The sequence below is a fragment of the Taudactylus pleione genome, unplaced genomic scaffold (genome assembly GCF_031769625.1).
Source record: "Taudactylus pleione unplaced genomic scaffold, aTauple2 ptg001334l, whole genome shotgun sequence".
In the NCBI taxonomy this organism is placed as follows: Eukaryota; Metazoa; Chordata; class Amphibia; order Anura; family Myobatrachidae; genus Taudactylus; species Taudactylus pleione.
Genome location: NW_028285734.1, coordinates 3,129,350 through 3,254,590, shown reverse-complemented (window position 1 = coordinate 3,254,590; position 125,241 = coordinate 3,129,350). Strand labels below are relative to the sequence as shown.

At 47.5% G+C, this 125,241-nt stretch overlaps 1 protein-coding gene and 1 long non-coding RNA gene across 7 annotated transcripts; one reads left to right on the top strand and one right to left on the bottom strand.

Annotated features, from left to right (window-relative positions):
• Positions 1-4,269: 4,269 nt before the first annotated feature.
• FAM131C (family with sequence similarity 131 member C) lies at positions 4,270-71,320 on the bottom strand. Of its 6 annotated transcripts, none has more exons than XM_088463224.1 (6): positions 71,250-71,320; positions 11,355-11,518; positions 10,889-10,973; positions 6,929-7,111; positions 6,732-6,842; positions 4,270-5,460 (listed from the first exon to the last, which is right to left on the bottom strand). In XM_088463224.1, exons 2-6 carry the CDS (start codon positions 11,469-11,471, stop codon positions 5,108-5,110), a joined length of 849 nt encoding a protein of 282 aa, XP_088319350.1. In that variant the 5' UTR covers positions 11,472-11,518; positions 71,250-71,320; the 3' UTR covers positions 4,270-5,107. The 6 variants fall into 6 exon arrangements, with proteins under 6 accessions (XP_088319350.1, XP_088319347.1, XP_088319346.1 ...); XM_088463221.1 differs by lacking the exon at positions 71,250-71,320 and adding an exon at positions 38,496-38,733; XM_088463220.1 differs by lacking the exon at positions 71,250-71,320 and adding an exon at positions 37,719-37,864.
• On the top strand, positions 36,758-82,594 carry LOC148443103 (uncharacterized). The gene is made up of 2 exons (XR_015875748.1): positions 36,758-39,068; positions 82,029-82,594. It is a non-coding gene; the product is annotated as an uncharacterized LOC148443103 (long non-coding RNA).
• The last annotated feature ends 42,647 nt before the right edge of the window (positions 82,595-125,241 follow it).

Below are 125,241 nucleotides of genomic sequence, written 5' to 3'. Positions count from 1 at the left end.
TGGTGGCCAGATGGGAGAGGAGGTGGTCTGGCCGAAGGGGAGGAGGTGGTCTGGCCAGAGGAGAGAGGGCCAGTTTCATGGGCTCAGGCTGATTGCACCACAGTGTAAGATACTATGGTAAAAAGCTAACAGGCATATGGTGAGGAGGGGGTATGCCAGGGAAATGCAGGAGGGCATGTGGGGCACGTGACAGATGTAGGGGGCATTTGGGGCACACAGGACATGTGGAGAACACTGCTGTGGAGGAGGCATGTCAAGGAGACGCTGGGGGCATTTGGTGCACACAAGGGGGCATGTGGCGAAGACACTGCTATGTCAGGGAGACACTAGGGGCATGTGGGGAAAATGCTGCTGTGTAGGGGGGCATGTGATTGAGACGCTGAGGGCGTTTGCTTATGAGGAACACAATGCTGTGAAGGGGGCATGTCAGGGAGACACTGGGGTCATTTGAGGCACACAAGGAGGCATGTGGGAGAACGTTGCTATGTGGGGGGGGGGAGTACAGCCTTCAGCATACGGCCTCGTTTTCTTTAGCGGGGTCGGGGAGAATCCAAAGCATATTTTTGCAGCTGGGCCCACTACTCGCTAATTTTATACTAAACACGCCCAGAATGCGAACACATGGAAATAAACGATGACAAAGGCAAACGCATTTGGCATGTATCAAAGCTTACGACCGGACAGGCATAATGAGACGGGAAGGTGTGCTCGCATACGTATAGTAATGGCGTCTTCAAACAAATCATGTAACACAGCAATTATGAGGTGTGTAATATATATATATATACCACCTGCTCCAGGAGCAATACAGGATGATGCTGGCTGAATGCATACAGTGTGTGTATGTGATATGAGATATTTATTGCTTTTTATATCTGCAGAAATACATTCATTTTTGTAGTAATTTACGCCCACGTTGTTGTTGCCCATTTTGCATCAGCCCTAAAGGAACAAACCTGGACTGTTCCTCATCATTACTGTGTGAAATCCAGATATATTTTGTTCTCAATCTACTTATTATTCCAGCGTCTACCACTTGGTGGCGCCAGTACACCGCAGTGCTGGAGGTTCTCTGAACACCTGGCTAAGTTTTCCAGCAGATGGGGGTTTACAAGGCCCAGCTGCCCCCCTGAGAAAAGACCCATTGGTGGCAGCTGTGACACCTCTGGTGCATTCATGAGATTGTCACAAGTTGTTGCACCTGACATGTAATTATTACTCCTCTATCAGACAGCGGCGAGTGCGATTTCTTCATGTGCCAGTGATCTCGTCCTGCCCATGAGGACAGAATGTGTGTATTCCTGGAGACACCTGGTTACACTACCTGTTGTGTCCAGGTAGGGTCACCTCTCCCATACATAACATGACAGTGCTGCAGAGAGGGAGAGAAATATTGTGGTCTGTGCAGAAAATATCTGCTGGTAAGTGATGGTGGTGTTATCCCACAGCGCTGTAATGTGCCACTGTATGCTATCATCGTAAAGTCAGCACCGCACTGTTGCACTGTATGCCATCATCGGAAAATCAGCACTGCATTGTTGCACTGTATGCTATCATCTCAAAGTCAGCAATGCACTGTTGCACTGTATGCTATCATCGGAAAGTCAGCACTGCACTGTTGCACTGTATGCTATCATCGGAAAGTCAGCACTGCACTGTTGCACTGTATGCTATCATCGGAAAGTCAGCACTGCACTGTTGCACTGTATGCTATCATCAGAAAATCAGCACTGCACTGTTGCACTGTATGCTATCATCGGAAAGTCAGTACTGCAGTGTTGCACTGTATGCTATCATCAGAAAATCAGCACTGCACTGTTGCACTGTATGCTTTCATCGGAAAGTCAGCACTGCACTGTTGCACTGTATGCCATCATCGGAAAGTCAGCACTGCACTGTTGCACTGTATGCTATCATCGGAAACTCAGCACTGTTGCACTGTATGCTATCATCGGAAAGTCAGTACTGTACTGTTGCACTGTATGCCATCATCGGAAAGTCAGCACTGCACTGTTGCACTGTATGCTATAATCGTATAGTCATTACTGCACTGTTGCACTGTATGCTATCATCGGAAACTCAGCACTGTTGCACTGTATGCTATCATCGGAAACTCAGCACTGCTCTGTTGCACTGTATGCTATCATCGGAAAGTCAGCACTGCTGTGTTGCACTGTATGCTATCATCGTAAAGTCAGTACTGCACTGTTGCACTGTATGCTATCATCGGAAAGTCAGCACTGCTGTGTTGCACTGTATGCTATCATCGGAAAGTCAGCACTACTGTGTTGCACTGTATGCTATCATCGGAAAGTCAGCAATGCACTGTTGCACTGTATGCTATCATCGGAAACTCAGCACTGCTCTGTTGCACTGTATGCTATCATCGGAAACTCAGCACTGCACTGTTGCACTGTATGCTATCATCGTAAAGTCAGCACTGCACTGTTGCACTGTATGCTATCATCAGAAACTCAGCACTGCTCTGTTGCACTGTATGCTATCATCGGAAAGTCAGCACTGCACTGTATGCTATCATCGGAAACTCAGCACTGCACTGTTGCACTGTATGCTATCATCGGAAACTCAGCACTGCACTGTTGCACTGTATGCTATCATCGGAAACTCAGCACTGCACTGTTGCACTGTATGTTATCATCGGAAACTCAGCACTGCACTGTTGCACTGTATGCTATCATCGTAAAGTCAGCACTGCACTGTTGCACTGTATGCTATCATCGGAACTCAGCACTGCTCTGTTGCACTGTATGCTATCATCGTAAAGTCAGCACTGCACTGTTGCACTGTATGCTATCATCGGAAACTCAGCACTGCTCTGTTGCACTGTATGCTATCATCGGAAAGTCAGCACTGCACTGTTGCACTGTATGCTATCATCGGAAAGTCAGCACTGCACTGTTGCACTGTATGCTATCATCGGAAAGTCAGCACTGCACTGTTGCACTGTATGCTATCATCGGAAAGTCAGCACTGCACTGTTGCACTGTATGCTATCATCGGAAAGTCAGCACTGCACTGTTGCACTGTATGCTATCATCGGAAAGTCAGCACTGCTCTGTTGCACTGTATGCTATCATCGGAAACTCAGCACTGCTCTGTTGCACTGTATGCTATCATCAGAAAGTCAGCACTGCTCTGTTGCACTGTATGCTATCATCGGAAACTCAGCACTGCTCTGTTGCACTGTATGCTATCATCGGAAAGTCAGCACTGCACTGTTGCACTGTATGCTATCATCGGAAACTCATCACTGCTCTGTTGCACTGTATGCTATCATCAGAAAGTCAGCACTGCACTGTATGCTATCATCGGAAAGTCAGCACTGCACTGTTGCACTGTATGCTATCATCGGAAACTCAGCACTGCTCTGTTGCACTGTATGCTATCATCAGAAAGTCAGCACTGCACTGTTGCACTGTATGCTATCATCAGAAAGTCAGCACTGCACTGTTGCACTGTATGCTATCATCAGAAAGTCAGCACTGCTCTGTTGCACTGTATGCTATCATCGGAAACTCAGCACTGCTCTGTTGCACTGTATGCTATCATCGGAAACTCAGCACTGCTCTGTTGCACTGTATGCTATCATCAGAAAGTCAGCACTGCTCTGTTGCACTGTATGCTATCATCAGAAAGTCAGCACTGCACTGTTGCACTGTATGCTATCATCAGAAAGTCAGCACTGCACTGTTGCACTGTATGCTATCATCAGAAAGTCAGCACTGCACTGTTGCACTGTATGCTATCATCGGAAAGTCAGCACTGCTCTGTTGCACTGTATGCTATCATCGGAAACTCAGCACTGCTCTGTTGCACTGTATGCTATCATCGGAAACTCAGCACTGCTCTGTTGCACTGTATGCTATCATCGGAAACTCAGCACTGCTCTGTTGCACTGTATGCTATCATCAGAAAGTCAGCACTGCTCTGTTGCACTGTATGCTATCATCGGAAACTCAGCACTGCTCTGTTGCACTGTATGCTATCATCGGAAACTCAGCACTGCTCTGTTGCACTGTATGCTATCATCAGAAAGTCAGCACTGCACTGTTGCACTGTATGCTATCATCGGAAAGTCAGCACTGTGCTGTATCACTGTATGCTATCATCGGAAAGTCAGCACTGTACAGTACCACTGTATGCTATCACCCTTTAGAGACCATAATGGGAGATCTGGTTTTTTTAGCTGAAAATATCAACTGCACATGATAACAGCAGTATATCCTGTGACATGGTACATGCAGCACGTTCCGTGATCAGTATGTATATTAGTATGTTATATATGTAACAGAGAAAGGCCAATACACTCAGTAAAACATCACATAAGAAACAGCCGTGTGATCTGACAGGACACACGGAACGGTGCAGCACATAGACACACAGTAACCACAGAACAGGTGTCAGTGGAGTAAGGCTTCAGGTCTAAGTTTGAGCTCTCCATAGTGAGAAATATATTGCTGATGTGCGAGAGTCCACGTTCTGACCAGCGGATGTGGCCACATGCCATGTCAGTGATTGCTGCAAGTTCCACAGGAGGCCATGTGTTACTCCGTTCTATTGTCCACATTTCATTCATGTGTATAACCAGCCGATGGGTCCCCATGTTGTGCGAGTCCATGTCCGCATCTGATGGAGCCCACATTCTGTCTGAGGATGCGTTCAGGCTCCTATGTCTGTCCACCTTCTATACAAGGCCACGTTCCTTTGGTGAGGACCTCCATGGACCGTGAGCCAGTTCTTCATCCAGCCGCTGATGTTTGCAAGTCCACAATCTGGCCAGCTGGTCATGGTCTGTTCCCACGGTCATCTCTTGTGTTATCCGCCATCCCCTCAGTCAAGGAGGCCACAAGTTCTGGCTGTTCCAAGGTGAAGGGCCAGACAATGGATATTTGCGACTTTTCCCCCAAGCGAAATAAATCACGTTGGTGGCCTCTGACACCGATAGTCTCCTCCTTAGATACAAGTCATGGGCAATATAGAGAAGGTGACAATCAGCGGTCGCTAACGACGGTTACAAAATGCGATTCCAAGAATAAGTCTCTAAGGGCATCAAGACCTCCCAGTTGTCTAATGTACCTTGTACCACTTAGTTGTAGAAGACCTCGTCCTCGGATAGGGAGCTGCTGTCCACATAATGAAGGGAGCTGTTGAGTCGGGGTTTGCAGGCTTCAGGAACAGTCTCTGCCTCCCCTAGTACCGGTGCCTTGGTGTTATCCAAGCTGCTGCTTCTCACTCCATTCAGTAAGGGGCATCGGAACACCGACTGGTTAGAAGGTTCGGTCATGTCCCATCTTTCCATGGGCAGAAGCTGGTGGGATGCAGCAGCTAAGGACACAGCTGAGGAATAGGAGAGGCCGGGAAGGCTCCCCCCCAGGTCTGAGCCGCAGGCCCCTTGAGCGTAACTCAGCAGTCGGCTCTGTAGGTAGAGGCTCTCCAGGTCTGCAGGGAAAAGAAATACTCGTTACACAAAGCCAGGGCTTGGGAAATGCACCAGTGTGTGGGAGACAGAGAGAAGCAGCCACAAGGGGGCACTAGTCTGACTACACAGGATCTCAGTGTAAGTAGATGCTCACAACCTAACACGCTTACTTCATGCTTCTATTCACTAATGAAACAATAAACGGACTTCAAATATATGTAGGTGCATAGCGAGAGAACGAGCGAGAGGGGGTGGCATATTTATCAAATAATATTTGCTGCATATCCCCCGAAAACACCCATTTTCAAGGGGTTCCCTCAAATATCAAGGATCACCCGAATGTATGAAGTAGGGATCACAGCAGTTATCTCCATATCTGTTGTGGTCCCTCCATTTCCAAAAGCGGCCGCAGCCTCCATAGCTTCTTTGGGTCAGATTTACCAAGCGATGTGTAATTTGTAATTGCCGAGAACATCGCCGATAAGAAATTAGTGAGAGAGAGGGGGAGCGAGACAGAGAGAGAGACAGGGGGTGGGATGTACTAAAGGTAAAATTGCGGTAAAACCACCTGAAAATGCCGTTTCGGGGGATATACCGCATTCCCCAAATATACTAAGCACCTGGAATGCGATGCATTCCGGTGCTTCTTCCCGATGGGTAAAGCCACCATCACCATACTAACATATGCCATCAGTACCGCAAAGCATAGCTCTTCCAATAAGAGTCGGGGGTCCATATGCGCATGCAATGAGTGACGCGACGGTCGCGGGGCATGCTGGGAGGGATCCCATTGGCCATCAGACGTCACACACTAGCTGTGTTTTGGGGGTGACCCACTTCGTCCCCACTCAATAGCAGCGCGCACATAAACCGGGTTGCTTCCGTTAATCAGCGCTGCAGAGCCAGGAATAGAAGCGATTCGCGTGTGAGCATTCGGTTACCAGGAGGACTTAGCACAGGAGCAGGGGCCCGGGGGACATACAGGCTGTTAAGCAGATGGGGCTCCTCTTATTAACCTCAATGCTACAAGACAACTGTCTGATCTATGATGACCAGATAGAGAAGTACATCTAGTCCAGACCTATTGGGATCTCAGTGCAGCCTGCTGGACAGGTAACCACAGCCCATCACATGCAGGAGATACTTTAATGCATCCCAGGTGTAAAGCCCTCACAGATACCCCATGCTCAGGGGAAGCACCATGGGGCTGGCTTATAATCAGGTGCAGGATGTGGTGCGGGTGAATGACACATATTGCTCTGCAGGGGGGATTGCAGGATTTCAGGCTTACCTTGTATCTGTCGGACCTCCTGAGACCCCAGCTCATAGCGCATTTCTTCATCGTCCATGGAGGACCAAGCGCTCAGGGTGGCTTCTGTGATCGCAAATTGCTCTGCAACCCCTGGGGAGGGGACAAGTTCTGCGTCAGACAAGACTGGGGCGGCCTGGCTTCGGAGCTATTGATTATCTGCCGTCTTCATACCTTACCTGCGGCAAAGCGCGCTTCTTTCAGCTCGTCCGTCAGGTCTGAGTAATGCTCTTCATCTGTCAGAGAGGGGTCCCAGCCGGACTGGGGGGCGCTCCATCCCTTCCACTCAATAAGATGGGCTACACGACCCCGTGCCATGGCTGTGGGCTTGGTGATGTGGTCCTTAATGGTCTGCACCAGACCTAGATGTCATGACAGAGAATGTGTAATCTAATACCACTGGGGACACATGATTAGCATATTCATATGAGCTGTGTCCTTAGACTTATCTGATTAGCATAGTCATATGAGCTATGTCCTCAGACATCTGATTAGCATAGTCATATGAGCTATGTCCTCAGACATCTGATTAGCATAGTCATATGAGCTATGTCCTCAGACATCTGATTAGCATAGTCATATGAGCTATGTCCTCAGACATCTGATTAGCATAGTCATATGAGCTATGTCCTCAGACATCTGATTAGCATATTCATATGAGCTGTGTCCTCAGACATCTGATTAGCATATTCATATGAGCTATGTCCTCAGACATCTGATTAGCATAATCATATGAGCTATGTCCTCAGACATCTGATTAGCATATTCATATGAGCTGTGTCCTTAGACATCTGATTAGCATAATCATATGAGCTGTGTCCTCAGACATCTGATTAGCATATTCATATGAGCTACATCCTCAGACATCTGATTAGCATAGTCATATGAGCTACGTCCTCAGACATCTGATTAGCATAATCATATGAGCTATGTCCTCAGACATCTGATTAGCATAGTCATATGAGCTGTGTCCTCAGACATCTGATTAGCATAATCATATGAGCTGTGTCCTTAGACTCATCTGATTAGCATAATCATATGAGATATGTACTAACAGTTCTGCACTACATTTCGTATGCTAACAGTTATATTCATAGCATTAGGTACAGACACATCTCATTAACATTTGTACATTAGGTACCAGCTAAACAAAGAGATAAATGGTGACTTCCACTGGTGCTTTACCTGGACAATCCGTGGGTACCAGAATGCCACGTGATGGGTACTCACCTGTGCGCCAGCCACAGCTTCAGATTGACTGCGGAATTTAATGCATTTCTCACCAAGGGGCCCATTTATTAATGATCGCATTTTGCAATGCGATCAGGGCATCCAGTACCGCCCATGATCGCATTGCAAAATGCGATCATACCGGCTGAATGTACTATCAGGCACATGCAGGGAGACGGGCTCCGAAAGGAGCCCGTCCCTGCGATGTGGCCGGAGTGCATGCAGGAGTGCTGCGCATGCACAGTCCCGCGGACTGCACAAGAGCGGCGCCCATTGCCGGCGGAGGGATCTGGGGGATCCCTCCGCCAGCTGAAATGCAGTAAGTCCCCATAGACTACAGCGGCTAACGCTATCTTCAGGTAGCGTAAGCTACTGGGGCCAATATCGGGAATGCTTCGCATTCCCGATATTGATACATTTGGCAGCATCGCATCCCCCATAGAAATCTTCCGGGGGCAATGGAGGGATCGCAGCAGGTATCGGAGATAGCTGCTGCGGTCCTTCTTTCATACATCCGGGGGATACTTAATATCAAATTAACTTCCATTCCTCCAGCGCTACTGGACCCCGGATCGGCTTCCAGCAGCGTCGCAGGTGTGATGTAATGATGTCGCCATGCTGCCAGTGCCGGACATGTGGAGACTGGAGAAGGCCAATCCGGAAACAGAGGAGCACAGTACGCGGGGCATGGGGCGGCAGAGGGGTGATGTGAGCAAGACAAAAAACATAGAAGGGGTCCATTTTATTGATGGTGCCCCTACATATTCGTTGCCCTGGGGCCCACACCAACCTTAATGCAGCCCTGTTGGTTGCTATGGGCAACTTCTCTACATGTCCTTTTTAGAAGGTTCGATATATCTCCCCCTTTATCTCCTAGATGTGAGGCGTTTACTAGTGATGTTCCTTCTGTACATACATTGGGGGGGGTGAAGAAGCTGTAGCCTACCTCCCAAATTTGTGGGGGGTAAGCTGATAAATTGACAGACACTACGCACAGCACCCCAATAAAACCAAAAACTTTACTGCCACAGGCCCAGCACTGTATACCCGCAAGTTATAGTCTGAATTTAGTCAGTAATAGATTTGGGGTAAAGAACCTGATTACTGTATATAGTGTTTATACTGTAAAACTAAACACGTGCTGAGAGCGAGTTACCTGACAGCATATTGATCTGATTTATACGTTTATTTGGAGGTAATTGGTGGAGATTGGAGACATATTCATGGTAGCCTCAGCGTACACCCAGTGTAACTAGAAGGACACAGGTAAGGGAGGGGAATGTGTTACTCCTGGGGTGAGTGGGGGACATGTGTTGCTACATAGGTGAGGGAGTGGAATGTGTTGCTCTAGAGTTGAGGGAGGGGAATAAGTTACTACAGGTGTGAGTGAGAGAAATGTGTTACTACAGGTGTGAGGGAGGGATTCTAATTCTACACCGGTGAGGAAGAGGAATGTCGTATGTGTTATAACACGGGCGAGGGAGGGAAAGGTGTTACTATAGAGGGGAGCAAGGATAATGTGTTACTACAGAGGTGAGGGAGTGGAATGTGTTAGTACATAGGTGAGGAAGGGTAAAGGTCTATTGCAGTGAGGGAGGGGATGCATTATTATAGAGGTGAAGGATTAATGTGTTACTGGAGAGTTGAGATGAAAATGGAAACGATAAATATCTAAGGTCTACCTGGGTGAAACTGAGTACATCAGCTAATTATATATATATATATATATATATATATATATATATATATGCACACACATACACACACACTCCAGAACACTAGCAGGAATTGTATGTTCTGTCTCAGTAAACAGAACTATGACACAAGGAGACGGATCCATGTGGTTTCCACAGAAACGTTCATCGTGTTATCTCAGGATCACAGCTAATTACTGAGCAAGTGAGAAACTCATCACACAGCTGCCTGCAGACTCCCAGACATCACTGCCCCGGCCAGGGACACCAGACCTTCATCTGCCCCATGGCGGAGGGACACTCACCTCCCGCTCAGCCCTGCCATGGAACATATATCTCCTGCTCAGCCCCATGAGTGATCACTCACTTCCCACTTAGCCCCACAAGGGGGCGCTCACCTTCCATTTAGCCACATGATTGGCACTTACCTCTCCCAGTGACACTAATGATAATCGCTATGATTGGCACTTACCTCTCCCAGTGACACTAATGATAATCACTATGATTGGCACTTACCTCTGCCAGATAACACTGATAGTGATCACTATGATTGGAACCTAGCTCTCCCAGTGACACTGATAATGATCACTATTATTGGCACTTACTTCTCCCAGTGACACTGATAATGATCACTATTATTGGCACTTACCTCTCCCAGTGACACTGATAATGATCACTATGATTGGAACCTAGCTCTCCCAGTGACACTGATAATGATCACTATTATTGGCACTTACTTCTCCCAGTGACACTGATAATGATCACTATTATTGGCACTTACCTCTCCCAGTGACACTGATTGTGATCACTATGATTGGCACTTACTTCTCCCAGTGACACTGATAATGATCACTATTATTGGCACTTACCTCTCCCAGTGACACTGATTGTGATCACTATTATTGGCACTTACATCTCCCAGAGACACTGATAATGATCACTATTATTGGCACTTCTCTCCCAGTGACAGCGATACTGCTCACTATGATTGACCCTTACCTGTCCCAGTAAGACTTATAGTTATTACCATGACTGGCACTTACCTGTCCCAGTGACAGCGATACTGATCACTATGACTGGCACTTACCTGTCCCAGTAACACTGATAGTGATCGCTGTGGCCAATTGGGGTAGGTGGCACCAACTACTGCTCAGCATCTGCTCTGTACTGAGGAATGAGGTAAGATGGACTTACTGGCGATGACAAATCACTTACCTATGAGTGATGACGTAGCCAGCTCCGTGATGTCATAGTTGCCAGAATTATCTTTGGAGTCGCACATGAAGCCGTTGGTCGTCTTCTGTCAGGAGAGACAAGTGGAACAGTCACTAGCGTGAGCGGGCGCTTTGCATTAGGGCAGCACTTCTACGTAATCAGTGTTATTAGCTGTACAGGTTGGTGCCAGGCTCCAGACACTGGTGACAAGTGCCAGCTACACTGGTTGTGCCGTATGTTGGTGTCAATCAGCTGATATATACGTGGACTCAGTGGGTGAAACATGTAGCAGGTTATTCCCTGCTCGGAGGTGGTAGGCCACACTGGCTGGTCACTGGTGTTATGTGCAGCACGGTGCCAGCTTCAGGATTTATCTTTATAAAGAGCTGAAGTTTATAACCGGACCCTGCAAGAGCCTGATCCATCCGTCTGACACCACAGACTATAATAGGATGAATGCACCCACCTTCCCCAGCACCCCTTCGTCTTCGTCCTCTTCGTCTTCCTCAGGGCTCTCGGTGGGGGCAGCGCCCTCTGGTGGTGGTGGTATCTCAGCAGGTGCAGGAGGGCCGCCTGGTTTCATGTTATTATTGGACAAGTGAAAATCTTTGTGTCCGCTGAAGAAAAACTCTAGAATAGAATAAATGACAGTAAATCATCACAGAGACAGGGAACACACTATGGCACCAACCCTCACAAACATGAGACGAGGCTAAGCTAGGTCACAAGAGCTCACAATCGCCTTGGCCGAAACCCTGTATCATATATTTTCTGCTTACCCCAAACTAGCTTCACATTGGAAAGAATTTCGGTCTCTGACCCAGACAGCCACCAGGCCAGGCTTCCCCCGAGATGATTGGCTTCACTTATCTTCTTACAATGACCCGATTCAGAGATGGCCACAGTACACTGAGCTGCTGTATCTTCGGATGCAGCGGCTGTGTGTAAATACAGATGTGTCCACATGTATCTAGCCTCCTTGCGCGTTAAACAGACCCTCTAGTTGTGCCATGCCGCGGCGTGACTCTGTAGCGCCGAGCCTCTTTTCGTGCGACTTTTCCGCTTAAAAATGTGTCTTATTCGCAAAGCGAAGTGAATATGACGCACAGGCAGCTTCTGCGGATTACAATGAAATGCGGCATGCCTATATTCTGTTGTGCGGCTGTATCTGCATGCGAAATGCTACGTCACAGCCTCTGACACTGTACCGTAGCATTACGCATGCAGATACTCCCGCAGGCGTACACAGAATACAGGCATGTGTCCTATTCGCATCACTTTGTGAATAAGATGCATTTTTAAGGGGAAAAGTTGCAGGAAGAGACGCTAGGCTCTACAGAGTCGCACAGCGCTGACGCGTTATGTGTAAGGCGAATTGTAGCGCACAGAGGATAGGTGTATGTGGACACATCTGTATGTTAATGCCTGCAGGAGGCGTTTTGTGCAGATAGATGCCTCCTGCAAGCTTCTGAGGACGCAGCATGGGATCATCTGCAAAAACATCGGCCATCTGAGTAACCCTCAGCTGTTTCCACTCTGCCGGGGCCAGTAAAGCCTCAGGACCTGGTCTCGGCACGCCCGTTTTCAAAAACGCTGGCCATCGCTGCCTCTTTCTTGCCCCCCCCCAATAGTGCTACAACTTAGGGGGGAGTGTTATCGCAGTCAGTGATTGGCACATGTGGAGTACAGATCCTGTGCATGCGCTGATTGTTAAACATCGGAGTCGTGCGTAAACTATTGGGTTTACGTACAAACTCTGAATCGGGCCCAATGTCTCCGATAATGATCACTGCCTTCTAGGACATACTCCAGGAGGGGAAGAAGTCGGGAAGCCGATGGACGGAATCCCAACCGTCGGCTTCCAGACTGTCTAATCCCAGGCAAGGGTTAAATGACAGGCCTGATGCCTGTCATTTTCCCTACGCCGGGAGCCCGACACCCGGCTTACCGATCGAAGGTAAGCCAGGCGCGGACAGCCGCAGGGGGGGAGGGTTAGGTTTAAGGTTCCCCTGGGGACAGGGTTAGGCACCCACCCGGGAGGTTAGTTTTAGGCTAGGGGAAGGGAGGGTTAGGCACCCCTGGGGAAGGGGGTTAGGCACTCCCCCGGGGGACTTAGGTTTAGGCAGCGGGGAAGGTTTAGGCACTTGGTGGGGAGGGTAGGGTTAGGCACCCCTAAGGGAGGGTTAGGGGGTAGAATAGGTTAGTCAATACTTACCTTTCGACGATCGGGATTTTCACTGCTGCCGGGATGCCGCTGTCGGGATTTGAACCGCCGGACATGAGGCCAGCAGTAAATCATACCGAATCTCTCCGAAGTTTGTGACCGAATCCCTCCGAAGGAGTGACTGAGGTTTCCATAGCCTAAGAACCAATTTACACAGTAACCCCCCCTCCCCCTACCAGCACCACTGCTGCCGGGATGCCGCTGTCGGGATTTGAACCGCCGGACATGAGGCCAGCAGTAAATCATACCGAATCTCTCCGAAGTTTGTGACCGAATCCCTCTGAAGGAGTGACCAAAGTTTCCATAGCCTAAGAACCAATTTACACAGTAACCCCCCCTCCCCCTACCAGCACCACTGCTGTAGAGGTCCCTATAAGTGGTTGGCATTACTGACTCACAGCACTTAGGTCTTGGGTTCAACTGCCACCAAGGCCCTAACTGTGTGGAGTCTGTATGTTCTCCCCATGCTTTCATGGGTTTCCTCTGGGTGCTCCAGTTTGGTCCCACAATCCAAAAACACACTGGTAGGTTTAATTGGCTCCTGATGGAGAAAGCATAACCCTAGTATGTATGTGTGTGTCCATGTAGTAGGGAATATAGATTGTAAGCTCCACCGGTGCAGGGACTGATGTGAGTGACTAATATAGTCTCCGTACAGCGCTGTGGAATATGTGTGTGCTACAGATATAACACAATATTTGGGTTCAGCCCTATATATGGCTCCTACTTATCATATAGTGTCGCTGAGTGAGAAATGAGAAGGGGAGAGATAACAGTAGGTGTGCCCATGGTTACCCGCAGCTGGCACGGGTCTCTCATTGTGCACTATAGTTATGTATGTATTATTCTCAGTCATTCTCACACAGATATAGATCATCCCATTTCCTATCAGCTAAGCGTCAATGGAAAACTGCAAGAAGCAAAGGGAATAATTAGATGTCTGTGTTACTCAGACAATTCGGGAGACCAGTCACTGCCCACGATGAGCAGGAAGAATGTAAGCCTTATACAGAGGCAAAGAGCCGCTGTGGGGTCTAGTTACTAAGAAGTGTTAGGAGACAGAGTGAAAAGTGATAAGAAAGTGATAAGGTACCAGCCAATCAGCTCCCAACTGTCATTTTTCAAACACAGCCTGTGAGATGACAGTTGGGAGCTGATTGGCTGGCACCTTATCACTTTCTTATCACTTTTCACTCTGTCTCCTAACACTGCTTAGTAATTAGACCCCTGATGAGTGTTATACGTCCGCCTGAGAGGACTGCTCCATGCTCCGAGTGATTTATTCAACGGTATATATGAACATTTGTGTGCAATCAATGGATTAAAGGCTTACCGCGACCTGCAAACGAGTTTATACCCTCGATCAATGCTCTCATTTCACAGAACGACAAATCCTGCATTGAAATTATGTTCTATTTGATATTTTCGTATCAAAGTCCTGAAAATGCAAAATTATGGTCTTAGGGCCTCATTCAGACCCGCTCACGAGCGCATTGCGCTCGCAAGCGGGTCGATGGTGAGCCATGCGTGGGCGCAAGCCCCGTAGCGAGTGAGAAATCACTCGCTCTGGGGCTCGCAACAAAACAGGACGGCTGTCGATGTTGATCGACAGCTCGCCCCGTTTTGTAGGCGGGTAGGGGGGGTGGCTGTACAAATGGAGGCGTTCCCGAAGTCCACTTGGCATTGCGAGTGCTGAGACCCTACCACAAGAGTCTCCTCGCAATGCCGATGGTCGCGATAATCGCGACCATTGCCAGGCCGCTCGAACACAAGCTGTGGGTGGTCACCCACAGCTGTGCGAGCGGCCTGGAGGCCGGAATTTTTTAAAAAAGGGACACCCTGATTCAGAGCGAGCGCACGCAAATAGCTCGCGTCTCTGAATCAGGCCCTTAGATGTGACTTTCATTTTAGGTTACAAAAATTTTTTTCAACAAAAACTCCCCAGAAATATCCTGTTTGCTTCAGTATTAAACCCCTACATTATAATATTTTCAGAGCTACATTTTACTGCTTCAAAGGGCATATTTACCAAGGGTGAGATGTGTCAACCTTCTAAAGAGGCCAATTGGAGAAAGGTCCCATACCAACCAATCAGATCCTAGCTGTTATTTAAAGTACATTCTATAAAATGACAGCTAGAATCCGGTTAGTTGCATCTCCCCACCACAGAGAGCTCGATCGTGATGATAATTATAATGATTCTCTTGTGGATCCCTCACCTCGGCCTCATTTTACCCATCGCTCTTCACTAGTGTGATCATACAGCTTCCACAAAACAGGGATCTAATACTTACTTATGCCACGTGGCCCAGGAGCCACGTACGGACCCCCAACCCTTCACTTACAGCCCCCGGCTCCTTCCTGCTGTGTTGTCATAAGTGTTTGTTATAGCTTTCAATGATTGTTTAGATGGCCTGGTGATATGTTATTACAGACAGGGGTCTCTTTCATTGATTAAATGTGTTAATTTAACTTACTGCTGAGATTAAGAGAAATGTGTGGCCCCTTTGAAGGCTAGAGAGCCACCCAGTGCGGCCCCCGGTGCTCCTGCCGCACTGACTTGTGCAAACCGCGCATTTATTTAATTTTTATTAAGTTGTCTCTGTACAGTAGCTTAAAACAAAGCTGCATAAACAGAAAACAATTACACACACACACACACACACGCACACGCACACGCACACGCGCACACACACACACGCACACACACACACACTGGCAACAACAATAATGGCACATTTCTAGATATAATAGCCATATTCACAATAGCACTCAGCAGCTGTCTCTGGCAGAACAATGCTCTGCAGGTTTCTGTAGCAGAGCAAAACACTGCAGGCTCCGTACACGGAGGAGGCTGCAGAGATGAAGGCCTGAGGGTCTCCATGACAACTGAGACACGCACACGGTGGAAAAACAAGTTAAACACACAAACATCACGCACGCACATTACTACTTCACAAACCCAATACCGTCTGCTATACATTATTGTACAGACTGTTCTCAAATCAGTACTGCATAAACCACCACTACACTATACTCTAATGTATCAGAAGTATACTTTACACTATAAACCACAATGATATATATATATATATATATATATATATATATATGCCTGTGTGCAGGAGAGTCTGTGATATATGGATGTGGGCGGGAGAGTCTGATATATATCACAGGCTCTCTCACACACAGACATATCGTATCACAGACTCTCCCGCACGCAGCCATGTATCACAGACTCTCCTGCACGCAGCCATGTATCACAGGTCCTCCCGCACGCAGCCTTGTATCACAGGTGCTCCCGCACGCAGCCATGTATCACAGACTCTCCCGCACGCAGCCATGTATCACAGACTCTCCCGCACGCAGCCATGTATCACAGGCTCTCCCGCACGCAGCCATGTATCACAGGCTCTCCCGCACGCAGCCATATATCACAAACTCTCCTGCACACAGCCATGTATCACAGGCTCTCCAGCACACAGCCAAGTATCACAGACTCTCCCGCACGCAGCCATGTATCACAGACTCTCCTGCACACAGCCATGTATCACAGGTCCTTCCGCACACAGCCATATATCACAGACTCTCCCGCACACAGCCATGTATCACAGACTCTCCCGCACACAGCCATGTATCACAGGTCCTTCCGCACACAGTCATATATCACAGACTCTCCTGCACACAGCCATGTATCACAGGTCCTTCCGCACACAGCCATATATCACAGACTCTCCCGCACACAGCCATGTATCACAGACTCTCCCGCACACAGCCATGTATCACAGACTCTCCCGCACACAGCCATGTATCACAGGCTCTCCCGCACACAGCCATGTATCACAGGCTCTCCCGCACACAGCCATGTATCACAGGTCCTCTCGCACACAGCCATATATCACAGACTCTCCCGCACACACAGCCATATATCATAGGTCCTCCTGCACACAGCCATATATCACAGACTCTCCCGCACACAGCCATGTATCACAGACTCTCCCGCACACAGCCATGTATCACAGGTCCTTCCGCACACAGTCATATATCACAGACTCTCCTGCACACAGCCATGTATCACAGGTCCTTCCGCACACAGCCATATATCACAGACTCTCCCGCACACAGCCATGTATCACAGACTCTCCCGCACACAGCCATGTATCACAGGTCCTTCCGCACACAGTCATATATCACAGACTCTCCTGCACACAGCCATGTATCACAGGTCCTTCCGCACACAGCCATATATCACAGACTCTCCCGCACACAGCCATGTATCACAGACTCTCCCGCACACAGCCATATATCACAGGTCCTTCCGCACACAGTCATATATCACAGACTCTCCTGCACACAGCCATGTATCACAGGTCCTTCCGCACACAGCCATATATCACAGACTCTCCCGCACACAGCCATGTATCACAGACTCTCCCGCACACAGCCATGTATCACAGGTCCTTCCGCACACAGTCATATATCACAGACTCTCCTGCACACAGCCATGTATCACAGGTCCTTCCGCACACAGCCATATATCACAGACTCTCCCGCACACAGCCATGTATCACAGACTCTCCCGCACACAGCCATGTATCACAGGTCCTTCCGCACACAGTCATATATCACAGACTCTCCTGCACACAGCCATGTATCACAGGTCCTTCCGCACACAGCCATATATCACAGACTCTCCCGCACACAGCCATGTATCACAGACTCTCCCGCACACAGCCATGTATCACAGACTCTCCCGCACACAGCCATGTATCACAGGCTCTCCCGCACACAGCCATGTATCACAGGTCCTCTCGCACACAGCCATATATCACAGACTCTCCCGCACACACAGCCATATATCATAGGTCCTCCTGCACACAGCCATATATCACAGACTCTCCCGCACACAGCCATGTATCACAGACTCTCCCGCACACAGCCATGTATCACAGGTCCTTCCGCACACAGTCATATATCACAGACTCTCCTGCACACAGCCATGTATCACAGGTCCTTCCGCACACAGCCATATATCACAGACTCTCCCGCACACAGTCATATATCACAGACTCTCCCGCACACAGCCATGTATCACAGGCTCTCCCGCACACAGCCATATATCACAGGTCCTCCCGCACACAGCCATGTATCACAGGCTCTCCCGCACACAGCCATGTATAACAGACTCTCCCGCACACACAGCCATATATCATAGGTCCTCCTGCACACAGCCATGTATCACAGGCTCTCCCGCACACAGCCATGTATCACAGGCTCTCCCGCACACAGCCATGTATCACAGGTCCTCTCGCACACAGCCATATATCACAGACTCTCCCGCACACAGTCATATATCACAGACTCTCCCGCACACAGCCATGTATCACAGGCTCTCCCGCACACAGCCATATATCACAGGTCCTCTTGCACACAGCCATATATCACAGGCTCTCCCGCACACAGCCATATATCACAGGCTCTCCCGCGCACACACAGCCATATATCATAGGTCCTCCTGCACACAGCCATATATCACAGGCTCTCCCGCACACACAGCCATATATCATAGGTCCTCCTGCACACAGCCATGTATCACAGGCTCTCCCGCACACAGCCATGTATCACAGGCTCTCCCGCACACAGTCATATATCACAGACTCTCCCGCACACAGCCATATATCACAGGCTCTAGCTATTATCTTCTAGGGGTGGGCAATAAGTGCCCCCGCTGTTGTAGAACTACACATCCCACCATGCCCTGCCACAGTTCTGCTATTGAATCGTGCTAAAACTGTCGCAAGGCATGCTGGGATGTTTAGTTCAACAACAGCTGGAGGGCAGCTTATCGCCCACCCCTGGAGGTTCTAGATAAATGTTAAGTAGAATCTGATTGGTTGCTATAGGCAACATCTCCACTTCTAAAAACCTGCACTTTAGTAAATATACCCCTATGTGTTTGAAAAATGAAAGTTGGGAGCTGATTGGTTGGTACTTTGGCCGGGATGTACTAAAGGTTGGTACTTTCTCTCTCTCCACCCTATTTCTCTCCAAGGCTTGATACATCTCCCCCTGTAAGACCCTGCATGACGCTGCGCACGTCAAGCCGCCATGCGAGGTAACGTTTGGCACATTTCAGTCTATGATAATTGCTCACATGAATCACTAAAAGCTTTCAGCAGGCAAAGTGCCACTTTATAACACCGTACTGCTCACCGACCGGCAATGATCAAACTAATGGTCCTGTTACCATCCCTCTCTCCTGAGAAGCGGCGTCACATACCATGGCGTTGTACAGACTCGCTCTGCCCTTACCTCCGGAACGCTTGTCTAGACACAGATCGATGTCGCCATGGGAACAGCTTATCATTAAGTGAATATTCCTCGGCAGAACTAATTCCACTAGCAGCAGGGATTCTGCCACAGGGAACGGCAAGCTGTAATAGCGCTGCTCCTACCGGAGACGCCATGCATCGCGCTGTCTGACGCTATGGTGTCTCACCCTGACTACGATATCCTGCTCTGCAGGACTCTTGGCATGATCAGAGACAGACGCAATGGCGCTTACGGAAGGAGATTGAGCGATTGTTTGCCAGTGCGCAGTCGTATAAGTCGCCCTGCACGTGCGCAGCAATCGCATTGAGATTACGGATGCACAGAGGATCCACTCGCAAAGTGGGTGACAAGTTGTTAGCGCTTGGGGGTGGTGACTGAGGGGTGGTCAGGAAAACGCAGGCGTGTGTGTCCATTTGAATGCTGTTACATGGGCATGCATAAATCATACTTACCGACTGCAGTAGCAGCCGGCAAGAACCTGCTTCTTTCATCTTCTGGGGGCGGGGCCAGACAATAGCTGGCATTAGGGCCTGCCCCCTTTACATGAAACCCCCGCGATTCGCAGGTCTGCGAGGAGGGGGCAGGGCTAAATGACGTGATTCACACAATTTGGCCACGCCCCTTCCATACGTACATGGAAATGTCTTGGAAAGAGGGGGAAATCGGGAGCCTCCTGCGACTCCTTGCAATCTCCTACTCTCTGTGAGGCAGGAGAGCTTCCAAGCCTGTGGCTAGTCAGACCTGCCCCAAGGGCAAGATGGCCGCTCGATGCGAGCCGATGTTACCGATATTTACGCAGGTAAGCGACATCGTACGCATGTACGAAGGCAGCAGTGGGCGTTCTTATGTTCGGGTGACCTTTGGAACCATTAGCATATTTTCGCAGCTGCATTGCGTACGAAATCACAGCCGCAAATCGCATTAGCGTCCATCTATGAATCAGGCCCTCTGTCAGTCAATGGGGCTCATTATCACAACGCCCTATACATCACATTCTGGATGGTGGTTTCAAAACATAGGCATAGAAACGTTTATTCTTACAATAAAGGAGTTGTTATGGCAGTAACATTTCATTATTATAAAAAAAGTGATTAGTAGTCTGCATAAAAACAGCAAAATGCTAGGAAATGTATGTTATATAGAATGTACTTGTTATATAGTACAGTATTTTATATACGTGTATAGTGTAACAAAATATTCTGGTGCTACAACAGTAAATATTAATAAATGATTTTAATAAATAAATAAAAGTGTCTGTATAAATATATATATATATATTTTTTATTATTTCTATCAAATATGGGCTTCATGTTTAATTGCATATGTGCGATTCGACAAGCTGGCGCACACCTGTGCACAGGCATGAAAACTGGCCCAGCAAAGAGTTCCGGGGTAATTTCACCGCGCAGCTGAGTAACGCTGATATATGCAGCCAGTAAGCAGCGTGACATGTCCATCGTATAGATATATATCACACATACATATACAGTATATATATATCACACGTATATTTAGAAGATGAGGCCCTTTTGGCTCTTTAGTGCTCAGTGATAATGAATGTCTGATTGTGATCGCCTTGCTGAGTACAATGTAGATCTGAGATTAATACGTTGGAATTTTCATTTTAAATGCATCTGAAATATGTAATGAAACTACCGGTGTCAGGAATGAGATTAGAGGTCTGCACATAACCTTTTATTAAGCCAAGAAAATGTGATTAATAGTAACCAGCTTAGGCTGACGGTCACTATAGATACAACAGCAAAGGGAAATGTCCGGGACATTTTGTGCGGACCGAGGATTGCGGTGAGACAGGAGGTTTTAACAGAGACGCTGTCCGCGTGATTGGCGTTTCTGGGCGGCCACCATGCGAGCGCACGGAACAGATCCGTCTCACGGGATATCTGTGCTCATTTGGGGGCCCATTTATCATCGTATTTTCGAGGTATAATCTCAAATCTATAATATTTGGGGTTGACTTCAAATATTAAGTTTCCCCCGGATGTATTAAGGAGGGACCGCAGGAAGTATTTCCGATACACGCTATGATCCCTCAATTCCCGCCGGCAGCCGCATCCACCATAGGTTTCTATGGGGTAAGAGATGCTGCCAGATTTACCAATATCCGGAATGTGATGCATTCCCGATATTGGCCCCCGGGGCTAACGCCATCTAGCCTATGGGGTACACAGCGCATAATTAGCAGGTAGAGGGTTCCCCCAGAACCCTCCCCCGGCAATGGCCGCCGCACATGTGCAGTCAGTGGGACCGTGCATGCGCGTCAGCTCCTCAGCACATCATACGGACAGGATCCTTTCAGAGCCCCTCTCCCTGCATGTGCCGGATGATACGTCCAGACGATATGATTGCATACTGCAATGGGCGGTACTGGCATGCCCAGATCGCATGGCGAGGGCGATCATTAATAAATGGGGGCCTTGGAGAGTAAGGAGGCAGGTATGGTGCCAGCATAGAAGGGGGCGTGCGAGTCCCAATACTCATGCTGATGGATACGGCTGCGGTCAGGAAGAACAGTAGGCGGCGCGGTCTTCTACATGAAGTCGGACGGATAATCAGCGTAGTTTGCTAGCATATGGTAGTAAGCAGGCTGCCTCGGCCATACGCAAAAGCGACTCAAAGTCAGGACCGCAAAGTGGGGTCAGCACTGCGCAGCCGCGATACTGCTTAACTAGAACGTATTACCAAGTATATCATTAGATCAGCAACGGAAAATCCCCAAATAGCGATTCCTCTACAAAGTTCCCTTATCCTGCGACGCCTTCTAGTAAGTGTCAGCTGGCAATAACATTAACGTGTGATAAACATCACAGAGGTATCAACAACATTTGGCTGCTCGGAAGGGAAGCAGTGCTAAAAACCAGGGTACCCCCTCAATATTGACCACCGGATTCTCGTTAGGAAATGACAATATTCTGTAGGTGTCCTTTGAACCATATGAAGCCCCTGTAAACGTCCAGATGTGAAATTTCCCGGTGAGCTTTCTTTGTATGATAAAGTAGATTTTCCAAATGGCTGATACTATGGGCTGTTCCTCGGCTACTGTAAGTACAAGGCCTGGTTAGATCGCTAATTATGAGACATTTCTCTAAACAAAACCTCAGAAGTTCTGCTACAATTTCCATGTCCTGATTAAGCAGAGCTGCCTGGTGATAATTTGTCCCATCACCAAGATGTAGCCTGGGGATGTAGAGAAGTCAGCTTTATGGCCGCTAATGGGGGCTTATTCATATACAGACCCCTAGGAGTAAAATTCACCAGTGGGCTAGGTGCATCCACACGGGGCACAGGTCTCAGGGCCTGATTCAGAGCCGGACGCTATTTGCGCTCGCTCGTTCTGAAAAAGGGGCCGGCTATTTAAATTGAGCACTCGCTCTTTGCGGTCTGTTGACGCCTCTATGTCTGAGAGAGTGAACAAAACATGCGCTCGCTATTTTGTAAAGACGCCCCCTGGCCGCTCGCATCCTACGTCATCTCCGCTATTTATATGATTAATCGGGTACATCGAAAGGCGTCTGAACTGCTCGCAGTGCTTGTGGTTGGATTTTCCTACCGCAATCATGCGAACAGTTCAGGCTAAGAGACAACCAAGTGACGTGGTCGATGACGCTGCTTTGTTAATTATGCACACCCTTAAAACGCCCGTTTTGACCGTTTGGCACGCCTGCGTTCGGATCTCCACTCCCCGTTTTCAAGCACCTTCCCCTGTTACCACCCACAAACGCCTCATCCTGTCACTCAAATTAGCAGGCCCTCGCTATTTTGCGAGCGCTCAATTTCCGACCGCAATGACTGGTTGGCGCATGCGCATTACGACCCATACGCATGCGCAGTTGTGCGAACTTCGCTCGGAGCGAATGAGCGGCCACTTACGAGCGGCTCTGAATCAGGCCCTCACTCTTCCACCCGGGGCTGGAATGTTTTACTACTTACATCAATGCGACTGATCACTATAGCGACCCGGGGGCCTTGCCCTCTGCAGATGCCCAATGGCTGGCACATATGGCCCTGCAGATGAGAACGTGGCACTTCCTCATGGTATAGAGTATTTGCCCGTCCTATAAGGGGGTATAAAGCACCAGGAATGTATACCACTAGAGGTATTTATTATTAGCATTAGAAAAGTGCGGCCGGGGAAGGGGAGGGTGGGCATTTGCACCTTTCCCTAATCTCTCTTATAATGAAATGTCAAGGTGCAAATCTCTGCTGGCATTATAATACAGTCACCCCTCATATCTAATGGTGAGCCAATCAGACCCCAGATCTGTGGGGATGACCCAATGATATTATTTACCCCTCCTCCCGTCCTTTGCTGCGTTCTTGCTGACCAGGGACTTCTAATTTACCATCTGCTCTGGATTCACCCCTCTTTAATTTGCGGCCTTCAATATCAGAGTGTGACACATCCCATTTGCTCGATAGCCAGTAAGTACTCCCATGCCACTTGTGTGATAGTCAGTAAGTACTCCCATGCCACTTGTGTGATAGTCAGTAATTACTCCCATGCCACTTTTGTGATAGGCAGTAAGCATTCACATGCCATTTGTGTGATAGCCAGTAAGTACTCCCATGACATATGCGCGATAGCCTGTAAGTACTCCCATGCCACTTGTGTGATAGTCAGTAAGTACTCCCATGCCACTTGTGTGATAGTCAGTAAGTACTCCCATTCCACTTGTGTGATCGTCAGTAAGTACTCACATGTCCCTTGTGATAGTAAGTACTCACATGCCACTTCTGTGATCGTCACTAAGTACTCGCATGTCCCTTGTGTGATAGGAAGTACTCGCTGGTCCCTTGTGATAGTAAGTACTCCCATGCCACTTGTGTGATAGCCAGTAAATACTCACATGCCACTTGTGTGATCGTCAGTAAGTACTCCCATGCCACTTGTGTGATCCTCAATAAGTACTCGCATGTCCCTTGTGTGACAGTAAGTACTCACATGTCAATTGTGTGATACTAAGTCCTCCCATGCCAGTAAGTAGTCACATGTCACTTGTGTGATAGCCAGTAAGTACTCCCATGTCACCTGTGTGACCGTTAGTAAGTACTCACATGTAAATTGTGATAGCCAGCAAGTACTCCCATATCACTTGTGTGATAGCCAGTAAGTACTCACATGTCACTTTGGTGATAGTAAGTACTCACATGCCACTTGTGTGATAGCCAGTATGTACTCACATTACATTTGTGTGACCGTCAGTAAGTACTCACATGCCACTTGCATTATAGTAAGTAAGTACTCACATGCCACTTGGGTGATAGCTAGTAAGTATTCACATTCCATTTGTGTGATCATCAGTAAGTACTCACATGTCACTTGTGTGATAGTACGTAAATACTCGCATGCCACTTGTGTAATAGTAAGTACTCACATGTCACTTGTGTGATAATCAGCATGAACTCACATTCCACTTGTGTGATAGCCAGTATGTACTCACTTGCCACTTGTGTGATAGCCAGTAAGTACTCACATGCCACTTGTGTGATAGCCAGTAAGTACTCACATGCCACTTGTGTGATAGCCAGTAAGTACTCACATGCCACTTGTGCAATAGCCAGTAAGTACTCACATGCCACTTGTGCGATAGCCAGTAAGTACTCACATGCCACTTGGACTATATTCAGTAAATACTTTCAGTTCAAAACCGATGGCAAATAGAAGTTAAACAACTTCTACTATGGTTCTGTAAGAGGGCAAAAAAAGAGACAAAAATATTTAAGCCTACGATGCTTAGAAGTTAAAAAATGACAGTAAAGCACCCTAAACAGAAGCACAGCACAGATCACTATGATCTGTGCAGGCTTTGTTAGGTTTACAAAGATTATAAAGAGTTAATATTAACTCTTGCTGGTTATTGGAAAATAACCCCACGGCGCTTTTTCACCTATTTTCCAATACCAGCCCAGGCTGATGATCTGGGGTTGGTTACCGATTTAGAATGGGGATCCCACACTTTTTTCCCCTAATTTTAACACTTTAACCTAATTAAGCCTGCACAGATCATTGTTCTACTCCCAAAATCATCTGCCTCAGGCTGGTCTGTTTGGGTGGGTTTCCAGTCGTTTTGCAGTCAGTTTTTGGGTGGTTGTAACACCAACCATTAGTAAATCTGTGGATCTATGCTTCTCAAAGAGGAAGAATGTATTGTTGGTCCGATGTTCTAAAGTGTCCTAAAGTCGGGTTTTTGGATGTTTTGCTGTTGGTTTTGACTTTAGGAAATGGAAGGTTTGCAAAACCGACTGAAAAATTACCTTTGGTAAATATACCCCACATAACACTGAGTTTTCTTATCTTATTATACCACTGAGCCTTATCTAATTATATCACTGAGGCTTATATTACATCACTGTGCCTTATCTTATTATATCACTGAGCCTGATCTTATATCACTGACCCCCATCTAATATCACTGAGCCTTATCTAATATCACTGAGCCTTATCTTTTTATATCAGTGAGCCTTATCTAATTATATCACTGACCCCCATCTAATATCACTGAGCCTTATCTAATATCACTGAGCCTTATCTTTTTATATCAGTGAGCCTTATCTAATATCACTGGGTCTGATCTTATATCACTGTGCCTTATATTATTATGTCAATGAGCCTTATCCTATTATATCACTGTGCCTTATCTTATTATATCAATGAGCGTTATCTTATTATATCAATGAGCCTTATCTTATTATATCACTATGCCTTATCTAATGATATCATTGTGCCTCATCTTATTATATAACAGAGCCTTATCATATTTTATCACCGTGCCTCTTCTTATTATATAAATGAGCCTTATCTTATTATATCACTGTGCCTTATCTTATTATATTGCTTAGCCTTATTCTATTACATCACTGGACCTTATCTTATGAGATCAATGAGCCTTCTCTAATTATATCAATGAGCCTGATCTTATATCACTGTGCCTTATCTTATTGTATCGCCGAGCCTTATCCTATTATATCACTGTGCCTTATCTTAATATATTGCTTGGCCTTATCCTATTATGTCACTGTGCCTTATCTTATTATATCAATGAGCCTTAACTAATTATACCACTGAGCCTGATCTTATATCACTGAGCCTTATCTTATTGTATCGCCGAGCCTTATCCTATTATATCACTGAGCCTTATCTTATTGTTTCGCCGAGCCTTATCCTATTATATAACTGAGCCTCATCTTATTATATCACTGAGTCATACCCTATACTTCCGCTAGCTTTTTAACACCTGATTATGTTGTCTTGCAGAACTAATTTCTAGGTCACCGCTGTTCAGCTACGCATCTAAATCCCTGTGGTACCTGGCACCAAGACGTTGGCAGCAGATCCTATAAGCATACCTACCGACTTTTGTGAAATCCTTTCCGGGAGCTGTTACTCTAATCTTCCAGGGGCGTGGCCAGACTATAGCCGTCATCAGGGGCAAACGCCAGATTTTTAGGGGGGGTGGTTTCCAATATATAACAGTTTCTCCTTACCTTGTCTTCCTGTGAAAAGAGCAGGGAGCCGGGACACAGTCAGTGTGGTGAGGAGGGGAGGCAGACAGCAGCCGAGGAGCAGGGAGAGGAGGGCTGAACCATGCAGCCCACTCTGAGCCCGGTGATGGGTATGCTGGTGACCCCTGGGGAGGGGCCAGCCAGTGTGAAGCAATGCCGTACAACTACAGGCCGGCCTCAGCCCCCGATATGTATGATGCCCGGCCGGCCCTTCACTGCTCTAGCTGCCGGTGGGTCATTTGCTTTGTGGGCGGCCGAAGTGCACAGCTGTCGGCGATCAGCGCAGCTCCGGCTTGAATGAGCTTCTGCGCATTTGCAGAAGCTCATATCACGTCAGCCGCAGTTATAGGACAGGCATGGGAGGCAGCGCGACCACTGAGGGGAGTACGGGGCACAGCCCTGTTCGTGGATGGCCCATGGCTGGTGCAGAGACTAAGACAAGACTGCCTCCATCTCGGAGACAAAAAATTAGGTTCGTCAGGGGGGGTTTCTGGGTACTCAGAAACCCCCCCTGCGTGCGCTACTGGTCATTAAGCCCCGCCCCCTACCTACGGACCCGCAAATTTCTCGGAAAATCTCCCCATCCTGCCCACTTCACTAGGAAATTGGGGGGATGCAGGAGAACTGCTTAATCTTTCGGTGGGGGAAGGAACATGAAAAATCGTGAGCCTCCCGTGACTCCCAGGAGGGTAGGCGAGTATGTCTATAAGTCCTGTAAGTTGGGAGGTGGGGTCTTCATGGCTCAGACTTGTTTTTCCAGCACATCCCATAGATGCTGGATCGGATTGAGATCTGGGGAATTTGGAGACCAAGTCAACACCTTCAATTCCTCAAACCATTCCTGAACAATCTTTGCAGTGTGGCCGGGCGCATTATCCCGCTGGCACTGCCATCAGGGAACACTGCTGTCATGAAGGGGTGCACTTGGTCTGCAACAATGGTTAGTTAGGTGGTACGTGGCAAAGTAACATCCACATGAATGGCAGGACCCAAGGTTTCCCAGCAGAACATCACACGGAATGGGATTGAAATACCGACGGCTCATTAGCCGCCAGTTCAAATCCCGACAGTGGAAGGCCGTCAGTAGGAGATCCCAACGCCCAGTGGCAAGTATCCTAACCCCCCCCCCTCTCCCCCCCTAACCCTCCCTTAGAGGTGCCTAACCCTAACCTCCCCCCAGGGGTACCTAAACCTAACCCCCCCTCCCCACACCCTAAACCTAACCTCCCCCCCCCAGGTGGTGCCTGACCCTCCCTTCCCCTAGCCTAACCCTAACCTTCCCCGGGGGGGGGGTGCCTAACCCGAAGTCCCCCCGCTGGTCCCTAAAAGTAACCCCCCCCATCCCCGGGCTAAGTATTATACTTACCAGGTACACGACAATCGGGATGACGGGGGTCGATCTTCCGGCGTTGGGATTAAGATAGGCGTCGAAATACCAAAGTCTATCTTAAGTCCCCTGTCGGGCAGGTAGTGTCGGGATTTAGACCCGCGGCATTGCGTACGCCGGTATATTAACTACATCCCCATCACACTGCCTCCACTGGCTTACCTTCTTCCCATAGTGGATCCTCGTGCCATCTCTCTTCGCCAGGTAAATGACGCACACACGCACCCGGCCATCCATAAGATGTAAAAGAAAATGTGATTTATCAGACCAGACCACCTTATTTCATTGCTATACGGTCCAGTTCTGACGCTCACATGGCCATTGTAGGCGCTTCAGCAGCGGACAGGTGGCAGCACGGGCATTCTTACCTGTCTGCGGCTATGTTGCCCCATACGCTTAATGCTACGATGCACTGTGCGTTCTGACACCTTTCTATCATAGCCAGCATTAACTTTATCAATTTGCTCTGACCCAACCGTCTAGCCATCACAATTTGCTCTGACCCAGCTGTCTAGCCATCACAATTTTGCTCTGACCCAGCCGACTAGCCATCACAATTTGCTCTGACCCAGCCGACTAGCCATCACAATTTGCTCTGACCCAGCCGACTAGCCATCACAATTTGCTCTGACCCAGCCGACTAGCAATCACAATTTGCTCTGACCCAGCCGACTAGCCATCACAATTTGCTCTGACCCAGCCGTCTAGCCATCACAATTTGCTCTGACCCAGCCGTCTAGCCATCACAATTTTGCTCTGACCCAGCAGACTAGCCATCACAATTTTGCTCTGACCCAGCAGACTAGCCATCACAATTTTGCTCTGACCCAGCAGACTAGCCATCACAATTTGCTCTGACCCAGCCGTCTAGCCATCGCAATTTGCTCTGACCCAGCCGTCTAGCCATCGCAATTTGCTCTGACCCAGCCGTCTAGCCATCCCAATTTGCTCTGACCCAGCCGTCTAGCCATCACAATATGCTCTGACCCAGCCGTCTAGCCATCACAATTTGCTCTGACCCAGCCGTCTAGCCATCACAATCTGCTCTGACCAAGCCGTCTAGCCATCACAATTTGCTCTGACCCAGCCGTCTAGCCATCACAATTTGCTCTGACCCAGCCGACTAGCCGTCACAATTTGCTCTGACCCAGCCGTCTAGCCATCACAATTTGCTCTGACCCAGCCGTCTAGCCATCACAATTTGCTCTGACCCAGCCGTCTAGCCATCACAATTTGGCCCTTGTTAAAGTCGCTTAGATCCTTACGCTCGCCCATTTTTCCTGCTTCTAATATTAATGTGCGGTTGCACGATTACGACATCGTAATTGTGCAATCGCTCATTAATCGTGCACTATAATGTCGGAAACGACCAGCGATGCGCGCTCCAGCTGGTTGTTTCCGACATCAATCGAACGAACATGCCGGTCAATCTGCCGATAACAACAGATTGGCCACGTTCGGGGATGATGGAGGGTGTAATCGTTCAGTGTACACACGGCAGGGGATGGGGAACGATGGTACGATTATGATGTTGTATTTGTACTGTCTTTCCCTAGTCCCCTAGTGGATGTTCTGCTAAACACATCAACTTCAGATCTGAGTGTTCACATGCTGAATAATACAGGGGTAGGCAACCTGTGGCACTCCAGATGCTTTGGAACTACACATCCAAGCATGCTCTGCCACAGTTTCAGCAGGCCCTCACACCGAAACTATGGCAGGGCATGCTGGTGTATGTAGTTCCACAGCAGCTGGAGTGCCAGAGGTTGCCTACCCCCGGCCTAATATATCTCACTCCTTGACAGGAGCCACTGTAACAAGATAGTCAATGTCATTCACTTCACCGGTCAGTGGTTTTAATGTTATGGCTGATTGGTGTATATACAGACAGCAGGTGACACGTAGACCAGACACACGTCTGTATCTTCATACAATGTACTGACATCACATGTAGAACACATGTTATCAGTATCACTGCATCCTTAAAGTGGAACTGAACCCCAAAACAACACATCCCACAGGTAAATTTACCACTGACTATTTCCTTCAGATGCAACTGATCTATATTTTTATAGCATAACAGCAATTACATTGCATAGGTAAATTAATATTAGTTGCTGTAAGTTGTTTTAAAATTGTACTATGTTTTATAAATGACATGGAATTAGAGTGATATACTGACCTCACTATGCACAGATTTAATTAGCACCTTCTGCTGAGAGTGGAGGGCTGTTTGCTTGGGGGTGGGGGTAAATCAGGATGCACATGTTTGTAGCCCTATATATTCAGTTCAGAGTATGCTGCTAAGCCTTTTAGATGCTGAAGTGTTTAGATCTCAAGTGTATTGAGCATTTAAAATCAAAATTAGCGTTATACCAGCGTTAAACCAAAGGAAACCAAACTACAAGCCAGCAAAAACACAGATGGACTACACTCAAACTATACAGTGAGTCAACATAAACATCAATCCTGCAGTCTGCATAACCTGCACTCTTTACACTGATCTCCCTGGTTTGGACACTGCATAACCTGCACTCTTTACACTGATCTCCCTGGTTTGGACACTGCATAACATGCACTCTTTACACTGATCTCCCTGGTTTGGACACTGCATAACATGCACTCTTTACACTGATCTCCCTGGTTTGGACACTGCATAACATGCACTCTTTACACTGATCTCCCTGGTTTGGACACTGCATAACCTGCACTCTTTACACTGATCTCCCTGGTTTGGACACTGCATAACCTGCACTCTTTACACTGATTTCCCTGGTTTGGACACTGCATAACCTGCACTCTTTACACTGATCTCCCTGGTTTGGACACTGCATAACATGCACTCTTTACACTGATCTCCCTGGTTTGGACACTGCATAACCTGCACTCTTTACACTGATCTCCCTGGTTTGGACACTGCATAACCTGCACTCTTTACACTGATCTCCCTGGTTTGGACACTGCAAAACTTTTCTCCTTGGCTGCAGCTTCGAGCATTCTGAAAAACATCTGAATGCACATCCCAAACATTGTAATTTGCTTTATATACACATGATTGCCCTGTATAAATGTACTTCTTACCAGTGTATTCTTTACAATTCTTCATTTGACTTTTATTTCTCCTACACTACTTACCTACTCTCTTCCACTACTTCCCCTCTAATACCTGCATCCTCTGCTGTGCTTCCCTGCCTACAGTACCTCCTATTTGCTTACTTGTCATCCTTTGCTCTCCCTCAACCCTGTGTCAGCCACCATGCCTCCTCGCCCCTGCCCCATACCAACCATCTCCACCGGCTTACACCTTCCCCTTAGATCTAGCCCACACCCCCTCACACACAACCCAGACAATCTCATCCACATATCCCACGTCCCCTCCCTCCCATTTTCTTGTGCCCTCTGGAATATCAGATCCGTCTGCAATAAACTGCCCGCTATCCACGACCTCTTTATTTCCCACTCTTTAAATCTTCTCGCTATCACTGAAACCTGGCTCTCCTCTGACGACACTGCCTCCCCTGCTGCGCTCTCCTATGTGGGCCTCCTTCACCCACTCTGTCAGACCTGACAACCACCAAGGTGGCGGAGTTGGCATACTCTTATCCCCCAACTGCACCTTTCGCATTATCCCACCTGAGCCCTCCCTTTCTTTCTTCACCCTTCGAGGTCCACTCTATCCGTCTCTTCTACCCCATTCATCTCCGTGTTGCAGTCATCTACAGTCCCCGAGGCTCCCCCACCCAATTCCTTGACAACTTTGCATCCTGGATTCCCCACTTCCTCTCTGCTGACCTCCCCTCTATAATCCTTGGTGACTTTAACATCCCTATTGACATCACAAATCCTGCATCCACCAAGCTTCTTGCCCTCTCCTCCTCCTTTGGACTTTCTCAATGGACCTCCTCTGCTACCCACTGCCTCGGCCACTCCCTTGACCTCGTCTTCACCCATCTGTGTGCTCTCTCTGACTTCTCCAACTCTCCCTTCCCCCCTCTCTGACCACCATCTACTCTCCTTCACTCTCAAGTCCTCCACTCCTCCCCTCACCCAAAGACACCATCACCAGATGCAATCTTGAGTCTCTCGATCCTGCTGTCCTGTCTTCCTCACTTGATACTCTCCTTTCTCCTCTATCAACCATGGCCTGCCCAAACCAGGCAGCCTCCTTCTACAACATCACCCTCATTTCTGAACTTGACTCTGTTGCCACCTCATCCTCTGTCCCCCTCAGTCAGTCCAAACCCCAGCCCTGGCACTCCAAACTGACCCGGTTTCTCCAAAAAATGCTCGCGCACAGCTGAGCGCCTCTGGAGGAAATCTCGCTCTTTGGCGGACTTCCTTCACTTCAAGTTTGTCCTCTCTTCCTACAACTCGGCCCTCTCCTTCGCCAAGCAATCCTTCTTCCAGTTGCTCATCTCCTCTCAGTCCTCCAATCCCCGCCACCTCTTTGGTACTTTCGAAACTCTCCTCCGCCCCCCACCTCCACCTCTTCCATCCTCCCTCACTGCATTTGACTTTGCTTCCTTCTTCTCTTCCAAAATTGAGGCAATTCGTCACAGTATATCCTCCAATCTCCCTGCTGCAACCCTACCTCTCCCACCATCTGCACCTCCCGGCCACCCCATCTTGTGCTCTTTCAGCCCCACCACGGGTGATTAGGTCTACTCCCTCATCTTGTCCTCTCCTCCTTCCACCTGCCCCCTTGACCCCCACCCCTTCTCGCCTTCTACGCTCCCTCTCCTCCACTGCCTGCTCCCACCTTGCTCACCTTTTCAACTTATCTATCTCCACCGGCATCTTTCCCTTATCGTTCAAACATGCTCGTCACACCTATTCTTAAAAAAACCAACCTCGACCCGTCCTCACCTGCCAATTACCGCCCCATTTCTCTTCTCCCTTTTGCCTCCAAACTACTTGAGCGGCTTGTCTACAGCCGCATCACCAGCTATCTCTCTGACAACTCCATACTTGATCCTCTCCAATCTGGCTTTTGCCAACGTCACTCCACTGAAACTGCCCTGGCCAAAGTCACCAATGACCTGCTTGCAGCCAAATCCAGTGGTCACTTCTCTCTGCTCATCCGGCTGGACCTCTCTTTCAGCCTTTGACACCGTGGATCAAACTCTCCTGCTTCGCACCCTTCAGACCTTTGGCATCTCTAACACCGTCCATGCCTGGTTCACTTCTTACCTCACCAACCGCTCCTTCTCTGTGTCACCTCCGGCCCCAACCCCCCCCCCCCCTTCCATCCTTCCCGTCGGTGTCCAACAGGCTTCGGTCCTGGGCCCACTATTCTTCTCCCCTGTACACTTCTAAACTAGAAGAACTCATCAGCTCCTTTGGCCTCCAATACCACCTCTATGCCGATGACACACAACTATACCTCTCCTCTCCTGAACTCTCCCCTTCTGTCCTCTCTCAGGTAACCAGCTGCCTCTCCGCCATCTCTTCCTGGATGTCCGAGTGCTCTCTGAAGCTCAACATGGACAAAACCGAACTCCTCATCTTTCCCCCTAATAGAGTCTCCACTCCAACCAATCTCGCTAACACTGTTGACAACACAATCATCTCCCCTGTCCCCCAACTTCGCTGCTTGAGTGTCACCCTTGACTCCACCCTCTCCTTCACACCCCACATTCCATCTCTGGCTCAATCCTGTCAGCTCCAGCTACGCAACATCGCTCGTATTAGGCCTTTCCTCTCCCAGAATGCTACCAAACTGATTATTCATTCACTAATCATTTCTCGGCTTGACTACTTCAACCTTACTGGCTGGCCTCCCACATTGCCATCTTACTCCCCTCCAGTCTGTTCTCAATGCTGCAGCTAGACTTATCTTCCTCTCCTGCCGTTCCATTTCTGCTGCTCCCCTCTGCCAAAACCTGCACTGGCTCCCACCTGTTCATCAAAGCATACCCTTGCACCACATCAGTCACCAAGGCTCTGTCCCTCCTGCCTCAGCCATCTCTACTTTGCCTACTTCCTGCACTCAGGTCCCTCTCTACCCACTCATGCCTCATGTCATCTGTCTGTCTCCCCTCTCCCCTAGATTGTAAGCTCCTAGGAGCAGGGTCCTCCTCCCCACTGTCTCACAGCCTTCTATGACAACCTTCACCTTCCCATCTGTATTGTGTATGGAGAATTGTGTTGCTAATTGTTACTTGTGCTCTGTTTATAAGTTGGTTACTGTATTGTAATGTAATGTTCTGTGTACCCTTTACTGTATGTATGGCGCTGCAGACCTCTTGTGGCGCCCTATAAATAAAATGTAATAATAACAACATTTATTTAGATGTAAACATACATGTGACTGGGATCGTGGGTAACACAATGCTAGTACCTCACCTTCTCTCACAGTGGGTGATAATAGGATGTAACTACTGTTCGATTCAGAGACGTAGATTGTGGACAAAGACCTTTCAGAACATATGGCAACATGCAGTGAGCAACACTGGAACGATATTCTAAAGGGAGTGACATTAAGGAAAGTTAAGTGAATACATTAACCCAGAAAAGCTTCTGTGTCTTTTCCAGTGTCAGTATCTCTTATACCCCCTTTACACCGGCGCTAAAACCTGGGTTATTGCAAGGTTAACCCGGGCAGCTCCTTGGCATAAAAGGGGTGAGGGTTGGATCGCCAGGTTGAGTGACCCGGCAATCCAACCCAGGTAAATAGCAGGGTTTAACACAGGAGTAACCCGTGAAACCCTGCTGTGTGTACGGCGCATTCCGGGTCTTGATAACCTGCAGTGCGCCGCAAACCGGCTGACTGGTCCGGCTTCAGTGGCGCTTGGAGATAACGTCATCTCCAACTGTCCACTTTCACGCCGGAAAAGCCGGGTCTATGCAGACCCAACTGCGGTGTGAGCGTCGCCGACTCGGGAATATCCAGAGTCTGCGCCGGCTAAATTCCGGGTCTGATCCGGATAGGAACCCTGTTCCATCTCCGCGTCAGACCCGGAATTTTGGTGGAAAAGGGGTATTACTGTGACTGTTCTGAGGAAACACAAGGAGATCTGTGTCCAAATGTACAAGGACTAAGATGCCCTCTCACAGCTTCTATAGATGCTGTATTACCATCTGGTGCGTCTTGAGATGCACCATCTATACTTGCACCAGTCCTATGGCGGGTGTCAGAAGGCTATACCCCATGTGTGCGGCCGTGAGTCTCTGTACGCAAACAATTCCAGCGACGCGCCTGATAAGACGCAACATCTCTGTGCGTCTTCCACTTACATTTCTGCTACCGTGCATCTAAATTTGTGCTGCAACTTTATATTAAAAAAAAAAAAAAAAAAAAAATCGGAAAGTGACTTTAACCAGGCTGCACCCCTTGGAGAGGTGCAAGGATGACAAAGGCTGCGCCTCAAATTAGAAACTGGAAGTATGTACAGGGAACTGCGCACAGTCAGAGGTGGTAAAGAGACATCACACAGGACACTGTGCGAGGTGGTTTATTTCCTTAACTGTGTTGGTAGCAAACGGGGACAGGTGTGTTCAACTTCCATGGATTTGTCATAATCAGTAAATACAGCACCTGGATTTCCCAGCCCTTGGTCTCATCCTCTGTCATTAATTGCTGTGAATGAGGTGGGAGGCACCGCATGCCTCCTGAATATGTCAGTTATGGTTTGACCTTAAGAGTGACCCCTATAACTCAACCACTGAAATCAGTGATGGCCGTTCTGTATTGTATACAGTGTCTCTCTCACACATGCAGCACCTATACAGCAGGGTCAGTCCCTGATAATCAGCTGTCCTTGTAATGTATACAGTGTACATATAGAAGGGATGAGTGTCACACATGGAGCACCTATACATCAGGGTCAGTCCCTGCAATCAGCTGTCCTGTAATGTATACAGTGTACATATATACATGGAGCACCTATACATCAGGGTCAGTCCCTGCAATCAGCTGTCCTGTAATGTATACAGTGTACATATATACATGGAGCACCTATACATCAGGGTCAGTCCCTGCAATCAGCTGTCCTGTAATGTATACAGTGTACATATATACATGGAGCACCTATACATCAGGGTCAGTCCCTGCAATCAGCTGTCCTGTAATGTATACAGTGTACATATATACATGGAGCACCTATACATCAGGTTCAGTCCCTGTAATCAGCTGTCCTGTAATGTATACAGTGTACATATATACATGGAGCACCTATACATCAGGTTCAGTCCCTGGTAATCAGCTGTCCTGTAATGTATACAGTGTACATATAGAAGGCATTAGTTTCACATATGCAGCACCTATACAGCAGGGTCAGTCCCTGTAATCAGCTGTACATTATTGTAGCCTAATGAACCCAATAAATAAATGTATAAAGAGGGAAAGCAGCATAGGCAGCCAGGGTGGACAGATACCTCTGACATTGGACTTATTGCAGCATTTAACCCCCAACTCTCTCAGTACAGTCAGTGCTGGTCACACAGGTAAAAGCCCCTAGTGGTGTTAGTGTTAATAATACCCATGTAACACTATAATGCCCACAGAACTCACCTTTAGAGATACAGGAGCCCATAGTGACCAGCAGGAAAATCCGGACAATGATCCCCCTGAGTCAGCTCCAAATGGGCACTTCTACCCCTGACCTTCCAAAGCCCACCATGGTGCTACCAGCCTCCACTTAGCTGAGGGTCTCAGCAGCCTTCATTAAGCTGAGTGTATCAGCAGCCTCCACTCAACTGGTGGTCCCAGCAGCCTCCAAACAACTGGGGGATAGATAAACCTCCACTAAGCTGGGGTCTCAGCAGTCTCCAAACACCCGGGGGGCCAAGCACCGCAGCCTGCACAGAAATAGTGGTTTCAGCAGCCTCCTGACAATTGGTGGTCTCAGCATTCTCCACAGAACTGGGGGTCTCTGCAGACACCACACCCCCGGGCGCTCTCAGAGGTCGTGCGTGGCCCCCAGGTAGTTCCTGTGTGCCCTGCTGGCCCCTGGCAGGAGCAGGCAGCGGCTGATTGGCATCCCTGGCACCGGCAGTGAGGACGGTGGAGAGGGTCTGTGTACTGGGAGCTGCCGCTCAGCTACTCTCAGACAGTCCGCCCTCTCTATCCTCATATCTGGGAGGGTCTCTCAGCGTCTGTTACACGAGGAGGTGACACTGGCAACAGCAGCCCGGGGATTAACGCTACCTGTGCTGGGGAGCAGCCGATCCCTACTCACAGCTGCAACAGGAGCCTCCCAGGGGAAATCACCTGCACCCAGGGGGCATCCCAGGGGAGATCACCTGCACCCACGGAGCTTCCATCCAGGTGAGATCAGCTGCACCCAGGATCCTCCATCCAGGTACCTGCATCGAGGAAGGAGCATCCATACAAATCACCTGCATCCAAGAGCATCAATCACCTGTATCCAGGGAGCCTCCATCCAGGTGAGATCACCTGCACACAAGGGACTTCCTCTAGGTGACATCACCTGCACGCAGGGAGCCTCCGTCCAGGTGACCACCTGCAATCAGGAAACCTCCCTCCAGGTGAGAGATCCTCCACACAGGAGCCTCCCTCCAGGTGAGATCAGTGATCACCTGCACCCAGGAACCTCCATCCAGGTGAGATTACCTGCAATCAAGGAGCCTCCCTCTAGGTGAGATCGCCTGCACACAAGGGACTTCCTCTAGGTGACATCACCTGCACACAGGGAGCCTCCGTCCAGGTGACCACCTGCAATCCAGAAACCTTCCTCCAGGTGAGAGATACTCCACACAGGAGCCCCACTCCAGGTGAGATCAGTGATCACCTGCACCCAGGAACCTCCATCCAGATGAGATCACCTGAAATCAAGGAGCCTCCCTCTAGGTGACATCACCTGAACACAAGGGACCTTCCTCTAGGTGACATCACCTGCACACAGGGAGCCTCCGTCCAGGTGACCACCTGCAATCCAGAAACCTCCCTCCAGGTGAGAGATCCTCCACACAAGAGCCTCCCTCCAGGTGAGATTAGTAATCACCTGCACCCAGGAACACCCATCCAGGTGAGATCACATGCCGTCAAGGAGCATCCCTCTAGGTGAGATCACCTGCACACAGAGAGCCTCTGTCCAGGTGACCACCTGCAATCAGGAAACCTCCCTTCAGGTGGGATATAACCCACACCCAGTGAGACTCCCTCTAGGTGAGCTCACCTGCACACAGAAGCCTCCTCCAGTTGCATTCAGGATCCTCTATACAGGCAATATCACCTGCAACCAGGAAGCTCCATCCAGTTGAGATCACCTGCACTCAAAAGCTTCCATCCTGGCAAGATCACCTGTACCCAAGAGCCTCCATTCAAGTGAGTTTACTTGCACCCAGGAGCCTCCATCCATGTGAAATCATCTGTACAAAGGGAGCCTCCATTCGTGTGAGATCACCTGTACCTAGGGAGCCTCCATCCATGCCAGATCACCTGCACACAAGGAGCCTCCTCCATTCATGTAAGATCACCTGCACTCAGTGAACCTCCATCCAGCTGAGATCATCTGCAACAAGGGAGCTTCCATCCAGCTGAAATCACCTGCAATTAGGAGCCTCCATCCAGATGAGACCACCTCCAACCAGGGTGCCTCCATCTACAGTAGCTGAGATCACCTGAACTGAGGAGTCTCCATTCAGGTGATATCTCTTGCAAACAGTGAGCCTCCAGCCAGGTGAGATCACCTCCAATCAGGAAGCCTCCAACCAGGTGGATCACCTGCAACATGGAAGCCTCCATCCAGGTGAGATCATCTCCAACCAGGAAGTCTCCATCCGGGTGAGATCATCTCCAACCAGTGTTTGAATAATGACAATTAGGAGCTGATTCATTGGTACTTTATTTCTCTCTCCACTTTCTCGCTCCAAGCTTTGATACATCTCCCCCTTTAGCTCTCACCACTTTTTTTTGTAGATCTTATATAGGTCACTCAGGTATGTGATCAGCCAGTCCTGTGTGTGGCACAATGTTTGTGCGTGCGAGCAGTTGCCCATAGCAACCGATCATATCCTACCTATTATTCTATAGACTGTACTTGATAAATGCTACTTGAAAGCTGATTGGTTGCTATGGGCAACTTCTTCACTGGTTCACTTCTCAACACTTGTCAGTGCTTGATAAATAGACCCCCAGATCTCTCCTCTGCTCGGTAATCACATTTATATTGCACTGTGTGTGTTCCGGTTGTTTCTAAACAATATCTTTCCATTAAAGGTCATTGTAGTATTATTGCTTATCGCTGCTGCCCCTTGCTGAGGATTTAGGTAAGAAGTGTAGACCCTCTGTCACTGGCAGCAGCAATCATTGATGAGAAAGCTGCTTTATGTAACCGATAGGGAAAACTCAGGCCAGGGGTGATTGATAAGTACACTTTGTCACAATGATATCATATCTATATTGTTGATGTTTCCATCGCAAAAAAAAATATTACAGAACAGACAATTGGTCACCACTAACTGAAAAAAAAAAAATGCAAAAAATAATTGCATCAATAAATCACACAATAGCAAGAGGTGGATGTTATTATAAACACCCACTGCGGCTCGTAGCGCAGAAGTGTATTCTACAAGGCGTTCATTCTGAGTAGGGATAAAACTAAAAAAATAAATAAAAAAAACAGTAACTTTGGACCTGGGCAAACCATACTGCAATGCAAATGTCATTATTCTTTTGCATGCAGGGTAAATACTGGTGGACAGCTTTATTTTTATAATGCAATTTAGATTTGACTATGGACATACCCTGCCATATCTAACGCTGGCCCTGATTCAGCGCTGATCGCAGATTCCCAATTATCGCTAAGCGTTCTGCGCATGTGCAGGAGAGGGCAGTGATCCCGTACACTGTACAGCAGAAGACTGTCAGTGATCAGCGATTTCTTGAAAACGGAGTTGTGTCGCCGCAGTTGAGGAGGTGTGAAAAGGCCGGGATCTCCTTTGACTGATTGAGATTTCCTGGCCTGTTTTGTTCTGCGGCGGCCAGTTTGTGTGACCCCGTGGATCAGTAATACATGCAGCATTACCATATTAGTGATATCACAGCTGCTAGCATGTTAGCAGCTGCGATAGCAACTCCGTCCTCTGCTGAATCTGGCTCGCTGTCTGCACATCTTACATCTGCCCCTCCCCTCCCCCATGTAAATAATACAATATTTTGAGTGTAATAGTTGTATAACTGTCATTCGAAGAAAAATACACATAGTAATTTTGTTTTGCCATGTTCAGTTACTGAGAATGCAGCCTATCCACTCACTAGGAACCAGTGACATCACTGAGAGTGCAGCCTATCCAGTCATCAGGAGCCAGTGACCTCACTGAGAATGCAGCCTATTCACTCATAGGAGCCAGTGACCTCACTGAGAGTGCAGCCTATCCAGTGATCAGGAGCCAGTTACATCACTGAGAATGCAGCCTATCTTTCACTAGGAGCCAGTGACATCACTGAGAATGCAGCCTATCCATTCACCAGGAGCCAGTGACATCACTGAGAATGCAGCCTATTCATTCACCAGGAGCCAGTGACATCACTGAGAATGCAGCCTATTCATTCACTAGGAGCCAGTGACATCCCTGAGAATGCAGCCTATTCATTCACCAGGAGCCAGTGACATCCCTGAGAATGCAGCCTATTCATTCACCAGGAGCCAGTGACATCACTGAGAATGCAGCCTATCCATTCACTAGGAGCCAGTGACATCACTGAAAACGCAGCCTATTCATTCACCAGGAGCCAGTGACATCACTGAGAATGCAGCCTATTCATTCACTAGGAGCCAGTGACATCACTGAGAATGCAGCCTATTCATTCAGCAGGAGCCAGTGACATAACTGAGAATGCAGCCTATCTTTCACTAGGAGCCAGTGACATCACTGAGAATGCAGCCTATTCATTCTATGGAACCAGTGATATCAGTGAGCACTTCTTTCTGAATATTTATGATGGACTGGATCCTAGTGAATTAATAGGCCGTATTCTTATAAATGTTAGTGCAGCTCACAGAAGGGGAGATGCACTAAGCCTTGGAAAGAGATAAAGTACCAACCAATCAGCTCCTAAATGTCAGCTTTTAAACTCAGCCTGTAACATGACAGTTAGAAGCTGATTGGTTGGTACTTTATCTCTCACTGAGGCTGGACACATCTCTCTTTATCTCTCCCTGATACATCTCCCCCAGAATGGCTTCTTTTGCTGTGGTTATGTCACAGGCATATTTATGTACTTTTCTGATCTAACAGAACATTGGAAAGTTCCCTTTTGTCTCTTCATGGACAGGAATAGTAGTCACAGTGACCGATCTGCACTATAACCAGCAGACTGGGCAAATTAACCCAGATTAAATGTAGCAGGGGATTTTTCTGTAATGCAATAATTCACACTGTGTCAGTGCATCTGCAGAATGCATAAAACTATTCTATCTCAGGAAACATTACTATAAATCATCCCTTTTGAAGAGTTCCTGTCCTGCATCTTACATTAAATAGATCACTGTAACATTCCAGATAATCTTTGTGCTATCTATCATCAGGGCGAGTATTTTCTGTTCATCATCCTGAGGTACATCACAATACAGCCCTCTGTATGTACTTGTACACGATGCGCAGAGCAGAACTGTGTAATGTCTAAGGGCAACAGAATAAACTGCTTAACCTGAATTAAAGAAATGGCTGAAAAGTGGAAACGACATACCGGTGTCGGAATCGGCGCCAGAATCCTGACCGCCGGCATCCTCACAGCAAGTAATAGGGTTAGGTTTAGTGGTTAGGGTTAGGTTGTAGGGGGGAGGTTTCGGATTAGACTGGGGGGGGGTAGGCTGCAGTAGGGGAAGGTTAGGGTACGTAAGGCGGGTATCCACTACCCAATTAAACAGAGCGATTGAACGATAACAACATTGTTATCGTTCAATCATTTGTTCATTGGGCACAAATCGGGCAGTTTAATGCGCGCGTCCGCTGGTCGTTTTTGACATCTATCATCACCCGAGCATGCTGGTCAATCTGCCGATAATGACAGATTGGCCATGTTCGGGGATGAGGGAGGGCGCCTACACTAAACGACTGACTGATCGTAAAAGTTTAGGCACTGCACAGACTGTGAAACGCATTGTAATCGTGCAGTCGTTTCACAGTCTGCTAGTGGATACGCACCTTTACCTAGTTGGGTTGGGATTCTGACTGCTGGAATCCCGACTACCGGCATCCTGTACCCGACCCGTGGTGACACCCGGTAAGTAAAGGGTGTTTTTTTGGAATAAGCTGCAAATATTTAATGATACATGGGCCCCATAGTGGTGCACACTTACAGGTTTGTCATATGATGAGGGTTCCAGTCAATAGATCTACAGTAAAAAGGTTGACAATGTATAGACAGGGGATGTAGTTATAATCTCAGGATGCTGGAGCATAGAATACTGGCCCCCGGAATCCCGACATCTGTCAGAATCTAAGGGGTGGAGGTTTAGAGTTGGGCACTGAGGGAAGGTTAGGGTGAGGGGGGGGGGTTAGGTTTAGACCCTAAGAGGGAGGTTTAGGGTGCGGAGAGGGGGTTAGGTTTAAGCACTAAGGGGGGAAGGGTTAGGTTTAGGCATCAAGGGGGGGGGGGGGGAGATACTGGACCCCAGGTGTCGGTATTCTAACCCTGCAGTAGTCGGAATTCTGACCGCCTGGATCCCATGACCAACCCCTAGATAGATGCCAAATGGTACCTTTTCCCCCTGCCTATCTTCATCCATGTTGACCTTTTTTAACAGTCGACCTTTTGTACCTGTCGACCATTAGGTGTCTATGTAGACATGGCCTATCTTTTTACTGTAGATCTTTTGTACCAAACCCATATGATAAATACTAGAACGCCTACGTGTGTATCCAGCTTTAGAGTAAGGAGGGGCTGCGCCCTAGCTGATCTCTAAATTACAGTGTAATAAGGAATTTGTCCAGGTTTTGTGGGCTACATGCAAAAGCAGCCAGTATTTACCCTGATGGAAAACTGAAATACATGCATTTGCCCCTCTCGCAGTGCAGCATGGTTTGTGCAGGGTGGGTTGGGTACGGGATGCCAGCGTTCAGGATCCCAGCAGTCAAAATCCTGATGCCTGCATCCCGACAGGGTTAGGATATCGACACCTGCAGATAAATATATTAACCCTACCCATACCCTTAAACCTAACCCTCCCCGCAGCCTAAACCCCCCCCCCCCCCCCACAGCCTAACCCACTCCCTAACGCCAATACCTACCGTTGGCATGCGGGCGCAGAGATTCTGACTGTTGTTGGGATTCCGGAGCCGTCATTCTGAGCTCAGGCATCCCGACAGCCAGGACATCAACCACATCCCGTGCAGGATGGCACAGCCGGGTTATCAGCATGTATGATGCCAAGTTATCGCCATCACAAAAGCAGCATTCAGAGGTCACATAGCTTACTTGCACCTTGGGACCTCTATTGTAGGTATCTGATAGGAGCATTGACCCCAACTGTGCCAAAAAGGGGGTCACGGTGACAGTTCAGATAATGAACAATGATGTAGGGGTGCGACTTCTAAAAATTTCCACTTAAAAGGCCTATAAACTTGAAAGCTCCAGCACTGCTTGTAGCTAAGCGACACCATTATGTCCGTACATTCCTGTGTTCCTGGAAGTTTCCATGCTGGCATCGGAGCGGCAGGTGGCAATAAAGCCGGTCGCTTGCACTCTGTAATACAGTGGGGCTTTTTATGGCTACATATAGAGCTAATTTAGGCAACTGGGACTAAAATAGACTCAGATAACGGGAGGTGGCAGCAGGGGAGCAGGAGATTTAAGCTTCCACACAGCAAACTGGGACATTGTTGGTGCAAAAGAATAAATAAGCTGCTATATTTACCAAGGAGAGAAACCTCGTTCGTCTCATGGAGTGTTTTCCTGATGACGGATCGCATCTCACTGCTGACGCAGGACCTGATTCAGACCCGCTCGCTAAGGCGCGATCGCTCGCTCTGAGCGATTTTCGCCCATCTGCGCATACATATAATTCGCAGTGCGCGTGCGCAAGCCATTCGTTGCAATCTGATTTTGGTAGCTCGTAAGCCGCTATCAGGTCGCTGCTTTGAGTGACAGATAGCGCTGTTTGTGGGAGGTAACGGGAAGGTGCTTGTGAACGGGGGAGTGGTGTTGCGAACGCAGGCGTGTCTGGCCGCCAAAACCGCCGTTTAAAGGGCGTGTATAATTATCAAAGTAGCGTCATTGTACACGTCACCTGCATGTATTTCAGCCAGCACTGATCGCAGTGCTTGCGGCGGGGAAAGGCAACCCCTAGGGCTGCGAGCAGCTCCGATGGCTCACGATGGCCCGATTAATCCTTCATTTCCCGGAGATGATGTGTGTTGCGAGTGGCAAGGGGGCGTCTACAGACATTTGTGAGCGCACTTTGCCATAGCTCGCTAAAACTAGTGGGCGTCCTTACGCGACGCAGTGCGAATGCTTCATTTAAATATCTGGCCCCTTTTTGCCAGCGAGCGATCGCATCTTGTGAGCAGGTCTGAATGAGCTAAACAGTTCCATGCACCATGAGGCAGCGATGCCACACTTGTCCCGCAGCGTCAGAATGTGGGGATCAAAGACCGGGACACTATATATAATGTAGGTTATGATGCAGAGTTTAGCGCAATTGTGAAGCAGATCAGGAAAAAGACACATTTAAGCATGGGAAAGGCGTATTATTTTGTGGGAACCGCAAACGCTCTGCTGGCCCCAGTTGCTACTGGCTGGGTCATATCTAATGTTTTTCGTGCACATCTTTTAGCAAAAATGTTTATTTTTATATGAACTCGAGATGTGGAGCTGTTTCTGCTGCTATATTACAGACATTACAGGATTCAGCAGTTTTATCGATGCAGAATTGCGACTGCGTTTGTTAGAGTTAAAGTAGATGATTAAAAAATATGAGCAAAATTGGGATGTAATTGTATGTGACATGCGCCCCGTGTAAACTAGGCGCATAGGGTGCTGTTGCCGTCGGGACACATATCTTAGACAGCTTTACGTACGGACGCAATTGCAGCTTTTTTTAATTAACGCAATTTTTTGAGGGACAAATGTGGGAAAATGTGCATCGGCGCGTACTGCTGAAAAGGTGAAAAGCGACAAACATTTGTAGTAAACTCAGAGAACAATGCTGGCTTTCTCTGGATTAGCACATAACATAGAAATAGTGGAGGCATTGTCAGCCTCATTGTGGGGGGCATTTATTAACTATCGCATTTGCAATGCGTTCTGGGCATGACATTACCGCCCATTATATTATATTGCATCATGGGCGGCATCCCTAGAATGTATCATCCAGCACACGCAGGGACAGGGGCTCCAAAAGGTGCCTTTCCCTGCCATGGACCCGGAGAGCTGCTGGGGCTATTGCGCAGTCCCGCTGACTGCACATCACAGCCGCCATTGCCAAGAGAGGGTTCCTGGCGAACCCTCTACCAGCTAATTATGGCAAGTGAAGCCCATAGGCTACAGCGACTAACGCCATCGTCAGCTGCGGGGGCCAATCTCCAGAATGCATCACATTCCGAAATTTGCTAAACTGCGGCAGCATCGCATCCCCTATAGAACCCTATGGGGGATGCTGCTGTTAGTGGGTATGAAGGGATCGCAGCAGGCATCGGAAATATCTATTGCGGTCCCTCCATCACACATTTTCAGTAAACAATATTTGCGGTTAACCCCCAACAACGGGTGTAACAGAGGAAGACGGCAATTATCAGCGTCAAGACAAGGACCTACAGTCTCCTAACGTTTGTCATGTCTTGCAAGAAGTTATACAATGATATATGTACTTTATAGATGTCCCCTCCAAGAGAACCCAAGGGAGATGTTAGGGAGGGTATGGTGAACCAATTTGTGTCATTCAGGGATGTGTCGAGATTCGGGTCAATGCAAAGCAGGGGGTGGATGACTTGATTCACATCAGATTCATGGGGCCCCCGCTGCACGAAGACGCCAATCACCTGGTAACACAAATCTTACCAGTACTTGTCCCACTTCACAAGAAAGGGTTCCGGGATCCTGGGTCCTCACCATTTACTCACATACAGTCAGGACCACACTTTCCAACTCCCGGGCCGGGATGTACTAAAGGTAGAAATGCGGTAAAACCACTGAAAATGCAGGTTTCAGGGGGTTTACCGCATTCCCGAATGTACTAAGCACCTGGAATGCAATGCATTCCGGTGTTTCGCCCCAATGGGTAACGCCACCTTCAGGTGGCATTACCCAATAGAAGCCTGTGGGCTTCTTATTGGGACGCTCCAGGCTGGGAGGGATCCAATCCAACCCTTCCATGAGCCCTGCGTCGGGCGTCCTTTGGCGCATGCAGAGGGGCTTCCGTGAGACTACAAGGACCACATTCATGCACAGCGCCCACTTCCCAGTGATGTGGTGTCCTGAGGGCTTGACGAGAGGTGAACTGCGCTCTCACTGATCACGATTGTACAGAGCATGGCATTGCGCAACGGTGCTGGGCCGCAATGTTGGTATTCGGGCACCCCTGGCACTTCCCACATGAATCTTACCCATCCTGCAAACAGGATGCGCTGCAAACTTTCATTGATTTTAGGACAGTCTTAGATACTTTCTTCTTATTCAGACGCTCCAGGCTGGGAGGGATCCAATCCAACCCTCCCATGAGCACCGCGGCAGGCGTCCTTTGGCGCATGCAGAGGGGCTTCTGGGTGTTAAACGCGGAAGTCCCTCTGCCCGGCAGCATTGCAAAGGGCATCTCATCGGGAGAGCTGTGCTTTGCGAAATTCTTGGTACTTAGGGCCTGATTCAGACCCTTTCGCTAGGCTGCATTCGCACGTAGCCTGCCGATGTTCGCAATGTGCGCATGCGTACAAGACGCAGTGTGCGTGCGCGAACTAGTCCATGCGATCGGAAAGCGTTCGCACCCTATACATAGACGCCCGCTAGAATGAGTGACAGGATGAGCCGTTTGTGGGTGGTGACAGGGGTTGGTCGATGGTAACGGGGGAGTGGTGGTGCGAACGCAGGCATGTTTGAGCATCTTAACGCCGTTTCAGGGGCGTGCATAATTAAGACGCATCGTCAGCGTACACGTCACCTGGCTGAATTACACACAGCAGCACTCGCAGTGCTTGTGGTAGGGTATGGTCAGCCACAAGTGCTGCGTATGGGTCCGATGTTACCGATTGTTTAATACACTTCCTGGAGATGACGTATGTTACTAAGGGAAAGTGGGCGTCTTGTGACAGGCTGGTGGGCGTCTAAATACATACCTGGCAGCTGACGGCTGCGTGCGAACGCATCTAGCGAGCGGGTCTGAATCAGGCCCATATCGCAGTAATGAGCCACGGTATGTTTCTGAAGTCAGGGGGGGTGTACCACATGGCTAATGCGCTGCTTAGTACATCCCACCCGTGGAATGTCCGTGAGACTACAAGGACCACATTCATGCACAGCGCCCACTTCCCAGTGATGTGGTGTCCTTAGGGCTTGACGAGAGGTGAACTGCACTCTCACTGATCACGATTGTACAGAGCATGGCATTGCGCAACGGTGCTGGGCCGCAATGTTGCTATTCGGGGTCCCCTGGAACTTCCCACATGAATCTTACCCATCCTGCAAACAGGATGCGCTGCAAACTTTCATTGATTTTAGGACAGTCTTAGATACTTTCTACTAGAGAGTGTATACAACATACCTATGGAATTCGTATGTAAAAAAAAAAAATAAACCTAATGGGTCTATTACATTTATTTAAGAAAATATCCAGCTGGTATCCACTACTAGATATACAAACGAGAGCACGATTACGACATTGCAATCGCGCTCTTGTTTGTATATATAGTGATGTGCCTAGACTGAATGTTCACTCGTCCAGTCCAGGCACATCCATCATCCCCGCACATGCTGAACCTGACGGGATCGTCAGGTTGACCAGCATGTACGGGCGATGATAGATGTCAGAAGCGACCAGCGTGCCTTCGCATCGCTGGTTGCTTCCGACCAAAACATGCCCGATGCATGCGCGATTTGCAAGCGATTGCACAATAACGACATCGTCATCGTGCAATTGCTTGCTAAAATCGTCTAGTGGATACCCCCCTTTATTAGACAGATGATTACATTAATAATCAAAATATAGATTGAATGTAGTGCATCGGCTTGTACCACCTACGATATAAACAGCTCAGGATCACAGTAAGCGGATAACCGTTCCATGACCTGTTTAATGATATTTAGCCAGGCTATACTTATAATTTTGCCCAAGCACATGTGTGCACAGACTCGTGTACTACTACCCCCTACCAGGCACACATGACAGTCACCACAGGGTGGGCACAATTACGTTTATTCTGTCACGGTCTATTCTAACACCTGAGCTGCCCCTAAAGCTAATCTGAGGTAATAAGCTGTTTTCATAGCTATGATAAGTCTCACAACGACACAGGATCAGAATCGCCTCTGTCCCTGCACATAATTTCTTACAGGACCCTCCTTGTCTCTTCCTTGTATCAGAGATACCTTTTACAATTTGATGCATGTATGTTGGGTAAAGCTGCTGTGTACAGTGTAATGTCAAGGTCAAGGCAGTAGGTGTCCTTTAGCCGTCTGGCAGGTCGGTGGTTCATGGGTTAAATCCAGAGGGCCAAGTTGGGTGGTCTCAGCCCCTCGTCACACGTCTCTCAGCACGCGCTGACGACAGGAGTCACAGAGCCATTATGGAAACCCTCTTTCGGTGACACTCAGGGTGTCCTTGGGCAAAGTCATTTCATGTGTGCGTGTGTCAGATGCCAATTACCCAGGCCGTCCCTGAGAGGTAGGAACAGCGCCATCGCCCATGAACGCCTCCTGCCAGGCCCGGTGGCCACGTTTAACCCTTGCTCTTCCGGTGGGCGGCCTGGATCCCCCTGGGAGAAGAGAGGATAATTGGACTGACGTCTGTCTGTGTTATGAATCCAATGGCATTTCTGGGATGAAGCCCCGGTGTTCTCTGTGGGGTATAACGTCAGAATGAAGACGGTTCCGCAGCTCAGGGAGAGGGTTATAATGTAGCACATGTGATAAGACAGGTCATTGCAAATCCTGATCTGTTCCTACAGTTCCGAGATTGGTAAAGCAACGCAATATAGTAGAATAATTTAAACTGCGACACGTGCGCCAATCCTGCCAACCCAACCTCAAAGTGAAGTGAGAGAGCCAGCATCCCAGTGTTTGGAGCGATAGTTACCAATATCACTACCAGTATTGTCACCTGTGGCCTAGTATTATAAAAGTGACCTCTTCCTCTGAGGCCGTGGTGCTCATTCACAATGACACAACAAGAGGATGACTTGTACATATATATTTCTTACATATTACACACAACTTATGACAAATTTAAAAGTGTCAATAATACTATAAACCACAGGGAAAGACTTTCTTATTTTGTTATCAGAGTCCCACTGCGATGCATAGGGGTAGTGATCTCTAGGATGCTGCTATGCTATCCTTGTGTGTCTAATTACCACTGGATGACCCAACGTCCCGGCTTTACAGTACATTTTTAATGTACCCCCTGAATGTCACAGGCAGAGATCCAATGTCATAAGGTGTCATCATACCCTCCAACATGGACCTTTCCAATAGACACACAATGCTCTGCTCCTAGTCTTCCCACTTACACACCCTCCAACATGACTCCCTTCCACCAGGTACACAATGCTCCAATCCTGGACTTCCCACTTATACTGTACATCCTCCAACATGACCCCTCCCACCAGGTACACAATGCTCCAATCCTGGACTTCCCACTTATACATCCTCCAGCATGACCCCTCCCACCAGGTACACAATGCTCCAATCCTGGACTTCCCACTTATACTGTGCATCCTCCAACATGACCCCTCCCACCAGGTACACAATGCTCCAATCCTGGACTTCCCACTTATACATCCTCCAGCATAACCCCTCCCACCAGGTACACAATGCTGTGCTCCTAGGCTTCCCACTTACACACCCTCCAACATGGCACCTACCACCAGGTACACAATGCTGTGCTCCTGGGCTTCCTACTTACACACCCTCCGACATGGCCCCTCCCACCTAGTACACAATGCTCTGCTCCTGGGCTTCCTACTTACACACCCTCCAACATGGCCCCTCCCACCTAGTACACAATGCTCTGCTCCTGGGCATCCTATGTACACACTCTCCAACATGACTCCTCACACCAGGTACACAATGTTACAATCTTGGACTTTCCTCTTACACATCCTCCAACATGGCCCCTCCCACCTGGTACAGAATGCTCTGCTGCTGGGCTTCCTAGGTACACACCCTCCAACATGGCCCCTCCCACCAGGTACACAATGCTCCAATCCTGGGCTTCCCAGTTACACACCCTCCAACATGACCCCTCCCACCAGGTACACAATGTTCCAATCCTGGATTTCCCAGTTACACACCCTCCAACATGACCCCTCCCACCAGGTACAGAATGCTCTGCTGCTGGGCTTCCTACGTACACACCCTCCAACATGACCCCTCCCACCAGGTACACAATGCTCCGATCCTGGGCTTCCCAGTTACACACCATCCAACATGGCCCCTCCCACCAGGTACACAATGCTCTGCTGCTGGGCTTCCTACGTACACACCCTCCAACATGACCTCTCCCACCATGTACACAATGCTCCAATCCTGGGCTTCCTACTTACACACCCTCCAACATGGCCCCTCCCACCTAGTACACAATGCTCTGCTCCTGGGCATCCTATGTACACACTCTCCAACATGACTCCTCACACCAGGTACACAATGTTACAATCTTGGACTTTCCTCTTACACATCCTCCAACATGGCCCCTCCCACCTGGTACAGAATGCTCTGCTGCTGGGCTTCCTAGGTACACACCCTCCAACATGGCCCCTCCCACCAGGTACACAATGCTGCAATCCTGGACTTCCTAGTTACACACCCTCCAACATGTCCCCTTCCACCAGGTAACAATGCTCTGCTGCTGGGCTTCCTATTTACACACCCTCCAACATGACCCCTCCCACCAGCTACACAATGCTCTGCTCCCGAGCTTCCTACTTAATTTACAATCTCAGTCACCTGTGTTCATTGTGTTGGACTAAATAATTGATGAGAAGGACACAGGTTACTGCAATTATTCATTATGTGGGAAGTCCAGGAGCAGAATATTTTGCACTCCCACGTACCACCTCCGCCATTGCAGTACAGCCACTGTCTGCTACTTTCTGTCTGGCAGCAGCTGCTCATGCAGCACTTATAGAACCTCTACAGCCAGCTCAGGTCCACCACAGCCAGCAGTGGTACTCTGTCTTATTGTCTTGGAGAAGATATGCAGATTCTGATAGCAAAAAGGACATGTGTGGGCACTGATGGCATATACAGTCAAGAGGCATGAGGGGGCATTTATGGCCTATAAATAAACATGAGGGGGCACTGATGGCACATAAAGGGGCATGAGGAGGGCACACATGGCACATAAAGGGGCATGAGGGGGCACTTATGGCACATAAAGGGGCATGAGGGGGCACTTATGGCACATAAAGGGGCATGAGGGGGCACTTATGGCACATAAAGGGGCATGAGGAGGGCACTGATGGCACATAAAGGGGCATGAGGAGGGCACTGATGGCACAAAGGGGCATGAGGCGGGCACTGATGGCACATAAAGGGGCATGAGGAGGGCACTGATGGCACAAAGGGGCATGAGGAGGGCACTGATGAAAAAGAGGATGTGCAGGCACGAATGGCATATAAAGGTGCATTGGGGCACTGATGGCACAAAGGGGCATGAGGAGGGTACAGATGGCATATAAAATGGCATGAGGAGGGCACTGATGGCACATAAAGGGACATGAGGAGGACACTGATGAAAAAGAGAGGATGTGCAGGCACGAATGGCATATAAAGGTGCATTGGGGGACTGGTGGCACATAAGAAGGCATGAGGGGGTTCTGGACTGGTATATGAAGGAGCATTTGCGGGCCTGAAATCTGAGAAATAAAATAGTTGTAAGTAATCATACGTTATATGGCCGCTCACCTTGCCACCCGGGAATCGGAAATAAAAAGGTGGTAACTCTAGATACAGGTGATTCTGTGAGTCACCGGTATCCTGCCCTTCCATTCTATAAATCCCTCATTGGTGTCACATAGCCATGTATTGTCCGCCTCACCATTGTAACCTATGTAGCACACACAAAATGGCTGCCTCACTGGTACCTCATGGGTAAGATGAGTATGTGTGGATTCTGTTAGGATCTTGTATTGTATATCTAGCTATAGTATATCTGGCTTTAGTAGCCTGTTGCTCCCCCATTGTGTGTAATTTCTTCCAGTCATCGCCTACTCCGCACTGTGGGCCTGATTCAGAGCCGGACGCTCTTTCAGAGCGCTCGCTCTGAATCAGTGCCCGCCTATTGTATTTTTAGAGCGGCCTCCTGGCCGCTCGCATTGCTGTAGGTGACCACCCACAGCTAGTGCGAGCGGCCAGGATGATGGTCGCGATGGTCAAGACCATCGGACTTGCGACGAGACCCTTGTGGTATGCTCTCGTTGCCGCAAGTCCCAGTGGACTTCTTGCTCTTACAGAGCAAGAAGTCCGCCCACTGACATCACTTGTGATGTCAGTGGGGCCGGCCCTAGACGGTAGGCGTTCCCATGGGAATGCCTCCATCTGGGCAGCCACGCCCCCAGCACGCCCACCAAAGGGGGCGTGCTGTCACACAACATCGACAGCACGCCCCCTTTGTAACGAGACCCAGAGCGACGGCTTGCCCGTCGCTATCCGGGTCTCGCGCATGAGCACAACGGAGCCGCCTCCGTCATGCGCATGCGCACTGGGCCAACATCGACACGCTTGCGAGCGCTCAGCGCTTGCGAACTGGTCTGAATCAGGCCCAGTGTTCTCCAATGTGGTGCACCCAAAATGGCTGCCTCACCTGATACTTCGTGGGCAGGATGAAAAGAGTTGGCTAAAAGTCCTGAAAAAAAAAATCCACCTGCCACAAGCATCTGCAATTAAAAAAAACACCCGGGGCATACTTGGGGACCCCTCTGGAGTCTATTTCGCTTTCGTTTTTTTCACCCCCAAAATGAAAGTACTTTTTTGGGGTCTTGTAAAGCTTTTTTTTTTTTTTTTGTTAAATTGACACAGTTTACCTTTGGGGGACTGTCTTAAGCCTGCACGGGGGTTCCCACAATGTTGCACCCCAAAACCCCAATTCTGCACTTTTTTCTGCCTGCAATTATTAGACAAAACTTTTTCGTCTATTACATTGCATTGACTTTACGCCTAGGCGGAAAGTCTTTGAAATTGAATATGGCAATACTTTTCCGCCTGTCGAAATTACGTCATCGGTCTCGGCTTTTTGCTCCGAATTGAATAAGGGCCTAAATTATTATTAGGAGCCTATTTATCAAGTAATATTTGTGTTATAATACCCAATAACAGCCGTTTTTAGGGGATACCCACAAATATGAAGGATCACCCAAATGTACTATGGAGTGTCCCTCCATTACCGACATCAGTCACAGGGTCTGATTCAGAGCCGGACGCTATTTGCGCTCGCTCGTTCAGAAAAAGGGGCCGGATATTTAAATAGAGCGCTCGCTCTTTACGGTCTGACGCCTCTATGTCTGAACGAGCGAACAGGGGGCGTTTTTTTTAAAAACGCCCCCTGGCCGCTCGCATCCTATGTCATCTCCGCTATTTATTAGATTAATCGAGTACATCGAAAGGCGTATGAACTGCTCGCTATTCTGGTGGTAGCATTTTCCTACCGCAATCATGCGAACAGTTCAGGCTAAGAGACAAGCAAGTGACGTGGTCAATGACGCTGCTTTGTTAATTATGCACGCCCGTTTTGACCATTTGGCACGCCTGCGTTTGGATCTCCACTCCACCGTTTTCAAGCACCTTCCCCTGTTACCACCCACAAACGCCTCATCCTGTCACTCAAATTAGCAGGTATTCGCTATTTTGCGAGCACACAATTTCCGACCGCAATGACTGGTTCGCGCATGCGTATAACAACCCATACGCATGCGCAGTTGTGCGAACATCGCTCGGAGCGAACGAACGGCCGCTTACGAGCAGCTCTGAATCAGGCCCAGAATTTCTAATTGCCGCGACTAGCGATGCTAAGAAATAATAATTATCGGCGCTAAAACCAGATGATTGATAAAAATGCCTCTTAGGCCAGGATGTACTAACGGGAAAAATGTGGTAAAACCCCCGAGAATGCAGTTTTGGGGGGGTTTACTGCATTCCCCAAATGTACTAAGCACTGGAATGCATCTCAACCTTCAGGTGACGATACCCAATAGAAGCCTATGGGCTACTTCTCGGGACGCTCCAGGCATCCTTCTGCGCATGTGCAGAAGGACTTTGGATACGCTGCTTAGTACATCCCGCCCTTAGTAACAGAAGGAGCTGGCGTTCCTAGACTACAGTTTATTTCTGTGGCCATCAAAGGGCACCACTAGTAAGACTGTTATATTTTATCTATCTATACATAGTATAAAATAAAGGGCCTGATTCAGAGGCGCACGTTATTTGCGTGCGCTCGCTCTGAATCAGGGCGTTCCTATTTATTTTTTTTCCGGCCTCCAGGCCATTCGCACAGCTGTGGGTGTGTGCGTGCGGCCTGGCGATGGTCGCGATTATCGCGAGCATCGGCATTGCGTGGAGACCCTGTGATAGAGCAGGAAGTCCACTACTGACATCACGAGTGATGTCAGTAAGGCCGCCCACTAACGGCAGGCGTTCCTTAGGGAACGCCTCCATTTGTGCAGCCACCCCCCCCTACCCACCTACAAAACTGGGCGAGCTGTCAATCAACATTGACAGCCACCCCGTTTTGTTGCGAGCCCCGGAGTGAGAGAAGTTCTCATTCGCTACGGGGCTCGCGCGCCGCGCATGCGCACTGGGCCACCATCGACCTGCTTGTGAGTGCTATGCGCTTGCGAGCGGGTCTGAATCAGGCCCAAAGTCCCTGATAGACGTCTGTCTGTGTGTTCGGGCTAATCTAGAGAACCACTGGACGGATTTTCACTATTGTATAGAGCATTAGTGGAGGAAGGATTAGGTGTATGACACATTAATGTATGACAATAGGGAGCAGAGCAGTGATGATATTAGTGATGTAGCTGTCACCAGTGTATAGAGCATGTGTGGAGGAAGGATTAGGTGTAGGACACAGTAATGTATGACACAAAGGAGCAGAGCAGAGATTTTAGTGAAGCAAGTCTATGAAAAAACGGACGTTCGAGCTCTGCCTAAACCGGTAAATATATATCGCAACCATGGACTTTATTTTATACCATGTAGAGATTGATACGCATTAGTGGAGGAAGGATTAGGTGTATGACACATTAATGTATGACAATAGGGAGCAGAGCAGTGATGATATTAGTGATGTAGCTGTCACCAGTGTATAGAGCATGTGTGGAGGAAGGATTAAGTGTATGACCAGGGCCGAAACTAGGATATCTGTCACCCGGTGCAAGGCATCAATTTTGCGCCCCCCTCCCTTCCCGTACCTGGATTTTGTCCTTGCTCCTCCATAAGGCAGTGCATTACTCAGACGTCCCTGGTATAGTGACTTACATTATTCCATACACCATAATGCCCATTACACATTATGCCACACACTGTAATGCCTATTACCAAAGTGCCACTTGCATATTTGCCCGACACCATTTTATGCCCCACAGTAATGCTTCTAATTGCTTTAAAATTACCTGCTCGTTGCCATGGGGTTTCATGCTCGTTCCCGGCACTTCCGGGAACGCTGTGTGCATTGCGCTCTGCTAACAGACACTAGAGGTCCAGTAGGACCTCTAGCATCTGTCTCTTCCTTGGCGGCGGCCATTTTTTTATGTCCGTTTTCAGCAGAGTTCATCTGCTGAAAACGGCCATCCAAAAATGGCCGCCGCCAAGAAAGAGACAGACACTAGAGGTCCACTAAGGACCTCTAGCATGTCTCCTCTTCGGCGGCGGCCATTTTCAGATGGCAGAGTCTGCTTTTTCACCCCCGCGCAATCCCCTCCCGGTGCACGTGCACCTCTAGCCCCCCCCTAGTTGCGGCCCTGGTATGACACAGTAATGTATGACAATAGGGAGCAGAGCAGTGATGATATTAGTGATGTAGATGTCACTAGTGTATAGAGCATGTGTGGAGGAAGGATTAGGTGTAGGACACACTAATGTATGACAATAGGGAGCAGAGCAGTGATGATATTAGTGATGTAGCTGTCACTAGTGTATAGACCATGTGTGGAGGAAGGATTAGGTGTGTGACACAGTAATGTATGACAATAGGGAGCAGAGCAGTGATGATATTAGTGATGTAGCTGTCACTAGTGTATAGAGCATGTGTGGAGGAAGGATTAGGTGTATGACACAGTAATGTATGACACAAGGGAGCAGAGCAGTGATGATATTAGTGATGTAGCTGTCACTAGTGTATAGAGCATATGTGGAGGAAGGATTAGGTGTATGACACAGTAATGTATGACAATAGGGAGCAGAGCAGTGATGATATTAGTGATGTAGATGTCACTAGTGTATAGAGCATGTGTGGAGGAAGGATTAGGTGTATGACACAGTAATGTATGACACAAGAGAGCAGAGCAGTGATGATATTAGTGATGTAGCTGTCACTAGTGTATAGAGCATGTGTGGAGGAAGGATTAGGTGTATAACACAGTAATGTATGACAATAGGGAGCAGAGCAGTGATGATATTAGTGATGTAGCTGTCACTAGTGTATAGAGCATGTGTGGAGGAAGGATTAGGTGTATGACACAGTAATGTATGACAATAGGGAGCAGAGCAGTGATGATATTAGTGATACAGCTGTCACTAGTGTATAGAGCATGTGTGGAGGAAGGATTAGGTGTATGACACAGTAATGTATGACAATAGGGAGCAGAGCAGTGATGATATTAGTGATGTAGCTGTCACTAGTGTATAGAGCATGTGTGGAGGAAGGATTAGGTGTATGACACAGTAATGTATGACAGAAGGGAGCAGAGCAGTGATGATATTAGTGATGTAGCTGTCACTAGTGTATAGAGCATGTGTGGAGGAAGGATTAGGTGTATAACACAGTAATGTATGACAGAAGGGAGCAGAGCAGTGATGATATTAGTGATGTAGCTGTCACTAGTGTATAGAGCATGTGTGGAGGAAGGATTAGGTGTATGACACAGTAATGTATGACAATAGGGAGCAGGGCAGTGATGATATTAGTGATGTAGATGTCACTAGTGTATAGAGCATGTGTGGAGGAAGGATTAGGTGTATGACACAGTAATGTATGACAATAGGGAGCAGAGCAGTGATGATATTAGTGATGTAGGTGTCACTAGTGTATAGAGCATGTGTGGGGGAAGGATTAGGTGTAGGACACAGTAATGTATGACACAAGGGAGCAGAGCAGTGATGATATTAGTGATGTAGATGTCACTAGTGTATAGAGCATATGTGGAGGAAGGATTAGGTGTAGGACACAGTAATGTATGACAATAGGGAGCAGAGCAGTGATGATATTAGTGATGTAGCTGTCACTAGTGTATAGAGCATGTGTGGAGGAAGGATTAGGTGTAGGACACAGTAATGTATGACAATAGGGAGCAGAGCAGTGATGATATTAGTGATGTAGATGTCACTAGTGTATAGAGCATGTGTGGAGGAAGGATTAGGTGTATGACACAGTAATGTATGACAATAGGGAGCAGAGCAGTGATGATATTAGTGATGTAGATGTCACTAGTGTATAGAGCATATGTGGAGGAAGGATTAGGTGTATAACACAGTAATGTATGACAATAGGGAGCAGAGCAGTGATGATATTAGTGATACAGCTGTCACTAGTGTATAGAGCATGTGTGGAGGAAGGATTAGGTGTATGACACAGTAATGTATGACAATAGGGAGCAGAGCAGTGATGATATTAGTGATGTAGATGTCACTAGTGTATAGAGCATATGTGGAGGAAGGATTAGGTGTATAACACAGTAATGTATGACAATAGGGAGCAGAGCAGTGATGATATTAGTGATGTAGCTGTCACTAGTGTATAGAGCATGTGTGGAGGAAGGATTAGGTGTATGACACTGTAATGTATGACACAAGGGAGCAGAGCAGTGATGATATTAGTGATGTAGCTATCACTATTGTATAGAGCATGTGTGGATGAAGGATTAGGTGTATGACACAGTAATGTATGACGCAAGGGAGCGGAGCAGTGATGATATTAGTGATGTAGCTATCACTAGTGTATAGAGCATGTGTGGAGGAAGGATTAGGTGTAGGACACAGTAATGTATGACAATAGGGAGCAGAGCAGTGATGATATTAGTGATGTAGCTGTCACTAGTGTATAGAGCATGTGTGGAGGAAGGATTAGGTGTAGGACACAGTAATGTATGACAATAGGGAGCAGAGCAGTGATGATATTAGTGATGTAGGTGTCACTAGTGTATAGAGCATGTGTGGAGGAAGGATTAGGTGTATGACACAGTAATGTATGACAGAAGGGAGCAGAGCAGTGATGATATTAGTGATGTAGCTGTCACTAGTGTATAGAGCATGTGTGGAGGAAGGAGTAGGTGTATAACACAGTAATGTATGACAATAGGGAGCCGAGCAGTGATGGTATTAGTAATGTAGCTGTCACTAGTGTATAGAGCATGTGTGGAGGAAGGATTAGGTGTATGACACAGTAATGTATGACAATAGGGATCAGAGCAGTGATGATATTAGTGATGTAGCTGTCACTAGTGTATAGAGCATGTGTGGAGGAAGGATTAGGTGTATGTAACATTAATGTATGCTAATAGGGAGCAGAGCAGTGATGATATTAGTGATGTAGCTGTCACTAGTGTATAGAGCATGTGTGGAGGAAGGATTAGGTGTATGACACAGTAATGTATGACAATAGGGAGCAGAGCAGTGGTGATATTTGTGATGTAGTTGTCACTAGTGTATAGAGCATGTGCGGAGGAAGGATTAGGTGTATGACACAGTAATGTATGACAATAGGGAGCAGAGCAGTGATGATATTAGTGATGTAGCTGTCACTAGTGTATAGAGCATGTGTGGAGGAAAGATTAGGTGTATGACACAGTAATGTATGACAATAGGGAGCAGAGCAGTGATGATATTAGTGATGTAGCTGTCACTAGTGTATAGAGCATGTGTGGAGGAAGGATTAGGTGTATGACACAGTAATGTATGACAATAGGGAGCAGAGCAGTGATGATATTAGTGATGTAGTTGTCACTAGTGTATAGAGCATGTGTGGAGGAAGGATTAGGTGTATGACAGTAATGTATGACAATAGGGAGCAGAGCAGTGATGATATTAGTGATGTAGCTGTCACTAGTGTATAGAGCATGTGTGGAGGAAGGATTAGGTGTATAACACAGTAATGTATGACAATAGGGAGCAGAGCAGTGATGATATTAGTGATGTAGCTGTCACTAGTGTATAGAGCATGTGTGGAGGAAGGATTAGGTGTAGGACACAGTAATGTATGACAATAGGGAGCAGAGCAGTGATGATATTAGTGATGTAGCTGTCACTAGTGTATAGAGCATGTGTGGAGGAAGGATTAGGTGTAGGACACAGTAATATATGACACAAGGGAGCAGAGCAGTGATGATATTAGTGATGTAGATGTCACTAGTGTATAGAGCATGTGTGGAGGAAGGATTAGGTGTATGACACAGTAATGTATGACACAAGGGAGCAGAGCAGTGATGATATTAGTGATGTAGATGTCACTAGTGTATAGAGCATGTGTGGAGGAAGGATTAGGTGTATGACACAGTAATGTATGACACAAGGGAGCAGAGCAGTGATGATATTAGTGATGTAGATGTCACTAGTGTATAGAGCATGTGTGGAGGAAGGATTAGGTGTGTGACACAGTAATGTATGACAATAGGGAGCAGAGCAGTGATGATATTAGTGATGTAGATGTCACTAGTGTATAGAGCATGTGTGGAGGAAGGATTAGGTGTATGACACAGTAATGTATGACAATAGGGAGCAGAGCAGTGATGATATTAGTGATGCAGTCGTCGCTATTGTATAGAGCATGTGTGGAGGAAGGATTAGGTGTATGACACAGTAATGTATGACAGAAGGGAGCAGAGCAGTGATGATATTAGTGATGTAGCTGTCACTAGTGTATAGAGCATGTGTGGAGGAAGGATTAGGTGTATGACACAGTAATGTATGACACAAGGGAGCAGAGCAGTGATGATATTAGTGATGTAGATGTCACTAGTGTATAGAGCATTAGTGGAGGAAGGATTAGGTGTAGGACACAGTAATGTATGACAATAGGGAGCAGAGCAGTGATGATATTAGTGATGTAGATGTCACTAGTGTATAGAGCATGTGTGGAGGAAGGATTAGGTGTAGGACACAGTAATGTATGACAATAGGGAGCAGAGCAGTGATGATATTAGTGATGTAGCTGTCACTAGTGTATAGAGCATGTGTGGAGGAAGGGTTAGGTGTATGACACAGTAATGTATGACAATAGGGAGCAGAGCAGTGATGATATTAGTGATGTAGCTGTCACTAGTGTATAGAGCATGTGTGGAGGAAGGATTAGGTGTAGGACACAGTAATGTATGACAATAGGGAGCAGAGCAGTGATGATATTAGTGATGTAGTTGTCACTAGTGTATAGAGCATGTGTGGAGGAAGGATTAGGTGTATGACAGTAATGTATGACAATAGGGAGCAGAGCAGTGATGATATTAGTGATATAGCTGTCACTAGTGTATAGAGCATGTGTGGAGGAAGGTTTAGTGTATGACACAGTAATGTATGACAATAGGGAGCAGAGCAGTGATGATATTAGTGATGTAGCTGTCACTAGTGTATAGAGCATGTGTGGAGGAAGGATTAGGTGTAGGACACAGTAATGTATGACAATAGGGAGCAGAGCAGTGATGATATTAGTGATGTAGTTGTCACTAGTGTATAGAGCATGTGTGGAGGAAGGATTAGGTGTATGACACAGTAATGTATGACAATAGGGAGCAGAGCAGTGATGATATTAGTGATGTAGCTGTCACTAGTGTATAGAGCATGTGTGGAGGAAGGATTAGGTGTATGACACAGTAATGTATGACACAAGGGAGCAGAGCAGTGATGATATTAGTGATGTAGATGTCACTAGTGTATAGAGCATGTGTGGAGGAAGGATTAGGTGTATAACACAGTAATGTATGACAATAGGGAGCAGAGCAGTGATGATATTAGTGATGTAGATGTCACTAGTGTATAGAGCATGTGTGGAGGAAGGATTAGGTGTATGACACAGTAATGTATGACACAAGGGAGCAGAGCAGTGATGATATTAGTGATGTAGGTGTCACTAGTGTATAGAGCATGTGTGGAGGAAGGATTAGGTGTATAACACAGTAATGTATGACAATAGGGAGCAGAGCAGTGATGATATTAGTGATGTAGATGTCACTAGTGTATAGAGCATGTGTGGAGGAAGGATTAGGTGTAGGACACAGTAATGTATGACAATAGGGAGCAGAGCAGTGATGGTATTAGTGATGTAGCTGTCACTAGTGTATAGAGCATGTGTGGAGGAAGGATTAGGTGTATAATACAGTAATGTATGACAATAGGGATCAGAGCAGTGATGATATTAGTGATGTAGATGTCACTAGTGTATAGAGCATGTGTGGAGGAAGGATTAGGTGTATGACACAGTAATGTGTGACAATAGGGAGCAGAGCAGTGATGATATTAGTGATACAGCTGTCACTAGTGTATAGAGCATGTGTGGAGGAAGGATTAGGTGTATGACACAGTAATGTGTGACAATAGGGAGCAGAGCAGTGATGATATTAGTGATACAGCTGTCACTAGTGTATAGAGCATGTGTGGAGGAAGGATTAGGTGTATAACACAGTAATGTATGACACAAGGTAGCAGAGCAGTGATGATATTAGTGATGTAGATGTCACTAGTGTATAGAGCATGTGTGGAGGAAGGATTAGGTGTATGACACAGTAATGTATGACAATAGGGAGCAGAGCAGTGATGATATTAGTGATGTAGATGTCACTAGTGTATAGAGCATGTGTGGAGGAAGGATTAGGTGTATGACAGTAATGTATGACAATAGGGAGCAGAGCAGTGATGATATTAGTGATGTAGCTGTCACTAGTGTATAGAGCATGTGTGGAGGGAGGATTAGGTGTATAACACAGTAATGTATGATACAAGGGAGCAGAGCAGTGATGATATTAGTGATGTAGCTGTCACTAGTGTATAGAGCATGTGTGGAGGAAGGATTAGGTGTAGGACACAGTAATGTATGACAATAGGGAGCAGAGCAGTGATGATATTAGTGATGTAGATGTCACTAGTGTATAGAGCATGTGTGGAGGAAGGATTAGGTGTATGACACAGTAATGTATGACACAAGGGAGCAGAGCAGTGATGATATTAGTGATGTAGGTGTCACTAGTGTATAGAGCATGTGTGGAGGAAGGATTAGGTGTATGACACAGTAATGTATGACAATAGGGAGCAGAGCAGTGATATTAGTGATGTAGATGTCACTAGTGTATAGAGCATGTGTGGAGGAAGGATTAGGTGTATGACACTAATGTATGACAATAGGGAGCAGAGCAGTGATGATATTAGTGATGTAGATGTCACTAGTGTATAGAGCATGTGTGGAGGAAGGATTAGGTGTAGGACACAGTAATGTATGACAATAGGGAGCAGAGCAGTGATGGTATTAGTGATGTAGCTGTCACTAGTGTATAGAGCATGTGTGGAGGAAGGATTAGGTGTAGGACACTGTAATGTATGACACAAGGGAGCAGAGCAGTGATGATATTAGTGATGTAGCTGTCACTAGTGTATAGAGCATGTGTGGAGGAAGGATTAGGTGTAGGACACAGTAATGTATGACACAAGGGAGCAGAGCAGTGATGATATTAGTGATGTAGATGTCACTAGTGTATAGAGCATGTGTGGAGGAAGGATTAGGTGTATGACACAGTAATGTATGACACAAGGGAGCAGAGCAGTGATGATATTAGTGATGTAGATGTCACTAGTGTATAGAGCATGTGTGGAGGAAGGATTAGGTGTAGGACACAGTAATGTATGACAATAGGGAGCAGAGCAGTGATGGTATTAGTGATGTAGCTGTCACTAGTGTATAGAGCATGTGTGGAGAAAGGATTAGGTGTAGGACACTGTAATGTATGACACAAGGGAGCAGAGCAGTGATGATATTAGTGATGTAGCTGTCACTAGTGTATAGAGCATGTGTGGAGGAAGGATTAGGTGTAGGACACAGTAATGTATGACACAAGGGAGCAGAGCAGTGATGATATTAGTGATGTAGCTGTCACTAGTGTATAGAGCATGTGTGGAGGAAGGATTAGGTGTAGGACACAGTAATGTATGACACAAGGGAGCAGAGCAGTGATGATATTAGTGATGTAGATGTCACTAGTGTATAGAGCATGTGTGGAGGAAGGATTAGGTGTATGACACAGTAATGTATGACACAAGGGAGCAGAGCAGTGATGGTATTAGTGATGTAGCTATCACTAGTGTATAGAGCATGTGTGGAGGAAGGATTAGGTGTATGACACAGTAATGTATGACACAAGGGAGCAGAGCAGTGATGATATTAGTGATGTAGATGTCACTAGTGTATAGAGCATGTGTGGAGGAAGGATTAGGTGTATGACACTAATGTATGACAGAAGGGAGCAGAGCAGTGATGATATTAGTGATGTAGCTGTCACTAGTGTATAGAGCATGTGTGGAGGAAGGATTAGGTGTATGACACTAATGTATGACAATAGGGAGCAGAGCAGTGATGATATTAGTGATGTAGATGTCACTAGTGTATAGAGCATGTGTGGAGGAAGGATTAGGTGTATAACACAGTAATGTATGACAATAGGGAGCAGAGCAGTGATGATATTAGTGATGTAGCTGTCACTAGTGTATAGAGCATGTGTGGAGGAAGGTTTAGGTGTATGACACATTAATGTATGACACAAAGGAGCAGAGCAGAGATTTTAGTGAAGCAAGTCTATGAAAAAACGGACATTCGAGCTCTGCCTAAACCGGTAAATATATATCGCAACCATGGACTTTATTTTATACCATGTAGAGATTGATACGTATTATCTGGTTTCTCCAGAAGCGAGCCTACGAGGGTACACTTTTGGCCCCTGTTCTGAACCTTGCTCCTCCCTCTGTCATGTCATGGTTGTGACATCAGAGGTCCTGTAAACCACTTCACTTTAAACCTAACCATGAAGAATGAGGACACCCCCGTCATGCGACGAGCAGCTTCCCTTTATATCCCAAATAAAGGAAAACAACTATAGTGGGTAATCCCTGACAGTTGTAGGTATCCACGTGCCCCCAAATGGGTGTAGCTGGGTGATAATTGCCGGCTATCCTGAGAAACCTAAGTCCTGAGCGCTCCATATATTGCCATTACTGCGCTCATGTACTAGGATAATGTATAGGATATTCCTACGCGCCACGGAACCGCACAGTGGGGACTTGTCATTGTTGTTAGCGCAAACCCTATTGTCTTATAACAGTGAGGAAAACGGGGAAAGAGCACTGCGAGGGGAGACAGGCACAAGGCCCAAGTATGCTAATGAATGCAATCACACGGCAACCGCAGCACTATACCAAGATGCCCATCACTGTATAAAACCGCCCACTTCCCATGACACACATCCGTAAGTCAGCAAAAACATCGGTAACATCGGCACCATTCGCACAGTTGTGGTTGACCTGACCCTACCTCACACACTGCTAAACTCCCTGTAGCCATCTAGTCCTCTGCCAGCTTATACAATCACAGGGGCTTAATTATGCACACCCCTGTAACGGCGTTCAAGCGACCACCACCCCTAAACGGTCACTTAATGTCAAACACTATGCTGTTGGCCTGCGTGATCACTGCGATCGCTTGCCGATCGTAGCAGCCGGTTTGGGCAGTCGCACTGTGATCCATACGCCGACCACAAACATCGACCGACTGCGTGCGAACGCAGGAAGTGCGATCCAAGCTGAATAAGGTCCTCATTCCCTAGATATTATGGACCTGGTAGAGAGTTGGGGACTCATTTAATAATGGGGGTTTTTTATCGCTCCGAATGAGTGACAAAACTCGCTGTGTATGATAATGGCGCTACAGCCAATCCGCTCCCAGCTGTCATCGGTGTGAAGAATGACAGTTGGTTGCTGATTGGCTGGAGCGCCATTTAACATACACAGCGAGTTTTGTCACTCGTTTGGAGTGATAAAACCCATTGATAAATGAGGCCCTTGGACAGAAATCGGGCATGTGTGGCTTCCAAACATGGAAATATGCGCATATTCACCAGTGTGTACGCTTCATTTTCTGCCATTCATCATCGTCTTCAGCGCGCACGTCTGCAGAATGGTGAGTCAGATAAACGGACCTGTGGAGGACCGAAATGTGGCGTACCCTGCCATCAGGACGCACACCTACCTGCATCCCATAGGCAAATGCAGGGGGGGGTTTCCGTCTGCCTGGAAACCCCCCTCCCCAGTACATACCATGACCAACAGGAATTGTACTTCACTGCTTTGTTCTGACCTGTGATGGGGGCGCAGGTGTCCAGAACGAAGAACAGATTCTCATGGAGAACCTTCTGGTACCTGTGAGAGGGTTATAGAGAGGGGAAACGTCCTACAGACAGACCAGCACAAAGACAATCACGGTAGATATGAGCCACGTCTTCATCCTGCACGCTGCTACCAGCTGGTGTGTTACCACTACTATCTGCTGTCTATGTGGTCAGATACTGCACAACCAAACTAACAGTAGATGTACTACAGTACCCTCGCTAGCACAATACACAGACACAATCCACGCTACACAGTCACAGAAATTGCTACACAATCACAGTACACACTACACAGTCACAGAATACTACGGACGGCCATCGGTATGGTTACCATTGATGTTGTCATTGATAGTGATATAGCAAGTGGCCATCAACTATACAATGGATGACCATCGATGGTTTCACCAGCCGGTGGTCATGCCTCTTCTTTGACTGACTGGCCCGTGAGCCAATCAGAACCTGGGGTCAGGGCTTCGCGGGTGTCGGGTGGAGCTATGCTCAGTGTCCCGCCACCTTGTAAAAAAAAAAAAACACATTTGGTTATACTGTGCTACTGATGGAGGGAAACCATCTGGTTCTCCTCCATCGATGGTAAAAGCATCCAACATCAGTCATAAACCATCGATGATTATGAATCAACAATGGCCGATGGCCATCCCTATAGAATACACTACACAGTCCCAGCCACAGTACACACGATACAGGCACAGTACACACTGCACAGTCACAGTACACACTACACAGTCACAGAATACACTACACAGTCCCGGGGACAATCCACGCGATACAGGCACAGTACACGCTATATAGTCCCAGTCACAGCACACACTACACAGTCACAGCACACACTACACAGTCACAGAACACGCTATATAGTCCCAGTCACAGCACACACTACACAGTCACAGCACACACTACACAGTCACAGCACACACTACACAGTCACAGCACACACTACACAGTCCCGGGGACAATCCACGCGATACAGGCACAGTACACGCTACACAGTCACAGCACACACTACACAGTCTCGGGGACAATCCACGCGATACAGGCACAGTACATGCTATACAGTCACAGTACACAGTCACAGAAAACACTACACAGTCACAGGCACAGTACACACTACACAGTTATAGTACACACTACACTGTCACAGTACACACTACACTGTCACAGCACACACTACACAGTCACAGCACACACTACACAGTCACAGCACACACTACACAGTCACAGCACACACTACACAGTCACAGCACACACTACACAGTCCCGGGGACAATCCACGCGATACAGGCACAGTACACGCTACACAGTCACAGCACACACTACACAGTCACAGAATACACTACACAGTCTCGGGGACAATCCACGCGATACAGGCATAGTACATGCTATACAGTCACAGTACACAGTCACAGAAAACACTACACAGTCACAGGCACAGTACACACTACACAGTTATAGTACACACTACACTGTCACAGTACACACTACACAGTTATAGTACACACTACATCAGGCTTGCCTACCCTCCAGATTTGGTCGGGAGCCTCCCGAATATCAGGTGCCACGCCCAGTTCCCCAGAAAGTCAGGCAAGCCTCCCGGTGGCCGCCGACCACCCCACCGTACTGATAGAAACCCCCGCAGCTTGGGGGAAGGTGACGCGATTCGTGTCATTGTGGCCCTGCCCCCTGCATCACAATGCTGTTAATTTCTGCATTGTGAAGAGGGGGCGGGGACCACGATGACGTGATTGTGCGGCAGGATCCGATAGGATCCCTGCTCGCAACCCGGACCCTCCTTTCCATAAGGAAGGAACAGGTCGCTTGCAGCGAGTGGGAGCAAACGCCATCTGAAGATGGCGAACGCTCCCGCAGTCAAGCTCTTGAAAATATTATAATTTTGGAGCTTGATGAATTCTATCCCATTGTATGGGGACAGCGGGCCATTCCGAAAACAGAAGGTAAGCATGAGATATCTGTGATACTAGTGTATGGGGACAGCTGGTTATTCCAGGAGAGAAAGGTAAGCAGGAGATATCTGTGATACTAGTGTATGGGGACAGCGGGCTATTCCAGGAGAGAAAGGTAAGCAGGAGATATCTGTGATACTAGTGTATGGGGACAGCGGCCATTCCGGGAGAGGAAGGTAAGCAGGAGATATCTGTGATACTAGTGTATGGGGACAGCGGGCCTTCCGGGAGAGAAGGTAAGCAGGAGATATGTGATACTAGTGTATGGGGACAGTGGGCCATTCCACCAGAGGAAGGTAAGCACGAGATATGTGATACTAGTGTATATCTGTGATATCTCCTGTTTTACCTTCTTAATGAATGGCTCAATAACATTTTCACCTGCAATTGTAGAAATTAAGTTAATTTTCACCTCTTTTGTAGAAATTAAGTGATAATGAATAGGCCCCTGAATTTGTTAGCAGGTTGCAGGACTCTGTTTTGGTCACAAGAGGGCGCGTGTTCATTATAAATATATATATTAATCAATATTTATGCGCACACTGTAGCACTTTCACACAGGTACAAACAAGTGTATTCCTTAAGTGCATTTGCTATACTGGGTAAATATTCTCATGTAAGGACAATACAATGTTATGTAAAACAGGTTTTTTTCATGCGTCCTTGTAAAAGTAGGAATAAGGAAATTACCATTTCAGATTAGAAGAATTCGCGTATAACTCTCACACGTACTTCATGCGTATTTATAAAACCTGAGTTTAGGCTAAATTCACTGTATGATGTTCCTGTGACAGGACTACAAGTCTTTATCCAGACACAACGGTTCTGACTCACTTAGGGCAGATGTACTAAGCTCTGGAGAGTGATAAACTACCAACTAATCAGCTTCCTAGTGAAGTGGGCAGAAATCTGAAAATTTCCGCGGTGATTGCAGGAGTACGTGTAGGGGGCGGGGCTTAAAGACGCGATTCTACATGATTTGCGTCATTTGGCTCGACCCCCTATTTAAATTTAAGATAATTGTGGCCATTTTACCGTGAGGGGGCGGAGCGTAATGACGAGAATCGTAAGGCCCCGCCCCCTTCCCCACCCACCTGCTTCTCCTCCCAGGGCTTCTCCCGGGGAAGAGACAACAAAGGTATGCAACTATGTCTTATACTACACATACTATAGTAACACGGCTCATACCACACATACTATAGTAACACTACTCTTATACTACACATACTATAGTAACACTACTCTTATACTACACATGCTATAGTAACACTACTCTTATACTACACATGCTATAGTAACACTACTCTTATACTACACATGCTATAGTAACACTACTCTTATACTACACATGCTATAGTAACACTACTCTTATACTACACATGCTATAGTAACACTACTCTTATACTACACATGCTATAGTAACACTACTCTTATACTACACATGCTATAGTAACACTACTCTTATACTACACATGCTATAGTAACACTACTCTTATACCACACATACTATAGTAACACTACTCTTATACTACACATGCTATAGTAACACTACTCTTATACTACACATGCTATAGTAACACTACTCTTATACTACACATGCTATAGTAACACTACTCTTATACTACACATGCTATAGTAACACTACTCTTATACTACACATGCTATAGTAACACTACTCTTATACTACACATGCTATAGTAACACTACTCTTATACTACACATACTATAGTAACGCTACTCTTATACTACACATGCTATAGTAACGCTACTCTTATACTACACATACTATAGTAACACTACTCTTATACTACACATGCTATAGTAACGCTACTCTTATACTACACATGCTATAGTAACGCTACTCTTATACTACACATGCTATAGTAACGCTACTCTTATACTACACATGCTATAGTAACGCTACTCTTATACTACACATGCTATAGTAACGCTACTCTTATACTACACATGCTATAGTAACGCCACGCTTATACTACACATGCTATAGTAACACTACTCTTATACTACACATGCTATAGTAACGCTACTCTTATACTACACATGCTATAGTAACGCTACTCTTATACTACACATGCTATAGTAACGCTACTCTTATACTACACATGCTATAGTAACGCCACTCTTATACTACACATGCTATAGTAACGCCACGCTTATACTACACATGCTATAGTAACACTACTCTTATACTACACATGCTATAGTAACGCTACTCTTATACTACACATGCTATAGTAACGCTACTCTTATACTACACATGCTATAGTAACGCTACTCTTATACTACACATGCTATAGTAACGCTACTCTTATACTACACATGCTATAGTAACGCTACTCTTATACTACACATGCTATAGTAACGCTACTCTACTACACATGCTATAGTAACGCCACTCTTATACTACACATGCTATAGTAACGCCACGCTTATACTACACATGCTATAGTAACACTACTCTTATACTACACATGCTATAGTAACACTACTCTTATACTACACATGCTATAGTAACGCTACTCTTATACTACACATGCTATAGTAACGCTACTCTTATACTATACATGCTATAGTAACACTACTCTTATACTACACATGCTATAGTAATGCTGCTCTTATACTACACATACTATAGTAACACTACTCTTATACTACACATACTATAGTAACACTACTTTTATACTACATATACTATAGTAACACTGTCCTTATACTACACATACTATAGTAACACTACTTTTATACTACATATACTATAGTAACACTGTCCTTATACTACACATACTATAGTAACACTACTTTTATACTACACATGCTATAGTAACACTACTCTTATACTACACATACTATAGTAACGCTACTCTTATACTACACATGCTATAGTAACACTACTCTTATACTACACATGCTATAGTAACACTACTCTTATACTACACATGCTATAGTAACACTACTCTTATACTACACATGCTATAGTAACGCCACGCTTATACTACACATGCTATAGTAACACTACTCTTATACTACACATGCTATAGTAACGCTGCTTTTATACTACACATGCTATAGTAACACTACTCTTATACTACACATGCTATAGTAACGCTGCTTTTATACTACACATGCTATAGTAACACTACTTTTATACTACACATACTATAGTAACACGGCTCTTATACTACACATACTATAGTAACACGGCTCTTATACTACACATACCGTTAATGAACCTGTTCTGTGGAAAGAGGGCAAAGTGAAAGTTTTGGGGTCAGGACATCTGGTTTGTGGCTTTCCAACTGCTATGTAACTACACCTTCCAGGATGCCCTGCCACAGTTTCGGCATGACCTAACATAAAAACTGTGGCAGGGCATGCTTGGAGGTATAGTTCCTCAGCAGCTGGAATGCCACCTGTTGCCTACCCATGCTGTAGGTAACTGGGCCCCAGGTAAAGGTGACATTAACATCACATTCCGCAGGAATCTGTCTTTACTTTTAAACTAATGCAGTGGTTCTTAAACTCTTTCCTCAGGACCCCAAACAGCCCACGATTTCTAGGTCACCCAGCAGGTGCACAGGTGTATTCATTACTCACTGACACATTTTAAAAGATCCACAGGTGGAACTAATTATTCTGTTAGGAGACGTGGAAAACATGCACTGTTTGGGGTACTGAGGGCCGAGTTTGAGAACCTCTGCACGAACGTATCATAGCCGGTAACCGTGTAGCCATATGATCCTTGTGTCGCATTATTCACAAAACAACAGTATGATACATTATATAGAGCAGGGGTTCTCAATGCCACTTCTAAAGAACCACCAACAGGTTATGTTTTGCTGGGTCAGTAATTATTACCACACCTGCTTCCACAGCCAAATAGCCTGAAAACATGACCAGCTGGGGGTACTTGAGAGTCGGGAATCCCTGATACAGTGGCTTATGCTCTATATACTAATAGCAAAGAAAGCTGTACTGCCATTCAGCTGCCTTCTGCTAATCACTAATATTTTGTGATGTCAGGGAGCGGGGGCTGAACATTCACAAATATATGGCAGTGTGTACCATTTGTGTGTTTTTGGGAGAAAAGTGGACAGCTCAAGGAAATAGGTAAGTCATTGTTATACTCCATCCTCTACAATATATTCATTGTGTTCTTTCTGCTTTAATCTAATGTAACCTTGGAAAGGCAATCACTGACTGCGCTATCGGCCTCTGTGTAGTTGGGGCGGATGGGAGTTTCAGGGTGATAAAAGCTTCCAGTCAGTGATATGAAGTGTGACCTTGTTGCTTATTATATTTTACAGTATTTGTACAATATTCTGGGTAACAAGACTTGCGCTCCTCCTACCTTGTGTCCACAGACATCTCCTTACCTCGCACCTAGACTCACAGGTGTCCCATCAATAGCAGCTTAGTCACATTTCAAGGAGTTTGAGCTGTTTTATATTCTATATACATATAAATGTACAGGGCTATTTTTCAGCAGGAACTCAATTCCTGAACCTCTTATTAACTGTGAAGCAGTGTCCTGGGCCAAAATGTATTTTCCATAAGATAAATTAAATTTTAAAGTCCCTTTTGAGTGCCTTCTTTACTAAATAAATAAATATATGTTTTTCTATTTTCCAGGAAAAATAAAAATATATAAGTTTATCATACTATCCGTTTTCAACTGGGACACTCATGAATTACACAGGTTCTGTGGCTGACTAACCAGGTGAAATGCAGGCTTGAAGTCCGCCAGCCACTGAATCTGTGTAATTCATGAGTGTCCTGGTTTAAAATTTGTTAGAATGGTAAATCTATCTATGTGTGTATATATAGTGCAAACATTAGCATTGAGAAGAGCACATTGAGCACATCACCTAACACTATGGGGGTCTATGTACTAAGCTATGAAGAGAGATAAAGTACCAACCAATCAGCTCCTAATTGACATTTTTCAAACAGTCTGTAAGGTGACAGGAGCTGATTGGTTGGTACTTTATTTTCTCTCGAGCACGCCTAGTACATAGATCCCTTTATTTTTGATGTGGATGTGTGTGTGTATATATATATATATATCTCATACATACTACCCACTGTGCAAAGCATGCAGGTTTCAATGTTCTCTTTCATTGAGCAGTTTGTATGGGTACAGAACAATGTAAACCTGAGAAACCTGATATATTGTACATGTGCAGAGATCACGCAATCTGCCCACACACGTAGCCGCATAATTGGTCAATTAAAATGCCCAAACTTAGACCATCATTACTGACAGATGTTATTTACCGTTAATGTGAGGTAATTGTGAGACCTCATTGAATAGAGTCATGTTGTTTGTGAGCCTAATCTTAAATGGATTATCCCCTTATCATGGGACTTTCCATTAGTACCTCTGCATTTTCGCCCTGGGTCAGCCCAGGGTATCAGATTGCACAGGTTTAGCACACGTGTTTTTTTTTTTTTTGTAGCTGACAAGTTACAGCCGGCAGATCCCTAAATGCCCTATATTATAATTACATTGTTCTCAGAGCTGAGAATATCACCTCATGAGTCCAGGTCATATCTTTGGCATGCAGGTTAGATTATGTAACCCACCTGGCATGCCGGTATATAAAAAAAAACCAGGACTGGACTAGCACAGATTCAGGTGGCAGGTGGAGCAAGACCTGGACTGGAGTATGGAATGAGGATATAGGGGTCAGGGCGTTTCTTCCGCCAGCTGGAATGTGTCTCAGTCATGTCCTGGCGGTGAAGTACAACATTCCTGACATACCGGATAATTATCCAGTTCTACTGCAATGCCCATTTATCTCCAGTCACTGATAGTGTATCTAATATAACACAACTGCTCAGGCTCTGGGCCTATCTGTACAGGGAGCCACACCACAGTGTATGTCAGCCATTATGCACCCTGCATCCAATCCATTACCTGTGAGTCACAGGAGCTTACAATCTACAGCGCTGGTTCAGAATCATTTTCCCTCTGGATTCCCCCTGGCAGCCTGTTTGAGTTGTGTACCTCCAAAATTTGCCAAGCAACACATTTGTAATAAATATAATTGCTATTAGACAAAATGTTTACTTGCCGCTATATAAAAAAGTTTTAAATGTGCTATAAGCAAGATTTTCAAATCCCACGAGAATCAAAGGAATTGTACATCTACAGACTGAAGTGCAACTGGTGTAGGTCTGGGCATTTACAAGATGTCACAGTATAGTGACGCCACCTACCTTTTACATGCTGCTATCCCCGAACTTTTGGCATTTCAGTGTATATTTATCACATCATACAATGTATGAAACACGTTAAATTAACAATAAAACTATCGTGCACTCCTGCGTTCTCTTACAGGTATAGACTTTTTTAATTTTATCAGGGTCCTACTGTGATACATGGGGTAGCGATCCCTAGGAGACTGCGTTCCCTGTGTGCCTAATTATCACCTGGATGTGGCGTCCCCTCCTTCGCGTCACCTTACAGAACCTTTTTCAATTACCCCTGGATGTCACATTCTTCTAAACAGAGGAACGCAGAGAAATAGACCTAATAGTGATAATGCAAAGAGTTTACAGTGTCCCCCGATATATAACATGTCTCCCTGGACCTCAGTAATGGGGACATAAAGTCTCGTAATAACCCCAGTTGGGAGATTCTGTTTATTGTATCCAGACAGCGCCTGGAGCTTCTGTCCTTATCTAGGGAACGATCTAAGTTTGTGATTAAAGGTGACACTTTCCTATACTGATTGATAAATTGCGTCATAGAACAAGTGAATTGTGCTATACCATTTAACCCCTCGGAGCCCAGGTTACATCTTTGTTACACAGAGGTGGTTTAAGACTCCATGGGGCACTAAATCATACTTGCCTACTTTTGAAAAAGCATGTCAGGGAGATTGTGAAAGCATCACCTATGAGCGCGGCGGTAAAGTGGGCGTGTACTGCTACATCTGAGAGGCTGCCATGAAATTGACTTAAATCCAAATGTAAATGAGCCCCAAAGCAGTTAGTAAGATCTACGTGTTGATGAAAACAGCCTGATCCTTTCCAGAAAATGCATGTAGCCATAGGGATCATAGGGGGACATTCAGACCCGCTCGCGAGCGCAGGACGCTCGCAAGCGGGTCGATGTTCCCCCACTGCGCATGCGCACGACGGAGGGAGCTCCGTCGTGCGCATGCGCGAGACCCGGCGAGCGACGGGCTCTCCATCGCTCCGGGTCTCGCACCAAAGGGGGCGTGCTGTCGATGTTGATTGACAGCACGCCCCCTTTGGTGGGCGTGCCGGGGGCGTGCCTGCCAGACGGAGGCGTTCCCATGGGAATGCCTACCCCACTGACATCACTAGTGATGTCAGTGGGAGTGATTTTGGCTCTGATAGAGCCAAAATCACTCCTGGGCTTGAGGCAGCGAGACCCTACCGCAGGGTCTCCGTCGCAAGCCCGATGGTCGCGATGGTCAAGACCATCGCGACCATCATCATGGACGCTCGCATATGCTGTGGGTGGTCACCCACAGCTATGCGAGCGGCCAGGAGGCCGCTCCATTTTCATGGAGGAGGGCCCTGATTCAGAGCGAGCGCTCTGGTCAGAGCGTTCGGCTCTGAATCAGGCCCATAGTGCCTTATAACCAATGCAGGGAAATTATACTAATGATCCCATTTGAATGTATATATCTCTTGTTTGTTTGTTATTAATATAACAGTTTCATAATGGGAGTAAGGTGCAATCAGGGAGATTGCTAGACTCTTCAGGGAGACAGGGAGATTGCTGCTATTTCAGGGAGTCTCCCTGAGAATGAGGGAGAATTGGCAAGTATGCCCTAAGCCAGTGGTCGGGGAACAGGGGTAAAAATGAAATTCCTGGAGATAATGGACGGACAGCCAGGCATGCATATGAATCATTCTATAATATGATCATATGCATGCCCGGCTGTGCCGCAGGGAGGATCTAAGCCGGACGCCCGCTGAGATGTTATTACCAGCGGGTGCCCGGCTCCTTCCCTGCAGCGCCACGTTAACCGGGGGCTGGAGTTCTCTTCTGAACTCCAGCTTCCGGCACTCTCCATGCGCACTATGGGAGTGACGTCTCTCCCATAGTTCCGAGGAGTAGCCGGGCGGACAGGACGGCGGCGAATGCAGGAGCGGGTATTAAGGTAAGTGTTTTTTTTTTTTTTTTTTGTACAAGCGGCACTAAAGGGGCACTATATGGGGGCACTACTACAGGGGCATAACTGTGGGGGCACTACTACAGGGGCATTATATGGGGGCACTACTATATGATTTCCTTCCTTTCAAATCAAGGGGGTAATGTCGGCGTATCTAAATATATTTTGGGGTAAAAGGTAAAAAAGTTCCCTGACCCCTGCACTAAGCATTATACTAATATGGGCCCCTTTCACCCACTGGGTGTAATGGGGGGAAAAAAAAAAAAAGTAGGTCAGGGTAATTTGTGACACTCTGTGCACACTGCACCCTAGATGGACGATTAGGTTGTAGGATGTATAATCCAGCTGTGGTGTCATAATATGATTATTATTATTATTATTATTATCCTTTATTCATAGTTTCCTTTTCTGAGTTCAGAATATATATCTGCTGAGCACTCCTCATGATCAGTTAGATAATGTCACACCTCTGTGTGTGACACACCTTCCTATCATTTTACCATGTCACGTTAGGGTGATGTACACGTCTCCCAGGGGCATGGTTATCACTTCTGCCACCATAGGCAAGTCTGCAAAGCTGCCACTCAGACTCTGGGCCTGATTCAGAGCCGGACGCTATTTGCGCTCGCTCGTTCAGAAAAAGGGTCCGGCTATTTAAATTGAGCGCTCGCTCTTTGCGGTCTGTTAACGCCTCTATGTCTGAGCGAGCGAGCGAACGAAACATGCGCTCGCTATTTTGTAAAGACGCCCCCTGGCCGCTCGCATCCTACGTCATCTCCGCTATTTATTAGATTAATCGAGTACATCGAAAGGCGTCTGAACTGCTCGCAGTGCTTGTGGTAGGATTTTCCTACCGCAATCATGCGAACAGTTCAGGCTAAGAAACAACCAAGTGACGTGGTCGATGACGCTGCTTTGTTAATTATTCACACCCTTAAAACGCCCGTTTTGACCGTTTGGCACGCCTGCGTTTGGATCTCCACCCTCCTGTTACAGATAATCAGATTTTCCCACGTCCAGTGCCGGTATTCGGATATCACCCTTATTGTGGGGTGGGGGTCAGGAATGCTCATAATTGGAGGAGTGGTCCTGGTTGTCATTACAGAAACAGGTCTTTGTCATCCAACTGCCATAGAGACCAGATAAGGGCTCTACTGATAGCATTGTCCTCTTGACATGTACAGTCCCCTAATATGTTTTATTACTCACCTGTTAAATGGAATAAAAGATTAAGCTGCCTATTCATGATGTTAATTATCGGCGTGCGAACGGACCCTGATAATTAACACCCTAATTCGCCGCAGCCACCGGAGCAATTCATCATTGCTCCGGCGCGGTGGCAGCTGATGTGAAATCAGCTTGCCCCGCGAGCGGCTTCACTGTTCCTTTTCGGAGCAGTGTCGGCGGTAACATTGCGTGACCTACAGGTCATGCATGCACACAAGAGACCCGATGTCCGGCGGAAGGAGCCGGACAAGGGGCGGAGGGATCCGGAAAGGATCACTTCTCGCAAGCCGGTCCCTCTTCCCATAGGGGAGAGCAAGCGGCGAAGAACAAACGGGGGTATTCGCCATCTGAAGATGGCGAATGTCCACGCAGTCAAGCTCCGAAAATATTATATTTTCGGAGCTTGATGAATTCTGTCCCCATACTAGTGTATGGGGACAGCGGGCCATTCCGCAAACAGAAGGTAAGTAGGAGATATCTGTGATACTAGTGTATGGGGTCAGCGGGCCATTCCGGGAGAGAAAGGTAAGCAGGAGATATCTGTGATACTAGTGTATGGGGACAGCGGGCCATTCCGGGAGAGGAAGGTAAGCAGGAGATATCTGTGATACTAGTGTATGGGGACAGCGGCCATTCCGGGAGAGAAAGGTAAGCAGGAGATATCTGTGATACTAGTGTATGGGGACAGCGGGCCATTCCGGGAGAGAAAGGTGAGCAGGAGATATCTGTAATACTAGTGTATGGGGACAGCGGGCCATTCCGGGAGAGAAAGGTGAGCAGGAGATATCTGTGATACTAGTGTATGGGGACAGCGGCCATTCCGGGAGAGAAAGGTAAGCAGGAGATATCTGTGATACTAGTGTATGGGGACAGCGGGCCATTCCGGGAGAGGAAGGTAAGCAGGAGATATCTGTGATACTAGTGTATGGGGACAGCGGCCATTCCGGGAGAGAAAGGTAAGCAGGAGATATCTGTGATACTAGTGTATGGGGACAGCGGGCCATTCCGGGAGAGAAAGGTGAGCAGGAGATATCTGTGATACTAGTGTATGGGGACAGCGGGCCATTCCGGGAGAGAAAGGTGAGCAGGAGATATCTGTGATACTAGTGTATGGGGACAGCGGCCATTCCGGGAGAGAAAGGTAAGCAGGAGATATCTGTGATACTAGTGTATGGGGGCAGCGGGCCATTCCGGGAGAGGAAGGTAAGCAGGAGATATCTGTGATACTAGTGTATGGGGGCAGCGGGCCATTCCGGGAGAGGAAGGTAAGCAGGAGATATCTCTGATACTAGTGAATGGGGACAGCGGGCCATTCCGGGAGAGGAAGGTAAGCAGGAGATATCTGTGATACTAGTGTATGGGGACAGCGGGCCATTCCGGGAGAGGAAGGTAAGCAGGAGATATCTGTGATACTAGTGTATGGGGACAGTGAGCCTTTCCAGGAGAGGAAGGTAAGCAGGAGATATCTGTGATACTAGTGTATGGGGACAGCGGGCCATCCGAAAACAGAAGGTAAGTAGGAGATATCTGTGATATCTCGTGCTTCACCTTCTTAATGAGTGGCCCGAATACTTAATTTTAACAATTGCAGGTGAAAATGTGCTTTTTCACCTGCTTTTGTCAAAATTAAGTGATAATGAATAGGCCCCTTAGGGGTCTTTTTACTAAGCAGTGTTAGGAGAAGTGGAAAGTGATAAGGAAACAGCCAATCAGCTCCCAACTGTCATCTCACAGGCTGTGTTTGAAAAATGACAGTTAGGAGCTGATTGGCTGGCACCTTATCACTTTTCACTCTTCCCTTTTCACTTCTCCTAACACTGCTTAGTAAATAGACCCCTTAGATAATCATGTGATGTGGGCCGGGATGTCAGAGGTCCCACCCCATAAATTTTCTCCAAGTCTAATTTTGAAACAGAAATAAATCTACATTTCTGGCCCTACTCAGTAGGATCCCACATGTTCAATCGCGGTATTAACCATTCATTATACCTGATCTCTATAAAAGGACGCCTGCGTAGGGATTGCGGGCTGGTTGCCATGGTGACGGTCACACTTTACTTTCACACTTCAAAAAATAGCAACAGAGAAAACAACAGATGAGAGTGAGGACTGCGGAGCCTTTCCCCCCCATGTACTGTGTTACACCTGCAGAGAACTGCGCCGGGGGTCTCCAGAACCTCCATTGGCAGAACACCTGCCTGAATGCAATTCCTTCTCCTTACTGGGGCAGCTCAGTGTCAGATTCCTCCTGGATGTAACTTTGTCTTCATAGATTAAAGCTGTGAAAATACATGTGTCTTCTTAGAGATTCCTTTCACGTGTGTCATTTACACCGCGTCTACCCCCCCCTCACTTCCTCCGCTCCCTGTCCCCCACACACTATACCCTTTATTCATTCACACTCATTTACGTGGCTCAGTCTCTTTCCTTGTTCAATATGTCTTCAAATATCAACTATTTACTTGCAGGGTTTAACTTTTATCATCGACAAGAACGTTACTGATCCGCTGCCTGCTCTGACGCAGCAAGGGTTCGGGGAATCACTTTACCCAGAACTGTGTCACAATTTTTTTTTTTATATAAATTTATAAATGGTATAAGATTATTTTCAGGGGCATATGTATTATTAATAGCGGAAGTGCTACGATTATTAAGGTTCCATATCATATGTGATATTTGGGCAGCACAGATGGTGTAATGGTTAGCATTACTGCCTCACAGCACTGAGGTCGTGGGTTCGATACCCACTACGTCCCTAACTGTGTAGAGTTTGTATATTCTCCCTGTGCTTGCGTGGGTTTCCTCCGGGTACTCTGGTTTCCTCCCACACTCCAAAAATATACTGGTGGGTTAATTGGCTCCTAACAAAATTACCCTAGTGGGTATGTATGTGACCATGTGATAGGGAATATAGATTGTAAGCTCCACTGGGGCAGGGACTGATGTGAATGGCCGAATATTCTCTGTAAAGCGATGCGGAATATGTGTGCGCTATATAAATACTCATTAATAAATATTAAAATTTTTAATAAAAATATCCCTTCTATGTACTAGCGGATGCTGTCCCTGCGAGTTATATCACTGGTAATATATAGAAGTCTTTCACTTCTCCGGTGCAAGCTGACACTGCGAATGCACACAGCGCCAGTGTCCGCCGCCGGCCGGAGGCTGTGGGAGAGAGAACGAAATATCTCTCTCATACTTGGAAGCCTCCATTAAAGTGAAAACTAGTGGGGACAAGCTCCATAGAACTTTGCTGTTTGGAGTTAGGTGCATAGGACTGAGGGCCTGATTCAGACCCGCACATAGCGCTCGCAAGCGGGTCGATGACCAGGCAGTGCGCACGCGCAAGCCCCGGAGCGAGTGAGAAATCACTCGCTCCGGGGCTCGCTACAAGAAAGGGGCGGCCGTCGATGTTGATCGACAGCTCGCCCCATTTTGTAGGCGGGTCGGGGCGGTGGCTGCACAAACGGGGGCGTTCCCTTAGGAACACCTGCCATTTGTGGGCGGCCCTACTGACATTTGTGGGCGGCCCTACTGACATCATAAGAGCAGGAAGCTCACTGGGGCTTGCGATGGACGAGACCCTACCACAAGGGTCTCATCGCAAGCCCGATGGTCGCGATTATCGCGACCATCGCCAGGCAGCCCGCCAAAGCTGTTGGTGGTCACCCACAGCTTAGCGAGCGGCCTGGAGGCCGGAGTTATAAAAAAAAAAAAAAAAACGGCCCGCCCTGATTCAGAGCGAGCGCTCGCAAATAGCGAGCGGCTCTGAATCAGGGCCCGAGATCATAGACCCATTGATAATAATGAGGACTGCGATTTGCGGCGCTAATTAGCACTATGCCCGGAGATTTACATAGGAACAATACATGAAATGATGCGGAAACTGCAGTTTCTACATCATTTTGTGAATAAAAACTTTGACACAGAGGCCACTAGACTGTCTAGTATTTTATGTGCAGTGCGGACTCATTGGGTGGGCTCAGGGCTGTGATACTTTATTGGGACATGGGTTCCCCCTCACCTCTGCTTGTGACCTTGACCGTGACTCTTCCTGTAGTTTATCTCTGTGCGTTACTGTCTCTGTGTCTGGTTTGATGATAGGGACCAGCTGTGACCACATGAATAAGTCCAGGGGGCATCTATCTATGGGTGACAGGGAAGGCTGCTAGTATAGGGGGACGGAACACTCGGAGTAAGGTCCCAGGTGGAGATCTTGGTGACAGATGTCACTTTGATGTTCACCATTGCTCTCCAGATGGCTCAGTGAATGAATAGTCTCCATTCTCCAGTGTTTGCCTGGGTTCTGTGTAGACGATGACAAGTGCCCGTGAAACTGCTGACTTTATTAGGAGTGACATTTTCTCCCATTATGGTCACAGGAAACAAATAGAAGCAATCGCAGCCTTGTGACTCTGTCACTGTTATTGTGATCGCTAACTTAGGGGCAGATTTATCATTGCTTGCAGAGGGATAAAGTACCAACCAATCAGCTCCTGTCACGTTACAGGATTAGTTTGAAAAATGACAGTTAGGAGCTGATTGGTTCGTATTATATTCGTCTTAATATCCATATATTTTATTTCAACAGTTTTAAATGAAATTTCCATTACAGAGAGTGGTGAAAACATTGGACCGGTCTTCCGGCGGATACCGGCAGCGCTATAAGTACAACAGATAAGTATAGGAGCCGAGCGTAAGTATCACAAACACACGGAGAAACCAGCACGGTGAGATACACAAGTGGGTGCCAGATCTTCCCGTTCACTTTACCTAGGATGAAAAAAATAAATAAATACTTTCTCCAAAAACATCCCATCTACATCTGTCTTACAGCCAGTGACAGCTCCAGCTCTCAGCTTCCCGGGCGTAAACTCTTTTTCATGCCTTTGGTGGACTTTTGGTTTGGTCAGCGAAATATCCAGACCAGCCCTGAACAAACCAGTTGCATCTTGCGATATAATTGCCATGCGTTTCCCTGTTAGAATGAAGAAATAATCGTGTCCTTTTGAAGAGCATTTCCATGTTTACATGTCATCTCTATGCCCCCTGGGATAGAACATTCTCTTGCGAGTCCGAATTCCTTCTGCTGACCTTGGATATGTCTGTATACAGTAATTGTAATCCATTGATAACATCCGACTTTCTAATGTAAATAAACTGACTGTGGATACCCGTCCAGCATAGAATTGACTGCTTCCATATTTATCATCCTTATTTAGATTATATTATGTTAGTGCTCAGGGTGTATTCATATTGACTGATAACCTATCTTAACGGTTGACCTGCAGGGATTTTCAGGGGGTAACTCTGGATGCCAGAAGACAGCAGCCTTGTGGTTAAGCTAAAGCCAGATCATGTATAAGGAAACCTACACTCTCACCCTAGGGCCCAGTGGCACTGGCAGGATTTGTGTTCCCCGTTCTATGTGCTTATCTTTGAGAAACGGAGATGGGAGAAAGGGATCCAAACCATATTCTTGCCTAGGAGGCCCCCATGGCGTCTTGTTCAGCTTTTATGTAAAATATGTCGGTATTTGGCATCAGAGCCGTAACTTTTTGGTGCCCTGTGCCAGAAAGAGCATTGGCGCCCCCCTAATTTTCAAATGGGGATAAATCGCACCCGAAAAAGGGGCATAGCTCATGGGGAAGTTCCAAGGAAAAGATGGGGATAAAATAAGAGGAAGCTACAAGTGAGAATGATTATCAACAGAAAATTGAAAGGCTCAAACAGCGCCCCCTGCCCTGCGGTGCCCTGTGCGATGGCACAGGTCATACTACCCTAGTTACGGCCCTGTTTGGCATTAAATACCAGCTCTGAGGACGCAGAATCAGTGGGGCTTTTAGAGGGTAACTATGGAGCAAATAAGCCAGGCATGGTTAGAACTAGTCCTGCCCACGCTCAGATGTGCTATCGACTGAGACGCCCCCCCAACTGCGGCTGTAAACCGCTAGCAGTTCCCCACACTGGCATGCGACCAGCACTCTCGCCGATACGCGGAAAAGCCACCGCACAGTCACCGCCCAGGAATGGTTATCAGAGTTGCTTGGCTCTCAATGCAATTCCGATCTGCGTTCCCAGCGGTAACCATCGATTCGGGACGCATGCTTAGATTTAAAGCACCGGGCTTCCACCTGTGTATCAGGCCCTCAGTATCACACAGCGGGATCGGTGTGCCTTGCCCATCCACTGTGTTCAGCAATAGGCCGTGCGTTGTGCCACGGCCTGCCCACACTACCGCGTTCAGCATGAGAGGCTTTAGCACGGCGCCACCAGGCTGGGCCCGTAAACCACAAGGATATACAGTATCCTAAGATTCCCTCCTCAGAGATTCCCTGAGCTGACAACATGAATTATCCTTTTCATTTCACGCTAGCAGGGAAGCCCCAGTAATGCCCCCAGGGCACGGTGACTCACCCCAGCTCCTGCCAGCAGGCCAGTGTCAGGTCTGGCAATTACTAACAATTAACCTGGATTACAATAAGGTCATTAGTGGGGCATCCTATTTTTTACCACAACGCTGGCTCATCAACCACCCACAAGCTGCAGCATACCTGCCGCAGATGTGTCAACATAACATACATAGATTTATGTAGCCTTGGAACATTTTGACGTGTCTGGGCACAGTCAGCTTTACAGGGGAGAAATTCCCAGTTTCATGTTGGTTACCTACTATAAGTGTGTTTTTGTTTGTGTCACTTGTGTGAACGGCAACAAAAACCTGTGTATCCATAACCCAGCATTTGTACTTGGGGGTGTGATTACCCTGGCTGACCAGCAGGTGGTGCAGGGAGCACTCTCTCGGCCCTGGTGGCTGCAGTTACTGGGGCATGGGGAATGTGACATTCCTGGTGCCCGGGACCGGCTACACCTGGCATGGAGTCCGCAGCCACCTGCACCAGTGTAAAGGATGGAAACATTTACTGATTTGAAGAGGTTTTAAGAATGCAGCACTTTATAATAATAAACAGTCAATGATCGAAACCAGAATGTCTACATTCAATAGGTTGACAGTTACTTAGGTCAACAGGGTTACGATTTTGATATTCAAATGGTCGACACAAAAAAAGGTTGACGTGATTTTTTTTTTATCTTGCTCCTAAACCTTACCCTAACCTAACCATTATGCACATCCCACGGAATGGCAGCCAGCCCCCCGCCGCAAAAGTGGGCGATCCGGGGGTGCGATGAGATGATTCGTGCTGAATTGCGTCGTTTGTAGCCCTGCCCCCTGCTTTATAATGCAGGTAATATCTGCATTATAAAGTGGGGGCGGAATGGCACGATCACATTGCAGCACGCCCCCGCTCCAACTATTTAAACCGTCTCCACCCTCCTTGCTGCACCGACCTGGCAGGGGGCTGCCAAATGTCGGTAAGTATGGGTAATGGGGCTGGAGGGTGATGCTGCAAGGGCACAGCCTCCTCGAGCTGTAGTACCATGCCACCCCAAGCACCAGTTCCCCGCCACACACACCGACACTGAGTGATTGACTGATTTTATTTATTTTTTTAACTAATAAAACCCCTTATGCTGGGTACACACTGGCAGATATATTTACTGATCAATTTTTCGGCCAATATATCTAGTGCGTACCAGCGATATGTCTGTGAGCGACGTCATTTACAGACCTATTACGCTGTCTGCTGTGCTGCACAGCCAATGGCATATATAGCTGCAGATATATTGCTGCATTGTGCTGTGTGTACAGGCCAACCGCCCGGACACTTGCTGCAGAGACAGGACCAGCTCCAGGGGTAGCCCCACCCTTTGTATTGCGTCTCTATTCACACAGCATCCATTCAGCTACTCCGGGGTCCGGCACCGCGGCAGTGGGGGTGCCCAACCTCCCGATTGGACCACCCGTGGGACACTTTGGCCCACGGGTGGAGCAGCGGGATAGTGCTGTCCCACCGAAATCAGGATGTTGGGAGGGGGTGCACCCTCTATGGAGTGGTGCCCCTGTTCGACCGCACTGGTCGAACACCCCAAGAGCCGGCCCTGTGCAGAGACCGTGGGGAGGGGGGCCTCCACCATCGGTCGCACTATCGTTAATTGCACCAGTCCTATGGTAGTCCCATCTGAGTATGCCCTCCAATGTGAGTGATTAAGAGTCTGTGGGCCTGATTCTGATCCGAACGCAAACTCGATATTTTACGCAGATGGAGCGAATGTCCACCATTGCACATGCGTGTAAGCTGCACTGCGCACACACAGCGATTTAATTGCGATTTCGGTCACGAAGAGGGTTTGCTTGCAAAGTGATTGACAGGTAGTCAGCATTGGGGGGGGACGGTAGATGGCTACAGAAACGCAGGCTTGTCTGGTCTGTTTAAACACTGTTTTTTGGGCAAGCATTTATTAGCCCCTGAGATCCTGCCCTCTGTGTGTCAGACGAGACGCTCTGTTTGGGACCGGTCAGTCCTACTCAAACGGTCGATGCAATGATCAGAGATAGACCCTGGTGGCAGGTTATACAGTGATCAGAGATAGACCCTGGTGGCAGGTTATACAGTGATCACAGATAGACCCTGGTGGCAGGTTATACAGTGATCACAGATAGACCCTGGTGGCAGGTTATACAGTGATCACAGATAGGTCCTGGTGGCAGGTTATACAGTGATCACAGATAGGTCCTGGTGGCAGGTTATACAGTGATCACAGATAGGTCCTGGTGGCAGGTTATACAGTGATCACAGATAGGTCCTGGTGGCAGGTTATACAGTGATCACAGATAGGTCCTGGTGGCAGGTTATACAGTGATCACAGATAGGTCCTGGTGGCAGGTTATACAGTGATCACAGATAGGTCCTGGTGGCAGGTTATACAGTGATCACAGATAGGTCCTGGTGGCAGGTTATACAGTGATCACAGATAGGTCCTGGTGGCAGGTTATACAGTGATCACAGATAGGTCCTGGTGGCAGGTTATACAGTGATCACTGTAGGGCCTGCCACTGGAACCTATCACTGATCACTGTATAACCTGCCACCAGGACCTATCTGTGATCACTGTATAACCTGCCACCAGGACCTATCTGTGATCATTCTATGACCTTCCACCAGGACTCATCTGTGATCACTGTATAACCACTGTGGAATGTGTGTATGGGGGGGGGGGGGAGGGGGCAAAAGACAAACGGTCGTACTGTCTACTGGGGAGGGTAATAAAATATATATATATGTATGATGTCAGTAGGGACCCGCACAAACAGGAGGCGTTTCTTCGGGAACGCCTCCGTTTGTGCAGCCAAACCGACCCGCCTACAAAATGGGGCGAGCTGTCGATCAACATCGACAGCCGCCCCATCTTGTAGCGAGCCCCGGAGCGAGTGATTTCTAGTGTAGAGTATGAGCTCACAGCGGTAAAGCAGAGAATATAAATTCATGGATGGAAAGAGAAAATAAATACAGGTGGGGATGGTCTTGATTGATCAGGTTGTCCGATAATGACCTACTCAGTGACTTGTGTATGAGACTGCATTTTGTAACGAGACCGATTGCTTTGATGAAGCTGGTTGTCAGTAAATCACTCCTCACATTCCTGGTGATGCTGTTACTTCTCTCTCCTTAGTACAGTATACAGTGTATAGATATATATTATTACCCTCCCCTGTAGACAGTACGACCATGATTTGTCTTATTTTCCCCCATACACACATTCCACAGTGGAAGATGAGAGCCGCCCTCCCAGGGTAATTGTTTATGGGGTATCAGTGTTTGATAAGTTGGTTATTGCTGTACAAATGAACAAACTCCAGATGTATGCAATGTTTTCCTGGGCAGGGACATATACCAGCGCTATGATGTAAGTCCTGGGGTAAGTGTATGGTACTCACATTTCACATCGCCGAGGGGGCTGCTTTACAGTTTGCAACAGGAGGAGGAAGAAAGATGGGGAAGATTGATGGACAGTGGGTTCCATGGTGGTGAAAGGTGTGTTATAGAGAGGGGGGGGGGGGTATCCTTATTTTGAATAAAAGGTAAAGGCCTGCCTGAAAGACCCTGTGGGGAATTGGTGTAAGAAGTGTTTCTAAGAAGGGGGTTGGCACCTGTGGTCTTGGGGCACTTAGCCCTCTTTCACTTGGCCTGGAGGACTGGTAGCTGTAGGGATACTAGATGGTAGGGATGACCATCAACCATTGATAGTTAGCCATCATCGATGGCCGATGGTTTTGCCGATGTTGGTAGGTAGCCAATGGTTCTCCACCATCGATGGACGAGTAATGCTTCAACATCTGTGTTGTATTCGTTGAGGCCCTTTACCTCGTGAAAGTCATAACTCACATGTAACACGGGAGCCAGAGACATGTTACACATGTTCTCCACAACATTTAAATCACAGAAGTGAAACCGAAAGATTGCATAAGAAAAGAGGTGTGTTAAACCTCTAGGATGGGGGCCGGCATGTATGCAAATTACTGTTTAGAGTTAGCCTATCGTTAGCAGGGGCGGGTTTTCAATAGAGACATTATATAAGGGGCTAGAAGTGAGGGCCAAAGCCTCTTGGTTCCAGATTGCCCACCCTCCCTTCCCTTTGCAATTATTGGCAGGTTGTTGTAGTTAATTATGTAGTGGCGGGAAAGAACGGCAGTTCACCAGTCCAGGTGCAATTATGAGTTAAGGGCGCTCCCTTCGTTGACTGGTAGTTGGCTGTACCAACCTAACGGGGGGCAGTATCATCACCTAAACGGGTGGGTAGTCAAGTTAGAGGGTGAGCGTTACCTTTTGTGTTTGACATGGTTTACATGGTTATGTGTATGCACTCTGGGCGATCTACGCCTGCTATGTCTTTTGTTGTTTGTGTGTGGGCATAGCAGATCTGGCTGATTTCTGGCCGTCCTTTCTTTGCCACCATACATCATTAATTAATTTAAGAATTAATAAATAATATTAATTTCTCCAATAAATCGCCATCAAGTTATCTGCCAAATCCACGTCTCAGTGTCTTTATTTTATGTTAGTATGATAAGTGGTTTGCACACATGACAACACCTCATCCGATAGAAGGTTTAGTAAATCAGCGCAGGATGGCTGCCTGCAATGCCTGGGCCATGCAGCACCGCCAGGGGGATACTGACACCTAGAAGAATTGTGAAATCTTTGGTTCATCACGGAGCAGTGGCCTCACTAGGGGGGTGCAGACCACACCGGGTGTCACCCTCTGAGAAAGTGTCACCAAAATGCCGGCTCCTCAGTGACCAGAGCCGCGCTGTGATGTTAATGTACAGCACTCAGCTCCCGGTCACTGAGGAGGAGCCGGCAGTGCGGGTGGGGGGTTACTGGGGGCATCTCACCATCTCCGGGGGTGCTGGGCACCCCCCACCCAGAGTGAAGAATCTGCAGGTGGTCTGTTTGGTGCACTGGGTATCACCCACCCCAGTGACGCCACTGTCACGCAGCATATCGTGTGCGTGTAGCTAGATATCGGTGCTATACCGAGTCGCATGTACAGGGAACGGGAGCCTTTTTCTGATGGATCTCTTGCACCCAGCGTCTGATTTTAATGTTGACAGTTGCGGTTGTGGATGGTAAAAGAGCGGGCAGTGCGGCTTCCAGCGTAAAATGAATTGAGACGCCCACCTGCGGCTTTATAAAGTCACAGAATTAGTCGCAGATAATTCGATTATCGTAGGGAACTGAGACGCCGAAGCCATATTTCAAGATCGCAGGATGTGACGACCCGAAAAGGTGGTGACACGCCTACGTTACTTGCCGCCACTCCCCGTTACCTCCGCCCAAACACCCCCTGACTGTCAATCACACTGCGAGTAAAAAGTCGCTACGAGCAACTATGGCGATGTACCATGACGCATGTGCATTGCGACCAATGCCGTGTACACACTAGACGATATGTGGTCCCATATTGGGTACATCGGCCAGTGTGTACCCCTATGTTTCTGACAATGCGTGCTCCCTTGTGTTGTGCATGCAGGTCCGACAGGCAATATCGTCAGCGAGGGCCATTCTACTGAATGCAGCGCGGCCCCCGCCGTCGCTCCCGGCATCAACAAGGGCGTATGCACTTGCCGATGCCGGATCCCGCTCCACGCAACATCAGAGCTGGGTACACATTGCTAAGTGTGTACCCAGCTTTAGTTTAGACACGTGCGCGGTTTACTGATAATCGCTCAACTCTATAAACTTCGGAATAGCGTTCATCTCTGAATCTGGCTCTCAGTGCTCCACTTCAGTATGGTACCTATAGTTTTCCATCTGCCGAATCCATACAGAATGGGCGGATCCGATATCACCAATAACGCTTAACTCCCTCTTCCGAGATGCCAGCGAGGAGTAAAACTATAATCTACCAACGATACAGCTCCACAAGTGCAATTCATTTTTAGAAAACAATAAATGTATAAATCCAACAATAAATGTACAAATCCAAATTAAAATCTGCTGACAGAAAGCAGCGATTAGTGGTCTTATCTGACATGCGGTACTGCGCCCGGCATTGTCCAAGCACTCAGGCCGCAGCTCCCCCCAAACCCAGCTAGTGGACAGAAGGTAGGACTGATCCAATACACCTATCCCTGTTCTTACACACTGATCTGTAACGTTACAGCGCAGTGGCCACTCCATGATGGCCAGTATGGGGCTGATTCATTGCTGGGAGCCAAACAAAGAAAGGAGTAACTCTGCACCTTGGCTAAGCCATCTTGCGCCGTAGGTGGGGCAAATGTAAAATGTGCAGAGAGAAACCGAGCTGCCCAGTAGTTGTTCGCCACCTGCAAAATAATAAATGCATTTGCACCCCTTGCCATTGGGACATGCAGGGATATGTATCAACAGTTTTTTGCCTTAAAAAAAGTGATAAAATGGTTTTCGAGTAACTTTTGCAAGAGATAAGTTTTGAGGAAATGTATCAAGGTTTTTCGCATAGTCGATTTTTTTCCCGTCAAAGTATGGTTTTCACTTTTTATTATATTGTTGTCTTTATTGTAATTGAAATCAATGAGAGCCTTATGTATTATCATTTTGTCGGTTTTTTTTCAAACGACAATTATCGTGTTTTGTTTCGACATACTTTGGCTGGTGTTAATTGTATTCCAGCACCACTCATGTTGAAATAAGCTATGTTAATTATTGCTATTTAGATGAAACTAATTAAATTTAAATAACCAGTATTACATGTAATATATATTTATTTTTATTATTTTTTTTTATGGGTGTGTGTATAATTATACTTTATAAATATTTTTATAAAAATTGTTATACTATTATATATATGTTAATTGTATTTATTATTGAAAACAATAAGATCTGTTGGGACCTATGGGCCTGATTCAGACCCACTCGCGAGCGGCTGTCCGCTCGCAAGTGGGTCGATGTTATGGACTGAGCATGCGCACGACGGAGGGAGCTCTGTCGTGCGCATGCGCCAGACGCAACGAGCGAAGGAAAGTCCTTCACTCGTTGTGTCCGATCAAAGGGGGCGTGCTGTCAATGTTGATTGACAGCACGCCCCCTTTGGTGGGCGTGCCTCCCTGACGGGGGCGTTCCCACGGGAACGCCTCCCGTCAAAAGCCGGCCCACTGACATCACTAGTGATGTCAGTGGGAGTGATTTTGGCTCCGATAGAGCCAAAATCACTCCGGAGCTTGCGGTTGAAAACCTCAACCGCAAGGCTCCGGCTCGCAATTTCGATGGTCGCGATGGTCACGACCATCGCGGCCATCACAATGCACGCTCGTATAGCCTGTGGGTGGTGACCCACAGCTACACGAGCGTCCAGGAGGACGCTCCATTTTCATGGAGCCCGGCCCTCATTCAGAGCGTGCGCTCTGCTCAGAGCGTACGGCTCTGAATGAGGGCCTATATTTTTATATTCTTGGTTCGTCACCCACGCTCGAAATGGTCTTGCTAGCCTCGTGCACCGCGCATGAATCTAAGACCGAGCATTCGCAGTTGCTATTATTTTCCCAAAAAACTACTACGCATTTCTTTTCACTTTGGATTTCAGGTAGATTATCGACTCTACTTTAACTGTTGAAAACTTTATTCGCAAAAAACGATACATATCCCCCAGGGTTTGTTCCAGGAGCAAATTGCTCATTGCTTTGATGTGCATCACCTGTCATTATGGTGAGTACATGGACGTGACTACCATAGTTGTAAAGGGTGCAGTATATTCCTCAGATAGCCATGTCACTGCCAGGGCGCCCGGCGCGGTGCCGATCTGAGGCGAGGGCCCTGAACGCAGCAGGCAAATCTATAATCACAGAGGACTGTCCCGCCCCCCCCCCTCCCAGACCCTGGCCCTGAAACAGGACTTTACCCACCACCTTGATCAGAGTGTTGTCATGCTACAGCAATGATGTTTATCAGTGTGTGTGGATTAGCAGTAAATCACAAAAGGCTGTGACAGAGGGGAGTTATCATTTAGAATAGGTGCTAAAGAGACAGAAATACTGTTTGATCTGCAGTATTATTTATGTGGAAATATTTACGTAGTGACTTATTTACAGCCATCGGGTGATATGACTTATCTTGCTGAGCCTATAGGTAGGTAAGAGCAATAAGGTACACAGCGCTCTCGCCGTGATGGGATTAGTGCGTCTCACTAATCACTTGGAAGCAAGCGACCTACAAGTCCAACACATTTGCGTGCTGCCGCGTCTGTGTGCGTAGCTACTATGTGAAAATTAGCAAACGTCGCAGACGCCAAGAACTGTATTGAGACGCCAACCTGCCGCTTTATAAAGTCACAGAATTAGTCGCAGATCATTCGATTATCGTAGGGAACTGAGACGCCGAAGCCATATTTCAAGAACGCAGGATGTGATGAACCGAAAAGGCTGGGACGCGCCTACGTTATTTGCCACCACTCCACGTTACCTCCCCCCAAACACCCCCCGACTGTCAATCACACTGCGAGTAAAAAGTCGCTGCGAGCAACAATGGCGATGTACCATGACGCATGTGCATTGTGACGAATGCCGTGTACACACTAGATGATATGTGGTCCCATATCGGGCACATCGGCCAGTGTGTACCCGCTATGACGCTGACGATGCGTGCTCCCTTGTGTTGTGCATGCAGGTCCGACAGGCAATATCGTCAGTGAGGGCCATTCTGCCGAATGCAGTGCGGCCCCCGCCGTCGCTCCCGGCATCAAGTGTGTATGCACTTGCCGATGCCGGGTCCCGCTGCACACAACATCAGCGCTGGGTACACATCGTCTCACTAATCACTTGGAAGCAAGTTCTCGCTGTGATGGGATTAGTGCGTCTCACACAGGGCCTGATTCAGAGCCGCTCGTAAGCGGCCACTCGTTCGTTCCGAGCGATGTTTGCCCAACTGCGCATGCGTATGGATCGTAATACGCATGCGCGAACCAGTCAGTGCGGCCGAAAATCGTTTGTTCGCTAAATAGCGAATGCCTGCTAATATGAGTGACAGGAGGAGGCATATGTGGGTGGTAACAGGGGAAGGTGCTTGAAAACGGGGAGTGGAGATCAGAACGCAGGCGTGCTTAAAGGTCAAAACGGGCGGTTTATGGGTGTGCATAATTAATACAGCAGCGTCATTGACCACGTCACTGGGTTATTTTATAGTCAGAACTGCTCGCAAATTTGTGGTAGGAAAAACCAACCACAAGAATAGCGAGCAGTTCATACGCTGGTCGATGTACTCGATTAATCTAATAAATAGCGGACATGACGTAGGATGCGAGCGGCCAGGGGGCGTTTTTATCCAAAAAACGACCGCATGTTTTGTTCGCTCGTTCAGACATAGAGGGGGCAACAGACCGCAAAGAGCGAACGGTTCATTTGAATAGCCACCCCCGTTTTCTGAACGAGCGAGCGCTAATAGCGAACGGCTCTGAATCAGGCCCACAGTCCCATGCTGAGATGATCACAAGTAACCTACAGTACTGAGCGCTGGCTCGCACGGCCCCAGGACCAGGCCCAGTGTTTAGCTTTACAGAGCACATCGGCGGATGGGTCTGTTCTACTAACGAGACATTCTATTCAGGCATTACTGGTACCGGTTAGTGTGGTCTAAACACTGCACAGGCCGGCTGGTGATCAGGCTCCGGACACTAGATCACTGAGCCCCACTTTGCTGTTCTGACTGCGCGAGGCCTTCACATGCGCGGCAAAGTGGCCAAACTACTGCCATTGATGGATGTACAGCGGCTACAGCAGGTCTGACCACATCTCCAGCGCGTCCTATAATAATCTAATCACTCAGCAATAATAGGCCTGATATCTATGGCCCTCATTCAGAGCCACTCGCTATTTGCGGTCGTTCGTTCTAAAACAAGGGGTGGCTATTCAAATGAACCGCCCCCTTGCCGCTCGCATCCTACGTCATGTCCGCTATTTATTAGATTAATCGAGTACATCGACAAGGGTATGAACCCAGTGACATGGTCAATGACGCTGCTGTTTTAAATATGCACACCCATAAAACGCCCATTTTGACCTTTAAGCACGCCTGCGTTCTGATTTCCACTCCCCATTTTCAAGCACCTTCCCCTGTTCCCACCCACATACGCCTCTTTCTGTCACTCAAAATAGCAGGCATTCGCTATTTTGCGGGCACATGAATTTCGTCCGCACTGACTGGTTAGCGCATGCGTATAACGATCCGTACGCATGCGCAGTTGGGCTTACATCGCTCGGAACGAACGAGCGGCCGCTTACGAGCGGCTCTGAATCAGGCCCTATGTCCTCTTACTATACGGTTGCAGCCTAAATGCTTTTACTATTGTTCACTTCATTGGAGGTGTAAGATGTGAGTTGTATCTGTGCATTTATTAATTATCCTATTTGTTTGGCCACGGAGCTGACAATCTAAAGTGAGAAAGGAAAGAAAGATGCGGAAATATGCTAAACTTCCAAAGCTTACCAGAGCATAAGAACGCCCACCACTGCTCTCTCACCTGCGTCCGATGTCGCTTACCTGCGTAAACATCGAGCAACCATCTTGGCCTTACGGTAGGTCTGAACAGCCGTAAAAACTGCAGCTTTCCTGACACGCCGAAGGCCCTCATAGTATTGCGATCGCAACGCGGCTGCGTCTTTCTGATTGACAGGAAGTACCGTTTGTGAGTGGTGATGGGGGGTGGTCGGCGAAACGCAGGCGTTCCAGTGTGTTTGGACGCTGTTACAGGGGCATGCATAAATTAGCCACTGTGATGCCGTAAGCATCTTTGGCTTTCACTGCGTGAGATGAGGTTAATAATACCTGAGTAAGGTCAGAGCTTGTGCAAGTGTGCATGAAGCTGCGATTGTACTCGATGCTACCGATGATTTCGCAGTCTTACTAAGTATTACGGATCTGTGTAAGGTAAGGAGGGCGTCCTTATGCTGGGCTGCGTATGGCATTGCGATTGCAATCATTAGCATATCTTCGCTGTGAGTCTGCGTGCGTAATCGCTATTGAGATCCGTAGCGAATCAGGCCCGGTGTCACTTAGCTGTTGCAGTATAGATTCAGTCGGTCTTCAGTTCTAGAAGAGGCGTCTTTAGCGCTGAAATTATCTGATATTGTTATTTGGCGATTTCTGGGACTGTACACAAAGGGGACGCATTGGGAAGGCTGATTGTGATACAGGACATTGATTGTCGGTGACTAATTCTTATGACCGGTAACAGCCAGCACTGCTGAATGCTGAAATTATAATAATAATAATAATAGGGAACAGATTTAATAGCACAGAAATGAGCGCTATGCAACAAGCTGAGTTTTTGTGGTAATAAACGTCCATCTTTCCCCCGGGGCTTGCAGTAACCCTACACACTATATTCAGACATTTCTCCTCACTGCAGACATTTACCTTGCGGCATCTAGATGCCATCAATCATTGCTCAGTCAGGAAGGAGAACGTAATAATCTGGTAATAAAAATATTTCCGAGTGAACTGCCCCAACATCGTCCTCCACAAACCTACTGATCAGAGGCCCGGGGCGCGTGTTATAAGAGGGAGGAATTCCTGTATGTCCTCTTATACAGACACTGAACATTGGGAGTGATTCGCTGTAGTAGGAAAACCCGATGGTGTGCGTACTACTCCGATGTTAGAAGATTGGCGCATGCGCGGGATCTGTACTGTACATGCGCCGGCCTGATACTGCAGTTCTCCATTTGAGGTCAAGGAGTAGGCGGGGCCGGCCTCTATCGGATAGAGGCCGGCCCCGCCCACTCCTTGACCTCAAATGGAGAACTACAGTAGAGTATCCCGTGCTGAGGCCAGGGTCTGCATCTTCCTGGCCTCGGCTATGGAGCTGCGAGGGGCAATCTCAGTAACCTCAGCGTGATGGCCTCACAGAGGATCTGATGCTGTGTCATAGGACGAAGCACTGGGATCTGCGATGCAGTCAGGAGACGTCTATGTACGCCAGGCGCCTCCGGCTGCATTAGCATATGAGCATATGAGTCTCTTGCCTGCGCTTCCTTGCAGCTGTGCAATACCGTAGACCTCTGTATAAGGCCAATTGTACTGAGACATTATGCTGAGACACTATAGGTTTTGTAGCAATTGTCTAATTCAACAAAGGTACTACCAGGCCTGAGAGTGTTTGCCCTACAGTTACTACTCAGTATCCCTCATGACTCCTGCACCTCTGGGGGCGCTGTCTCATGGAGTCTACAGACAGGAACACATGGGCCCATTCTGATCCTGTTTACTGAAATACATACGATTGACTGGCGGTCAGAAGACCAATAGCGGCATCCCGATGTTCAGGATCCAAACAGAGGCTGGGAAAGTAGCCTAACCCTCCCCCTCTCCCCCCCCTAATCGTAACCTCCCCCCCTGTGGTGCCTAACCCTAACCTCCCCCGGCGGTGCCTAAACCTAACCTTCCTTCCCGCAACCTAAACCTAACCCTCCTTCCCGCAACCTAAACCTAACCTTCCCCGGGTGGTGCCTGACAAAAACCTCCCCTCGGTGGTGCCTAACCCTAACCCCCCCTCTCCCCGCAGCCTAAACTTCCTTGGTCTGTGCCTAACCCTAACCCACCCGAGGAGGTCCCTAAACCTAACCCCATCCCCAGCCTAACCCTAACCCGCATACTTACCATTCGGTATGCCGGTGGTCAGGATCTTGATCTCTAGATGGCATAGGGCCGTATTCAATTAGGCTGCGAAAACCTGTTTTCGGCTAAACTTTTTCGCCGATGATGTAATTTTTGCATTTTTCACTTAACCCCGTAATTCAATTGTAGAGTCTTTTCGGCGGTGCGAAAACGCAATTGCAATTTAATAGGCGAAAAAGTTTCGCCTATGATTACCTGGTGGAAAAAAATGTAGAATTGCAGTTTTGGGGTGCAGAGGTGCGGAAACCACTCAGCACCCTTCGTACAACCCCCTTGACGCTAACTGCGTCAAAAAAATCTTAAACACAAAGGACACCCTAAAAAAGCACTTTGAAAATGTGGGCAAAAAAGTTCAAAGTGGGGGTACAAATTCAAAAGCTAGCGAAATAGCCTTTGGGGGGTCTGCAAGTATGGGGGAGGTGTTTTGTTGATTGCAGGTGTTTGCTGAAGGTGCGTTTTTTTTGTGCATTTTAAAGCTTGATTTTAGCAATTTTTTTAAACATGCTTGCACCCCTTTTCATGTACCCCAAATTTGATGGGACTACTTATTTTTAAAAAAAAACAGTGGCAAATACTATTCTTCACCACTTTTTCAAAGATGCTAAATAGCACCTATTGAGACCATTTAAAGACCCCATATACCTTTAGGAGGGCTATTTGGGGGTATCCATAGTGAACCCCCATGTCAGAGCATCTTTTGGGGGGTGTCAGGCTGATTTACCCAAAAATGACAGGATTTTTCGCTGTTTTCACCGGGTCCCGTTTTCGCCGATTTGGAATTGAATGCGGGGACGAGCGCGATAAGTTTTCGACCTGAAAACCTCCGATGATGGCTAAAAGTCTAGCGACTGACTTTTCGCTTCACATTGAATATGGCCCATAGTCGGCATTCGATGTATATTGACGTCCGGCATCCCGTCCGCCAGGCTTCCTGACTGCATCCCGGTCATAATATGGTGAAGGTGGAGGAGGCAGGAGTGTGAGAGAGTGGATGCGGGGAGTGAGCTGGAGGTAGGAGTGTGAGAGAGTGGATGCGGGGAGTGAGCTGGAGGTAGGAGTGTGAGAGAGTGGATGCGGGGAGTGAGCGGGAGGCAGGAGTGTGAGAGAGTGGATGCGGGGAGAGAGCGGGAGGCAGGAGTGTGAGAGAGTGGATGCGGGGAGTGAGCGGGAAGCAGGAGTGAGAGAGTGGATGCGGGAAGTGAGCAGGAGGCAGGAGTGTGAGAGAGTGGATGCGGGGAGTGAGCGGGAGGCACGAGTGTGAGAGTGGATGCGGGGAGTGAGCGGGAGGCACGAGTGTGAGAGAGTGGATGCGGGGAGTGAGCGGGAGGCACGAGTGTGAGAAAGTGGATGCGGGGAGTGAGCGGGAGGTAGGAGTGTGAGAGAGTGGATGCGCGGAGTGAGCGGGAAGCAGGAGTGTGAGAGTGTGGATGCGGGGAGTGAGCGGGAAGCAGGAGTGTGAGAGAGTGGATGCGGAAGTGAGCGGGAAGCAGGAGTGTAAGAGAGTGGATGCGGGGAGTGAGCAGGAAGCAGGAGTGTGAGAGAGTGGATGCGGGGAGTGAGCGGGAGGTAGGAGTGTGAGAGTGGATGCGGGGAGTGAGCGGGAGGTAGGAGTGTGAAAGAGTGGATGCGGGGAGTGAGCGGGAGGCAGGAGTGTAAAAGAGTGGATGCGGGGAGTGAGCGGGAAGCAGGAGTGTGAGAGAGTGGATGCGGGGAGTGAGCGGGAAGCAGAAGTGTGAGAGAGTGGATGCGGGGAGTGAGCGGGAAGCAGGAGTGTGAGAGAGTGGATGCGGGGAGTGAGCAGGAGGCAGGAGTGTGAGAGAGTGGATGCGAGGAGTGAGCGGGAAGCAGGAGTGTGAGAGAGTGGATGCGAGGAGTGAGCGGGAAGCAGGAGTGTGAGAGAGTGGATGCGGGAAGTGAGCGGGAGGTAGGAGTGTGAGAGAGTGGATGCGGGGAGTGAGCGGGAAGCAGGAGTGTGAGAGAGTGGATGTGGGGAGTGAGCGGGAGGCAGGAGTGTGAGAGAGTGGATGCGAGGAATGAGCGGGAGGTAGGAGTGTGAGAGAGTGGATGCGGGGAGTACGAGGGAAGCAGGAGTGTGAGAGAGTGGATGCGGGGAGTGAGCTGGATGCAGGAGTGTGAGAGAGTGGATGCGGGGAGTGAGCGGGAAGCAGGAGTGTGAGAGAGTGGATGCGGGGAGTGAGCGGGAAGCAGGAGTGTGAGAGAGTGGATGCGGGGAGTGAGCGTGAGGTAGGAGTGTGAGAGAGTGGATGCGGGGAGCGAGCGGGAGGCACGAGTCTGAGAGAGTGGATGCGGGGAGTGAGCGGGAGGCAGGAGTGTGAGAGAGTGGATACGGGGAGTGAGCGGGAAACAGGAGTGTTAGAGAGTGGATGCGGGGAGTGAGCGGGAGGCAGGAGTGTGAGAGAATGGATGCGGGGAGTGAGCGGGAGGCAGGATTGTGAGAGAGTGGATGCGGGGAGCGAGCGGGAAGCAGGAGTGTTAGAGAGTGGATGCGGGGAGTGAGCGGGAGGCAGGAGTGTGAGACAGTGGATGCGGGTAATGAGCGGGGGGTAGGAGTGTGAGAGTGGATGCGGGGAGTGAGCGGGAGGCAGGAGTGTGAGAGAGTGGATGCGGGGAGTGAGCGGGAAGCAGGAGTGTTAGAGAGTGGATGCGGGGAGTGAGCGGGAAGCAGGAGTGTTAGAGAGTGGATGCGGGGAGTGAGCGGGAAGCAGGAGTGTGAGAGAGTGGATGCGGGGAGTGAGCGTGAGGTATGAGTGTGAGAGAGTGGATGCGGGGAGTGAGCGGGAGGTAGGAGTGTGAGGGAGTGGATGCGGGAGTGAGCGGGAGGTAGGAGTGGAGGATGTGTCCCTGACAGTGGAGATGAAGGAAGGAAGAGTGGGGGAGCCAGGATGGGGGAATGCCTCTTTACTAAGGTACACGCAGAGTCAGAGGCATTCACCTACAGCTGGAGAGGTGTAACAGGGCTGTAACTGTAGCTGGGCTGTAACCAGGGTGTACATTATCTCAGCTATAACCAGGCTGTACAGTACCTGTGCTGTAATGGGGCTGTACAGTATCTGGGCTGTAACAGGTCTGTAGCTGGGCTGTAACCAGGGTGTACATTATCTCAGCTATATATGTGCTGTAATGGGGCTGTACAGTATCTGGGCTGTAACAGGTCTGTAGCTGGGCTGTAACCAGGGTGTACATTATCTCAGCTATATCCAGGCTGTACAGTGCCTGTGCTGTAATGGGGCTGTACAGTAGCAGTACTGTACAATAACTTGGCTGTACCAGGGCTGTATTGTAACTGGCAGGGTTGTGCTCAATGTCGTTAACGACATTGAACACATACACTGAACGATATCATGGACTATATCGTTCAATGTCGGGCACACTCCCTCATCCCTGAACATGCAACAACCTGACAATATCGTCAGGTTGACCTGCGTAGTTCGGGAGATGAACATCAATGACCAAGGACCTGCGGGAGCGCACATCGTTGGTCGTTATCGTTCATCGTTTTAGCGTACACACTGGCCGATATAGTGGACGACTGAACGATAACAATATCGTTATCATTCAGTCATTCAAAATATCGGCCAGTGTGTACGCACCTTAACTTGTCTGTACAGTAACGGGCCTGTACAATAACTTAGCTGTACTGGGGTTGTTACTGGGCTTTACAGTAACTGAGCTGTAACAGAGCTGTACAGTAAGGGGGTTGTATAGTAACTTGGCTGTACAATAACGGGCCTGTACAGAAACTTTGTACAGAGGCCCTCATAAAGAGCCGCTCGTAAGCGGCCGCTCGTTCGTAGTCAGCCGATGTTGTACAACCACGCATGCGTCGGTGTAACAGTGCGCATGTGCGTACGTCTGATTGCGGTCATTTTTCTGTCGATCGTAGACACAGCGAACAGGAAGTGACATGTCAAATGTGATTGACAGAATTGTCCGTTTTGGGGTGGTGACGGGGGTGGAGATGGAAAAACGCAGGCGTGTCGAGGTGTTTTTTGGGCGTACATAAATTATCTTATGCGAGCGCCAAATGTGAACGGAACAAGTGATACGTCACTGTCTGATCCAATTTCCATTAAGACTGCTCACTCAGCTTGTGGTCTGGTATAGTCTACCACAATGACGATGGGCTCTTCGTACTTCCCTTGGCACATCGATGGTGTTGCGATTTATCAATTGAGGCCACAAAAACAATCAACTTTGAATTGCAAAAATGCTAGTAAGGTGTTTAGCAAATAGACATGTTTTAGTAGCTAAAAACCGAACGCAGGTGAACTACTCAGCTGCTAATTTCTGGGTCATACAATCAATTAACTAACAAATTTTATTTAATTTTGAGTGCTTTTGAAATATTTGTAAGTGGTTTTTTTTAGGGAAACAATATTGTACGCATGTTTGTTTTTTTTCATCATTTTTTTGAGGCCGAGAAAACCATCGTCCTTTTTTTTTTTTTGCTAAGTGTTAATTAAAGCTCATAAATTGTTTTTAAGCCTTGTTTTTTTAACTCAAAATTAATGTTTATATTTCCGTTGTATTGTTTGTCATTTTGTTTGAGGGATTACCTTTTAACCAGTTTTGGAATAAATTAACAATAGAATTTTGCAGATTTTCAACATAATTTTATTAAATGTTTTTTTTTTGTTTTTTTTAATAAACAAATTTGTGTTTACGTAAATACAAATAACAAATGATTTTGGCCACACACAAACAAAATAAGTGGCATTTGAAATCCAAAAACTAACAAAATTTAAAAACAATTCACAAGAAAGGAGAGGGAGGTTTTGGGCATTAAGGAATATGGGGCAAACACAGAGATGGATTGTGGGGAAATTAGCCAGTGCTGTCATCGCCTTTTGGTCCGTTTGGCCGGGGTAGGGAGGGAGCCTGAATGGGTCCGGGATGTCCTTCGGCTGGCCTGGCCAGAGGCAGATGTTGTGGCCTCTGGACTAGGCACATTTGGAGGGATGGCTGTTGTTGTGCCACAGGTGGAGGGTCCTGATGTTCCGGCAGGACAGGAGGCCAGCTCCAACATGTGCTGGCGAACGAGCTGCTCCAGGGCATTTGCAATTCTGATGTTTGCCTGAGTATTTTCCGCCAGGGCATTTGCAATTTGCACGTTGGCCACAGTATTTTCCTCCAGGGCGTCCGCCACCCATAACAGATTGGCGTCCATCCTCAGCAGAATCTCGGTGTGCTGATCTGTTTTAACATTGAGATCAGTGAGGAGGGCCACTGCCTGCAGGGGGGAATGCCCTGGACTGTCTTCCACAGGGTCCCCAGCCGAATCTACTGCTTCCTCCCCGGCAAAGCCAGAAGAAATTCTGCGGCCAAAGCTCACCTCTGGAGCAGACTCATCCGCCTGTGTCTCTGTGAGAAAAAAGAGAAAAGAGTAAAATTATAATCTAGATATTGTCAAAAACACATTTCTGAGTTGTTAACATTACAACATTTACCTGGGGCAACATGAGGAGCCGCAAAGTCTGGCATGTCGGTATCCATGTTCGACACGCCAAACACCTCCTCATCCTGCACACACCCCTGGGCCAGATCCTCCAAATCTGTGAGCTCAAGTGACACAGGGGTGGGACCCCCACCTGTCCCCCCTGCATGCCTAGCCCTATCAGCCAGTTTTTGTTTAAGCCGATATTTGAAGTCGCTCCATCTGTTGGTTAAAAAGTTGGCATTATTCCTGCAGTATTTTGACCTGTAAACACTTTTTACTAAAATGTAGTTTTTACGTACCGGCGTTTGACCTCCTGGGTTGAACGTTCAAACTCACCCACCCCGTTGACAGCACTGGCTATGTCATCCCACAGTTTCCATCTCTGGGTTGCACCCATATTCCTTGGTGCCTGTGCCAGGTTGTCATTGCACATTGGCACCAAAACCTCCATCTCCTTCCTTGTGAATTGTGGCTGCCTTTTTTTTTTTGGCCCTAGTTTGCCTACTAGGGCCAGCAGCCTCTTCCATGGCATCCTTCACACCTTTTTTTTTTAAATGTTTAAAAATATTTTTAGTAAAATGTTTTAAAATGTAATGTTAAACATACGCATTTTCCCATTAAAAAAAATAAAAACTTACATGGCGCCTGTTGGTTAGTACTTTGCTGCTCTGTACTCATTGTCTTTTCTCAATGTAGCAGACCGATTTGGGCCTTCAGTGACGTTTTGTAGACGTGCGTCAGCATTATTCGGCCGCATCATTCCTTGTGCGCTCCTATTGTCCGTTCTTAATTTGAGCGGGAAAATAAAGCCTATTTATGGCTTGGTGTGACTCCAGTCGAGGTGGCATTTTTGGATTGTTGGAGGTTTTGCGGTGTAGTGGTTTGTTGGTGCTTTGTGGTTGTTTCGAAGGAGTAGTTGTTATTTGTGATATTTCTGTTTTTTTTCTTACTTCGTTTTTTTATGTTCGCATTTTTGCGTTTTTTTTGGCTATTTTTATTTGAATTTTGGAGTAAGTATTTCAAAAATCCCCCTAAAAAATTAATAGTAAATAGTTTCCAATTTTTTTTTTTTTTTTTTTTACAGTTATTTTGGCAGTGACCCTGTGACGTTTTATAACTTTGGGATATTTGTCTGTTTTTGGTGTTTTTGGTTTTATGAATTAACAAATTTGATGTGTTGGTCTTAGCATATGTTTCGCTAAGTAATGTGTCTTTTTTTTCTGTGTAAAATCATGTCTTACCACTAAATGTAGCGTACTATTTAGCGAACTAATGTGTCTTTTTTTAACTGTAAAAGTAGCGTACTATTTAGCCAAGTAATGTGTCTTTTTTTAACTGAAAAAGTAGCATACTATTTAGCGAACTAATGTGTCTTTTTTTAACTGTAAAAGTAGCGTACTATTTAGCGAACTAATGTTTGGGTTTTTTTCTGTGTAAAATCATGTCTTACCACTAAATGTAGCATACTATTTTGAGATCTAATGTGTGCTCCCTTCTCTAATTTTTCCCAAACTATGGCCCTCATTCAGAGCCGTACGCTCTGAGCAGAGCGCACGCTCTGCATGAGGGCCGGGCTCCTTTTTCATGGAGCGTCCTCCTGGACGCTCGTATAGCTGTGGGTCACCACCCACAGGCTATACGAGCGTGCATTTTGATGGCCGCGATGGTCGTGACCATCGCGACCATCGAAATTGCGAGCCGGAGCCTGCGGTTGAGGTTTTCAACCGCAAGCTCCGGAGTGATTTTGGCTCTATCAGAGCCAAAATCACTCCCACTGACATCACTAGTGATGTCAGTGGGCCGGCTTCTGACGGGAGGCGTTCCCGTGGGAACGCCCCCGTCAGGGAGGCACGCCCCCGGCACGCCCACCAAAGGGGGCGTGCTGTCAATCAACATTGACAGCACGCCCCCTTTGATCGGACACAACGAGCGAAGGAAAGTCCTTCGCTCGTCGTGTCTGGCGCATGCGCACGACGGAGCTCCCTCCATCGTGCGCATGCTCAGTGCAGACCATCGACCCACTTGCGAGCGTACAGCCGCTCGTGAGTGGGTCTGAATCAGGCCCTATATTTGTTTTCATTCATAGTTTATTAAATTAATCTTAAAAATATTTTCTACTTTTGAAATGTAGGTTGGTTTTCACATGACACGTCCCAGGCCTGTAAGAATCTTTGGTTTGCTTTGAAAAGATAAGTATATTTTTCTTAACAAATTTGTCTAAAACAATAACTACCTGGCTTAACATTTCAGGTTGATGTTGGTCGTATTATATTGACCATGGTTCCAGAACCCGACCAACCTCAACTTCGTCCCATGCGTTGGCCTCGTAGGCGTGCAAGGCCCCAGATATATAGAACACGTGTCACCCTTTTTGGAATGCCAGATGATGAGGTGTTAAGGCGATACCGTCTTCCGCCACAAATCATCATAGACACTCTCTCATTAATAGAGAGTGATCTTGAATGGCAAATTGACAGTCCTACAGCAATACCACCACTTACGCAATTAATGTCGGTGTTACATTTTTGTGCCTCAGGATCCTTTCAAACCACTGTGGGAATAGTCGCAGGAATATCCCAATCTTCCTTTTCAAGTATCCTGAGGGCAGTGATGGAGGCACTTTTTAAACACCTCCATAATTTTATTAAAATGCCATTGGATATGGGTTCCCTTAATGTGGCGAGGGCTAATTTTTACCAAATTGCTGGCTTCCCACACATCATAGAGGTTGTGGATGGCACTCACATACCACTTCAGCCTACAGCAAGGCTGGAGGCTATATTTAGGAACCGAAAGCACTTTCACTCGATGAATGTAATTGTGGTATGTGATGCCTCCCTCCAGATCCTGTCCCTGAATGCCAAATTCCCAGGCAGTGCACATGATTCCTTCGTCATCCGGCAATCAGGGATTTGGCACAAATTAAACAACCTACAAGCTGGTGATGCGTGGCTTCTGGGTAAGTTGACACCTTCTGTTGAAACCAATGCAAAGCTTGTTACACAATGGTCCTGATGTTGTTTTTTATATTTTCACAGGAGACAGTGGTTACCCTTGCACGCCCTGGCTGCTCACTCCTTATTTGGTTCCCATGCCAGGGCCACAAAGTCAGTATAATTCCGCACTTACAGCCACCAGGCAGGTGGTGGAGCACTGTATCGGCCTTTTAAAAGGCCGATTCAGATGCCTCCACCGCGCTGGTGGCGACCTCATGTATTTGCCGGCTATGGTTTTGAAAATTGTGGTCCTGTGTGGGATATTTCACAACATCGCCATAAGGAGTGGTGTCCCAATGCAGCCACAGGATGCCTTGCCTGAGGACGGCCCCCCCGAGGTTGGTCGGAGGTCAGTATGTGGGGGGGCCATACGCGATGAAGTTGTGGCCAGATTTTTTAGGTAATTATTTCAGCAAATTTATTTAATTGCCACAATGTAGACATGTAATATTTTAATGTACACTTTTAACTTTTTTTTTTTTTTTTAACCCTAAAATTACCATAAAAATCCATGCCTACTACCTGATCAACACAAATGACTTTATGTGGTCACATTGGATATAACTTCGGGAACAATGATTTCTTCTCCTCATTTGTGGATTCATGTTGGCATGCTACTTCTTCAAACAGTTCCTGATTTTGTTTTTTGGGGGGTTTTGGTGTTGTTTTGACTTGTGTGTGTGTTTTCAATGTTTGAATTTATTGTGTCAATTCACTTGGTGTTTATTATTTGTGTGCATTAAAATTTTATTTTACGTTAACCAACCATTTCCATCGTAAATTACAACCAAGTGTAACCTGTTTCCAAAAATGCAAAGTTGCTTAATGCCTAATACTGTAATTTCTTAATTTGTAAAGTTTAGAACCCTGCTTTGTTGCTAAAAACAAACACCAAAGGTATTATGGTGAATCAGTATGTTTTCAATTCTAGGCCTAAGCAGGTAGCTTTAATTTTTACATTACCCACACCAAAAATTATTCTATTTTTGAGGTTAATTCTCCAAACCTATTGGTATTGTAATCTGTTTAATGTGCAAGCTTACATACTTACTTGAGCTTAGGACAAACAAATTTACATTACTTTAAAACTCATGGACAAATAGTAGACTTATGTAAGGTTCAACAATCTAAGATTTACACACAAGGAATGAGACTTAAATAAATCCAAATAAACGTTATTTTTTCTAAAACTTTAAAAAAAAAAAAATTAGTGGTGCAGGCTCGCCAAAAGATGGTCCAATGAGACCAGCATAGCAATGACATGGCCCCATAGCTCCATTAATCCAGCAGCAAATGCCTCGTTCCGCCTCTGGTCCTCTGTGGGTTAAAAAAAAGTGCGGATTACTAAAATTACACCTTCATTTATATTTTAAAAAACATCCAACAATTCAGACTATCACAAAAAAAACAGGTACCAAAACATGTCCAAAACAAAAGGAATGCAAAACGAACAGATTCAAAACAAATAAGGGCCCAAAAATAAAAAATAAAAATCCAAAAAAAAAAACAAAAAAAAAAAGGTGCAAAAATACAACATTTGTGGGTAGCGTTAACAAGAAAGACACAAGTGTGAGTGTTTGGACATGTGTCATATGTGTAAGGGGAAAACATCCTTGACATTGTTTCACAAAGATATATATCAAAAACATTGGAACTACTTTACTATTTTGAACTGCACAGGCAAAAGGACAACATCAACCCAAATTTAAAAATCCCCCCAAAAAACATAGTTTAAAATGTAAACATACCGGTCAAAATGGTGCCTGGGCCTGGAGCACCGAATTCCTCCTCTTCTGAGGTTGGCCAGTGGCTCTGGGAAGGAGGAGGGGTAATTTGGGATGAAGTGGAGGGTGAGGAAAAGAGAGGGGGGGTTTGAGGGGAGGGGGAAGTTGGAGGGATGGTAAGGTGAGGAGAGGGAGGGGACTGACGGGCAGCAAGGTCTGGGGTGGAGGGGGAATTTGGGGAAGAGTGGGCAGAGAATGTTTGGGTGGGAGTGGGGGATAGGGGTCGAGACACCCGTCTGCGCCGTCTCATTATCCGCTCGGCCCCTAAATGATGGAGAGAAACATATTTAATTACAATGGTTTTTTCTTTTTTAAACAAAATACCAAACAAAAAAACCGCCTATACTGTAAACATGCACACGCAGGTAGGTCCAAAATTAACAAACAGGGCTATACTGTAAACATGCACACGCAGGTAGGTAAAAAAAATACAACAAAATAATAAAATGTATATAAACAAACACATAAACACTTACTTTCCACAGTTTGGAGACGCAAAAGTGCAAGCAGGCGTGGGGATAGGCGTCCCAAATCCAACCACCTGCGTTCCAGTTGGCCGATATTTCGGCGATAGCCAATGGAACGCAGGCGGCGGCGCACCTCCGCGTACGACATCCGCTTGCGGAGGTTGGTGATGGGGGGCGGATGATGGGTAATTCTCTGGTCCATCACCTCAGTGAGGACCAGTAGCTCACGCCTACAAAACGCGGAGGCTCTCATGATGGCAATGATTTTTTTTACACAAAACAGTTTTAATAAAGGTCCTAGAAAAAATTTGATTGGCTAATGTACTTTGTAAATTAACAGGAACCATTCTATTGGTTATTGTAAGAGTCATGTGACCTACAGCCTCACAAATATAATGTGAGTTATGATAGGCTTGATGCAGTGACATGCGTAAGCTAATTTAAATAAAAAAAATTAAAGTAATAAAATCTGCCTATAAAAAAAACCCAAAACAATAGTAGCATTCCAAAAAACTTTTAATTTCGAAAAACCATCCCATTGGTCAAACCGTACGTATTCTGCGGTACAAATGACACACACTGACAAGAATAAAGTTTATTGACATTGAAAAAAAACAGGATTGCAAACATGTGAACAGCAATTAAGGTAATTAATATAGTGATTGCCATTAATCGGTTAAAGTATATTTGAAGAATGAAATAGCAGGCAATCGAAAACTGACAGGGCCACTTCCGGAATTGACTTGTGCGAGCGTTCCCTGCAACCAAAGACGAGACGGACGGTCGCTATTTTGAACGATCGCTAGCTAGAGGAGGGGTTGGGAGACTATGGGGCGGAAAATTAGCTACGAGCGAACATACGAGCGAGCGCTTGAATTTAAATATTTCCGCTCGTACGGCGGACGAGCGAATGGCCACTTGCGTCCGGGTCTGAATCAGGCCCAGAGTGTCTCAGGCTGTGTAAAACCCCTGCTCTGGGAATTGCTATGATTCTCCCCGAAGTCATGTTTGATCTGGGGTTAAGTCCAATGGTCTTTGGGCCTGATTCAGAGCCGGACGCAATTAGCGCTCGCTCGTCCTGAAAATAGGGGTGGCTATTCAAATGAACCGTTCGCTCTTTGCGGTCTGTTCACGCCTCTAGGTCTGAACGAGCAAACAAAACTTGCAGTCGTTTTTTTGATCAATACGCCCCCTGGCCGCTCGCATCCTACGTCATGTCCGCTATTTATTAGATTAATCGAGTACATCGACCAGGGTATGAACTGCTCGCTATTCTTGTGGTTGGTTTTTGCTATCACAATCTTGCGAGCAGTTCTGGCTATAAAATAACCCAGTGACGTGGTCAATGACGCTGCTGTTTTAATTATGCACACCCATAAAACGCCCGTTTTGACCTTTAAGCATGCCTGCGTTCGGATCTCCACTCCCCGTTTTCAAGCACCTTCCCCTGTTACCACCCACATACGCCTCATTCTGTCACTCAAATTATCAGGCATTCGCTATTTTGCAAGCACATGAATTTCGACCGCACTGAGTGGTTCGCACATGCATATAACGATCCGTACGCATGCGCAGTTGGGCAAACATCGCTCGGAGCAAACGAGCGACCGCTTACGAGCGGCTCTGAATCAGGCCCTTTGTCCGAGAGGGAGAGGTAAGGACGAATGCTCTCATTACTAACCAACTGGCAGATAGCATGGGGTAAGATAGAGACCAAGGGGGAGATTTATTAAAGCTTGGAGAGCGATAAAGTACCAACCAATCAGTTTTTAACTCTTGTTGTACAGGCTGTGTTTGAAAAATGACAGTTAGGAGCCGATTAGTTGGTACTTTATCTCCCTGCATTTTATCTCTCTCCAAACTTTGATAAACCTCTCCCCAAGTCCGAAGGGCCTGGAGTACAAGATAAAAACCATCTAAGGACACAAGTGAATGTTTACATCAAAGTGCAACATTGTATCATCCATCAAAGGAGTTTTCAGGCTACAGATTCCTCCACTCTGCTAGAATTCCCCATGATTCAGCCGTGTTCCCATACACGCCTATCTATGATGTTTCACAATAAAGCAGATTATGGGCCTCGGAGAGCAGAGGTAACAGGGCAGGCGCACGTTACCCCTTTGATGTGGTGATGAGTGCTATTACCTGCCAGGATAAAGTCAGATTAGTGACATTCCCAGCGATTAGATCTAGATTAGAGAAAACTCAGGGTATGACTTGTATCTCATCACAGGGTGCTGCGGGCCAGGTAAACAATGAACACCTGACTTATAATGATGCAAGGGGAAGGAGAGCCATGCTAGGCTCCCATGTATGTGTTACCTGTGCCTAGCAGTACACCCAGGGCCAGATGTCAGGGGGTCCGTGGCAAAATACTGGCTTAGGCCCCTTAGTTTCCAAAGAGCCCTAATGAAGTAGGGCCCCAATGTTGTAAGTGATGGGTCCCTGGCTCAGGGCCTCCTTTCCCTAGACTCACCCTAGCCTGCCCATCCTCCAGTCTAGGATTCAGGTACCGCAGATGGCATTTGTTAGGAGGAGAGTGACTGTCTCTAGCTGACAGGACATCTGTAGGCGTGATTCTGATCCGCACGCAAATGCCGCAGATTGAGCGAAGTGATCGCACGCTCAGTGATTGAATTGCGATTTACGCTCGCACAGAGGATTCACTCGCAAAGTGAGTGACAGGTAGTCATCGTTCTGGGGGTGGCTAGAGAATCGCAGGCGTGTCGATAGCATTTAAACACTTTTCTGGGCAAGCATAAATTAGCCACTGCATCCAGGAGAGCCCTCTGCGTGACTGGAGACCCTCTGTGCCTGCGGAATCTTAAGCCGCGTATGCACTAGCCAATATTTTGAATGATAACGATATCGTTAAATCGTTCATTATGTCGGCCAGTGTATATGCAGTCAACGACCAGCGATGCGCGCTCACACCGGTCATTGATGACATTGCTCATATCGTCAGGTTGTGCAGGTTCGGGGATGAGGGAGGGAGCCGGCACTGAACGGTATTGTGCATGATATCGTTCAGAGTGTGTGTGCTCAATGTCGTTTAAAACCCCATGGCCGGGGACACACTACACGATATCGCTCATGGACTATCGTGTAGTGGATTTGCGCCTTTAGACTTAAAAGGCTGATTGCTGGCTGATCTGCATCCAATGTTTCCAGTTTTGCACAAGTGATGGATGTGAGATGTTTTTAGTGGGCGTCTCTAAGCACTGGGCAGCGAGTGAATCATAACCATATTTTAACAGTTGCGATCGTCATTTGCGTTCACATCTGAATCGGGCCCTATGTAATCACATCCAGACATCATTATTAAAATTCTATTTGTATTTTAAAAAATTATGCAATTTATTTTCTACATTCTCGTATTCAGGGAGACATCGGGGCTCAAAATGTAGGAATGTACACACCCACCCGTCACTGGCCACACCCACCTGACACTGGTCACACCCACCCGGCCACAGACTGAAAGTTATATAGTGGGAGGAGCAGGTTCCCAGCAGCACAGAGTATATCAGGAGATGAGTGATGTGTTAATGGGGACAGGGCTGTATGTGACAGGGGCAGTGACATGATGTGAGGAGGGGAATGGAGGCAGCAGGAAGCCACAGACTGAGAGTTATATAGTGGGAGGAGCAGGGTCCCCAGCAGCACAGAGTATATCAGGAGATGAGTGATGTGTTAGTGAGGATAGGGCTGCATGTGACAGGGGCAGTGACATGATGTGAGGAGGGGAATGGAGGCAGCAGGAAGCCACAGACTGAGAGTTATATAGTGGGAGGAGCAGGGTGCCCAGCAGCACAGAGTATATCAGGAGATGAGTGATGGGTGAGGACAGGGCTGCATGTGACAGGGGCAGTGACATGATGTGAGGAGGGGAATGGAGGCAGCAGGAAGCCACATACTGAGAGTTATATAGTGGGAGGAGCATGGTCCCCAGCAGTACAGAGTATATCAGGAGATGAGTGATGTGTTAGTGAGGATAGGGCTGCATGTGACAGGGGCAGTGACATGATGGGCGGGATGTACTAACCTTGCGGAGTACATTCCGCCAGACATCACATTCGTATTGATCGCATATGCACTAACATATGCCATCAGTACCGACTTCCAGGTTTATGACCCGGGAGTCCATCTGTGCATGCGTAGAGTGACGCGGCGGCCACGGGGCATGCTGGAGGGCACCCTTCATACCAGCGTGATGCAGTATAACGCCAGCAAAGGCTGGTGTTACCCTCCGCATCGGAGCCCTGGCAGCCAGCCAATAATACATATGGAAAATGCGGCAAAACCCCCAAAACTGGGTTTTTACTGCATTTTCCATTTAGTGCATCCCACCCGTTGTGAGGAGGAGAATGGGGGCAACAGGAAGACTGAGGGGTAAATTTACTAAACTGTGGGTGTTTAGAAGTGGAGATATTGCCCGTAGCAACCAATCAGATTCTACTTAACATTTATCTAGCACCATCTAGAAGATAATAGCTAGAATCTGATTGGTTGCTATGGGCAACATCTCCACTTCTTAAAACTCTCACTTTAGTAAATACACCCCTGACAGTTATAACTTGGTCTGTGGATTCCTAAAATTATAGTTGACTATCATTATTCTTAATGCTTAGAGGGCCTGATACAGTTGCGATACGCAACTACAACAGTGTACGCAGTCGGCCAATTGGTGTGTACTGCATATGCACAAAGGCTACACATCGATCGCACTGCGATTACCCAGCACGGTAAGCCATCGCAGAGTGCGTGACGTAATCAGCGTTTGGGGGTGGTGACGGGGGAGGGGTTGGAGAAATGCAGGCGTGTCTGTCCGTTACATGGGCGTGCATAAATTAGCCACTGTGACGGCATACGCAGCTTGTGTACTCGCTGCGTGCGACGAGGTTAGCAATTTCTGAGTAATTGTGCGTGAGAGGCTGATGTGACCGATGTATACGCAGGACTGAGAGGCATTACGGATGTGAGATAGCGGTAGTGAGCGTCTCTATGCTGGCTGTGCGACGGCATTGCGGTAGCATTCATTAGCATATTTTCGCGGCGGGCCTGCGTATGTAATCACAGCTGCGATCGCAATAGCGATCCGCAGTGAATCAGGCCTAGAGTGTGCACCTGAATCTTCCTGCATTGTACTACAAGTCTCAGCATGGCAGCACCTCTTATTATGTTTCCCCCTTTCCTCTGAGCCTCCTTCTGCTTTGTAATAGTGGCCCTACCATCTGCCCTTAGGTCATACTTGCCTACCCTCCCGATTTGGTCGGGAGCCTCCTAAAAATCGGGTGCCGCTCCCGACCTCCCGGGAAGGCAGGCAATCCTCCCGGCTGCGGGCGACCCCTCCTATCCCCCCGCACTTACATGTAAAGCCCCTGCAGTGGGGGACGGCGGTGACGCGATTCACGTGGAATCGCGTCATTTTGGCCCCGCCCCCTGCTTCACACTGCCTGTACTATCGATAGGCAGTGTGTAGCGGGGGCGGGGCCAAAATTACGTGATTGTGTGGCTCCGCCCCCCGCTCCGCCCGCAAACACTCATCCACTGGCCGGCCCCGCCACTGTTTGTTGGCCACGCCCCCCAGTCATGCCGATCAGGCTGCTCCCTCCCGGAAGGGGCAGCCAGATTGTCGGCAAGTATGCCTTAGGTGTTTGTAATTGGTACAGCTCCTTGCATTGCTGTCAGCATATTAGAATGAGCACTATTATAGGTAAGTCCTGACTCCTGGATCAACGTGTCAGTATTAGGGATGTTAGGAACCCATGTGATGGGGGTCACCTTGACGTGGTAGATGGGCACGCATTTGTGGCATAACATGTACTAAGAACCTGAGTTATACTCCATGTTCATTGTAGAGTTTATCAAAATTATTTTGACTATCATTCTTAGGGCTAAAGCTGCATACACACGTAAAGATTTCCTGTCCAACCATCCAACTTGTTGATTGGTTGGAATGAAAATCTGGTAACGTATGGGAGTAACTGATGATCAACAATTTGCTCCTAAATGCCAGAAAACAGATGAAAATGGTCGGTCAGACAAGTTTGTTAAATGTTTGATATAAACAATTTGTTCAATCAGTTTGTGTCCATTTTCCGGCGTTTGGGAGCAAATTGATGATTGTCATTTTCTTATATATCTTCCCAGATTTTCATTCCAACCAATCAACTAGTTGGATGGTTGGACAGAAAAGATTTGTGTGTGTACCCAGCTTTTAGACTACTGTGCCTCATCATTTACTGTTTACTTTTGCTCTTTCTTTATTCTATAATAGTTGTCATTAATTAATATTTATTAATGCAATTAACAGTATTAAGAGACTTTGGAGCTCATTCAGACCCGGAAGCTAAGCTGCGCTCTCACGCAGCTAAAAGGGGCGATCGCACTGTCTGGTGTAAGGACGCCCTCTATGCCTTAGAGAGCGACAGTAGTGAGCGCACGCCAGAGTATAAAGACTCCCACCTTTCTTTCTTAACACACACAGGCGCCCATTTATCAAAGTGAATTTGAGGTAAATTCCCCGAAAACACCTGTTTTCTGGGGTTTACCTCAAATACTAAGTATCCCCCGGATGTATGAAGGAGGGACCGCAGCAGCTATCTCCGATACCTGCTGCGATCCCTCCATTGCCGCCGGCAGCCGCCTCCCCCATAGGTTTCTATGGGGGATGCGATGCTGCAAAATGTATCAATATCGGGAATGCGAAAGATAGCGTTAGCCGCTGTAGTCTATGGGGACTTACCGCATATCAGCCGGCGGAGAGATCTGCCAGATCCCTCCGCCGGCAATGGTCACCGCTCATGTGCAGTCCGCGGGACTGCGCATGCACAGAAGCCCCGACTGCCCTCCAGAGACATCGCAGGGACGGGCTCTTTTCGGAGCCCGTCTCCCTGCATGTCCCGGATAATACATACGGCAGATAGGATCGCATTTTGCAATGACATCAGGGGCGGTACTGCATGCCCTGATCGCATTGCAAAATGCGATCATTAATAAATGGGCCCCATCATCTCCAGGAAGTGTATGATTAATCGGTAACATCGAGAGCCATCGGAGCTGCACGCAGCACTTGATGTAGACCCTACCCCACCGCAAGCACTGCGATCACTGCAGACTGAAATACAACCAAGTGACGTGTACAATGATGCTTCTTTGCTAATTATGCACACCCCTAAGCTCAGTTTTGAACCCCAGACATGAAAGGCATTCGCAGCACCACTCCCCTGTTCACAAGCACCTTCCCCTGTTACCACCCACAAACGTCGCTGTCTGTCACTCAAAATAACGTCCAGTCTGTGTCATACCTGCCGACTTTCTGTCTGCTCCTTCCAGGAGGGAGCAGCCAGATCGGCAGGACAGGGGGCGTGGCCAGGACAAGTGGGAGTGACCGGGCGGGTGATGGGCACTTGTGGGCGTGGTTTGGCCCCGCCCCCCTGCTACACAATGGCGATAATATAGGCATTGTGAAGCAGGGGGCGGGGCCAAAATGACGTGAATTGCGTCACCGCCCCCCTCGCTTCAGGGGTTGCTAAGGTAATTGCGGGGGGGGGGATAGAAGGGGTGGGCGGCAACCGGGAGGATTGCCTGCCTTCCTGGAAGGTTGGGAGCGGCACATCGATTTTCGGGAGGCTCCCGACCAAATCGGGAGGGTAGGCAAGTATGGTCTGTGTACTACGTGCGCATGATACCCAGATGCAGTGACTGGTTCCCGCATGCCTACTTTGACGCATATACATGCGCAAAAGTGCGATAAACGCCCATAGCGTGCATTTGCAGCTTAGCGAATGGGTCTGAAACAGGCTCTTTATTTTAGTTGTCATTGTTAGTTTTATATTGTCTGTGTGTATTGTGTGACTGACACGGCCGGGGACGCCCTCCAGACGAATGGGGGTTTAAAAATCTCTCTGCACAGTTTAAATCCCCCACCTGCAGTGCATCATGGTTACAAAGTTACTTGTTCTTATTTTTCCTTTGTTCCCAACCATTACAATACGGGCCGCAGTTTTAGTGAGGATACTAGAACATTCTGTGTGTATGAGGATAGACACCCTCCTATCCCATATACTGCGGTGTCCCCCTGGTCGCTGTGGCTGTAATTCTGGGCTCTTGGTGGCATACACTGCCCTGTCATTCTTCTCCAGACTCATATTATGAAGGGGCCTCGTACGCTTGGCACAGTTCAAAGTCTAAATTCCTGAAATGCAGAAAGAATGTCTCTTACCCAGTAATTGTCTGTGGGGCTGAGGTAGCTGGGAAGGGTCTAGGGAACAGGGCTCGTTTTATCTGCGCTGGGTCATTTTCAGGCTAAGTGCAGCTTATTTAGAGGGTTCTCTTTCCAAAAATGAGTTTTAAACAGCATTCAATTTTCTCTGCCGGAGGGGAGCGGTTTATTCGTTCCCTCTTTCATCCCTGAAAGGCTGACCTTGTGCTTCCTGACACTCGCCCATTTCTTCTCTCCATAAACCTTTATTTTGCGGTGTGAGGATCTGAGGGGTATAACAGAGTTATAGGCCCGACGCTGAATGATCTCGATAACTATAACTACAGCTGTAACCTCCGTTTTATTGGCCCATCACAGAGCGGTATATGTATGCCGGCCTGGAGTGTGTATGGTACGCTGGCACATGGTGACCACATTCGCGTATATTTTATTCATGTTTAAATGGTGACTTCAGGCAACATCGCTGTTACCCGATTTGTGAATGTAAAGTGGTGCTTTTTTGGGAAAAAAGTCTGGCGAAGTTTTCCCCCTATACAACAAGGGGGTTACTGCCAGTGATAATCCCACTGCCGTTATCATTAGTCATTACTGGTGACTTCCACATTCTCCTGTGGGACACTGTGGCCCGAGGGAGGGACTGCGGGACAGTGCCCGAAAAGCGGGACTGTTTAGAGGTATGGTAATACACAGGTGAGGCAGCCATTTTACGTCATCAGTTCCAAAGTTTATTCATCCTACCCACGTTTTTTTTTAATAAGTTCCTATTTATTTATTTTACTGTACTCTGTAGAACTGGAAGCTTCAGTCAGGCTTCAGGCAAAGGTCACAGGCCTGGCAACCATCAGTAGTGCAGACTGGGGGAACCACAGTGATGAATAACTTTTATCCCTTTAGAAAATGCCATGTTACCCTGGGAGTGCATGGCTCACAACCCCCATCCCACTTTATTTCCTCCTCTTCTCTTTTTTATTTTATTTTTTTTTCTCCTTTTTTCTTCTTTCTCTTCTTATACTTCTCCCCCCCCACCACCCATCTACTTTCTTCCCCCTTCATTTCTTCTATTATGGTTGAAGTCACTATAATATACTACTGTTTAATTTTCTATTGATTGGTAAAAAAAGAAAAGTGTGGCAAAATTATTACCTCAAACCACAAGTGAACTGTATGCTATAAATTGTGACTATGGGCTCTATTTATCAACATTATTTTTACTAAAATAATGTGAAAGAGGGTGTTTTCACACCCTTTTCACATTATTTTAGTATCACCTATAGTTATTACAGGGCAATTGGAGTAGAATTCGTAAAATTCTACTCCAACCCCTAAGTATCACTTATTTTTAGTAAAGCAGATCGCATTTCCCATAACTGTAATGGGAAATGTGATCCGACCATAGTTACTAAAAATAAATGTGAAAAAAATATCGGAGGAAGCCCTGTGATAATAACGCCACCTGGAGGTGGCATTATCCAGGGTCTCCCCCGGTTACCGGAATCCAGCTCCGCTCTAACGGGGAGAGCAGAGCCGGGAGTCGGTCCCAGTAATCAGCTGTGTGGTCTAAACAGACCGCAAGCTGATTACTGTAAAAAAAAAGAAAAAAAAAATAGTAAAAAAAAAATGTACTTACCTGACTCAAGGGACCGGTGATCGGGCCTCCGGTGATGACTCCCCTCCAGTCAGCTGGTCTCCCACAGTGCACTGCTGCCCGGTCATCAGGTGATCGGGCAGCAGTGCAGTATGGGAGATCACCTGACCGGAGGAATGGAGAACATCACCGGAGGCCAGCAGCATGCAGGTAAGTGTAAGTAAGGGAGAGGGGGGTCGTGGGGGTCCGTGATCGCAGGGGCGGGGCTTAGCGCAGGAGGGGGGGTAGCAGCGGCGACCGGTCGGCGCATGCGCGGGCACTTAATCACGGTATTTTTTGCTCCGAAGGGGATTAGCAGGGACAGAGCTTTATCGCAAGCTCTGTCCCTGCAAGGGATTTGTAGTAAATCCCTGTGATATTGCCTGAATTCGCAATGCGAATTCACTCGGTAATATCACACTACAATCTGCATTACCAATGCGGATTGTAGTAAATAGAGCCCTATGTCATTGTTTCTTGTCATATTTGCTTGTGTACAGAGTGTATTTGATGACTTCAATATAAACATTTTTGAAAAAAAAAAAAGAAAATGCCATGTTTAGTAAATAGACCCCTTTTTTATGGCTCTAAGGGGCCTATTCATCATACCTAAAATATCGAGGGAGGTGATTAGGTAGAACTCGCATAGAGGTCTACCTAATTACCGGAGGAATTCATCACTCCTCCTCCCTATAACTATCTATTCCGAAAAGCTATAATTTTTGCGATGACAGCTTTTTGGGAAATAGTTTTCCCTGCCTGCTCTAACTTACCGCAGCTGGAATCCGTGCTGCGCATGCGCTGTTACAATCGTAAACCCAGTGCATGTGCAGCACTACTTACAGCTGCGGTAAGTTTGCGTGCGCCTCCCCAACCCCCCCTCCCCCCCTCCGCTCACCTCCCCCCGTTCCGCACTTACCAGCCCACTGCAGCGCCCCGGCTCCGTCCTGCTGGTCTGTCATGTGGTCTCCCAGCAGCACACAGTGCAGACTTGCCTACCTTTAGGCTGTCCCTTCCGGGAGGGGACAGCCTGGACGACACTCCTCTCACAGCAGGTGGGCGGAGCGGGGGGCGTGGTGGCTCAACACGTCATCGTGGCCCCGCCCCCCGCTGTTCAGAGCCCGTAATACAGGCACTGTACTGCGGGGGGTGGGGTTTCAATTACGCAATTTAACGCGAATCGCGTCATCTGATCCCCCGGGCTGCATATTAAGTGGCCGGCAACGGGGGGTGTGGGATTGCTGAGGCTGGTTCCGGGAGACTTGCCTTGCCTTCCGGGTGGTCGGGAGCGGCACCCGATTTTCAGGAGGCTCCTGACCAAATCGGGAGGGTAGGCAAGTATGACACAGTGCAGTTTAGAAAAAAAAAATATTTTTTTTTTTCTAAACTTTATTGTGTTCTGCTAATAGAACACAATGTCAGCATTGCAGACGGAGCCAGAGGACGCATCAGAGTGCCGGAGGGAGACACCGGGGAACCTGCACAGCTGGAAGCAGGTAAGTCTGTCCTGATATTCGCCACCTCACAGTGGCGAATAGTAACTCCATCAAATTCCGAAAATACATAATTTTCGGAATTTGATGAATACCATAATTTCCATATCCCCATACTAATGTACTAATGAATGGGGAGTGTGGAAATTAACGCAGGGGGATTTAGCAAGGAGATATCAGTGACATCTCCTGTGCTAAGTGGCTTCATGAATACTAAAATAACGTTATTTAAGGAAAATGTCCTTAAAAACGTTATTTTAGTGTTGATGAAAAGGCCCATTAATGATGTGCTGTGCTGTAGACAGTGGGGATGTCCATCAACCATCGATGATCAGCAACCATTGATGGTTTGACACAGATGGTCGATGGTTTTGCCATCGATAACGGATAACCGATGTTTCTCCACCATCAATGGCAGCGATCAGATGGTGATAGGACAATTTTTTTAATTTGATTTTGTTTCACTCCAATTATCCCAGCCCCCCATCACGGCCAGCTTAGCCCGTTCCTGCTCTTATTTGCTGCCTATTCGCAGCCTTATCCGGCCGCACCTACAGGGAAGAACATGGAGAGAATGTAACGTGACAGTAGTGTCCTAAACCTCCAGGCCTGTGCATTGGCTCGCCTCATGGGCAACCTAGGGGTTAAGTTTTTATTGGGAGGGATTTTTTGTGATAGGAGTAGCCATTAATAGCTGGGGTTATAGAAAGGGGGAGGAGTTATGAGGTCTAGCAAGGGTGGGGGATAGGATTTGTTCCTCTTCCATTTTGTCGATTCCCACCCTCCAGCCCTGTTATAGTTTTGGTTGCCAGCTTTTGTTTGGATGGCCGGTTGCAGAATGGCATTTAGCTCGGTTTAATTTTTGTGCTGGTTTTTAGCCCTGGGGTGCGACTCATTCCATAGAGAAGGATAGGAGTGGATAACAGCGGTAACGAGGGGATCACCAGTCCTGGTGGGTCCTTTACCTTCTCTGAAGTTGGGTTGGCACTCCAAGTTGTTTTGGATATGGCAGCAGTTGGCTGCTTGTTGTTTTGGTAATGTTTTCCCCGCAAAGGGTGGGGGCAGATGGCCCGCTCACCCTTGTGAGTTGAAGGACAGGGATGTTGGCAGTGGGCCTCATCTTTGTCTGAAGGGCAGATGGCCCTTATCGTTCTCAATTTGTTTATTTTATTTAGTATTGCTTAAGCTAGGCCGTTCTTTCCTTGCCACCATACCTTTAGTTTAAAGTAATTTAAATAAATTAAATAGTTTTCAGGTCAAAGGGCCTGATTCAGAGCCGGATGCTATTTGCGTTCATTCATTTAGAAAATAGGGGTGTCTATTCAAATGAACTGTTCGCTCTTTGCGGTCTGTTCACGCCTCTATGTCTGAACGAGCTAACAAAACTTGAAAAAAAAAGCCCCCTGGCCGCTCGCATCATACGTCATGTCCGCTATTTATTAGATTAATCGAGTACATCGACCAGCGTATGAACTGCTCGCTATTCTTGTGGTTGGTTTTTGCTACCACAGTTCTGGCTATAAAATAACCCAGTGACGTGCTCAATGACGCTGCTGTATTAATTATGCACACCCTTAAAACGCCCGTTTTGACCTTTAAGCACGCCTGCGTTCGGATCTCCACTCCCCGTTTTCAAGCACCTTCCCCTGTTACCACCCACATACGCCTCATTCTGTCACTCAAAATAGCAGGCATTCGCTATTTAGCGAACAAACGATTTTCGGCCGTACTGACTGGTTCGCGCATGCGTATTAAAAACCGTACGCATGCGCACATGTGCAAACATCGAACGGCCGCTTACGAGCGGCTCTGAATCAGGCCCAAAGTCCCTTTCAATAAAGGCTGACCTCTTTTCATTCCAACTTCAGTTGTCATGTCTTTATTTTAGATAAGTTGTATGTGTGGAGAGTGAATGCATCGGCCGACAGAGAGTTTATACGGATCTCTGACAGATGTTACCATACACGTATATACATGGGGCCTGATTCAGACCCGCTTGCACGTGAATAGCGCTTGCAAGCGGGTCGATGGTCGAGTAAGTGCGCACGCCAGCGCGAGCCCCGGAGCGAGTGAGAACTTCACTCGCTCGGGGCTCGCAGCAAAACGGGGCGGCTGTCGATGTTGATCGACAGCTCGCCCCATTTTGTAGGCGGGTCGGGGGGGTGGCTGGACAATTGGGGGCATTCCTGAAGGACGCCTGCCGTTTGTGGGCGGCCCTACTGACATCACACGTGATGTCAGTAGTGAACTTCCTGCTCTATTAGAGCAGGGAGTTCACTGGGGCTTGCGGTGGACGAGACCCTACCACAAGGGTCTCGTCGCAAGCCCGATGGTTGCGATAATCGCAACCATCGCCAGGCCGCCCCCGCTAAAGGTGTGGGTGGTCACCCACAGCTTAGCGAGCGGCCAGGAGGCCGGGAAAACCCCCCCCCGGCCTGCTCTGATTCAGAGCGAACGCTCGCAAATAGCGAGCGCCTCTGAATCAAGGCTCTGGTCGACGAGATCCAACAGAGAGCGAGACCACTATCGCGGTCCGGCGATGCCTGTGTGAATGGTATAATATTGGGAATGTATTGAACCCCAGGTGGTGCTGATAAACAATCTGACTTTGTACTTTGGTTAAGGTCCAGCGCCCAGCATCCTCCAGTGAGTTATTATTAGGTTTTACAGCAATGCGGAGGTTACAGATAGATAAAGCTATCATTAGTGTATACTGCAGTATCGACTGATCTCGTACTAGACGGTATATACTCTCTTCCTTGTACTTCTGCTCGTTGTCTCTTTCCAGTGTTAGTTGTATCTTTATGAATCTCTCTAATTGCTGAATGACTGTCTCTGACTGCTGTGTGTGTCTCTCTCACCCATAGACACACATCACCGTTTCACTGTCTCTCTCTCTTGCTGTCTCGCAGGACACTGGAGATGTGCGCGAACCTACGCGTTTTGATTTTGCAGAATCGCCCTCAACTGTTTTGGTTCGGTTTTGGATTTCTTTAAAACATTGATAAAAAAAACGGCTAAAATCATGAAGCTAGGACCTGTTTTTGTTCCTATAGCAGGGTCCGGACTGGCCATCTGGCACTTCTGGCAAATGCCAGAAGGGCTGATGGGCCGGTCCGATCTGAAAGCCTGGCCGGGCAGCCCCGCCTCCCGGTGCTCTGCTTAGCCGGGAAAGTGAGAGATGGGGGGCGTGCCGTGAGGCCAGCCCACCCCCTGATATGCTGCATGCCTCCCTGATATTTAACTACACCCCCATGAGACGAGTCCATGCCCCTTTTGCACAAGTGCGAGAGCCGTGGGTGCACACAGAAGACACTGACAGGGTAGACCTAGAGCCCCAGTCCATTCCTGTCCTATAGTATTATTAACATAATCAATAATATTAATTTCCAGTCACTTTTTACCAATTGTGGCACAGCGTCTCTACTGACAGGCAGAGCTCTCCTACTGCGAAGGAGATCGCAATGGCTAATTTATGCACGACCATTAAATGGTGTTTAAGTGGTCAGACACACCTGCGTGTGCCTAGCCACCTAGACGAATCACTGTGTCTTCTTTTGCTGCTGCTGACTGTGCTCCGATCTCTAAACAATGCAGTGCACTTTCTGATCACATGACGCATCCAAGGTGTCAATCACTGCTCAAGGTACGCCCTCCCCCCATACTCAGAGGCATGCCTCTATTAGCTCTCTCTGCAACTTACTGCCCGTGATGTGGCCCCGCCCCCATCTCTGCAAACAGTGTCTGACTATACAGAAGCGAGGCTGAGCTGTTGCTGCCTCATCTTTCGTCTCCCTGCAGTCCCAGGGAGCTCCACAAAGCTGGTGAGTGTTAACTATAAAAATGATCACAATAAATAAAGAATATGTTTAGAAGTTATAAATATCTTCTTTGTATTATTCAAATAATTTTTATATCAGATCTTAGGAGTATGACAGGGGAGGCTCTGCCTCACCTGCCCACCCTGACTGCACGTCCCTGCTCCAGACACAAATGCCAGAATCATCCACTTCTGTCGGCGCATATATGTGGGTGACAGCTTGTCTATGCTACACATACAGGTCTGATATTCCCCCCCCAGCATGGAGTCACTTTGCAGACGGCTCCCATCAATGACACCTACAACAGGACACTTCACTAACTTTACATTATTCAGGTGTATTCTTCGTGTTACTGCTCTGATATACTTCTGTCTCGGATGAAACTGTGGGAAGTGTCCCTGGTCTCCAATAATGGCCTAAACAACAGTACAACTCCCCTACTATACAATAGGCTGTATTAGTGATTCCTTATTAGGGGAAGGGTTAAGATCAGGAGCGTATCTATAATGGGTGCAGGGTGTGCGGGTGTCCGGCGCTGTAAACCGACTGGAAAATGGCTGCGGCGGCCATTTTCCCATCGTTTGCCCATGTGCAGTACAGGGAAAATGGCCACTGCGGCCATTTTCCCGGCGACCTGTCCATACACTATAAACTCTGGGCCAACTCTAGTGGCCAGAGGCCTGATTCAGAGCTGGACGCTATTTGCGCTCGATCGTTCAGAAAAAGGGGCCGGCTATTTAAATTGAGCGCTCGCTCTTTGCGGTCTGTTGACACCTCTATGTCTGAGCGAACGAAACATGCGCTCGCTATTTTGTAAAGACGCCCCTGGCCGCTCGCATCCTACGTCATCTCCGCTATTTATTTGATTAATCGAGTACATCGAAAGGCGTCTGAACTGCTCGTAGTGCTTGTGGTTGGATTTTCCTACCGCAATCATGCGAACAGTTCAGGCTAAGAAACAACCAAGTGACGTGGTCGATGACGCTGCTTTGTTAATTATGCACACCCTTAAAACGCCCGTTTTGACCATTTGGCATACCCGCGTTCGGATCTCCACTCCGTTTTCAAGCACCTTTTCCTGTTACCACCCACAAACGCCTCATCCTGTCACTCAAATTAGCAGGCACTCGCTATTTTGCGAGCGCTCGATTTCCAACCGCAATGACTGGTTGGCGCATGCGCATTACGACCCATACGCATGCGCAGTTGTGCGAACATCGCTCGGAGCGAACGAGCGGCCGCTTACGAGCGGCTCTGAATCAAGCCCAGGTTCTTTAACTCCGGCGCTGGCCGCGTACAGCTCAGTGCACTGCTGGCCGTCGGGTGGAGAGGAGGGGGCCTGTGTTGAAGACTGCACACGGGCCCCCTCCTCTCTAGAAACGCCCCTGGTTAAGATACAAACCGACATGTGTTGGTATCTTCACCCTTTTAGGATGGCGGTGTCGGAATTCTGACCGCCGAGATCCCAAGCGCCGGCATCCCATACTCAACCCGTTGATAGTACCACACATACAGAGCAGCCAGGTGATGATGGGCATTGTTCCTCAATATATATTCCCAGCCTCCGCATAGATGGACCGTAATGGTGTCACCTCCAGTGAATGATACCATGGATCTGTAATGCCGACCTCAGATCTGGTAACCATGTGCTGGCAAGCCATGGGTTAATAGAGAGCAGCTTATTACGTCTGCTACCCCCATGTCACCTCACCAGCGGGGATAGACCTGTTCTGACATGACCTGTCTATGGCGGAGGCCTGTGTCCTGGAATGCAGGCAGCTCAGCAGTGTCCTGGAGGGAATACCCTGTGCGCCCCCTGACAGATGCAACTACCCCAGCTATTTTATTTGCTGGTTCTTATCATAGTAGCCCCATACTGTAACTGGGTATTTACTTATTATTATCACAGTACCCCCATTACTGGGTATAATCACAGGACCCTCATAACTGGGTATTTACTGGTTATTATCATAGTACCCCCATAACTGGGTATTTGCTGGATATAATCACAGGACCCCATAACTGGGTATTTGCTGGATATAATCACAGGACCCCATAACTGGGTATTTACTGGTTATTATCATAGTACCCCCATAACTGGGTATTTGCTGGGTATAATCACAGGACCCCATAACTGGGTATTTGCTGGACATAATCACAGGACCCCATAACTGGGTATTTGCTGGGTATAATCGCAGGACCCCATAACTGGGTATTTGCTGGGTATAATCGCAGGACCCCATAACTGGGTATTTGCTGGATATAATCACAGGACCCCATAACTGGGTATTTGCTGGGTATAATCGCAGGACCCCATAACTGGGTATTTGCTGGATATAATCGCAGGACCCCCATAACTGGGTATTTGCTGGATATAATCGCAGGACCCCATAACTGGGTATTTGCTGGATATAATCGCAGGACCCCCATAACTGGGTATTTGCTGGATATAATCACAGGACCCCATAACTGGGTATTTGCTGGATATAATCGCAGGACCCCATAACTGGGTGTTTGCTGGATATAATCGCAGGACCCCCATAACTGGGTATTTGCTGGGTATAATCGCAGGACCCCCATAACTGGGTATTTGCTGGATATAATCACAGGACCCCATAACTGGGTATTTGCTGGGTATAATCGCAGGACCCCATAACTGGGTATTTGCTGGGTATGATCGCAGGACCCCATAACTGGGTATTTGCTGGATATAATCGCAGGACCCCCATAACTGGGTATTTGCTGGATATAATCGCAGGACCCCCATAACTAGGTGTTTGCTGGATATAATCGCAGAACCCCATAACTGGGTATTTGCTGGATATAATCGCAGGACCCCCATAACTAGGTGTTTGCTGGATATAATCGCAGGACCCCATAACTGGGTATTTGCTGGATATAATCGCAGGACC

Excerpts from the sequence above, each read along its gene's own strand:
- FAM131C (XM_088463218.1), bottom strand. The coding sequence starts at position 36,890 with ATGGGCTCCTGTATCTCTAAAG. Across the intron at positions 11,519-36,868 it reads GGGCTCCTGTATCTCTAAAG|AGTTTTTCTTCAGCGGACAC; the intron begins GTGAGTTCTGTG and ends ATTCTATTCTAG. Across the intron at positions 5,461-6,731 it reads GGAGGTCCGACAGATACAAG|ACCTGGAGAGCCTCTACCTA; the intron begins GTAAGCCTGAAA and ends TTTTCCCTGCAG.